The sequence below is a fragment of the Mustela nivalis genome, assembly GCF_964662115.1.
Source record: "Mustela nivalis genome assembly, chromosome: 15".
Classification (NCBI taxonomy): Eukaryota; Metazoa; Chordata; class Mammalia; order Carnivora; family Mustelidae; genus Mustela; species Mustela nivalis.
The window spans coordinates 43571517-43682172 of record NC_139034.1 but is presented as its reverse complement, the minus strand read 5'-3'; the positions used below and the strand labels follow the sequence as shown (position 1 = coordinate 43682172).

The 110656-nt window shown below is 39.6% G+C and overlaps 1 long non-coding RNA gene across 1 annotated transcript; it reads right to left on the bottom strand.

Moving 5' to 3' along the window:
• Positions 1-47805: 47805 nt before the first annotated feature.
• LOC309848550 lies at positions 47806-106976 on the bottom strand. Its single transcript, XR_014303119.1, has 4 exons — positions 106870-106976; positions 105961-106033; positions 48169-48220; positions 47806-48079 (listed from the first exon to the last, which is right to left on the bottom strand). It is a non-coding gene; the product is annotated as an uncharacterized lncRNA (long non-coding RNA).
• Positions 106977-110656: the final 3680 nt, after the last annotated feature.

Here is a 110656-nt window from a genome sequence, read left to right as displayed (position 1 = left end):
TCCCAGGGGAATTCTACCAAACATTAAAACAAGAAGTAATACCTATTCTCCTGAAACTGTTCCAAAAAATAGAAATGGAAGGAAAACTTCCAAACTCATTTTATGAGGCCAGCATTACCTTGATCCCAAAACCAGACAAAGACCCCATCAAAAAGAATTACAGACCAATATCCTTGATGAACACAGATGCAAAAATTCTCACCAAAATACTAGCCAATAGGATCCAACAGTACATTAAAAGGATTATTCACCAAGACCAAGTGGGATTTTATCGCCCTCGACCCGCAAGGACGACAAGAAGCCCCAGTTCAGATGTATCTTCTCTCTCTTTTTTTCCACAAGTCTACACACTTATGTACGTTTACATGACCAATCAGCAAGCAGGGTACAGGAAGGAGTGAATCAGGCTGTGCACCTAAACAAACAACTTCGCTAGCAACCAATGCTGTTTACTTCCTCTTTGGGCGTTCGGCTTAGTCTCACGAGGCAATCCTAACCTGGTAACTAGCCAGGTGCCATCTTTTAATGGCGGAGGCCGCCCTGGCCAGGGGCCTGCCTCCGACAGGATTTATTTCTGGGTTATAAGGTTGGTTCAACATCAATCCATGTGATACGTTAATAAAAGAAAGAAGGAGAACCATATAAGACTCTTAATAGATGCTAGAAAAGCATGTGACAAAGTACAGCATCCTTTCTTGATCAAAACTTTTCACAGTGTACGCATAGAAGGTACATACTCAATATCATCAAAGCCATCTATGAAAAATCCACAATGAATACCATTCTCAAATGGGGAAAAACAGAGCTTTTCCCCTAAGATCAAGAATACAGCAATGATATCCATTATCACCACTGCTTTTCAATATAGTACTAGAAGTCCTAGTCTCAGCAATCAGACAACATAAATAAATAAATAGTATGCGAATCAGCAAAGTAGTCAAACTTTCACTTTTTGCAGATGATAGGATACTTTATGTGGAAAACCCAAAAGACTCCACTCCAAAACCTCTAGAACTCATACAGGAATTCAGCAAATGTCAGGATGCAAAATCAATGCACAGAAACCAGTTGCACTTCTATATACCAACAGCAAGATAGAAGAAAGAGAAATTAAGGAGTCGATCCCATTTACAATTGCACCCAAAACCATAAGATACTTGGGAATAAACCTAACCAAAGAGGCAAAGAATCTATACTCAGAAAACTATAAAATACTCATGAAAGAAATTGAGGAAGACACAAAGAAATGGAAAAACTTCCCATGTTCATGGATTGGAAGAACAATATTGTGAAAATATCTATGCTACCTAAAGCTATCTATACATTTAATGCAATCCCTATTAAAATACCACCACTTTTCAAAGAAACGGAACAAATAATGCTAAAATTTATATGGAACCAGAAAAGACCCTGAATAGCCAGAGGATTGTTGAAAAGGAAAACCAAAGCTGGCAGCATCACGATTCCAGACTTCAAGCTCTATTACAAAGCAGTAATCATAAAGACAGTATGGTATTGGCACAAAAACAGACACAGAGATCAACGTAACAGAATAGAGAGCCCAGAAATAGACCCTCAACTCTATGGTCAACTAATCTTCGACAAAGCAGGAAAGAATGTCCAATGGAAAAAAGTCTTTTCAACAAATGGTGTTGGAAAAATTAGACAGCCACATGCAGAAGAATGAAACTGGACTATTTACTTACACCACACACAAAAAAAGTCTCAAATGAATGAAAGACCTCAGTGTGAGACAAGAATCACAGGCAGCAACCTCTTCGACCTCAGCCACAGACAACTTCTTCTAGGAAACATCGCCAAAGGCAAGGGAAGCAAGGTCAAAAATGAACTTCATCAAGATCAAAAGCTTTTGCACAGCAAAGGAAACAGTCAACAAAACCCAAAGACAACTGACAGAATGGGAGAAGATCTTCACAAATGACGACTCATCAGATAAAGGGCTAGTATCCAAAATCTATAAAGAACTTGTCAAACTCAGCACCCAAAGAACAAATAATCCAATCAAGAAATGGGCAGAAGGGGAGCCTGGGTGGCTCACTGGGTTGGGGTTTCTGCCTTCGGCTCAGGTCATGATCCCAGAGCCCTGGGATCAAGCCTCACCCACATCGGGCTCTCTGCTGAGCGGTGAGCCTACCTCCTTGTCTCCCTCTGCCTGCCTCTCTGCCTACTTGTGATCTCTGTCAAATAAATAAATAAATCTTTAAAAAGAAAAGAAATGCAGAAGACATAAGCAGACACTTCTGCAAAGAAGACATCCAAATGGCCAACAGACATGTGAAAAAGTACTCAATATCACTCGGCATCAGGGAAATAGAAATCAATACCACAATGAGATACCATCTTACACAAGTCAGAACAGCTAAAATTAACTAGTCAGGAAATGACATGTTGGTGAGGATGCGGACAAAGGGGAACCCTCCTACACTGTTGGTGAGAATGCAAGCCGGTGTAGCCACTCTGGAAAACAGTATGGAGGTTCCTCAAAAAATTGAAAATAGAACTACCCTACAAACCAGCAGTCGCACTACTGGGTATTTACCCTAAAGATAAAATGTGATCTGAAGGGTAATGTGCACCCAAATGTTCATAGCAGCAATGTCCATAATAGCCAAACTATGGAAAGAACCTAGATGTCCATCAACAGATGAATGTATAGAGAAGAGGTATAGTATTCCATATGGAATACTATGCAGCCATCAAAAAACTGAAATCTTGCCATTTGCAATGACTTGGATGCAACTAGAGAGTATTATGCTAAGCAAAATAAGTCAATCCAAGAATGACAATCATCATATGCTCTCTTGTGAGGAATTTGAGAGGCAGGGTGGGGGATAATGGAGGGTAGGGAGGGAAAAAAAATGAAACAAGATGAGATCGGGAAGGAGACAAACTATAAGAGACTCTTAATCTCATGAAACAAACAGGGTTGCTGTGGCTTGGGGGAGGGTTAGGGTGGCTGGGTTCTGGACATTGGGGAGGGTACATGCTATGATGAGTGCTGTAAAATGTGTAAGCTGAGATTCACAGACCTGTACCCTTGGGCCAAATAATACATTATATGTTAATAAAAAAGAATTTTAAAAATCTCCCCATAAAATGAAAATAATGGAACCTAACCATAAAAGTTCATTATTCCTAAACATAACTTTGTCTTTTACAATGGGTATAAGGAGAGTATATCTCAGGATTTAGGAAGATGGCAGAGTAGGAGGATCCTGAACTTACCTCCTGCCACAGACACATCAAGTCTGCAAAGTCTGAGTGTGTCCAACTCACTCAGAATAACCCAAGCCTAGCAGAACAGCTATTCCACAGCTAAAGATGTAAAGAGTGATGTTGAGATGGGTAAGTGAGGCAGAGACACAGTTGTGAACAAAATCCCCAGCACAATGACTCACAAATAGGAGTGATAGCTCAGACAGGACATCTTCCCTGAGGATCAGAGGGATCAAGCCACACATCAGGGCCACATAAGACCTATCCCCCCATGGGGATGTGCATTAGGATGATGAGCCCTCATAATTTCCACTTTGAAAATCAGCAGCACTTAATTCTGGACAGCATGAGGTCTCTAAGAAATAGAAAATCTGCCCTGAAATGGTCAGGGTACTCTATTACTCACTCCAAGACCCAACCAGAGACAGCAATTTGAAAAAAGCCTGAAGAAAATTTATTGGCTAATTTTAGGTCATGTGTGACCCCCTCCAGAGCAACTCCTGCCCAAGGAAGTAGAAAGCCAGCCACACTGAAGGCTACCTCTGTCCAAAAGTGTGCCCACAGCTATCACTGCTGGTCACTGCCCCCAGTTTGTCTGAGGGTCAGCTCCACCCACCAGTGCACCTGCAGCAGTCATGACCTAGTCATGACAGGATAGAAAATGTCTCTGAATGACATATTAGACCAGATGGACTTCACAGATACATATGGAACATTTCATTCAAAAAACCACTGAATACACATTCTTTTCAGGGCAATATGGAACACTGTGCAGGACAGATCACATGTTAGGCCACAAAACCAGTCTGAAAAAATTTAAGACGACTGAAATCTTATCAAGTATCTTTTCTGACCATAACATATGAAACTACAGATTCATTACAAAAAAGAAAAAAAAAACTAGAAAAAACACAAACACATGAAGGCTAAAACATCGTGCTACCAAACAACCAACAGGTTAATCAAGAAATCCAAGAGAAAATAAAATAAAACACATGGAGAGAGAGATGAAAATGGAAACGTAATGGTCCAAAATCTTTGAGAGGCAGGAAAAGCAGTCCTAAGAAGGTTTATAGTGATACAGACCTACCTCAAGAAGCAAGAAAAATTTCAAGCAATCCAAGCTTACTCCTAAAGGAACCATGAAAAGAAAAAACAAAGCCCAAATTTAGTAGAAGAAAACCAATAACAAAGATCAGAGTGGAAATAAATGAAATAAAGACCAAACAAAAGATCAATAACACTAGGAGCTGGTTCTTTGAAAATTAAATAAAATTGATAAATCTTTAGCTAAATGCATCAAGAAAAAAAAAAGGAGAAAGGACTTCAAGAAAATCAGAAATGAAAGAACAGAACAATCAACTGAAATTAAAAAAAAAAAAAAAAACCACAGTACAACCAACACCACAGAACTACAAGGAATCATAAGACAGACACTAGTATGAAAAATTGGACTATTACCAACAAATTGAACAACCTAGAGGAAATGGATAAATCCCTGAAAACAACTTCTAAGACTAAATCACAGAGAAATAGAAAGTCTGAATAGGGAGCCCTGGGTGGCTCAGTCAGTTAAGCGGCTGCCTTCAGCTCAAGTCATGATCTCAGGGTCCTGGGATAGAGTCCCAGATCACTCCTTGCTCAGCAAGGAGCCTGCTTCTCCCTCTGTCTGCTATTCCCCCTGCTTGTTCTAGCTCTCCCACCTTATCTGACAAATAAATAAATAAAATCTTTAAATAAAAACGTCTGAACAAATAATTATTAATAATGAGACTAAATAAGTAATCAAAGAACTCCCAGTGAACAAAAGTCCAGGACCAGATGGCTTCACAGGTGAATTCTACCAAATGTTTAAAGATGAGTTTATGTCTATTCTTCTCAAACTATGAGAAGAGGAAGGAGCAATTGCAAATTCATTCTATGAGACCATCAGTACCCTGATACGGAAACCAGACAAAGACACCAACAAAAGAAAACTCTAGTCCAATATCCCTGAGGAACATAGATGCATACATCCTCAACAACTTTTAGCAAACCAAATACCATAATACATAAACATTCACCACAATCAAGTGGGATTTATTCTAAGGATACTAGAATGGTTCAATGTTTGCAAATCAATCAATGTGATAAATCACCTTAATAAGAGGAAAGATAAAAATCATATCATCATCTCAATAGGTGCAGAAAAAGCAGTTAACAAACTATAACATCCATTCATGATAAAAACCCTCAACAAAAGTGGTTTTAGAGGGAGTACAATAAAGGCCATATGTGACAAACCATAGTTAATGTCATGTTCAGTGGGAAGAACTGAAAATTTTTCCTCTAAGGTGAGGAATAAGACAAGAATGTCCACTTATATTCAACATAGTACTGGAAGTCCTAACAACAGCAATCAGACAAAGAGAAATAAAAACATCCAAACTGGTAAGGAAGAAGTTAAACTGTTACTTTTTGCAATAGGCACAACCCTAAAGACTACCCAAAAAAAAGGAAAAAACCTATTAATAAATGAATTCAGTTGAATTATAGTACAAAATATGCAGAAATATTTTACATTTCTATATAACAAGAACAAAGCAGAGAGATTTTTTTTTCCTAAATCTCATTTACAAATACACACACAAAAAAGAATAAAATACCTAGGAGTAAATTTGACCAAGGAGAAAAAAGACTTATACTCTAAAAACTATAAGATATTGATGAAATAAACTGAAGACAACACAAATGGAAAGATACACCATGCTTATAAATTGGAAGAATTAATAGTTAAAATGTCCATAGTACCCACAGCAACCTATAGATTATCAAATAGGAACAATATTTTTTTACAGAACTAGAATATATAATCCTAACATTTGTAGAGAACCACAAAAGATGCCAAATAGCCAAAGAAATCTCGAGAAAAAAAAAAAAAAAAAAAAAAAAAACAGAGCCAGAGGTATCTTAACCCTAGATTTTAAAATATACTACAAAGCTACAGTAATTAAAACAGTACAGTGTCAGTACAGAAATAGACACAGATCAATGGGACAGAATAGAGAACCCATAAATAAACCCACACTTACATTGTCAATTGGTCCCTGACAAAGGAGGTAAAAATACACAATGGAGAAAGACAATCTCTTTGATAACAGTGCTAGGAAAAACAAGACAGCTACATACAAAAGAATGAAACTGGATCACTTCCTTACACCTTATACAAAAATAGACTCAAAATAGATTAGAGAAATAAATATGAGGCACAAAACCATAAAACTCTATATTTTTTCCAGTAACTGTTAAATAAAACATAGGCAGTAAGCTCTTGAATATTAGTCTTAGCAACATTTATGGATCTGTCTCCACAGGCAAGGGAAACAAAAGCAAAAATACGCAATATGGACTATATCAAACTAAAAAGCTTTTGCACAGTAGAGGAAAATAAAACAACAACAAAAAAAAATGGTAACCTGAATGTGAGAAGATATTTGCAAACGGTATCTGATAAGGAGTTAATATCCCAAATCTATAAAGAATGCATATAACTCAACACCAAAAGAATAATCCAGTTTAAAAATTTGACAGAAGATCTGAATAGATTTTTTTTTAAAAAAAGACATACAAATGGCCAGTAGACACATGAAAAGATGTTCAACATCACTGATCATCAGGGAAATGCAAATCAAAACCACAATAAGTTATCACCTCACTTATGTCAGAATAACTAGTATCCCAAAAAAAAAAAAAAAAAAACCCAAGAAATAATAAGTGTTGGCAAGAATGTGGAGAAAAATGAACCTTTGTATACTGCTGGTGGGAATGTAAATTGGTGCAGCCACTGTGAAAAACAATATGGAGGTTCCTCAAGAAATTAAAAATAGAACTACTATACAATCCAGTAATTCCATTTCTGAGTATTTACCTGAAGAAAATAAAAACACTAATTCAAAAAGATTTATTCATCCCCACACTTACACATGCACACTATACACGATAGCCAAGACATGGAAGCAGCCCAAGTGTCTACTCATAGATGAATGGACAAAGATGTGGTATATATATGCAATGGAATACCACTCAGCAATCAAAAGGAATGAGATCTTACCAATTTTGACAACTTGGATGGAACTAGAGGGCATTATTCTAAGTGAAATAAGTCAGAGAAAGACAATACCATATGATTTCACTTATATATGCACTCTTAAAATCAAATGAATAAACAAAATGCTGAATCGGACCTATAAATACAAAGAACAAAATGATGGTTGCCAGAGGGAAGGTGGGGGCAGGGGGATCAGCAACATGGGTGAAGGGAAGTGGGAAGTACAAACTTCCAGTTAGAAAATATAGAAGTCACAAGAATGAAAAGTAAAGCATAGGGAATGTAGTCAGTAACATTATAATTCTGTATAGCGACAGTTGGTAACTACACTTGTGATGAATGTTTCATAATTATGTAAATATGTAATCACTTGCTGTCACCTGGAATTAATACAATATTGTATGCCAACTATACTTCTATTAAAAATTTAAAAATAGGGGCACCTGGGTAGCTCAGTCAGTTAAGCATCTGCCTTCAGCTCAGGTCATCATCTCAGGATCCTGGGATCGAGCCCCACGTCATCCGGCTCCCTGCTCAATGGAGTTTGCTTCTCCCTCTCCTTCTGTCTCTTCCCCTCTTTGTCCTCTCTCCCTCTCAAATAAGTGAATAAAATATTTTAAAAAATAAAATGGGTGTAAGGATGTTAAAACTACTATGGGAGATGGAGTTTGAGGTAGATGAAATTTAACTGTGTCCTCTAGGGTTAGCCCATAGGTGCTTCTTTGTCTTCTATTCACCTTACTAGATTTGAATGTAATGTTTGACACTTCAACAGTACCCTCCCTTTCTTTTTTTTTTCTTTCTTACTTTCTTTAAAGACTTTATTTTTCTAAGCGATTATAGTTTTACAAAAAATGGAGAGAGAAGTACAGATTTCCCATATACCTCTTGACCCCACACATGCATAATCTCCTTCACTATTCACCTGAATGAGTACCCACCCCGGAGGCATCGTCAAGGGATGAGAACTTTTTTTTTTTTTTTTAAAGATTTTATTTATTTGACAGAGAGAGATCACAAGTAGGCAGAGAGAGAGAGGAGGAGGAAGCAGGCTTCCTGCTGAGCAGAGAGCCCGATGCGGGACTCGATCCCAGGACGCTGAGATCATGACCTGAGCCGAAGGCAGCGGCTCAACCCACTGAGCCACCCAGGCGCCCCAAGGGATGAGAACTTAAAAGGAATCTTGGTTTCTTCCAGTAAACCTTAAATTTCTCCCCCTCTACTCTCCACTTTGAAATTCCAACCATTGGACAAAAAGATATTGTAAAATTTCCAGATAATTCCTCCTTGCAATTAGTATCACCAACATTCTCCATGTTCTCCCAAGTTTACATTATTATATATTTCATGTTTGAAATCTTAATATTTTAAAGGCAATCTGATGACAGAACTGGAAGCCAAATTTATCTCCTCAGAGCAGCTTATTCATTTTCTTACACTACATCATTCTAAAGCATTTGGGTAAATCCCCTACTACTAACTTTTTTTTTTTTAATTGTATCTAAAGTTTATGGCTATCAATCTTTCTTCTGGCATTTTTGTTCCATGTTACATTTAGATTATAAACCTATTTTTAAAAATTTCTCTTTTATTAACTATGACTTACTAAAAATTTTCTTCAATTATTTCTTTTTTAAGATTTTATTTATTTATTTGATAGAGATCACAAGCAGGCAGAGAGAGAGGAGGAAGCAGGCTCCCCGCTGAGCAGAGAGCCCGATGTGGGGCTCTATCCCAGGACCCTGGACTCATGACCTGAGCTGAAGGGAGAGGCTTTAACCCACTGAGCCACCCAGGCACCCCTCTTCAATGATTTCTAATTGGTGTCAATCTAATCTTAATATTTTATATATAATCTAACCAGGTGTGATTGATCAAACATGGTCAAACATGAAGCTACAATAAAATAATTAAGCAGATTGAGGGCACCTGGCTGGCTCAGTCCATAGAGCACGTGACTCTTGATCTCAGGGTTGTGAGTTCAAAGCCCCATAATAGGCAGGCACATACATACATAAACAAACAAATAAATGTATGTATGTATGTATGTATTTAAATAAAAACAAAATAATTAAACCGATTGAAACAAATGTTCTGGTGAATTATTTCTTGAGAGCAGGACCAAGTCCTCCAAAAGCTATATTCCAGTTAATGTCTCCCTACAATGTCTGTGTTCAGACCAGGCTGGATTCTGGTGGAACAGGCATATCTTTGCATCAAAAAAAAACAGTAGATTAAGCATAAATAATAACATACATTTTTTTAAAGATTTTATTTATTTATTTGACAGAGATCACAAGTAGGCAGAGAGGTAGGCAGAGAGAGAGGAGGAAGCAGGCTCCCCACGGAGCAGAGAGCCCGATGCAGGGCTCGATCCTAGGGATCTGGGATCATGACCTGAACCAAAGGCAGAGGCTTTAATCTACTGAGCCACCCAGGCGCCCCAATAACATGCATTTTTAATTTAAAACATTTAACATGTATCAAGACAAAGACAGTTAGGTATGAATATATATTAATAATATGGAAATGTCTATATCCTTTATATAATAATTTCAAGGCTCAATATGTATAAAGCATTCCCAGGGAAAATACATCAAAATTAGGCAACAAAAGTTTGGACCTCATAACTACAAGTACTCAACCTTTGAGGGAAGTTTGATTTTAAAATGAAATATCTCTTTCTTTCCCTTGTATCAACCATACATACTTGGCCCTTACTGCAAAACCAACTCGTTACCTAATAAAAGCTAACGGGTGCCTTTCCACAGGGGGGCAGTCAAGGTTGCGGCAGGAGGCATTTTCTTTGGAGGGTCTCCTCTTGATTCCTTTCCTTTTCTTAATGACCTCCACAAGAGCCATTCGGATGATCATAGCCACGACTGACATCCCATACCTGTGGCCTACCCAGAGCACGAGAATCCAATTTGACTGGGATAATAAATAAAATCTTGTCGTACTATTACAGGATGTTTGGCAAGGACAAGAATTAAGGCACCCTTTATAACTCCCGAAGGAATCTGGTGATATTTCTAACGTGATCTCACACATCATTCTGTCCCTCCTGACCTTCCGTGTATCACCCTCCTGAGTTATAGCTTCTATCTGTTACCCTCTCCTCCTTCCATAGTCTCTTCCCAAAATAAAGGATTGCTGACCTGAGAAAACAAATCTGATTTTTTTCAATCTTTATAAGAAACTCAGTTAAAATGTCCTACAAGTCACTCCATTTGTTTTCTGCAGAACATTTACTGCATCCATTAGATTAAATGTCTCACTTCATGAAATAAACACTGAAGGTCTCTTAGAGATTACAAGACCTCTTTAAGAAGGGTCTAGGCCCATTCCGTAATAATTTCTGGGGTCCTAGGATGTTGTAGGACACATTATGTATTCCCCAAGTTCAATTTACCACCTATTTTTTCAATGATTAGTTCCTTTATCCTAGCCGACACTGGGGAGAGTTGCCTCTCAGGCACTTCCTCATGAATCCACCTAGAAAGGGAGTTTTTGATATGCTGTAATAGCTTTTCTCATACTCTCCAGAGAAGCTTAACAGCTTCTGTTCTGATGAGCCAAAGGAGAGTCCACTTACATAAAAACAGACACACTTCAAAGACGCTGCTAAGCATGAAGATACTAGGGTCACACGGGAATGGCAGGCATGCCTGTGGAGGCCAGAGGCCCTGTTCGAGTAGGATAATCTCAGTTAGGATGACTATTTGGGGGATGTATCTCAGGTACTACATCAGCCCCAGTGTTCTCAAGAAGCTAGGCTTTTGTTATCCTGTGGCTTCTCTCTATCTGAGCCTCCTTTGAGTTCTTTAAATGGATGGTAGCCGCAAAGTGTTACCCTTTCACGAGAATATCTACATTTTAACTTGCATCCGATCTAAAAGGATTGAAAGTTTGCTGATGGAGAATTGAGAAGCCACAAACTGAGGGAATCTACATTCACTTCCTGAGCTGTACCCTGAGCTGAAACTTCCCCTTGTTCTTTCTTTCTGAATACCCTTGTTACAATCACCTTGACTTCAAGAGAACCTTCCACTTTAATGCTGAGGTCAGACCATGGGCAAAAATCCCTTTCTTTCATTCTCTTTTGCAGACTCGAGACAAGATGGGACTTTTAAAAGACTTTACCAAAAAAAAAAAAAAAAAAAAAGACTTTACAAAGCTCTGAGGAGAAAAGTGAAGGTATAGCTAGAAGCCACAAGAAACATAAAGATACCATGCTAATAAACAACAGTTCTCCTCCTCCACAGTAAAACACCCCTCCCATTTTGAGAAGCTGAGGAGTGTACTTCTCAGGTAGGCCCACGGGGATGAAGGGGTCTAGTGGTGCCTTTGTGAGGAACAACTCCACGCTCTTACAACTTCAGGTATCCTACAGAATGGCGATCATTGACTCAGTCTCAGAATGATATGCCACACACCTGTAAGGATTGTCTGGGCACCCTAGCCTTGCCTGAACCTCAGAAATGAGATACCAGCCTTGCCCAAATTACAGAGCATTGTTGGCCATACCAGTCAGTGGAACCCTTGAAGTCTTTGTGGGAGATGGGTATGCAGTTCTCTTGCTAGAAGCCACACGATGCTGAATGGTAAGCACCTCCAGAAGCCACACACACCCCGGATCCATACTGCACTGACAGCAGGGTCTGGCTGTGAACAGAGACCACGCACAATATGGGGAGTTAGGATAAAGGCAGAATAGGGAGAGTGGGATTAAAGGAAGTTTGCTGGGTGGTCCTTCATGAAAGGAGTCCTCTATGGCAAGGCCTGGAAGCAACGGAGATGCACAGTGTGTCCGACCATGTTCAGAGACAGGGAGGACACAAAAGACAGGCTAAGCACCTTCAAATCTTTCAAAGATCCATATGAAAGAGACACTGAATGTGTTTGTGTGTCTCTAGAGACTAGAGCTCGGCTCAACAGTGCATATGAAGCAGTGTTTTAACTGGAAAGCTGTGCAGTGATGAAAGGCCATGCTTCAAGAGTATGAACCACTGAATCCTAGAACACAAGCAAGTCCTCAAGAGAGATGCTGGAGGCCACCCAATTCCAACTCTTGATTCCCCATCTGAAGGGTGAAATGACCTGCCCACCTTGAGAGCCCACATTCCTTGCTCTCTGCACTCCCTCCCTAACGTAAGGCAGTCCCATTAGCAAGTGACCCCCTTACCTCGACAAGCAGAGGCCAGACTCTGCTTGATTGGGAGATAATGAAAGAATCTACTACTCAGGTAAAATGTTGGCATATATGAGCACTGAAGGACTTTACCACTCTTAGAATCCGTGTTCTGTGATTTTTATAGAATCGTAAGTGGGCACCCTTGCCTTGGGGCTTATCACCTTCCACATGCCGTCACATATCCTGCTTGCTTATCTCTTGGAGGGACATAATAACTGTCTTCATTTATTCATGTTCCAGTGCCAGCTTTTACAACTGAAATAAATCAGCCCTACTCTAGAAAGAAGTAATCTGAAAAGGCAGAATTTCTCGTGGGAAAAAAATGGCTGCTTAGGACCTGGTCTGGTGCTTGGTTGGCCTTGATCCGAGCGATAAGGTGGCTCTTTTCCAGCATGTAGAAATGTAGCGAGGAATGAAAGCATGAACGTGAGTTCCACATGTTTGTGACCTCATGAAGGGGAATTGCTGTTGGAGCCCATTTTACCAGTGGAGAAGCTGAGTCAAGAAGTAATTTACCCGTGGCTGGAAGCTAGTGAGGAGTGAACTTGAGACTAAAGTCTAAGCATTCTCCAACTCTAGATCTCATGATTTTAAGCTATACTGTCTCCCTGCACAATTCAAAGCTACCCCCTGGGAAAAACACGAGGGATAAGAATCAAATGCCTTGCCTCCCTCGCAAAACTTGCTGGTAGTTTTATAGCTGCCCCTTATGTAAGACTCATCACTCAGCTTCAGTATTTTGAACCAAACTGTTTATGATTTCCCAGAATCTCCAATACCTATACACCAAAGATGAAAGTGGACAAATTTTATAAAGTATTTTCTCATATACATTCCTATCATCGCTGCTTCTTCCTGAATATGGCACTGTCAGATAATCATGCATATAAATTTAAGGTGACTAAGTTTAAACATGAATATTTGCTGCCCAAGGTGGTCAAAATGACCAACAGTTGTCAGGAACTCACGGTCCTCTGAGATAAGCCAACTTTCCAAGCACTGCTCCCACTAGGAATGCTTTTCTTGCACAGATGAGCAGCTTGTCAAACCCTCTGTGTTTGGGAGACTCCTGAGATTTCTGTAAGTATGGTATGTACAAGAGATGAGTTCTTCCCCAACCGTTAGCCTCTCAGCAAAATAACAGTGTTCATCATTTTTGTTTCTCCCTTGGCATCCTTATTTCTTTCCCTCCTTTCTTTCTGAATTTAGTGGGAAATAGAAGCATGATACGTAAGCAGTAACTTTGACAAGACTTCTTTTTTATCCTAAAATAACTACTTTGTTTAAAATAGGCCTTTTAATTTCTAGAAATTTGAGTGCATTGGAGTTTTGTTTCTTTAAAAAAGAACTTCAGAATGTATCAGGTGTTTAGATTTAGTCCACTCATCAAGGTATTTCTTTAATTAGTAGTAAGCCATGCATTTGAAATGATGTATTTGAAGAGATTTCTGAGTTTCATCATTTGAGTAAGAGGCAATTTAGGTTTCAATCCTATTGAAGTTAGGACATTTATTGTGGATGAACCGAACTTGGTATTGGCCTCCCATAGGTAGGCTTTTTCCATTCCATAGCCAGCAATACTGACAAATAAATAATTGAATTTAAGACAGCCTAAATGAAATGCAAATTTGCCTGTTATTACTAAAGCATTCCAGGATAAAGTTTCTATTAGTCCTTCCTTTTTGTTTTCACAGTTTAATCCTTTTAAAGTTAGAAGTTGCTGACATTATCTTCAGCGCACAAGTCTAACAGTGTATGTATCCATTATCTGACTTGCTTACAGGGACAAGGACAATGTATTGTTCATCACCATTTCTTCAGTGCCGTATATGATACCTGCCACAAAGCTCAATAAAATTTACTTTGACTGCGTTGAAAATAATTCATGAGCAATCTATTTAATGAAAGAAGACCCAAGGATCCATTAGGGAATGATCTTGGTTTATTCTTGGACAGCCCTTATTCTTCTGCTGAAATCTCCATGTACCAAAACAAAATAGCAATTACATATGAGAGTCCATCATAAACTGTTCAGATGTCAATCCTTAACATCAGCCCATTAATTCAGTAATGCCAGGGGCTATGCAAAATACTGGAGATATAAAGCCCGACAAACAAAGATAATCCCTGCTCTAGAGGGGTGTATAATACACCAGGGAAGAGTGAGTTTGCTCAGCAGAGGAATGCAGGATTTGAGAGGCAAATATAATGGGAGGCTGCATTGATGGGGTGGGGAGGGAGGGACCAGGGACGCTCTCCTGGGTAGTGACTCAAGTTGAAACAGGGAGGAGGGGCAAAATTATGTGGGCAGAGGGAGTGCCAGGTAGAGGGAATAGCACGTAGAGAGGCTTTAAAGTGGGAAACAGCACAAAATGTTCACTGGGGGGTACAAAACAGATCGAAGTTTAAGGGGAAGCCAATCAAGTAAGCATACTGCTTTGTCTATAACACGAAAACTCATACTACTTTTCCTAAACAATTCTGAAAATTTTTTTTAATAAGACAGGTTTGTATAAATTTCTCTAATCCACCTCCAAAAGGAAAACAAGTAACAATTACTTGTGGTATTGAATGTCCTTAAGTTTTGTTTCGTTAAAGTAAAATATAATTAGATCAGGAGGCTTCAAATTTTCATAAATTTTATATACATCAAGATTTCTATGTAAGGTATTCCAAGGTGAACACCTGTTATATTAATTATTTCAAAAATCATTCTGCACTAGATAACTTGGTATTTAAGGCGAGAGTATCACCTTGATACATTTTCAGTATATGGTTCATATACTTCATGTACTGTATTCATGTGTTTATTTTAGAAAATGACTATAGGGTTTTAGATTAAGTATGTCACCCTAATTTTTAACACTACTGGTATAAAATGCCATATAAAATGATGTGATCACTCACATCATTGTGGGATATACATTCTTTAGAAATGATTTTTCCAAGAACTCTCTCTTACTTCTTCTCCAGAGATGCATACTTTTCTGACAAATACCAACAGTGGTGTTTTGTCTAGGATCCATGCAGGCAAGGTATCCACTGGGGATTTTCCCAGAGACAGTAATTTTCAAACAATAGGGCAAAAATGCATAGATCAGCCAACTAATTTATGTTACATCAATTTTACATACCCAGAAAGCATGAAACTTTAATATGATCTCACCAAAGTCAAATAAGCCAAACAGAAGCTATCATGACAGGCCTGGCCCTTTCATCTAAACACAAGCTGATGTCATGCTGCCTTTGAAAACGCAATGTATTTGGTAAAGGGCAGGGTGATCACGCTTCCAAATGCGTGTTCTATTAGACAGCAAAGAACTACAGAAGATGCTCAAAGCAAAGTGTTCAGGAACCCAATTTGATTAATGTGATCCTTTATTTCACTTCAGGGGTAAAGGACTGGAGGGGTAAAAGACCATAAGCTCACTTGACTACTGTAAAGGTCGCAAAGGAAAGGATGGTAGGTAACATGAAGTTGTCAAGGAGACCAGAGACTAGTACTCACACCTGTATGGCAGAGTCTCCAGCAGGGAAGGGCCAGGTGGGCTCCAATCATCAGAGGGTTCAGTCCAAATGAAAAGGGCAGTGGAAATACAAGCCCCTAGAACACACCTGAATAAATTCAGGGCCTTATTCCCAAGTAAGTGAATTGAACCAGATGAGGGAGGGGGATTCTCCATTGCTAGGTCAGAAGACTTTGGGTCTTCACTGTGGCCAGATAGCTCACATTCTGCTCTCATTGGCTCACGGCAGTCACCTGACACAGGCTTCCAGGTCCACTGAGACATAGAGATAGCGATGCTGGGTAATCACCAGCACTCCCTGTTGGAGAGCAAGGATGTGGACAGAAACACAGTCATCCTAGGGCTGGGGCAGGTGCTCCCACTGGTTTGCTTTAGGGAAAACTCGGGGCAACCAGCCTGAAGGAGTGCCTTTCCTCTAAGATCACACAAAGGACAAGCATTCCTTATAGAACTTCTCTTTTATGAACTCCATAGAATTAGAGTCCTGGGTGACATAAACTGAGCAGTTCTCAACTGTTTCTATCAATGGATTGGAGCATTAGTCAACTGTGCTCCCCCCAAAAACCTAATAACTAAGAATTATAATAGATACTGGAAAAGAACAAAGCCTCACCCTTTCCTAAAATCTTCCTAATTCACTAAATTAGAGGCTACTTGACTGTTGGAGAACTAAGAGCTTCTTTTTAAAAAGTTGAAAAAGCATTGGGGCGCCTAGGTGACTCAGTGGGTTAAAGCCTCTGCCTTGGGCTCAGGCCATGATCCCAAGGCCCTGGGATGGAGCCCCTAATCAAGCTCTCCACTCAGCAGGGAGCCTGCTTCCCCCTCTCTCTCTGCCTACTTGTGATCTCTATCTGATAAATAAATAAAATCTTTTAAAAAAGTTGAGAAAGCATTAAAAAAAATCATATGCTCAATAAAATCTCATGTGTATATATCCATATGATAGGGACAAAGAAAAACTGTGTAAGAATTCACATCTTCTTTCCAGGCCTGCTTGCATCCCTTTCACTGCCTCGCCCCGTGGAGGTGAGGACACTGAGCGATGAGTGGGATACATGGGGGCACTGTAGAACAGGGTAGCAGGGTTTCCACTGAAAAGAACAGAGAGGGGCTAGCAAAAGGAGGGGGAGGAAGAGAACGAAGAGCATAAAGTGATTACCACCGGGGGAAATGGTTTCACAGCCACTATAGGGATTTGGTGGAGACGGGTGAGCAGAGAGGAATCTGAAGACATCTTTCTGTGTGGACCATGTGTGAAGTCCAACAGGCCTCCTTCCCCCAAACCCTTAAAAATTATCTCTATTAGTTCTCAAGGCTTTGGGAGTCAGACTTGTGGGCTATGTATAAACGGCTCTAGCATACTTGGGTAACATCTGAGACAGGCTCAAGAAAAGTAATCAAAACAGCAGGCGTATTCTAGGAGAAGCTCTTCTGTAATTTCTGCAGACTATCCCAGAACAGCACATGTTAGTTTTTGTTATAACCGTCGTTCCAAACCTTTTGTTTCCTCTAAATAGAAGACTTGTTGCTGCTATTTTTGCACTATGAAAACTGCCGTTTCAGCTTCCAGATCACACTCCCCATCCGTAATTGTAACAAGCCAAATGGCTCTGGTGGAAAATGCTGCTCTGCTCAACTTTTGGCATCTGAGATGTACCCCACAGAGTGTGCCTCTGCATCACACTGAGCAAAAAGACGAGCGGCTTCGCACCCAGGAGATCAAATTAACTAATGAGGTAAATCTGACATTCATGGGTGAAACAACACACAGTGTTTAAGGACTCATCTGAAAAGAACTTTACGAAAAGTCATTTAAGAAATTTCATTCTCAGGCCATTACAAGCAGCTCTTGTGAATTTGCCACTTTTCAGTTAGGGTAGACAAGACAGAGGAAACAAACAGACCCAAAGACTCCTGACTCAACATGATAGCGGTAAGCTTTCTGCTCACCCAACAGTCTTGCGGGGGTCAAGGTTGGTTGGTGTGAGGGTAGAATGACCCACATAGCTGTGCAGAGCCCAGGTCAGTGGCAGCTTGGTCATTTCAGCCTGTGGTTTTGCAGTTACTGTGGGTAGGATGGGGTGAGGGGGGAGGGACCAAGGACCCGAAGGGAAAAAGAGCATGAGTGAGGGGACCTGGGAGATTTTCTTGGCCATGCTTGGAAGTAGCAGACACCATTGGCACTCACGTTCTGTTGATGAAAATTTAGTTCCTTTTCTATAAGAAAAGCTGGGAACTGTATTCCAGCTACATGCCCAAGGAGGGGAGAACAATAGAAATGCTCATAATCTCTAGCACAGCCATTTCTCTGATTCTATTTTCTGCCCTGAGAATATTATTTACATGTACTGTGCGTCTATGGACAGACCACCCTGAATGAAACCAATCCTGTCTGACCTCAGAAGCTAAGCAAGGTCAGGCCTGTTTAGTACTTGGATGGAAGAATATTTTCCACATGTACTAGTAGTTACAGAAGGCCCACAATGTATGGTCCTCTGTCATAAGGTGACATAGTATTATGTAACAATACAACTTATAGATGTCTCTTATTAAAATGATCTCTTGAGGGAAGAATAATTGCTAAATACTATCAAAACAGTATGGTACTACTACAAAAAGAGACACATAGGTCAATAGAACAGAATAGAAAGCCCAAAAGGAAGCTTATGAGCCCATCCTCATAAGGTCAATTAATCTATGACAAAGTAGAAAAGAATGTCCAATGGGATAAAGAGGTTTTTTTCAGTAAATGGCTCTGGAAAAACTGGGCAGTTATATGCAAAACAACAAAACTAGACCACTTTCTTACACCATACCTAAAAATCAACTGAAGATGGATTAAAGACCTAAATGTGAGACCTGAAACCATAAAAATCCTAAAAGGAAATACAGGCAGCAATCTCTTGGATATCAGCCTTAGTAATATTTATCTAAATAGGCGTCCTCAGACAAGGAAAATAAAAGCAAAAATAAACTATTGGGACTATACCAAAATAAAAAAGCTTTGCACAGCAAAGAAAACCATCAAAAAATGGTAAGGCAACCTACCAAATGAGATAAGATATTTGCAAATGACATATCCAATAAAGAATTAATATTCAAAATATATAAAAACTCTTACAACTCAATACCAAACACATAAATAATCTGATTAAAGATGGACAGAGAACCTGAATTTTTTTTAAGATTTTTAATTTATTTATTTGACAGAGAGAGAGAGAGATCACAAGTAGGCAGAGAGGCAGGCAGACAGAGAGAGGTGGGGAAGCAGGCTCCATGCTGAGCAGAGAGCCCGACGCGGGACCCTGGGATCATGACCTGAGCCGAAGGCAGAGGCCTAACCCACTGAGACACCCAGGCGCCCCATGAATAGATTTTTTTCAAGAAAGACATACACATGGCCAACAGACACATGAGAGGTTGCTCAACATCACTCATCAGCAGGGAAAGGCAACTCTATACCACAATGAGATACCACCTCATGGATGGCAGAGGGGCTAGTATCAAAAAGACAAGAAGTAACAAGTGTTGGTGAGGATGTGGAGGAAAGGGAATCCCCTGCACTGCTGGTGGAAATGTAAGTTGGTGCAGCCACTGTGGAAAATAGTATGCAGGTTCCTCAAAAAATTAAAAATAGAGGGGCTCCTGGTGGTGCAGTTGGTTAAGCATCAGACTTAGTTTCAGCTCAGGTCTGATCTCAGTCATCAGATTGAGCCCTGTGTCAGGCTCCATGGGGAGTCTGCTTGAGTTTCTCTCTCCCTCCCCCTCTGCTCCTCCCTCCACCCCCCTACTCTCTAAAATAAATAAAGGAATCTTTAAAAAAAAAAAAAAAGTAAAAATAGAAATACCACACAATCCAGTAATCCTACTACTGGGTATTTACACAAAGAAAATAAAAACACTAATTCAAAAAGATATATGCACTCCTATGTATTTTTGTTTGTTTGTTTTTTAATATACTCCTATGTTAATTGTGGCAATATTTACAGTAGCCCAGATATGGAAGTAACCTAAGGGCCCAGTGACCGATGAACAAAGATGTGATGCACACACACGCCCCCCTGCACACGGTGTAACATAACTCAGCCATTAAAAAGAATGAGATCTTACCCTTTTCAACAATGTGGATGGACCTTGAGGCTATTATGCTAAGTAAAATAGGTCACGGAAAGAAAAATACCATGTAATTTCACTTATATGTGGAATCTTAAAAAAATGAAACTACTAAACAAACAAAAAAGCAGAAACAAACCTATCAATACAGAAAAGAAACTGATGACTGTTGGAGGGGAGTGGAGCAGAGGCAGGGGCAAAATGGGTGAAGGGGTGGGAGGTACAGGCTTCTAATGATGGGAGGGTCAAGGTGTCCTCAGTTCCTCTTGCCAGCGACTCCACTGACCCCCGACTACTAGGGACCATGCTGAGCAGCCATACTTTGTGTCCAGCCTCCATAGCCTTGCTCAATCTTGTGTTCATTGTCCACTCACTTTTCTTTGTGGTTTTTCCGTATATGTATACATGTATATGTGAATATATATGCATATATGAATATATGTATATATGAATACATATATTCCTAAACAATGCATTGTAGCTCCACTCCACCCACCCTAACTTTTCTCACTTCATTTCTCTCCTCTTTAAATTGGGAAGTTACATTCTTATTCTTTTAGTAGTTTCTCTAGCTATCTTGATAGCTAAACTTTAAAAGTCTGAAGTTAGTTAATTACTTATATTATTCTTTGTGACAGGCTCAGGTTTTTTTTCCTTCTCATGTAGGGAAAAACCCAGTTTTTCCCCACCATGTTTTTATCCCACACGTCTGCCTCCTTTGCTTCTCAGAGAGAACACATCACCTTTGACACTTCTGTTCACTGAATGTGTGGAGTTTCCCCCCCACAACAATTAGCGAGTCTCAGATACCATGTAGGTTTCACTCAATTCTGTCACTATTTACCCAGAAATAGCATCAGAGCCTACAGGCGAAGAGCTCAGTCCCACAAAACTGTCCTCTCTCCCCACCCACACACACATTTCAGACACCAGACCTCAACACAAGTTTGTGCTTCTGACCAACAGGCTATAAATCGGGGATGCAACACCCACTCCTTGCTTTGGGTTTAATTTGCTAGCGTGGCTAACACAACTCAGGGAAAAATGTGACCAGTTTATTAAAGAAAATGATAAAGGAGACATGAACAGCCGGATGAAGAGATACAGAGGGCAAGGTGTGGGGTGTCCTGAGCACAGCAGTTTCTGTTCCCTGGGAAGTCCGGCCACATCACCCTCCTGGCGTGGATGTGTTCGCCAACCTAGAAGCTCTTTGAACTCCCTATTATTGAGATTTAATGAAGGTCTCCTTGTGAGGCCATGATCGATTACTAGCTCCATTTCCAGCCCCTCTCCTATCTCTGGAGGATGGGAAGACTAAAAATCCCAAGCTTCTAATTATGGTTTGATCTTCTGGGTGACCAGCCCCCATCCTAGAGCTGTCCAGGAGCCCACCTAGAGTGTCTCATTAGAACAAAATACGCTCCCAGTGCTCTTATCACTTAGGAATTTACAAGGGTTTTAGAAGCCCTGTCAGGGATGAGGTCAAAGACCAAATACAGGAACAAGAGATGTCTCTAGTGTTCTTATCATTTAGGAAATTACAAGGGTCTTAGCAGCTCTGTGCCAGGAGCTGTGAGCAGAGGCCAATATATATATTTCTATTATTTCACACATTTCCCCCAAAATGTAACTCTTTAACATTAACCCTTCAAAACTATATGCTTAAGTTGTCCAATATTTTTCCTGTGATTTTTCCTTTAACTCCGTAAGTTAGACATCGTTATCACTGTTTTGCACATTTTTTCCATTTATCATATGTTTACTAGTATCTTTGCTTATTGTTTCCTTTTCATATCATACCCTTCTGGAATTATTTTGCATCTACCTTTCGAATTTCCTGTAGCAAGGAATTATGAGTGGTAAACTCTTTTGATTTTTATTAAATTGGGAAGGTCTTCTTATTTCACTTTCATTCTTGAAAGATTTTACATGTGGGTATTTTCTTTTACCACAGTGATATTGTTCCACAAGTTACATTGTTGCTGTTGAGAGATCAGTTGTTGGTCTAACTGCTGTTAAGAGGTCATCTTGCTTTTCTCTCTGAGTGTTTTAAATTTATCTTTGGAGTTCTACAGTTTCACTGTGACTTACTAGGTATGGCTTCATCTTTATTCTCCCCAAGATTCACTGAACTTCCTGAATTTGACCTCTGGTGTCCACAATTCTGGAAAATTCAGGATATTTTCTCATTGAGTATTGCCTCTTTTCCATTCCCTATCTTTTGGAACTCCTATTAGATCTCTACAAGACTTTGCCTATCTCCTAGGTCTCTTAACTGTGCTTTTAAATGTCCTATTTGACACTCTATGTGGTACTCTGGATAATTTCTTCCACTCTATCTTCCAGGGCACTAATTTCTCCCCAGCTGTGTCTAATCTTCCATTTAACCCACCCACTGAGTTTTTAATATTAACTATTATATGGCTCATTTTAGAAATCCGTTTGATTCTTTTTCAAGTCTGTTTGGTTGCTTTTAATAACCTCTTCTTCCTTTCTTTCATTTCCAAACTTCTCTGGTATTTACCTACATGTATTCAATATGTTATTTTATTGTTTGTGTCTGATAATTCTGATACCTAAACACTTTGCCAGTGTGTATCTGCTGGCTCTTGGTTCTAGTGCCTTATTTCCTTTATTTTTGCCTTTAAGCTCATTTTCATTGGAACATTATCTCTGAGAATTCTTCAAAGCTTGGGTTGAATTCTCATGCCCTCAAAGAGGATCTGCACTTGCTTCTGTCTCTTGCCTGGTGCCTCTGTCAGCTTGAAGTTTCTTGGACCAACTACAATGGATAAGGAGAACTCCGCATTACAGAGTCCCAAAGTTCTGGCAAATTCCCAGGGGAAGATTTTCCATTCAGCGGCAATGGACTTCCCATTCTTCACAGAGATTGTCACAGGCAACTTTCCTTGCTCGTGCCTTCCATGCAACAGGACCTGGTTCTTAGGAATCTTTACAGTAAAGGTGGGGCCTTAGCCAGCCAAGTGCAGCTCTTACTTTGTCTCCCCTCCCCCCGCTTTCTCTGTATGACCACCAAAAAGAGAAGATTTGGGGCAAAAAGTTTGGCAGACACCCTTAGAGTGAAAACTGTTCCAGTCTAAGTAAGGACTTAGCTCACAGGGTCCTACTTTCTCTTTAACCTCCCCAAGCACTTTATTTTTATCCCAGTTCCACAATACATTGAAAGAGCTTTAAGTTTATTTATTTATTTTTTTAAGCCAGCACTTTTAGTTGTTTTCAATGGAAAAAATTTCAGGCTATTTCACAAAAAATTTCCGTCCGTAATTTTTCCTCAAATATGTCCTCTTTTTCAGTATACAGAATTCTGTATTTTACTTAACAATAATGCACCTTTTATTATTCTGTATTTTCTTGATATACTTAGAAACACCCATATATATAATCTTGTTCTAAGATTATAAAAATGTTTTAATATGTGTTCTTCTAGTATTTTTCCTATCTTTTCTCCCCATTAAAATCCCTTTGTGACTTACTGGGATGTAAGTAATGAAGTTGAGAATCCATTTGGATTTTTTTTTCTTTTTTTCAAAACAAATGGCTAGCTGGTTACCCTAACATACCTTTTCATTAACTATATTCCTGAGTAGTGTTTCCAGATTTTCCTGTGTGGGCTCTCTGTTCTCTAACAAATCTGTCTTCTTGCACACAAGTGTTCATTTGTTTCAATTAGTGAAGTTGTATAACCAACTGTAATATCTGCTAAACTGAGAGCTCTGTCATCACAATTACTTTTAAAATTTTTTTCCTTCGGAATTTTCCTGGGTCGATCTTGAGTATTTTTTTCTTCCATATGAAATTTAGAATTAGTCTATCAAATTTCCCATTACACCTGTTAAAATTTTGGCTAGGATATGCACAGTTCTTTCCAGATTCCCCTTTACATTATTTTACAAATGGTATCATTAAAACATGGCTGTTGTTTCCTTCTGGGAGCAGTCAGAAAACAGATGGCACCCTTAACGGGTTTCGCTGAAGAGAGGTTAATGAAGGAACTGCTTCCAGAGGTATGGGCAGGTCTGAAGAAAAGAACAGGGAGTTAGGGGGGAGCACCCAAGGGCTAGCTACTGAACAGACATCCTTAGCATCTCTGAATCTGCAGTGACAAAGGGAGAAAGCCTACAACCAGAGCCCACAAGAAGGGCCAGCTGGCAGAACGCAGCCACTACAGATCTGGGCAGGGGAAGGAGTGAGTAGAAAGGGGACAGGGAATTTGGACCTCAGATCCGCTGGTGTCTCCCTTTGGACAGACCCACTGGGAAGCCAGAAAACAAGGAGCTTCGGGGAAAAGGTTTGGAAAGGTCACCCTCTCGAGCAGCACAGACAAGGCTGGAAAATGGATCTGGAGGGGTAAGTGGCAAATGACTAGCACAGCTCAATTTATGTCCTGGTAGCTTTTACACTTGCAACACTGTACTGTGGTTACATTTTGAAATGTATTCACAGAGAAACTCTATGGAAAGTCATTCCAGAGAAATAACTGACTCATTATCCTGTAGCCAGATGACTTTGTGAAAATCAGATGCATTGTTACCTGAATTGGTAACAGTTGTTTTTCACTTGAAGTATGACATGTTCCAGGATGTAAACCTTCCTTGTCAGATGGCGAAGCTGAAATTCTTCTGGTGCCAGAGAACAGCAGCGGGCCGATTGCCTGTTTCCTCCACCCCTTCGCTCCGCAGACACAGTCTCATACCCCATCTATTACAGGATGATCTCTCATTAGCTTCAACTTTGAAACACAATTTTCTACTTCCTGATTGTAAAATCCCCAAAGATGCCTCAGAAGTTTGTATCTTTTTCTTCCAAGAAATGCAGAACAGTAAATCTTCCCACAAAGAAAATCCACACAGAAACTAATAAACAGTAGTTTAAATTCAAGAGCACTTGGAAAGAGTACAGAAATCAGCAGGTGAGAACAAATTGGGCTCTTTCCAGGAAAGGTTATTTGAGATCATCGCTTTCCTCCTTCCGCTAATTTCTCTGCTGGCCTAAACACACGAATCTGTGGTCAGATGCCTTTGACTTGGAGAGTGGGAAGTAAAAAACCCAGTGAAATCAGCCTTTTCAGTGCTCTCCTGGATGGGCTTTATACCTCCTGATTTTACCCAAGGCCAAAGAGGAATCGGAGACTTTGTTCCAAAGAACAGACAAAACACGCTCTTCTTGGAATACAAAAACAGAGTGAGAATGTGGAGCGGACCATCCACCGAAGGGCGGATGTGGGCTACAGAGAACTCCAGCCCAGCATCACCAGCAGTCACCTCCCTATACATGCCAACAGGGCGGTGTTAACCAGGAGCCCTTGTTTTCCAGGGAAAAAACTGGCCTTCAGTTCTGATAACATGCTTTGGCATCAGGGCATCAAAGCAGAGAATGCCTCCGTGCTGGTCTTGGCTGCTCTGACAGATCGCCCATCAATAGAGTCTCAGAAAGAGACTCTAGCAAACAAACAGATTATTGAATTTTTTTCAGGTCATTTGAAGTATAGGAACCTGCCTAGGGTACATAAAGCAAATAGGTCTGTCTCTTTTCTATGTTGTGCTCTCTGTGAGGAAGTTTCTTGAATGGAAAATGGTGGTTCCAACCCCAAGAGCAGGATCATTTTGGCTCATTTTAGTACATCACTTCTGGTTAATGCACCACGTTGTGGATAGACATTCTAATAATCCCAGAAACAGAATTGTTTCTTGTTTGCTTTCTGGAGATGGATTTGTTTGGGCCTGATTTTACTTTTCTTTCTTGAAACTCTCCCTGGTTGCCCCCTGTGGCCCTCTGCTATCCTGGGTAGCACTTACTAAAGCTTTCCTTCTTCCACTCAGGGTCTAATTGGAGATTATTTCCAAGGTCTGCCCTCCGTCTGTCCACTGTCTCAGTCTTTCACCTAAGTCGGTGCTCACAGCAGAAATCCCTTACCTGAGCCCTAAATTTTTTCTCATCCACCATAGGTCCTCCTCACAGCTTGGGAACCTGGTTGGCCATTTCCCCCCAACAGCAGAACTATTCCTCCTCCTCACAACCCTGTTTCTCCCCTACCAGTCCTGTCCCATTTTCTAATACCCAGAATGAAAACAGAATTAATTTGTACTTTTCTGCACCTCTTCACTTTCAATCTCTTCAGTTGGAAAAACTCTTATGTCTTACCAAGACTATTACAGTGGACTCCTAAGTGCTCCTCCCCTGTCTCTAATCTCTTCTGATTCACCTCATCAGAGGATTCTGCCAGATTAGTGATACCAAAGCACCACTTAATCACACACTGCCTTTTCCCAAAGTCTTGCCATGGCTCCCTATTACCTATCTTGGAAGTTACTAACTCCACAGCTTAGCATTAAGGGTAATGACCAGCCTTATAGTAAAACCAAACTATTTTTCACTGCTTTCCAAACAGTAAGCTCTGAACTTCCCATTCATACATTCTTCACTTTTCCTGTAATATTTTTCCTGCCGCATTTCTACAACTGCTTAAAAAAAATCTCCTCAAAGGTCACCTTCGAATAGGACAGGGAACTTGATTTAAATCAATGAATCAAGACTCTTCTTTGAGGCCATGATGGAAATAGGTGAGCAAAGAATTAGGGGTGGGAATTTTCTCAGCCCAATACTGGCCACAGTATTGGGTACAGGAGGAAGTGTATCTCTGATGAAATGAGAGTTCGTAGTGATGGAATCACCTGGTCCTGTGAGTTGCAGATCGTTACAAGTTTAAACTGTGATGGCCAGAGATGCTATAAAGGATATCATGGGTTGAATGATGGCTCCCCAGGAGATATGCTTATGTCCTAATCCCAAAAACATGTGACTAAGACTTTATCTGGAAAGACGGATTTTTGCAGATATAATGAGCAGTTTCAAGATGAGATCATTTCAGATGATCGGAGTGGACACTAAATCCAGCGAGAAGGGCTCATAAGGCACAAAGGCTGAGAAGACAAACACAGTGGTCAAGGCCACATGAAGAGAGAGGCAGATGTGCTGCCAAGGGCCTGAGAACACCTAGAGCCACCAGAAACAGGGAGAGGCAATGGCAGATGCTCCTATGGACAGTTTGAAGTAACCATTATCCTACGGACACCTTGATTTTGAACTTTCAACCCCCAGAACACTGAGAGAATACATTCCTGTTATTTTTAAGTTTGTGGCAATTTCTTACAGCGGCAGTAGGAAGCCAACACAGATGGGATTCCTGCATGGGGAAAGAAGTTGGCCTAGATCCACGGTTTTCAAGTTTTTTTAAGGTTTAGATCCCATAGTTCAAATGGAAGATTACTGATAAAACAGAGAAATTTCTCCTGCTCTAGCTGAAGGAAGCGGCCAGAGTCCACCCTCAGGTCTCTAGGGAGCTAGATGGTGTAGAAGGTCCAGTCCAAGCATGATTCAATGGGTCAGTGTTTTATATGATAAGAGATGACAGAGTCCAGAAGACAAGTGTGTAACGTTGTGTTCTCCCAAAAGCAGACCCTGTGTTTATTTGGGAGGTTATCACAGAAGGCGCTGGCAGGGAGGAAGAAAATGAGATGGGAGAATTGAAGAAAACCAATATAGGGTACATTAGTAAGCTGGTTACTTCTGTGGGTGATGAAGTTAAATCCCATAACAGGCAATGGGAGATAGTGTAGAAAATGCCTCAGAAGGGTTCTACCTGAGAGGCAAAGCAGATGGGATATTGATCCACTCTTAGAATTCATCACTGGGTAGGGCTGCTCCAAGGGTGGTAATGGCTCTGTGTTTCTGACCTACCCTCTGACCAAGCTCAGCACGCCAGTGGCCAGTGGATATTCTTAGAGCCCTGGGTGCTGGCAGCATGAAGCCGTTCACACATACTGGAATGGCGTGAAGTGAGGGGACAGGACTGGGGCTCTGCTGTCATGTCTGGGAAACACTCCAGTTGGCTGCAGATACCCAAAGAACCAACACTGTGTAAGACCATCTATGCTGTCCAGGAGGAAAACAGACTGAATAAGCCCCTTGTCTCCCATTGTTAATCTTAATCCTGGAATGGAAACTTTGCTCTAAAATGGGCTTCTGTCCACTCAGTCAATTAGCTATCTGCATAAATAAATCATAGAACAACTGAGCATTTGCAGCACACTAGTGACACAGACAACATATGGGTATAGGAAGGAAAGGAATAGAAATGTTAATTATCCAAAAAAAAAAAGAAGAAGAAGAAGAACCATTTTTGTTTTAAATAAGTTCCTAGGAAAAAGACCTAGAAACCATGTTCCTAATATTTGCTAGAGGGCGTTGAGGATAAGAAGCCCTTAAATTAAAAGAGAAATGGGCATGTTTATCAGGCTCGATGGTGGGATACCAAAGACACAAACAGCACACAGAACTGGCATATCGTATGTGCCAGGAGGATAGTGTCTGGTTGGCAGAGTCCATGGGTCACAGAATACTTGGAAAACTCACAGAGCCCAAGACAACAAAGGGAACATTGTGTGGTAGTTAAAAGTAGGTAGTTAATCCCCCATCAGACCTGGGACTGAAACCCAGCCGCACCCATTACTGGCCTTGAACAAATGACATTTTCTTTTGTGTAACAATAGGGGCAGCCTAAATTCCCATGAGGCCACGGTGGGGGGGGGGGGCACACACAGAAACTAATGCCTACTCATAGTGGGTGCTCCAAACATCATTTTATTCACCTCTGTTACATACAAGGTACTCAAGCCTTTGGTTTCTGTGTCACTAAGGGACACACAACCCAGAGAACAAGCAGAGAGAACAAGATTTTAAACCTCCCCCTCCTGCAAGGGCATAGGGGAGGGATAAAGACTTTAAGCTACTGTAGGTCTCTATAAAAGACAGTCAAACCCAGGGTCTACCAGTTGGTCGATAGTGTGTTAAGCAGAAACTGAAGAGCCAGAGCAAAATTGAAGTCTGCAGAAACGGAAAGTAACATCTGTGCCCAGGAATGGGATTTCCTGAAAGGCCTAGAATTCCCTGGACGGAGGGAGATGTGTGGTTTCTGGTGGCCAGGCTCCTGTGGGGAACTTCTGGCTTACCCATCAGCCTTGTCCCCTCTTTCTTTCTTTCTTTCTTTCTTTTTTTTTTTTTTTTAAAGATTTTATTTATTTATTTGACAGACAGAGATCACAAATAGGCAGAGAGACAGAGAGAGAGAGAAGGAGAAGCAGGCTCCCTGCAGAGCAGAGAGCCCAATGTGGGCCCGATCCCAGTACCCCGATCATGATCTGAGCTGAAGGCAGAGGCTTAACCCACTGAGCCACCCAGACACCCCCTTGTCCCCCCTTTCTAAGCCGTGCCCCTGTTGGCTTTCCCTTGAGCATCCACATTTCCCATCAACTTTGCAAAAATGCCCCCACTCTGAACTCTTCTCTCCAACCCACCAACTGCTCAGAAGTCTGTTAAGCAGATATAGTGGAATTAACAAAATCTATTTATAGGATTTGTTTTTCTTGAGGAACTTGAAGATAAAATTTGAGTGACGCAAAAGCTCTCCTGGAGCTATTCCCGTACCTGCAGAAAGGTAGATTAGCAAGAGGACTGTCATCTGATGAATGGTATGAATCGTCTTCAGGCTAAGAGCCCGGAGTCCCCGTGCAGGCTGTGCTGCCAAGCCACTGGCGGCCAAGGCGAACGGCCAACACTCGCTGTGCCTCAGTTTTCCCATATGGAAAGTGGAGATAAAAATATAGTTCCCCACCGGGGATGTTCTAAGGATTACTGAAACAGTATCAGTGAAGCACTTTGTGGTGTTACATACCCCAAAAGGTATTACCATTATAAAAATGCACAATGCAAAACTCTATTTTTTACTTTGTGACTTTCATGGCATGAACAAACTTTACCCTCCAGCTTTTTAATATGCTTATAAGCCCTTTACAAGAATACAGCTTTCAGTCTGCACAGCAGGATACATAATATTTCTTATAAATTTAATTTAGAAAACGGCAGGAAAATAATGTTAAGGATTTGCCTTAAACCTACTAAAGCAAGTCAATTCCATTAATACTGCCACTCCATCTTTAACTCGACACATTGTGCTTTAAGATGACAGTCTTCTAAAATCCCTGCTTTTCTTTGGAACAATAAAAGTAAACTGGAGATACAGGACACATTTTTGTCTCTGAAAATTTTTTCCCCCCTAATGCTGCCAACTCAGATCCCTAACAAACCTCTTAATGTTTCTTTCTTCTTTTGAAGTGGGGGGTCTGAAAATTTCTGTGAGAAGTTTCCTGTTGACTTCCAATAAGGCCTGTGCTTCCCTGAGTATTCTGTTGCTTACTTAGAACTTTCGAATGCCTGCCGTCAAAGGCAAGGCATTTGCCCTAAGGGAACGTAGAACTGGGAAGCTTTTAGCTTTTGGTTAAAGATGTGAATGAAGGTCCTCCCTTCAAGGACTGGGGAAAAAAAAAAAAGATTCACTATTTTGGACAAATTGTCCCCGGTGGAAAGGCCCCTATATCTCCAAACGCAGGTCCCTTTTAAGATGTTCTCTAGGACTACTGTAATAAATTATCACCAATTCAGTGACTTAAAACAGCACACATTTATTGTCTTACACTTCTATAGATTTCAAGTCCAAAATGGGTCTCACTGGGCTAACATCAAGGTATTGGCAGGTCAGTGCCCCTTCTGTGGGTTCAGGGGGAGAATCTGTCCTTGACTTTTCCTGCTATCTGCATTTCCCGCCTCAAAGCCCCTTTCCTCCATCCTCAAAGCCAGCAGTGGTATAAAAAGGACTTGCCCGGGGCGCCTGGGTGCCTCAGTGGGTTAAGCCTCTGCCTTCGGCTCAGGTCATGATCTCAGTGTCCTGGGATCGAGTCCCACATCGGGCTCTCTGCTGAGCCTACTTGTGATCTCTGTCTGTCAAATAAATAAATAAAATCTTTAAAAAAAATTAAAAAAAAAGGACTTTCCCTATCACTGACCCACTCTGCTTCTCTTGTCTACCTTTCAGGCTCTTTGTGACGACGTCTGGCCCACCCACCTTATCAAGGAGAATCTCACCCACCTCCTGGTGATCCCGTTTGTTACCTTCGTTCTCCTTTCCCATGTCCTTGTATATATTCAGTCTCCAGGGATTAGACAGGGGCCTCTCTGAAGGTAGAGGCTATTCCTTCTGCCGTGGGATACACATATATCCTCCAACTCCTATGGGGGAATGGATGGACTCATAAGGACGGCATGGGTCCCACCAACTCTAGGGATAGTGTGATGGGATGTTGTTCCTGGTGTTGGAAGGCGTGCTGGGCCACTGAGCTTCCCTACCCCTCAAGTTTCCTGTCCCATGAGCAATGACTTTTTCCTTACCAGGCCTTGTATTCCCCAAATCTCAGTCTCCACTCTATTCATGGGTGAGAATCTCCACTCATCACTCCCGGGTCAGTGCCCACCTGAGTATCTCGTGTAGACAACAGTTATCTTCCTACAGTGATCTGAACAGGTTTCAAAGGCTCTAAATACTGAACGCTGAGGCGGAATCCTCATTCTAGACCTCCGTTCTACATTTGTTGAAATAGCAGTTGATTTGGGTTTTTGTGACCTTGACCGAAGCCAAGTCTGGCCACAGTTAAATTCCACACTGAGTGGTATTTGTCTCTATGCTCACACAGCTACGCAGCCCCCCAGGCACTTTGGGAAGCCCTTTGCATAGGGGTTAGTGTATAGTCTTTCCGATGTAGAGATCTTCAGAGAAGTAACATCTCTCACCCAAGTCACATAGTCTCATCACCCCGAACAAACCCAGATTACTCTGACTCTAGGATCACGTGGGCCCCTCACTTGGGCACCCACTACTGACTCTAGGTCTCAGGACACTCCATCCCGTCTTCAGTGCGCTTTGTCGTTCTCTTCCCGTTCCCCTCGTATGCCATCTGTCTTCAGGCACACTTGGGCTGGATACGATTAGTTAATTATTCTAGGAATACCTTATTCGTGCAAAGAAGCCCCTAGGATCAACTGAAAGGGGATAGGTTCCTACACCCTGACATTCTGATGAGAAAAGACCTTTGGTCGCCAGGGGTCCTTGAATCATTCCAAAGGGCAGCTGTCTCGGCTTCAGCCCCAGTTCACCAGCCCCCGCCCCCATGTGGAAGCAAACGAAGCCAAAGCATTGCCTCTGTGAGATTCTATAGTATTCAAGGAGAGAAGTGAGTTACATTGACTGGCAACCAAAGATTAATTGGGTCTGTGTGGGTAAGTGGTTGATGGGACAAGGTCAGCCTCTGCTCTGTGTCAGCTTGAAAGAGGATGTTGGGAGTGGAGTCAGAAGGCTGTGAAGGGCAGCCTCAGGGTCAGAATGACAGCAGCTCGGGGAAGGCTCTGGGCTGTGAAGTAAAACAACCACAAGTGTAAATGACCCGGGGCTCTGATGATGTGCGGCAGAGATGTTGGTGCTTTTAGACTGACATTCAAATGACTGAAATATCACCCGCCTCAACGGCCTGATCGACACCAAGGGAAAGTGAACTCAGATCATCAGCCAAGGGTTTGCCGTTTACTAAACAGAGTGTTAAAAGGTTTCTCAGTCCCTAAGGTCTCAGGCCTTTGTGATAATGTCACAGGAAGGTACAGTTAGTGCACCGCATGGGTGGCCCGCTTAAAATATTTACCTCCAAATGAGCCTATTAAATTTCTAAAAATATTAAGTCTCTAACAGATATAGCTCTTTCCCCCAAAGACAGATTAAAAGAAAAACACATCAAATGCATCAGCAGGCATCACTCCTGATGCATTTGAAGCTTGCCTCTGTAAAACAGCGCCAGCCATTTTTTTCTCCTATGTGGATATCTGTTTTCAAGGGGAGACTTGGGGGAAGGAGGTAAAGGAGGCACAGGAAATTTCAGGTATAGGAAGCGTTCTCCTGCAGAATGGTTACAGTCCAAGCACACGACTCCCCACGGCACAGCTGGGAATTGTTGTCCACAGCAGCCTGGTGCCCCCCTCTTCCTGTCCCCCGGGAGGGCAGTGAGCTTCCTTGCTGTAGCCACTGGGCCAGAGCCCACATGTCAGCCTTGGAGACCCTACAACTTTTTTTTTTTTTTTCTAAGAGATCAGTAAGTTCAGGGGACAGATTTGAAATTGAAAGAGACTAAATATAAACCCACTGTTATCTTATTAATATTCATTGGAAAATAGGCTTTTATTGGCAGCCAGGATACTGCTCTGTCAGCTATGTAGGAAGTCAGGGACATAGTCTGAGTTTCCTGGTTTGTGGAGAACCGCATCAAAAGAGGTGAAGGCTATGGGGGCACGGGTCATCCAGGCCATGGGGTGACTCAGTAGAATGAAGCAAGCCCATAACAAAGCACAACCCATGATATAATAGGAAGGACATTTATCTAGCACCCATCCTGTAACAGGCAGAGCACTGGGCAGTTTACATGCTCACAATGATCATTCCTACTTTACGGAGAGAATTGTGGCTTCAGATTGATAACTTGTGCGAGATCACATAAACTACGGAATGATAGATTTGAGGTTAAACCCAGGTCTGTCTGACTCCAAGCCCAGACGCTTAACCACCATTATATACTTCCTCTGCACTCACTGGAATGCTCAGACTCTCAGATTTACTGCCTCTTGCCTGACAGTGTTGGAAAAACACTGCCAAAGCCTTGCTTTCTGACTCCTCTTTGTTTAAGCTGCCACACTGACCATTCCTTTCTGTTAACATAATTTTTCTTCTGTCTTCCCTCTTCTAATTCATGCTTTAGACTGCAGCCATAGTGATCCTTCTAAAACACAAACCTGATCCTATCACTCCCCTGCTTAAAACTCTTAATTGGGTTCCGTAGGATAAAGCGCAAATCCTTTTGCTTGGTTCGCAGACATCGTGACGCTCTGTCGGGTGCTTGCCTCTCCATCTGCACCTTTCCACCCTCCTTCCCACCCCAACTTACACTCTTGCCATATTTAACTTTCCGTCCTTGGAATCTCAATCTTAAACTCAGTTCATTTCTCTCACGGTCTCTCTGGCTCTTGCGTTTCTCCCTGTTTGGTCAACACCTTTCCTTATCCAGCTCTCCTGTTCTTCTCAACCTTTCTTCCTCCAGCTCAGTCCCCCATTCACTTCACAAATATTTGCTGATCACCCAGTACATCATCGTGTACTGTTTTAGGCACCACAGTTAGCACAGACTAGGTAGACATGGAGCTTCCATTTTCGTGGTGGTAGACAAACCATCCAATAATGAATAAAGAGGGAAACTCCAAGGTGGTGATATGTGGTATACAGAGCATTAAAGTGTTAGTGGTAGGATAATGAAGAAAGAGAGTGAGGAAGAGTTTTGAGGATGTGACTCTGTGGTGGTCTGAGTGAGGAGGGACTCAGCTACATAAAGATCAGAAGAACGAGCCCATACAAAGCTCAAGTTTGGGATTGAAATTGGTGACTTTAAGGCACGAAAAGGCTAGTATGGCTTGCGGTGGTCCATACTGGTAAGAGTTGAGCTAGGAGGGAAAGCCTACTGCCTACGGGCCTCGATGGCCCTCAAAGGTGTTTCGGTATAGGGGGAAGTCACTTTACACTGGAAAGTGTAAACAGTCTGGTTTCCTTTGTTTTAATTGAGATATAATTGACATAACTGGTCTCCATTTTTACAAGTTCACTCTTCCTGTTGAGTTGAGAATGCATGATACATGTGTGGGAGTTGGAAGGGAGAGTAGAAGTAGTGAGATGGTGAGGACTCAGTCGTGTGGGTCGGGGTAAGATGGTGGGGCCGGACAAAGACCAAGACTATAGAGGTCCAAGGAAAGGGGAGACTCAGGGTGTGTTTTGGAGTTGGCAAAGTCTGCTTCTGGATCGTGTTGGGGATGAGAAGTCGTAAGGCTTAAGGTTGAAGGAGAGAAGAATGGAGAACTCCCACAATTGGGTGTTGTGAACTGAAAGATGTGGTGATATTTTTACCACTGGGAAAAACTGAAGGAGAAACTGGCCAACAAGTGCTCTAAGTTTTGTGAGGGCAGGGATGAGATCCAAGCAATAAATATTTGGTGAGTAAGTTCATTCAGTTAATTATTTCACCTACTCCTGTTCACTGTATCTGGATTAGAGAAGGGCCTCCGTGCGATACCAGCATGGGTGTTTATCAGCTGTGTATTTGAACATCAATACGGCTGGGTGCAGACAGTTTTGTGATAGCAGTCATTTCTTTATCTATTCATCTCCTAGCTTTTGATTCTAATTTTACTTTTAGCAGCTGCTGAGGGTCCTGTGGAGGGCAGGGGCTAGGATTTGTTTTACCACCAGTACCTCGTGCACAATCTACCATGTGGCAGACGTTCAGTAATAATTAAATAAATAAATTGACCAACATCTTAAAAAAAAATACTTGGAGGCCGACTTTGTCTATCAAATATTTTATAATAATTGAGGCATTAGTGATGGCAATCTGTCATCTTCCAAATCTAAGTTTTTCCCCAATAGCGATGGCTAGGTGACGTAACATATGTTCTGATGAAGGGAGATTATTTAAAGGAATGTATTATTTACAAAGAAACAAAATGAAGTTTCAAACATTCCCAGGACTCTATTTATCATCATCTCTTATCTTATGGGAAACTCCTCGTACTGAGGAGGAAACCCCTGGAAACAAAATGATGCTTTGAATGACCGAGGCAAAGACTTCCAAATTTATTTCAGGTAACTCAATTCTTCAGGGGTCAAGGGATGGATCAGATCATTTCCTACCTTCTACCTACCTGTTCCACGGAGCTCGATGTGCGGACTGAGAAGAGAGTGTAAAATAAACAGCTCTGCCTTAGCAAGTGCTAGTTTTGCAGGATAACCACCAGTCAGATCAGCATCCCTATTTATCCAATGAAGTCTGCCTTCTGATAAGCACTCGGTTATTCCATAATGCCACGGCTCAAGTCATCTCTTCTCCAAGTTCTAAGGTGGTATAAATACACAAAGCAGCCCGATACTGTGTGTGTGGGCTGGACTCCAGAACAATTTTGGTCTCCGTTTCAGAAGTCAGGCTCAGGCAAGACTTGGTTATGAAACTGTCATATGCTGAGGTTTGTTGTGGTTATGGAACAGGTGACAAAAACTCAATACACACTTGAGGACACAGAATACGTACTCTTCTGGGAGTGACAGAAGTTGAAGTTCCTTCCAAGACTATCTAGAAGTTTTTAACATTAAGGAAGGAGATTCTAGTCTTAACAAAATTTTCCCTGGGAGCAGTGACATTAAAATGACAAAAAGATCATGGAAGTCAAGCAACCAGATTCTATCTAGTACTGTATTTAAGTCTATCATTTCTGAAGTTTTCTTTTTAAGACTTTATTTATCTGAGAGAGAGAGAGAGAAAGAGAGAATGAGCATAAGTAGGGGCAGTGCAAGAGAGAGGAGACTCACCACTGAGCAGAGAGCCCAATGTGAGGCTTGTTCCCAGAACCCTGGGATCATGACCTGAACCAAAGGCAGACACTTAACTGACTGAGCCACCCAGGCGTCCATGTCTCATTTTTATTTGTTTTCTGGAAAGAAGACAAGACTCTCCTCTGAGCTTGAGAATGGATACCAAGGCAGACTAACTGGATAATTGGGGATTTTTTTTTTTTTTTTTTTTTTTGGCAGCAAAGGAAAAACAACAGCAACAAAAAAAGCAGGAGTTATCTTGTTTTTCCATGCAGGAAAACAAAACAAACTTCAGTGTAGCTAAGTCTTGACGATTTTGTCTTCCAACAAACCCCCAAACATAGATAAAGTGCTTCAAGTGCCAATTTGAAGCTGGCAGGCAAGTTGGGCTGCAAATGATCTAATTTATCTCAATTCAAATCAGCTTAGCAAATTTGGAAGATGCTACATGAAAATAGGTAACATGGGAGTCACAAACACATGAATTTTAAGGTCTTTAAGCAAAAGTGACTTCCCAAGCCCAACTACTTCCTGTTATGCTCCCAGTAAACAGTGCACATGGAAACCAGGGAGACAGGACAGGCTACCGGGTTAAAAGCTTGCCTATTTAAATGTTTGGCTCAAAACTAAGAATTACAAACCACCTGCCTCCCTTTCAGAAGCAAAGAAACTTTCAAAAGGCAACAATCTAGCTGAAACCCTAGGAAGAAGTGGGAGTACAAAGAGAGGGCACAGTGGGAGAACACAGTAATTATTCAATAATTATTGGCAGTGAATAAAATGCATGAAATGCAGGTGTAAATTATAATGCAAGAATGCCATCATATTCTAATGGCAGTGCTGTCTCAGTCCAGGAAAAAGCACCCCTATGGATTCCTTTTCCGAACCCTTTACTTTGCTTGGGGGAGATTTAGCAAGGGCAGCAGACTATGGGTTTATAAAAGTCACAGCAAATTTAGTAAGAGGATCGGGACTCAGGTCACCTAAGAATGTTCTCATTCCACTTCCCTTTTCTGAGTTTGGCAATTTTCATATAAAACTTACACGATAATGGGTGATTTGGTTCCTTAACCTTAAAACGATAACATGAAACAGACCAAAAGAAAACTGCACCAAAAAAAAAAAAATTAGTCTTTCAGGCATGGGCGAATGTATCATTATTTTTATGGCAATTAAGGTACAGCAAACAAGCAATTCGTGGCCTACGGTGCCTGATGTTGGCACATTGCTTTATGGTTTACACACTGCTTTTGGAGCCACCTTGTGTGCGGCGCTCACGGCAATCCTGTTCCAGGCAGGTATTATTAAACGACACGAGAAGCATGTAAGGTGTCTGTCACATGCTTGGCACATCATTGGCGCTTCCTAAGTAAAAACACGGGTCCAGAGAAGTGAGGAACCCAAGGTCACCTGTCCTGTTTGTGTCCAAACCACCTCAACCCCAAGTCTTCAGATCCACAGTACAAACCATCCTTCCACTACCTCGTTCTGACCTTCTGGGTTCTCAGGGCAAAGAGACAACTTGAAAACTCACACTTAGGTGAGGGTTTCTTTTACTTCCCTCTACAGAAGCTTTTAATTGGTAGTAACATCAAAAGATTTACATATCACCTCCTTATTTCTTTGTCTTCCTTCTAGAAGTGATGATGGGCTGGAAAATGAGCCTTCCAAGGGGGAGGGAAGGGGCATTTCCCACCCCCACCCCCGACTCATTAAAACTCATCAAAAACTATAGAAGATTCAAGACTTTTTTCCACACATTCATTTCTCAGTATACAGCCTCACTTGAGTCATGTACCTCTTCTATCTGTGCATGGTAGAAACTTTGACTTCCACTCTGCAGCATCTCAATGCCCATCTAGCATAAAAGGAAGATGGGATTTGGAAGACCGGAGATTGATTTTATCAATATATAAAACTAGAAACCTCAGGACTCAGAGGGGAATTTTATAACTGAGTATCTCAGCCTGCCCTTCAATATTCCCAGGGACATCTAGTTGGAGGCGATCTTTCCAACTAGAGCCTGGCTGAGACTTGAACGTAGGATCCTTCCCGAGGATTATGCCTTCCTCTGCATGTCTCACCCATTCCGCATTTGCTGAGCTCCAGATCCCAGCCCAATCGGCTCCTGGTCATCTCTACTTCCATGTCTCCTAGATGATTCAAAGTCAACATCATATATGAAATTCATCTTTCCCTCAAAAATGGTTCTTGCTCATCATTTATGTCTTGGAGGAAGATTGCACCATTCAGACATTCTACCTAAATCCCAGGAGGGCACATCAGGGTTTGAGTGGACCCACAGAGACCCAGACACCACACAGGAGAGGACCTGGCAGGACAGAGGGCCCTAAGATCACATGAATTTCCAGTGAGAATATTTTTCCTATCACCCTTCTCCTGTACCACTTCTGCCTGCTTTATTCCACCAACTGCCTAAATAACAGTCCCTAGAATTCATCGACCAACTCCACCTAAGGCAGAGGTCAGCTCACTGCCAGTTGATTCCAGTGAAGCATTACTGGGACTCAACGACCCCCATTCGTTAGGCATGGTCGAGGCTGCTTTTGCTTGGCGATGACAGAGCTGAGTGATTGTGACAGAGAACTCAGGTTCCACACAGCCTGAAGTGTTTACTATCTTACAGAAAAGGTTCGCCTACCCCTGGCCTAAGAGAACATTAGATTAATCCCAGGATTCCCTACTTTCCTTGTGACTGCAGTCCCCGCAAAAAGCCCAGACTCCCAGGCATTAACCCCATTATGGATCTGCGTAGCTCTCTCCTGGCTTAATCTCCTACTCCTCCCAGCCCCTAAATTTCACAGCTGTATTCTCTAGAACTCACAGAGTGTCATCAGCAAAATCCCCTAAATCCTCAAAGTTCCTTTAATCTTCTTACTCTTATGAAACCCAGCTGTCCCTTGAAGCCAGTGCTTTCCCTGTAGCTCTCTTTAAATGATGGCTGTTCTCTTTCGCACCACCCTGTGTAGCACCCTACTGAGAGTGGTAGAGCCTTGTATGACCATGTGTCACCATTATTCTCCCTGCACCCCACTCAGACGCCCGTGATTGTCCTTTTTGATAACCCACCTTCTAATAATCACTTACCATCCTTCCAATTTTTTGTTTTCATTTGTTGAAGAATTTTGGTGCTGGATTCCTAGAAGTTTCCCCACTACTCTTCTGTTAGTATCCTTTTTTGAAATATCCTTTTTTAAAATATTTTTTAAACATCCCGTTTTTAAATATCCATATGGGATAATTGATTCAACACCTTGGCTTGACCTCCAACAATTTTATCTTCCGTTACACCTTAGTTATCCACAGCCATGGTATGCTTAGTTACTCGTACATAGATCCCCTCCAAAATCTCATTTTGAGACATCCCACTCTGATCACTAGTTCCTATTTTTCCAGCTTGCTTACTTTAATACCCTCATATCAATAATCTTTTACCACCCCCCGAACCTTCTATCCATTGACCCTACCTCTTTCTACTGTCCTTCATTGGCCCATGCCCTCAGATCCCTTTTTTAGCCAATTTAGATGCCACAGGCCATACTTAGAATTTCTCCCTTGCATCACCTGCAAATCCCTTTCCTTCTCTCTCCATTGCGCTCACATTCATTCGAAACACTAACCCCGATTAAATCCAACTTATTACACATTCTCCATTACTTTTCCCAAGCAGCTGATCATGGCTGAGAAAAAACACCCACCCTGCTGGCTTTAAACTAATGACTACCATCCTCAAGGGCTTTCAGTATTGCCCAGGACATTTTCAGAGTCAATGCATTCTCTCACTTTCTTGGATAAATATTTCATCCTTACTTTTCTTTCTTATAACCACTCCCCCTCCTCTTCCTTCCCACACTCACATTTACCAATGTCTTTGCATTTTTTTCCACCAGGAAAGTAGGTGCAATGTACTGGTCTCTCTGTCTCTGTCCCTCCCCCCTTGCTCACCTTCCCCTCCTCCTTGTTAACAAGGAAAGAAGGGTCTCTCTTCCTTTCAGACTAACCTCTATACTTGTGCACTGGATTCTATTGTCCTCTTGCCCAGTTGGGGACTATGCCTCTGCTTACCCCTTTTTTTTCCTGTATCATCTTTCCCCCTTCTTTACCATACTATTCCCTTCAACACACAGACTTGCTAAAGTATCTCCAATTTAAAAAAAAAACATTCAAAACAGCAAAAACAACAAAAAACAAACAAACAAAAAAAAAACCCCACCTTCTTTGACCACACATTACCTGTTGGTCCCTTTTCTTTTTTCCTCTTTGGAATAAAATTCCTTGATATTCTCCACATAGCATCAAATGAATACTCAAAACTGTTAAGTCCAATCATCCCACACCTAGCCAATCCTTCAGTTTTCCCATCACACTAGGAATAAAATTCCTAGTCTTTACATAATCAAATCCCCTATTTTACCTCATTTTCATTCTTTTCCACCCAGTCACACTTTCTGTTTATGTTGCTTTATTTGTCTTCATAGTAATCAATACTTGAGTGTTGTTGGCTTAATAATAGTCCCCAAAGATGGCCAAATCCTCATCCCCAGAACCTATCAATAGATTTGTTACCTTACATGGTGAGAGGGACTTTGTAGATGAGATTAAGGTGAGAATATGGAGGTGAAGAAATCATCCTGGATAATCTGGGTGAGATAAGAGTCCTTATAAAAGGGAGGCAGGAGGTTCAGGCTGGAGAAGGAGATATGACAAAGGAAGAAGACAGAGCAACACCGTCATGGAAAGGGGGCTGTAACCCAAGGAATGAAGATGATTTTGAAATGTTGGAAAGGTGAGGAAATAGATTCTCAGAAGGAATAGTCTTGCTAACACTTTGATTTTTAACTATGAGATCAGTTCTCAGACTTCTAAACTCCAGAATGGTTATAAATGTATTTTGTTATGGCAGCAAAAGGAAGCTAATACATTGATACTGTGTTGTTTCTTTACCAGTTTAATTATCAGTCTTTCTAAATGCAATATAAGCCCCATGAACTAAAAGGTTGTCTTTCTCTTTTCTCTGCAATATGCCCAGCAGAGTGATAGATATCAGGGTACTCCTTTGACTGCCTTGTATCTGGATTTCCATGTGGAGTCTAACAGTATGAAAAAAATGGGTCTTGAACTGCCCAAAGCACCTGGCTAATTTGCCTCAAGGATCACCATTAGAATATTAAATTAAAGAGTTCATTTTATTTTCTGGAAAATTGTCCATTTCTCCTATATACTTCAAGATAAGTGAGAAGACAAATTAATTAAAAAAGCATTAACTGGAAATGGAGTTTGAAACTCACTTAAATCCATTTGTTTTTCTTCCTCACTACACTATATGCTCATGAGGGCCCTAAATGTCTTATTTACTGCTTTATCCTCAGGACCCAGGAACATGCGTTGTGCTTAGTAGGCTCTCAATCAGAATTTAATAAATGAACAAGTTTTAATTTCTCCTCCCCTCAAACTCAATCCCAGACCGTCTCCAAATCCTATAGATTATCTTTCTTAGCATGTTTAATCTGCCCTCTCCCCTCCATCTCCTTTGTTCTTATCTTACTTCGGGGTCGCCAACCCCTCGCACTGGGATGAATGTAGTATTCTCTACTGTCCCGACTCTTCTGCACACTGCCATTAGAAGGCCTTCCCCAGATATGATCATATTAACCTCTCTCCACCCCCAACCCAAGAGGTCAATGACTTCTGTGTTGCCCATATGATAGAGCCCTTCCCCCTTGATGGGGCATCAACAAGCATCCAGATCCCACAGCTTTATACCACGCTCTCCTTCTTTACCCTCTTATTAGTCTCTGTGAGCCTGTGATGTCCAAAGTCATGCTGTTGTTTAGTGTCCCCTGTGCTGTTTCTTTGGCTTCCTCTATTGTCTGTGTTCTAGTTTTCTATTGTTCATAAGAAACCACTGTAAGATATTAGGGCTTAAAAAAACAACCGTCACTTACCATTATTACTTTTCACAGTGGTAGAGGTTGATTGGGCTCATCTAGGTGATTCTTTTTTTTTTTTTTTAAAGATTTTATTTATTTATTTGACAGAGAGAGATCACAAGTAGGCAGAGAGGCAGGCAGAGAGAGAGAGAGGAGGAAGCAGGCTCCCTGCAGAGCAGAGAGCCCAACACGGGACTCAATCCCAGGACCGTGAGTTCACGACCTGAGCCGAAGGCAGTGGCCCAACCCATTGAGCCATCCAGGCACCCCTCATCTAGGTGATTCTTAATGGTGTTCTCCTACAAGTTTGCAGTGAGATGGTGGCTAGTGCTAGAGTCATCTCAAAGTTTCCCTCTTTTATAAGTTTAGCAATTAATAGTTTGTGCAGTCTGGGAGATCGGCCAGGGCTGAATGCTGGTGGCCCTGGGCTTCTCTCTATGCAGTCCCTCTTTGTAGCCTGGGCTTCCTCACAACATGGTGCCTGTGAAAGCAAGCATCGCAAACAAACTAGGTCCAAGTAGCATGGTTCTTTCCTACCTGCTCTAGAAGTCACATAGTATACTTTTGCCACATTTTACTCATTAGGAGGCATACTCGGGTCAGCCCATATTCAAAGGTAAGGAAATTAGCTCTAGTTCTTGATGTGAGGAACATTGTGAATGTCCATGAGGCACATAGAAGGAGGGAAGGAATTGAAAGAATGGACTGTGACCATCTTTGGAGACTAGCTGTCAGTCAGGAATGCTTTCTTTTCTTTCACTCTACAAACACATCATTTACCTTTCATGGTCCTCTTCATCCCTGACTCCCATACCAAGAAGCAGAACTATGACCCCCCTCCTTTGTAGGCCTATTCTTCCCTTTCGGGGCTTCTCTCCTGGAATCTGACATATTATTTAACTTACTAATTTACACTTCTGCTCCTCCTAAACGAGGACTTGACTCTGTTTTCTCCTCTGTACCTAGGAAGGTGTCAGATAGAAGGTAGGTGCTTAACCAGAAATATATTAACCAGAAATATATTTCACAGTCAATATTTGAGAGAAGGAATTGCAGATGGAGATGCTGATGGGTGAGTCCTCGGAAGCACACACACCTGCATCTCCATGTATATTGGTAGGATTTCATAGGCTTGTGGGCATATTCAAGACAAAGGAGAAAAAAGATTACATCTGTCAGGAGGTATTTTCAACTCTTTTGAAGAGGTCAAGGGTCACAGCTGTCAATGGAACCTTCAGCTCAAGGAAAGGGGAATTTTGAATGCCGCTGAGCATTTCAGTGCTCATGGGCTGGAAATGCCTTTGGAGGTAGAAAAAGCTTTAGTGCTTCCCCCACAACCCCAGTGGGCTCCTGCCATTTGTGGTGAGTACACACAGGGCACCAGGACACCTACAGAGATAATGGGCAGGTTCTGGAACTCCAGCTGACAACACCACTATAAACGATCCCGAAAGTTTACCGACTGATCAAGTGTATAATAAATTAAGAGAACGTTTATCCAGGAGTGATAAGAGAATCTAAAATATTTCTCTGTTCAGATTTAATTTTCCAAGCAATAAAATTTCTAATATTAACAAAGGTTGTGGAGCTCCTAAATTATTTCTTTAAATCTTTAAAAAATTCTTTGAATATCTCATTCCAATGACTAATCAGAAGATGACACCAAAAGAGCAGGTGACTTGAATTTTTCCATCAGCATTACAGAGCCAACATTTTATGGATTCAGTCCTTTTGGATTTAATTTCCTAATTAGCTTTTAAAAGAGAAGTGCAAAGGTTAAAAGCTGCTGCCTTTCTACAATTCGAGTATTTAAAATTCCACTGCCAACCTGGAAACTTAATTTCAAAATTAAAGCAATCTGTACAGAGCATCTAAATAAATATCTAATAAAATCTGTTTATAGATCAACCAGACTGAGACTTATGGCAAATCTTGCTACGATCTGCTCCTTTTTAAATTCAGCACTTTGTGGGCATAAACAGGGTCTTCAGAAACCCTATACTAAAGCTTATTCTATGCTGTTGGCAAGGTGCAAAACAGCAATTTTATGCATCTGTTTGATATTCTTCCAGCTGGTGCTGTAGATCAGACTAACAAAAGGAGCTGAATTTTTCTAGTAGTGCTTAGAGGAACAGGGAGGAGGTGAATGGGAAAGGGCAGGTTTGGAGACCTAATGACTTGTATTCCTTGAGAAACCTATCTATATAGTACAATTTTATTATTAACTAAATTTTCATGTTCATCCATCAAGTGTATTTATCTTTTCCTCTTGTTTCTTTCATGATTTTATATCTAGAAAACTTCCAAATTCAGATTTAAGAGCATGTACTCTCATATTTTTTCTGTAATTCTATTCATTTACATTTCTATTGAGGTGAAATTTGCATAATTAAGTTACCAATTTTTAAGTGACATTTATTATATTCACAACGTTCTATAACCATCACATCTAGTTCCAAACATTTATCCATCCCCCAAAGCAGACTCCAAAACCATAAAGCAATCACTCCCCACTTCCTACTCCCCTAGCCCTGGCAACCATGAATCTTTTTTCAGTGGCTGTGAATTTACTTATTCTGGATATTTTGCATAAATGGAACCACACAATGTGGGACTTTTTTTCTGTCTGGCTTCTCTGACTTAATATAATACTTTCGAGATCCAGCCACCTTGGAGCATGTATAACCTATAAACCTTTATATGACTATATAATACACCATATTTTGTTTATCCATTCATCCATTGATAAGACATTTGGGTTGTTTTCATTTTTGGCTATTGTGAATCATGCTGTGATGAACATTCATATACCAGTATTTGTGTGAATATCTGCTTTTCATTATTTTGGGTGTATACCAAGAGTGTAGTTTCTGGGTCTTAGAGTAATTCTATTCCAACTTTTTGAGGAACTTATTTTTATGTTTAACTTTTAAAATTCACCTGTAGTTTCTAAATGGATTATTCCTAAATTGTCAAGTTTCCCCAAGTCATTTGACTAATTTCTTCTTCATCCTATAAGTTTTTGTTTGTATTGTTTTGCCTGAATCTCTTTTCAGAAGCAGACATTTTAAAAATTACCGCTGTGGTCCTGAAGATTTTACATATCTGCTAAAGAAAGACTTCCTTTAACATTCATGTGTTTCAAGATTTTCTTGGCTAGTGTTGCCTTTTATTTTGTCAGATTAAATTTAGAATCACTTATGTCAAGGTAAAAAAAAAAAAATCACTGCAATTTTAATTGAAATTGTATTTAAGCTATATGTTATTTTGGAAGAAACCAAGATTGTATTCTGTTTAGTTAGTATGCCTCTCCATTTATTGGTATTTTCTTTGGGATCTTTCTGTAAACTTTATATATTTTTTAAAAGTTTTTATTTATTTATTTGACAGAGAGAAAGAGAGAGAACAAACAGGGGAGCAAAGGGAGAGAGAGAGGGAGAAGCAGGCTTCTCGCGGAGCAGGGAGCCCGTCACGGGACTTGATTCTAGGACTCCAGGATCATGACCTGAGCCGAAGACAGATAGTGAACCCACTGAGCCACCCGGGTGCCCCTATACTTTCCTTTTAGAGAAGGTTAAAAAAAACCTCTTCCTCTGTCCTCCTAGGTTCAGTGGCTGGGGCCTGAGAATCACGCTAATAAAGACAGATTAGCAAGAGAAAAAATAATCTTAGTTACTTATGATAACTGATGATTGGACTTTGTGTAGAAATAAAACTCAAAGAAGTGGTCAGAAGACTGGAGCTTTGGTGCCAGCTCACACCAAACAAAGGCCAAGGGACTTGGGGCTTCTGGGTCTCGGAGGCAAGTTACAGGAAGGGGAAGGGAGGAATTGTGTGATAAATAAGGCTTGTTCTATGCAAACAAAAATCCCTCAGAATTAGCTCAGGACTAGTTTATGTTCCAGGTGGGGATGCTTTCACGAATGGAAATTTTCTTTATAAAAGGGAACTTTCATGCTCTATTTTTTTAGGTAGCTAGGGAGAGAGGTAAATCCTACCTTGGTCAACCCTCACTGGTCTTTAGTTCAAAATAATCCATATGCCCAAGAGGCATATTTTGGGTGGCTTCACCTTCGTTCTGGCGTTGCATATTCCTTGGTAAGATGCCTAGCTATTTTAACTTTTTATTACTTTATGAATAATCTTTCTTCCCAATGTTAATTTGGAGACATTTATGTTTTTTAGCTCACTTGTCAATTCTAGTTCATATTCAGTTTACTATCTGATTTTTTCTACGTAAATTACTATCTACATAAATATACATGGTCTGTCAGTAATGTCAACCTGCATAAACGGGTAAACTGAGACAAACTCGAAAATGTCAAAAAAATGAGTTTATTTGGGAATAGCAGAGGAATTGCAATTCGGGACATGCAAACTGCCGCAAGCTACCCGTGACTGTGTGGAGGGTTTGGGGTGGGTGATGTTTACCTGCCACGAATGTAAAGAGGAGAGAGTTGAGTTAGTTTGTTAAAATCAAAAATGAGTGGAGACCAGCTTTGAGAATTCCCTGAGCAGACAAAACCGATCCACTCACACAAACAAAGCTCAGTTCAGCTTATTCAGTGAGACCAGCCTGACCTGCGTTGTCTCTTGTTCATGCCTCTGGAAACCATAAGTAAACCTTCCCAAGGTTGATGTAAGGCAACCCCTGACCAACTGCCTTAGCATTTTTAAGAAAATTCCAACATTATCACTTTTCTGTAAATCAGGTATTCAAAGGAACTCTGTGTTTCACTCTTTAAGTTTTGTTTTCCTGAGGGCAACAAATGCATGAGGTTCTTAAATTTTATAACCTCTGGTTCCATTTGAGATTGAAATTCTATCACACTAATGATTTTCTTTCTTGTTTCCAATAGCTGTGTCTTTATATCTTTTTGTTTGGTGAGAACTTTCAAGACAATAAGCTCTTTTGTTCATCTTTATATCACACCCAGTGCCTGGAAAAATGTATGGGCTTAATATATATTTTTGAATGAAGAAATGCATTCTGTGTAATAATCTTGTAGTAGACATTCTTGCTTCATTCAGATTTTACTAGAAATGCTTACGTATCTTACCATTGAGTATATTATTTTTTGGTTCGAGACTGGTGTTCATCATTACAGGAAGGAAAATGGTTTTTCTATTCCTAATTTTTAGAGACCTTAAAACTAAGAATGGGAGTACATTTTTATCAAATGTCTTTTCAGAATGTAATATTATCTACAGTATTTCCTACTTATTTTGACTTTTTAAATGTTGCACTAACAAATTTCCCATACAAATATGCTTGAGGATCGTGGATTATTATTTTAATGTGTCGCCCTCGACCCGCAAGGACGACAAGAAGCCTGGTTTGGTGTTAATGCTTCATTCCCTTTATTTCGTCAACTTCCTTAGCTTATATGCAGCAGGGTGACCAATAAGGGGTCAAGCAATTGGGAGAGCCAATGAGAGTCTTGTTACTATGCTGATTAAATTTGAAACAGCCAATGACTATGTCCTCCTCTAGGCGGGCTTCGCCAGAAAGTTCGTTGTTTACTTGCAGCGTATTTTGCTGGCAGTGAGCCAAGTGCCATCTTGTAATGGCGGGGACTTTCCCGGCCGGAGGCGGTCCCCGACATTAATGTACTGTTGGATTTAATACATTAGTACTTTATTTAGAATGTTCACATAAAGTTTCAAAATTAGTTTGGAGGGTGGAAGGTTCAAACACTTGCCTCTGAGTTCACTTCCTGTCTCTCTTCTCTAGGGGATGTGGTCCATGTGCTCCTGGAAGGAATGGAATGGATAGCAGAAAGCATAGGATTAGCACAGCCCTTTAAGGAAGTAGGGCCCTGCTATAAACCAACGTTCATTTTCTTCAAACTCTTGGAAGCCACAGACTGGCATCACCTACAATAAAGTCTGATATCTATTGTTAGGTCAAAGCTCTTCCACCAAGCTCCAATTACCTACAGATTTGTCGATAGTCATTTCCTTGAAAGAGACTTGAGCTATCCTACAACTTTTTCTCATTTCTTGGCGTAGTTTTATTATTGTTGCTTCTTTGAGATAGGTTCAACACCATCATTTACATATATTTTGTTGGGCATTAGGAATCAAAACTCATTCAGCAGAAGCCAGAATAACTGGTAGAAAGAGGATTAGACCATTCATATGCAGAACACAACCACACAGGGTAACCTGAGAAGAGTATTACCAGACGCAACCATCTGGTGTCCCCAAACCACAAGCCTAGTGCCAAGAATGCATAATGCAACTTACCCTGCAAATTTTTGCAGCCTCAGAGTCTAGAATAGTGTTCAGGGCATGGGGAAAATCCTCTAGTAACCATTGGGAAAAGAAAAGTTTCTGCTATAAGCAGAGCACTTTTGTCATCTATCACCTCTCTTCTTTCTCACTGCCAAATCCATATATTGAAATTCTAATGTCTAGTCCAGTGTGTCGGTATTAGGATGTGGGGGCCTCTGCAAGTTGCTTAAGTCATGATGGCCAAGCCCTCGTGAATGCAGAGCTCCATCTCTCTTACCATTTGAGGACTAAGATAGATTCAGACATTTTTTTTTTATTAATCAGTGCCATCCATGACAGCATTGAATGTAATATGCATGTTTTAGGACAGACCCCAAAGACAAACAGAAATGATTATTTTTTAATAGTATACCAACTTGAATTATAGAATATATTATTCCCTCCTTGTAGATAATATAAAGTTGACTATAATCTAGGTCCATTTCTATATGCACAGTGGATATGGAAAAGGCTAAACTAATTTTGGGTTTCACAACATTATCTTTCAGTCTTACTGTAGGTGGGGGTTGTTGAAAACATTTCTCATATTCCTAGGCTGTTAGGACCTGCCTAAACAAGTTGTCCTGACCCTGAAGTTAATGTCACTCCACTTGATGTGGTATTCACAATGTCTGGCATGTTCTAAGTATTCAAAAAATATTTGTGGACTAAATAAAGGGGCATTCGTCATCAAAAGATGCAGGAAAATGTTTGAAAATATGAAGAAAGTGGCCAATATTTTCTTTTCTTTTTTTTTAAAAGATTTTATTTATTTATTTGAGAGAGACACGGTGAGAGAGAACATGAGAGGCGAGAAGGTCAGAGGGAGAAGCAGACTCCCCATGGAATGCGGGACTCAATCCCGGGACTCCAGGACCATGACCTGAGCTGAAGGCAGTTGCTCAACCAACTGAGCCACCCAGGCGCCCCAATATTTTCTATCCATTTGTAGAATGCTATAATCTTTGACATGAAGGACTGAAGGAAAAAAAAAAACACCTCTTCTATGAAGCTTCTTAAATAAAATATGGCCAAGAGACCCTGGTAGGAACAGCCCCAAAGTTATGCATTCAAGGTTTATGTTGGCACATCCCCTTCCCCTCCTATCTTCTTACTAACCAAGACAGGGACAGGAGTGGGTGGGGGTGGGGTGGAAATTCAAAATAGGCTTCAGGGAAGACTAATAAAAATGGTGAGCTGATTAGATATGATTGAATAAAGCTAAGGGAATCAGGTCTCAGGTGAAAAAGGAGAATGAGGAAAACCTAAAGTTTTTCTTCAAGGATATGAAACGTTATAATGAGGAAGGTGCTGACCAGCTGTTCTTTACTGCTGTAGAGGACAGAACTAATATAAAGAGGGATACTTTATAGAGAAGTAATAGAACGTCATAGTGAGGCTCCATTACCAAAGCAGGTGGAGGAGGGTAAGGATAAACAGTAATTCCTAAGTGTTGCTAATGGACCAACATCCTTAGCATCACCTAAAAGGGGTGCTAACCGTCCCCTGTTAGGGGATGGTTAAATTCTGGTAATTGATACCACGGAATATTAGGCTTCCATCAAAAAGAGTAATTTATTTTGGTAAGGTTTTATTTATTTCAGAGAGTGAGCGCAAGAGAGATCATAGAGGGAGAGGGAGAAGCAGGCTGCCTGCTGAGCAGGGAGCTCCATGTGGAATCGATTCCAGGACCCTGGGATTGTGACCTGAGCTGAAGGCAGATGCTTAACCAACTGAGTCAGCCAGGTGTCCCAAGAATGAAATTTTTTAAAACCACTGGCTTGGAGGAATTTCCATAATGCACTGTTAAGTGATAAAAGATGAAGGGAAGGGGCGCCTGGGGGGCTCAGTGGATTAAGTCTCTGCCTTTGGCTCAGGTCATGATCTCAGGGTCCTGGGATCGAGCCCCATATCAGGCTCTCTGCTCAGCAGGGAGCCTGCTTCCCCCTCTCTCTCTGCCTGCCTCTGCCTACTTGTGATCTCTCTCCCTGTGTTAAACAAATAAAATCTTAAAAAAAAAAAAGATGAAGGGAAGAATTGATGTTTTTTATTGAAAACAATGACAACTCTCCCACATATGTGTACGTATTTGTGTATGATTATACTAGACTGCGTAAGTGTGGAAGCAAGCCAAAATATGTTAAAAAAAAAAAAAAAGAAATAAAACTAACATGTTTACTATGGTCTTACTTATATAAAATTATACAAATTTGTGTATTTATATGTAGGAAGATAATTAAAAGTTTGCTAACACTAGTTCTCTTTTGGTTGTAAGATTTAAGGGGATTATTGATTTATTCCTTATTCTTTTACATATTGATTGATTTCATATAATGAACATGCAAAATATAACTTTACTGTAACAACAAAGAAAACACAGGAGGAGAAGTATACAAATGAATGGAATCCACTAGTTATCATCTTTTAGGAAGTTGGAAGTGGAGGGAATCTGTGTTGGAAAGTAGCAACAGCCAGATATCACTTCTCCAGAGAAGCACTGACCAGGCTGGAGAGGAAGGATGGAGCCAGGAGGAAACCTAGCGGAGGAGGGAGTGACAAGACAGTGGGGAGCTAGGTAATGGGAGGCAGCAGGGCTCTTGGTGTGTGGAACTGAACACACTCTGAGGAGTCCTCCTGTCTCAGGACCACCGAGACTGCTCCATAAACTTTGTTGGTTCTGGGGAAGCTATGAGTTAGGGTGTTTCAGGAAGCTTCCCTGCTGATCTCTGGCACTAATGTTATCTGTCCTCTCTGACTTCCAGAATTCCTATTCTTGCCACCTCCCTGAACACTCTCTGTGTGGCATTACTACTTGTGCTTCTGAACAACTGAGGCTCGGAGAAAGAAAAGTAGGAGAGCTGATCCCTGACTCTCAAAGTCTCCTCCCCTTGTCCAGCCATGGGGCCCCTGTGCGATGAGACTGATTTGCCTTCTAATTCTCTGTCAAAACACCCTGTAACGGGCTTCTTTAAAAGTACTTACCAGGGTTTCTAATTTCCTATTTGTTATTGTTACAGTGCCTGTAATTATCTTTAGAGTTCTTTAACGTTACAATATGATACGATAAAATGTAAAACTCGGGTTAAAGGGATACGCAGGGATTGATGTAGAAAGCAAGGTCAAGAGGTGGTCAGCTAAGTGTGCTAATTAGGTACAGTGGAGAGGTCAGATAACATTCTATTAGGAAGGATTGGACTCCAGAGGTAGCTAGCACAGGCCCTCATGTTATCCACATGTCCACCAACAACAGATTGTTTTAACTGGCATATTTGCTGTCAGAAACAGGTCTTGATTTACGTAAAATGTAACCTGTTGCTTAACGTGGGGAATAGAAATGAGCTGTTCGTTGTGAAATTAAGGCATTTAATATACACTGGATGTTTAATAAAAAGCATGAATAGGGAATAAGAATCCAGCAAGCTTTTGACTGTACCCTTAGGGTTTGCACTTAAAAAGATCTGGTTGTAGCCATGAATTCTGTATTCTGTCAGGGTGTTGGGGTGACTATCCTGCCTCTGGAAATTTGCTATTGAACTAGAAGGAGCTTTTCATGCAAAGTTAATGGTTAAAGCATCTGAAAGGAAAGAGAGTAGAGGCCTTATCCAGCCTATAGAAGCCCTACGGATTGTTCTTTTTTGATACTTGCTTTGCTAATAGCTTTAGTTAATAAACAGCTATTGGTGGGGCACCTGGGTGGCTCAGAATGTTATGTGTCCGGCTCTTGGTTTCGGCTCAAGTAATGATCTTGGGGTGGTGAGATCAAGCCCCATGTCAGGTTCTGCACTCAGTGTGGCATCTGCTTGAGATTCTCTCTCCTTCTGCCCCTCCTCTGCTCATTCTCTCTGTCTCTCTCTCTCTCTCAAGAAATAAGAAAATAGAAATAGACATCTATTGTTCTGAAACTTTCTTTTAGCATAAACTGTTATAAGGAAATAGCCTACTTACCCACTTCAAACTTCTTTGGTGGCTACCACAACCTATAAAAAACCCCAAGGATTGTGCATATGATCAACAGGTCCGTTTGCAACAGTTGGTATTCTTGTTTATTGTCTCCCTCCTTCCTTAGACTGTAAATTCCTCATCTGGTTTATATACTAGCACCTAGCAGAGACTTCTGTAGTACATGTGTGGAAATAATGTGGCGCACGCTATAAATCAACTGGTGGACCTTTCCAGCTTCTTTTCTACTCTTTTTCAACCTTCCTGCTGAAAGTAATCGAATGGAAGCTTCCCTGCATACAACCCAAAGCTTCAGTGGTTCCGACAGGAAGAACGACTCTCTGCAGGCTGAGAATGCTAACCTTGGGTACTTGGGAAACATGTATTCTGCCACGTGTTTACCCAAACTTCTTTTCAGGAGTGATGGTGGCAGACTGGGTAGATGGAACATCTGGAAATGGAGTAATGCAGTGACGAAGACAAGTATAGAGTCAAAGAGCCTACTGGTCCTCCACTCATTGGTATGACTGTGGGTAAGCAGATGCCTCAGTTTCCTCATAAAAACTTTCAATGACTTCTAGGTTTGGTGGGAACATTAAAGGAGATACTATATGTAAACTACTAAGAGCCTGCCAGACCTGAGGTCAGACCTAGGGGATCATTAGCATTTCTTATGACTATCATTATTTACACCAGGTCACACAGATTTGGGAATAAAGAGTTCTGGGCCAGGTGCTCCTTTCTCTAAATAAGTGTTTTTTAAACTGGAAAGAGCATTGAATTATCTGCAGTGCCTATTTAATATTTGGATTTTCAGCCCCTGCCCCTGGAGACTGATTTACAAAATCTGTGATCTGAAGACAGAGATTGGCCTCAGGTGATCCTTCTGAGAAGCCAAGACGGGGAAACACTGCTTTAAATTAGTAAAAAGATGAATTTCTAAGCACCTGCAATCATCTGGTTAAAAGTTGGCTTCTGATTAAGAAACCTGCCTAAGGCAGTGTTTGGTGCCTCAGGGTACCTTTTGGTAGTGAGAGCTAATTTTCTTTCTTAAAGCAGTAAGAGTATGGACGTTAGTCTCCAAAAACACTCGAGTCTGATTCTGTTATGAATACTCTGTTAGAGTATGACCTCCATCTTCTCATCTTCCATTGCTTTATCTGTAAAATGTAAACAGTGACACTTCCTTTCCTTCTGGGATTCTTATAGGATTAAATGAGATCTATAAAGCACAGTTCCTACACAGAGTAAAGACTCCATAATTATAAATCATAATTAGGATCAGTCAGGGATGCCTGGCTAGTTCAGTCAGAAGAGCAGGTGACTCCTGATCTTAGGGTCATGAGTTTGAGCCCCACGTTGGATGTGGAGATTACTAAAATAAAATAACTAGGATTAGTCATAATCAGACTTCTCCTTCCAGAATGGATGAGTAGCTCCTACTGAGCCTCACCCTCCTGCTGATAACTGTAAGTTCTGAACAAAACAGAAAAACCAATAGCTTAAGGGCACCAGCGAGTGAACAAAAGCTGGCAGATTCTCTAGAGGAGTTGACACTTTAAAAAAGGGCACTTGGGGCGCCTGGGTGGCTCAGTGGGTTAAGTCTCTGCCTTCGGCTCAGGTCATGATCTCAGGGTCCTGGGATCGAGCCCCGCATCGGGCTCCCTGCTCAGCGGGGGAGCCTGCTTCTCCCTCTCTCTCTGCCTGCCTCTCTGCCTGCCTCTCTTCCTGCTTGTGATCTCTCTCTCCATCAAATAAATAAATAAAATCTTTTTAAAAAAATAAAAAAAATTAAAAAGGGCACTTAATGGAAAAATTACCCATTTTTCAATAGTATTTAGTTTGGGGGCAAGCCAAAGTTGGCACCAACATGTCAGTAAAATTCTGAAAGAAAATTCTCAATTTTTTTGTCTTACAGAACCAGAGGACAGTATTGGGGACAACCAGAGCTATTGGCAAGTGAAGGGGAAATTCCAAAGAATTCAAGACAGAGAGCAAGTTCTATTATAAACTCTGCCTAAACCTTTGGCTGTCAAACCACGCATGCGTTGGGGAGACTCCAGCTAAGGATTAAAGAACCGATATAACCTATAAGGTGTTCCCCAGGAGGCAGTGTTTTCAGTTTGAGTGCAATCAAATAATTGTTTGATAAAAAAGAAAATCTACATTCTTTACAGGAACATGAAAGAATTCAGTGTCTAAAACATAATATTGAGGATACAATCTCAAATAACTTAAAATTCAAAGAATCAGGAAAATAGGACCCATTCTCAAAAGAAAAGACAAACTCTGAGGTGAGCAAGATGTTAGAATTAGAAAAGATTTTAAAGCAGCTATTCAGTCATCCTAAGAACATAAAGAATAATACATTTGTAGTGAATGAAAATACAGGAAATCTCAGCTGACATAATGAAGAATCATATGTGTATTCTAGAATTGAAGAAGGCAGTATCTGTATTTAAAAAGTTACTGAATTAATAAGTGGAATATAGGTAATAGAGGAGAGTTGGTGAATTTGAAGATAGATTAATAAAAATTATGTAATCTGAATGATAGAAAAGATGAAAAAACTGAATGGAGCCTCAGGGACATATGGAATGGTATAAAAAGGTCTAACATATAAAATTGGAGTCTTGAAAGCAGAGGAGAGAATGGAATAGCTCTTAATTCTCGTCCTCATGCGATGAATGGAGATGGGTAAAGATAAGAGGAAGCATGGAGAAATTTACCAGAATTTGCCCTGTGTGAAGTAATGTCTTCAGATGTCTTACTCTATTGTCTGCTAAAACCCTTTAAACTTTCAAAGTACAAAAGCATTTCCTATTTGAAGGTTGATTTTTTTTAAAGTTCTCTTTCTCTCTCTTCTTTCCTCCCTTCCTCCCTCTCTTCTGTTCTCTCTCTCCCTGTCAGCAAGTGTCTGAGTCTCTACTATATTTTCTGAAGAACAGAAGCTTTATCGAGTTCCTATGGCTAGCCTTCCACTAAAGAGTACCTGGAAGGCTCTTTGATTGTAGAAGCTCAATACTGCTTGAGTTGAATCGGAGTAAGCTTCCACCATGTTTCTTTTGCTAGACCTAGTTGAGATGTGAAAAGTTGAAGGCAAAGGACCACTACTGGAGAGTTCCTCAGAACTGCCCTGGAGCCTGGTATTCATGGCATCATGGATGTTGATGCTGTAGACGCTGGTTTGGTTTTGTATAGCATGGTTGGGAGGCCTGCAGTCGTCATAGCATCCATCCATCATCTTTGGTTTATTGTTGCCACAAGTTTTCTTTCCTGTTTTCCTTAGTCTCTAGCAAAACACCTCTTAAACTTCTTCTCTACTGGGCAACTGGAGTCTTTTCTTTTTTTTAACCATGCAACATTATATTTTATTATGTCTGGGTTTTTAAAATTATTTCCTCAATCTTTCCATACATTGGGAAAAAGCAGTGTACTGTTTAACATATTGGAACTTGCAATATTGATCATTGTCTAGAGAAGGGAAAATAATCTCTAAAACATGATTAACCAGGAAGTCAGCTCACTCATCTGCCAACCTTCAAGAACAGGGAGATGAGCATGATGGACAGACAGTTCCCCATCTGAACCTTCAATCATTGCCATTTGATAACCTTTCTTCAGGCCCATAGCAGCAGCACATTTTGTGCCAACAATGACTAAATGCCAAGAAGACTTTCATCATCACCTTCTGCTACAGAAATCTGGGGTATGTTTCTTGGGTATCACAAAAAAATGTGTTGGTGCCTGAGGGGAAATGTTATGGAAAGCAAGGCACTGGTTGCCCTCAAAAAATGATTTTGGCTGGGATTTCCTCACAAATGATCTTGCTGAAGATTGCGTGGCTCCCAGGCCAGGTGACCTGAGACTGGATGATCACAGCCTTGGCCTCCCTTCTGTGCAACCACCTGGGGACTGGAGTGTTTTCTTTCTGATCAATGTAACTCCAATTTAAAATTTTAGTTATTCATGGAGTCTGCCCAACAAAATCTAAGCTTCTAATTTTTTTTTAAAGTTCAAATGTAATTGGCATACGGTGTTATATTAGTTTCAGATGTACAATATAATAATTCAACAGTTCTAGACATTTATCAGTACTCATCAAGATAAGGGTAATTTTAGTCCCCTTTATCTAGTTCACCATCCCTCCCACTCACTATCCCTCTGGCATCCACCAGTTTGTTCTCTATACTTCAGTGTCTTTTTTTTTTTTTTTCTTTGTTCATTTGTTTTCTTTCTTAACTTTCATATATGAGTGAAATCCTATGGTATTTATCTTTCTCTATGACTTATTTTACTTAGCATTATGCTCTTTAGGTCCATCCATGTTGTTGTAAATGACATGATTTCATTCTTTTTTATGGCTGAATTATATCGATATATCATCTATATCTATAAACCTATATCCACATGTCTCCACACATACTGTCTCTTCTTTATCCATTCGTCTATTGATGGACACTTGGAATGCTTCCATATCTTGGCTATTATAAATGATTCTGCCATAAACATATGACTGCATATATCTTTCAAGTCAGTGTTTTTTCTTTGGGTAAATACCCAGTAGTTGAATTACTGGATAGCATGGTAATTCTATTTTTAATTTTTTAAGGAACCTCCATACTGTTTTCCACAAAGGCTGTACCAGTTTGCATTCCCACCAACAGTGCCCAAGAGTTCCGTTTTCTCCACATCTTTGCCAACATTTGCTACTTCTTGTCTTTTTGATAGTAATCATTCTTATTTGTTTGCAGTGATATTTCATTGTGGTTTTGATTTGCATTTCCCTGATGATTAGTGACATTGAACATGTTTTTTATGCATCTGTTAGCCGTCTGTATGTATTCTTTGGAAAAATGTCTTTTCAGGTCTTCTGCTCATTTAAAAATAAGATTATTCAGGGTTTTTTTTTTGTGTGTGTGTGTTGAGTTATATAAGTTCTTCATATATCTTGGATGTTAACCCCTTATTAGATATATCATTTGCAAGTATCTTTTCCCATTCAGTAGGTTGCCTTTTTGTTTTGTAGATGTGTTCCTTTGTTGTATGAAAGCTTTGGCTTTGGTGTAGTCCTAATAGTTTAATTTTGCTTTTGTTTCCCTTGCCAGAGGAGACCGATCTAGAAAAATGTTTTTATGGCCTGTGTCAAAGAATATACTGCTTGTGTCTTCTTATAGGAACTTTATGGCTTCAGGTCTCACATTTAGGCCTTTAAATCCATTCTGACTTTACTTTTGTGTATGGTGTAAGAAAGTGGTCCAGTTTCATTGTTTTGCATGCAGTTGTCCAGTTTCCAACATCATTTGTTGAAGAATATCCCCATTGGATACTCCTGCCTTCTGTCATAGATTAATTGGCCCCGAAAGTGTGCGTTTATTTCTGCACTCTATTCTCTTCCATGGATCTTTGTGTCCATTTGTGTAGCAAAACCATATTGTTTTGATTACAATAACTATAGTATATCTTAAAATCTGGGATTACAGTACCTCTTGCTCTGTTCTTTTTTCTCAAGATTTTTTTTATCTATTTGGGGTCTGTTGTAGTTCCATACAAATTTTAGGATTAGTTTTTCTATTTCTATGAAAAATGTTGTTGGTATTTTATTAGGGATTGTATTAAATCTGTAAATTACTTTAGGTAGGATGGACATTTTAACAGTATCAGCTTTTCCAATCCATGAACATGGAATATCATTCAATTTTTCTCATCAGTATTTTATAGTTTTCAGAGTACAGGTCTTTCACGTTCTTGGTTAAGTTTGTCTCTAGGTATTTTATTCTTTTTGTGCAATTGTAAGCAAGATTTTTTCTTAATTTCCCTCTTGCTACTTTGTTATTAGTATATAGAAATGCAACATATTCCTGTACATTAAATTTGTACCCTAACTTTACTGAATTCATTTCATTTATCAGTTCTACTGGTTTTTTGGTGCAGTTTTTAGAATTTTCTATATATAATATCATGAGATGTGCACATAGTAACAATTATTTCATGTCAATTTGGATGCCTTTTATTTCTTTTTCTTATCTGGTTGCTGTCACTAGGACTGTCAGTACTACCTTAAATAAAAATGACAAGAGTGGGTATCTTGTTCATGACCTTGGATAAAAAGCTCTCATTTTTTTTTTTAAGATTTTATTTATTTGTTTAGAGAGCACAAGCAGGAGGAGGGGCAGAGGGAGAGAGAGAGAGAATCTCAAGCAGATTCTGTGCTGAGTGTGGAGCCTGACCCAGGGCTCAATCTCATGACCCTGAAATCATGACCTGAGCTTAAATCAATAGTGGTACACTTAACTGACTGAGCCACACGGGAGCCTCTGGGACTGGACTTTTGTTTTTTAGGATATATTTTTTTTATGGCTGAGTAGCATTCCTGTGTGTGTGTGTGTGTGTACTGCCTCTTCTTTATCCATTCATCTGTTGATGGGCTCTTCCCATAGTTTGGTTATTGCAAACATTGCTGCTATATACATTGTGGTGCAGGTGCCCCTTCAGTTTTACATTTATATCTTTGGGGTAAATACCCAGTAGTGCAATTGAAAGGTTATAGGGTAGCTCTATTTTTAATTTTTTGAGGAACCTCCATACTGTTTTCCAGAGTGGCTGCACCAACTTTCCCCTTTCTCCACATCCATGCCAACATTTGTCATTTCCTGACTTGTTAATTTTAGCCCTTTTTATTACCTAGTCTTCCAGATCATTGATTTGTTCTTCTGCCTCCTCTAATATGCTGTTGATACCCTCTAGTGGATTTTTTAAATTTCAATTATTGAGTTCTTCATCCCTTTTTTATATTTTCAGTCTCTTTGTTAAAAGTCTCACTGATGACCTCCATTGTTTTCTCAAGTCCAGTGAGTATCTTTTTGACTATCATTTCGAATTCTCTATCAGGCATATTGCTTATCTCCACTTCATTTAGTTCTTTTGCTATTATTTTGTCCTGTTCTTTCATTTGGGACCTATTTCTCTGTCTCCTCATTTTAATCTTTTTTCCTTCATTAGGAAATTCAGCTCCATCTCCTTATCTTGAAGTAGTGGCCTTGTATAGAAGAGTCCTATAGTGCTCTGTAGCACAGTACCCCCTGTTCACCAGAACCAGGTGCTTAAGGGGTATGTCTGTGTGGGTTGCATGAATCTACTGTTGTGACTGAGTTATGCTTGCTTGTATTCCAGTCAACAGCAATGTCCCACTTCTCCAGTTGTTGGCAGAATTTGGTTCCTGTGCCGTTAATGGGTCAGTCTGGAGCTGCCCCATTTACAGTTGGGCCGTGTCAGTGGTCAGAGAGATCCCTGCCCTTAACCCATTTGCTGAGGCTGCAGTAGCACCAACCAGCAGGGTGCTTGCCATGCCTTGTCCTCTGAGAGGGTTTTGTTGGTGGGCAAGGCCAGCAGACAGACCAGATGCCAGTCTCTAATCCATCTGTTGGGGCTTCAGTGACCCCAAACTAAAGGGTTCTCTCCCTGTGCTGCCCACTGAGAGGTTTTGTTTTTGGGTGGGCTAACAGTCAGATCACATGTCTGCCTCCTCTGTGTGCTGGAGCTGCAGCCAAACTGATGCATGTGGTTCTCTTACCTTCACTCCAAAGCAGGAGTCAATCTGGGGTGGCACTGGTCCCTGCAGGGGCTGGTTGTGGGGTGTGTTGGGGCAAGAGCAGTTTTGGAGAGATACCTGTTGCGTCAGGTGGGTTAATGTGGCAGATCTGCGAAGAATGTGGGGACTGGGTATGATGTGTTATCAAGATAGTTGGAAAGTATTCTCACAAGTGTCTGCCTGTCTATGATGGCACGGGTAGGGGGGAATGCAGCACATGCCAGCTCCTTTGTTCTTGAAGAAATATAAAGATCTGTGTCCCTCCAGCATATGTAATAAAGTTAGTAAATGAATCTCCATACATACCCCAGGCACTTTTTAAACTGCTGTTTCTATGCTGTATCTCCGCTTAGGATCCTCCTACTCTGCCATCTTTTCCAAGAACTTAAGCTTCTTATTTTGAGATCTAGGGTCCTTGTGACTTCCAGGCTTATTTTAAGCTCATCAACTAATTTATACCTTGTGTCCCCTGTTGCTTCATATCTCCATGTTTTCTCCTCCCCTTCCTTTTACTTGCTTGATGGAGACCTCTCTAGCAATAAAACAAAACCAAAACCAAAACCAAAACAAAAAACATATTCAAACATGGCCTTGTCTGAGAATTATCCCAGATCATCTTAGAGAAAATTAATAATTTCTTCATTTATACTCTCATACTAAGTCAAATCTGAGGCACACTACTTGCCCCCTATGCCTTTATCATTGCTGGTGTCTTGTGATCGCTGGTGGCCAAGCAGCAGTCATTGCATGCTTGTTGTTTCACGCATGTACATGGAGTTAGTTATTGCTTGTGGAATTATGACTGAACAACTGCAAAACCCTCATTGTCAACAAACCATTTTAGGAAGGCTTTCAAAGAAGGATCATGAGTCTTAATTGTTTGAAATCTTTTGTCGACAACTTCTCTTTAAGGTCTAGAAAGGGTCATCATTAAAACTTGCAGATACTTGCAGAAAGACTATTAGCTTGAAAGAAAATCCAATACTGTGTTGAAGGACACAGACAATCTGTCCTAGAAAATCTGACTCAAATAGTGGTATTAAAAAGATAAACTTTGAACTGGAAGAGATTGAGGAACACCTTAATTTACTTCACTTATAGTTTCCTTTAAATATATATGCAGTATGATAGAGCTCTACATCTAAACAAGTTTTAAAAGTCCTTTCAGTAAGCATAAAATAAAGATTCTAAATGATAAGAAAGTATTGTGTCATAATTTGAGTGGTAGTAGTTTTCCTTAATGGTACATAAAATAATGGTACGTTTTATAATCCATTGTATCTTAGATTTGAAATATATAGTGTTTCTGTATATTCTATTACTGCACCTTTCCTTCAGTACTTCATTTATTTGTTTGGTATCTATTGAAATCTATTAGGTGTAAGCTTCTTGAAAGCCAAGTGATGTGTGTGTGTGTGTAAAATCTTCCTGCATGTAGTGCCATCTCTGGTGTATAGATTTTTTATAACTATTTCTTAAACAAAATTTGTAAAGAAGATCAAGAGTGGAAAAAGTCACCATTAAAAAGATCAAATGGGTCAGAACTAGTCCTAGGTCAAATGTGCTCCAGACACAAAACCTCCTTGACTAACCCTCCCATTTAGTCTTTTTCTTTTTTTTTTTTTTAAGATTTATTTGAGAGCGAGTGAGCGAGAGCTCACAGCCAAGTGTGAGTGGGTAGAGGTGCAAAGGGAGAGGAAAATGGAAAGAAGCAGACTTCTGCCAAACTGGAGCCTGGTGCCTGTGCGTTGGGGGCACTCCATCTCATAACCCAGAGATTCCAACCTGAATGGAAATCAAGAGGCAGACATTCAACTGACTGAGCCTCCCAGGCTCCCTCCCCCCATTTACTCTTTGTTTAGATGACAATGAAAGTCTTTTTGTCTCCACACCCAGAACATCTGACTCCAAGACTGGATCTAGGAAGGTCCAGTAGTGACTAAGACAGAAGTGGAAACAGGAGAGAGATTGAATCCTAGAAGTCCAATGTGAGTGGCTATGAAGTCACGTGGTGGTGATAGATGGTCAATGCCCAGAGTGGACTGGGGAAGAAGGGCAGTTCTGTTAGATACTGGGCTTATGTATATGGTCTTTCAGCATTTTTTGCTTAATTGACTTCCCAAACATTTTCAAATTGATCTCAAAGATTTTTCATTATAAGTTTAAGTAATTGCAAAGAACGATATTTCTGGTACTTTATAAATACTTATATTTAAATATGAAACTACTATATCACTATTTAAAATTTTTTACAAATTTTTATTTATTTTTGAGAGAGAGAGAGAGCACAGCAGATGGAGGGGCAGAGGAAGCAGCAGATTCCCTGCTGAGCAGGGAACCCAATATAGGACTCCATCCCAGGATCACGACCTGAGCTGAAGTCAGACACTTAACTGACTGAGACACCGAGGCATCCTACATCACTATGTTGAATGTATCCAACGGGATTCTAATATCATAATGATTTAATACACACTATCATCCAGTTTAGATATATATGATTAAGCTCTTCTTTAATTTGGAAATTTTTACAATTTTCTCTTGTCTTCCTGAACTTGAGTTTCCAATTTCCGGAAAGTACAGTATACCAAAAAGACTTTATCAGACTTACCAGATGGAAATTGTACTTATTATTTAAAAATTTATAGGCACTCTATTTATCTAAATACAATACACACTCAGAAAGAATGGGGAAAATAAATATATTGTTAATTTTATTATATTTTGCTAGAATTATATGTTTGATAAAATACTTTTATCATGTGGCTTAGTTTTTCTACTTTAAAGCTTAGAGTAGAAAACTAAGCTCATTAATGATCAACAGAGAGCTTATTGAGATAGCAATAGCACATTGTCAAACCAATCAACCAAATCAGACTTCATCTCAGAAGATGTCTGACTTCATTTTTTAAATCTAAAACTAATTATGAGATAATTATAGATTCACAGAAAATTGCAAGAGGAGTAGAAAGAGATTTCATGTACTCTTCACCCAGTTTCCCCCAATGGTTGTATCTTACGCATCAAAACCAGGAACCTGATATTGGTACAATGTGTGTGTAGAGTTCCATGTCATTTATCACATGTATATATTTATGTAACCACTATGACAATCAAGATACAGAACTGTTCTATAACCACAAAGATATTCCACATGTTACTCTTTTTTCCACTGCCAACCTCAACATTTCTGACTAAAGTGTGTCATCTTTTGTTTGTTTATTATTTGATCCCTCTGGTTTTTTGTGTCTTTTTATTTTTCTCCTGTCTCCCCATGGGTTTCTCAATGTATTTTAGAATTCCATTTTTATTTATGTATAATGTTTATGAGTAGAGAGCTTTGTGTGGATTTTTTTTAGTGGTTACTCTAGGTTTTATATTATATATAATATATATAAGATATCATATATATATATATGATATCTTACATATATTTCTTTCCACAATTTCCTGCCATTGACATTTGATCAGATTGAGTGAATTGTAGAAAACTTATTTCCCCTTAAGTCCTTTTGCCCTTCCCCATTTATAATATAATTGTCTTAAATATTTTCTCTACATACATTGAGAACTATATCGGAAAACATTATAATTTTTGTTTTGACCACATACAATTTAGAAAACTCAGAGCAGGGAGGTTATTGTATTTATTCATATTTTTATTCTTTCCATAGTTTTTTCTTCTTAATAATGTTCCAAAATTTCTTCTTTCAGTATTTCCATTCTGTTTCATAAAATTCCTTTACTACTCTCTTAGGATAGATTTACTGGTAGCAAATTCTCTTATTCTTCCTCCTTTAGCAAATGTAATTTTCATTTCATTTCTGAAGGATACTTTTGTTGCATATAAGATTTGGATTGAAAATTCTTTTCTTATAGCACTTGAAAAATATTTTACTATTTCTTCTGTCTTCCATGTTTTCTGATGAGAAATCTTAGAATTCAACCCTTTCTCCCAAGTGAAATGTTTCTTGCTGCTTTCAAATTTTTTCCTTTTCTTTAGTGTTCAGAAGTTTGATTATGTTGTGTCTTGGCATGAATGTTGTTGGGTTTAATCTTCTTAGGGTTTGCTCAGTTTTTTGGTTGTAGATGTATATCTCTTGCCAAATTTACAAGATTTTTAGCCATTAATTCTTTGACTACTTTTTTAGCACTATTCTCTTTCTTGTCTTGTTCTGAGACTTTGGCAACATGAATGTTAGATCTTTTGCTTTAGGCACAAATCCCTAAGGCTCAGTTAATTTTCTTTTTTTCAGCCTGTTTTTTCTGTTTGTTGTTCAGATTGGATAATTTCTATTGTTCTATTTTCCAATTCACTGATTCTTTCCTCTGTCATCCATTCTGCTCTTGAACTCACATTGGGACCATTATATTTTGTAAATCTGAAATTTTCATTTGGTTCTCTTTCATATCTTTTATTCTTTGCTGAGATTTTCTATTTCTTTGCTGACTCTTCCTTTTCTTTTTATTTGTTTAAATTACATTCATAATTGCTCAAATATTTTTATCATGGCTGCTTTGAGTCTCTTCAGATAATTCTACCACCTGTGTTATCTTGGTGTTGGGGTATATTGGTTATCTTAACTTAATTAAGATTTTTTTGATTCTTGTTGTGATGATTTTTAAAAATTATATCCTGCACATTTTGAATGTTGTGTGATGTGACCCTCAATTTTGTTTAAATGTTTAGTTTTAGTAGATCTCTTCTGCTAAAAGATCCCTTCTTTCCATACTGGTAGGGAAAGGTGAACATCACTCAGTTGTTCTCAGGTAGGGTAGATGTCCAGGTTCCATTGAGACCCTGGGAGAGGGTGCCTCCCTGTTGGGTAGGAGTCAACATTTAGTCTCCCCATGTGGACTTCATTGACACCATGGAAGAGGGAGCTGTCCTTACCCCTGGTGGTAGTGAAGTCTTGGCCCCATATTTGGCCTTCTCTGACACCACTGTTATCATAGGAAAGCATACCTTGTTATGGCCTAATGAGCTGGAACTCTAAGCTCTCCATATGGTCTTTCCTGGTGGGAGTGGGAGCATGGCTTCATCCTTTCCCATGGCAGTTGAAGTAGGGCGGTTGTTGCCTATATTTTTTTTCTCTTGATAGGCAGCCCTTTTTTGATCCTTGGTTAGAAAGAACGGATCCCCCCCCTGCCTTTCCCTGTTGGTGTTTCTGGCTTCTTTAGTGCCAAATACAAGGTCTATAAGGCAAACAGAAAAAGCAGGAAACTTCATTGCTTTATATGTCCAAAGTTCCTTCACTAGAATGCCTTCTTCATTCCACTTTTCAGTCTTTATGTGTTTTATATAACGTCCAGAGTTTTTAGCTGTACTTAGCAGGAAGGATATAGAGAAGTATACCCCACTCCATCATTTTCTAGAATTGCAAATCTGACTTCATTTTTAAAACAAATAAATGTGCCAATAAGTAGATTTTGAGTTATATATTAGAAACTATGAAGAAAGGAATTATGGAATGCATTACATAAAAATGATGACTAAAACAGTTGAATCCATATTTAAATATTTTTAATCTAATAGATCTAATTTATCCTGTTTGTACTAACAAATACAAACAAAATAACTCAATATATAGTTTCTCATTACTTAATTTGTAACAAGGTAGTGTAATGTATAGGTAAAATGAAGAGTTGTCAAAGAGGTAGAGATTATAATCAAATTCGTGGCATTTCTTGGGTAAGTATGTGTGCATGTGCATATTTGGTGTGTGTGTTAAATTTTGATGTCTGGCTTTTAGGTATATTTCAATAATGTTCAGGTATAAACATAAATAACACAATAATTTTAGTTTGACCCTAAAAAAATGTTTAATAGGATCAAAGTTCTTACCTATGAAACAAAAGAGAAAACTATATAAACTGCTGAAAAATGAATTGGTATGGCAGCTAGCATAATTTTATGTTATTAATAAGGGGTGGAAATATTAAACTTTTTATAAGATAAAGATTGGAATATTTCAAAGTATGATTAAATAAAATAGATTAACTGCCTTATTTAAACATTTTTTTTAAAGATTTTATTTATTTATTTGACAGAGAGAAATCACAAGTAGGCAGAGAGGCAGGCAGAGAGAGAGGGAGGCAGAAGCAGGCTCCCTGCTGAGCAGAGAGCCCGATGCGGGACTCGATCCCAGGACCCTGAGATCATGACCTGAGCCGAAGGCAGCGGCTTAATCACTGAGCCACCCAGGCGCCCCTAACTGCCTTATTTAATACTAACACAAACTAAATCCCAAAAGAAACCATACAGAAGTTTATTGGTGGGTTTTAGCTAATATACCTTAAAAAATTAGAACTCTCAGAAAACATTCCAGTAACATTTAAAAGATCTACAGCACTACTCATACTGTTTTGGCTGGCTGATGAAAGGTACTTTTTTTTTTGGCTGATGGAAGTTGCTTTTCCTCCCCAGCTAATAACATATCTTAGGGATGAGCATTGAGAATAACTGAAAAGACGTGCTTACATTTAAATACATAAAAAAGGGACCATTTTCTGTATCAAATATTTCCCACAGATGCTCTTTTTGCCTTGCTTTCTACAGATTCTACCTCATGAATAGTGAATTCTTTGATAATAAGGGATAGACAAAGTGAAGTCATTAAATAAAGTTATCATTACTCCCACTTTATTTCATTTTTATTTTTACTATGAGCTCCTTTTTATTGTATAGCTGCACTTAGAACATCTAAACAGGGACTCAGTTTATTTTTATTTTTAATGCCCACCTTTATTCTTATCAGGAATACATAAAAGAGAAGGAATGACTGGAGCCTTAACTTAGAGTATCTTGAGTAGTCATGAAAGGAGGTACTTTCACCTTTTTTTTGTACCCTGACAGTTTTATACTAGAGGTGGGGAATCATGTCTTGGCTCATTCTTGGTCAAGTGAGAAAGGGGCTGTTGGTGAACACAGGTGCATGATTATGTAAATCCGTTTTAGGAAAGGGTATGAGTTGAGTTTGAGAAACTGGAAATCGATTTCCCAGAATTATAGGGGCATTCTGGTTCAAGGTGGCAACATGAGATTCTGAACTCGCCTCCTCCCACAAACACACCAAATCCACAGCTACATATGGAATAGCTTCCTCTGGGAAAAACCTTAAAACCAGCTGACTGATCAGGTTTACATCAGGACTGACATTTTGTTTACACCTGGTAGATCAAAGAAGGCCCACAATGAAGCAGTTTGGATGGGCTGGGACAAAATTTAGTTGTAAATTTCACACAGTGTGGGGACTATAGTTAATACTGTATTGCATATTTGCGAGCATCTAGGAAGATGGATCTTGAAAGTTCTCATTAGAAAAAAAAGAGATTTGCAACTCGGTGTGGTAATGAATGCAAATTGGACTTAATGTGGTGATCATTTTGCAATATACACAAATATCAAAATATTTCATTGTATACCTAAACCAGTATGTTATGTCAATTCCACCTCAATTAAAAAAAATGCTAAAAACAACAACAACAACAACTACTATAGGAATTTCTATGCCCTTTGGAAGGGCTTCGCATGTTCTCAGAATTGTGAGTGCCCCAGTTTGACCATCTCTGCACAGATCACTGCTTGGTGTATGGGCCTTGCGATGTGAGAAGGAACAAGAGAATGGAGCTGATATTAAGAAACTATGAAGAGTGACTCTTCCAGTAACTATAGGAATAACTTGATTTATTGTGCTTCACTCTATCATATTTTGCAGATGCTGTCCTCTCTACAAATTGAAGGTTTGTGGCAGCCTTGCCTTAAGCATGTCTATTGGTACCGCTTTTCTAATGTTATTTGCTCACTTCATGACTTTGTGTCACATTTTAGTAATTATCAGTATTTCAAACTTTTTCATTACTATCATTATGGTGATCTGTGATAAGTGATTGCAAATCACTGAAAGCTCAGACAATGGTTAGTATTTTTTCACAACAAAGTAATTTTTAATTACGGTACATACATTTTTAAAGACTTATTGCACACTTCATAGACTATAGTGAAAATTAACTTTTATATGCACTGGGAAGCCACAAAATTCATTTGACTTGCTTTATTGAGATATTCACTTTATTATGATGGTCTAGAACCAAACCTGCAATAATTCCATTTTATTAGATTATCAGGGTGTTTGGTGACAACACTAACACAGAAGCTGTGGGAGATACTAGAACACTTGCTGAGTATAAAAACTTAGAATTGGCTTTTTTCATGTTGGTTAGAATAACCGCATATTCCATTTTTTAGCACTCTTGCTTATATCTGAGAATTTGAATCTCTCTTGCTTATATCTGAGAAGTTATATAGGGTAATCACCCATTGACAGAGGTTTAAAATTAGCGGGAAAGGTACCAGGGTCACTAATTGGATTAATCAAATAACAGGATGAAACTCTCTCAGGGCTAAAAATTCTGTACAATGCTTCCTTTCTCATAAAGGTGGTGAGTTTGACTTTTATTGATAAGTCTTTAGAATTTTTGCAGCTGGAATTAAAATCTATTGGTTAAAATCAGAGCCTGGAAGTTGGTGGTGCATAACACCCTTGAGTAGGAAAGAGTGAATTGACATCATCACTGCTCCTGAAAAGCCAGAGTCAAAAACTTGCATGACAGAACCCACAGACATTTATTTGATCAGCCTTCCAGTCCTCCAAACCCCACTCATTAGCTTCATCCAGGCCCAGCGTGGTTAGTTTGCAACTTGTCATTTCCCTTTGCAAAGTCTTACGAGAAGCTTATCAAAACATTTGAAGAGAATATAAGATGGAAATTATATGGAGTAAAAACCAGGCAGCTAAGAGCTATGGTGGTCATCACTGAATACGGACATTTTGACAAAGTCAGAATTTCAGCTCCCTGAAGATAAATTGTGCATTGGGGTGTAAGAACTTTGTGTCTGGATGTCATTTATTCACCCACTTTGTTCTGTATCCAAAAAATGATTAGTTTGGGGAGCAGTATTTCTACCCACTCAGGAAGAAACCCCCCCTTTTTTTTAAACTTAAATTCAATTAGCCAATATATAGTACATCATTAGTTTCAGATGTAGTGTTCAGTTTTCATCAGTTGCATATAACACCCAGTGCTCATCATACCTGTGCCCTTCTTGATGCCCATCACTCAATTACCCCATTTCTCCAGCAGCCCTCAATTTGTTTCCTATAGTTAAGAGTCTCTCATGGTTTGTCTCCCTCTCTGATTTCTTCCATTCAGTTTTCCCTCCCTTCCCCTATGATCCTCTGTGCTGTTTCTTAAATTCCACATTTCAGTGAGACCATATGATAATTATCTTTCTCTGATTATTTCACTCAGCATAATACACTCTAGTTCCATTCACATTGCTATAAGTGGTAAGATTTCATCCTTTTTGATGGCTAAATAATATTCCATCATATATATGAACCACATCTTTATCCATTCATTTGTGGATGGACATCTGGGCTTTTTCCACAATTTGGCTATTGTGGACATTGTTGCTATTAATATTGGGATGCAAATGCCCCTTCATATTGTATCTGTATTTTGGGGATAAATGCCTAATAGTGTAATTTCTGGGTCATGAGGTAGCTCTATTTTTAACCTTTATACTGTTATTCCAAAGTGGCTATACCAGTTTGCATTCCCACCAACAGTGTAGGAGGGTTCCCCTTTCTCTGCAACCTTGTCAACACTTGTTGTTTCCTGACTTGTTAATTTTAGCCATTCTGGCAGGTGTGAGACTGTATCTTATTGTGGTTTTGATTTGGTATTTACTGATGATGAGTGATGTGGAGCGTTTTTCATGTGTCTGTTGGCCATTTGTGTGTCTTCTTTGGAGAAATGTCTGTTCATGTCTTCTGTTTGTTTTCTAACTGGGTTATGTGTGTGTGTGTGTTTAAGATTTTATTTATTTATTTATTTGTTTATTTATCTATTTATTTATTTATTTGAGAGAGAGAGAGAGAGAGAGCACACATAAGCAGGTGGAGCAGCAGGCAGAAGGAGAGGTAGGCTCCTGCTGAGCAGGGAACCTGACTTGGGGCTCAATCCCAGGACCCTGGGGTCATAACCTGAGCCAAAGGCAGACAGACACCTAACCAATTGAGCCACCCAAGCACCCTCGGATTATTTTTTGGGTGTTGAGTTTGATAAGTTTTTTGTGGATCTTGGATACTAGCCCTTTATCTGATATGTCATTTGCAAGTATCTTCTCCCATTCTGTAGATTGTCTTTTAGTTTTGTTGACTGTTTCCTTTGCTGTACAGAAGCTTTTTTATCTTGATGAAGTCCCAATAGTTAATTTTTGCTTTTGTTTCCCTTGCCTTTGGAGACATGTTTAGCAAGAAGCTGCTGTTGCCAAGGTTGAAAAGGTTGCTGCCTGTGTTCTCCTCTAGGATTTTGATAGATTCTTGTCACACATTTAGGGTTTTCATTTATTTGGAGTCTGTTTCTGTGTATGCTGCGAGGGAATGGTCCAGTTTCATTCTTCTGCATGTGGCTGTCCAATTTTCCCTACACCATTTGTTGAAGACTCTCTTCTTTCCATTGGATATTCTTACCTGCTTTGTCAAACATCAGTTGACCGTAGAGTTGAAGGTCCATTTCTCCACTGATCTATATGTCTGTTTTTGTGCTAGTACCATGCTGTCTTGATGATCATAGCTTTGCAGTAGAGCTTAAAGTCTGGAATTGTGATGCCACTAGCTTTTGTTTCCTTTTTCAAAATTCCTCTGGCTATATGGGGTCTTTTCTGGTTCCATACAGATTTTAGAATTATTTATTCCAACTCTGGGGAAAACGTTGATGGTATTTTGATAGATTGCATTGAGTGTGTAGATTGCAGTGGGTAGCATAGACATTTTAACAATATTTGTTCTTCTAATCCATGAGCATGGATTGTGTCTTCCTCAGTTTTCTCTTAAGTGTTTTGTAGTGGAAAAACTCTTCTAAAGCAGGAAGTGGAATGGAGTGCTTGATGCTTTGATTTAAAACATGACCAAGACTACAATTTTGTTAGGTCCTTCATTAAAAATTCCTTTGAATAAACTATAATTAATTTATGCCAGAAGACAACAGAAATTGTGCTTCTTTTCACATGTTATGGGTGAGTGAATTGATTCTAATCAGTGAATCTGTATATTTGAATTGTACTTTTGTGCTTTTCTCAGTAAGCCTATAGTAGTGATGAGCTTGGGATGGAGGGTTTATAGAGATATCTTTTAATGGATTTGATGTAAAGCACCAAGAAAGTTTATAATAATTTTAATTGACAATAAGGAATCAGAGGAGCAGAACAGAAGATAGTGTCTTAGTGTTTAGAGACCTTGAATTTATTGTTTCCTTTTGCAAAATCAATTAGTCACCTCTGACAAGAAGCCTGCAATTTCAGGTGCTCCCACTTGCTTGACCCTTCAAAGCTACTCTCTATGGGCTCTTTATGTGGCCTGGCTGCTGGAGGCACTGGCTGTTTTATACCCATTATTTGATTAAAGATTTAACAGCTTTATTAAGGAGATATTTTCCTCATTTTACATCTGGGAATTGTGAGGTTCAGAGAGGGTTTGCCCGTGGGTCACAGCTAGAGTCACCGTAAGAGTAAGGATTAAACCTTGTTCTGCTCAGACTCAGCTGGACATTTTTGTCCTACTGTGTTTTTATACTCACCATCCACTGAAGCAAAGGGCTGAGTGAACCCAGTCAAAGGTTGTCAGGAGATACCTGACACTTTATGTGAGATAGAGCTGAGAGCAGACAAATTCCTAAGAACATTCCTCACTGAACAGTGAATCCCAACTAGTTCCCATAGTCTTGACTTGTAGAAGAGGTTTGAACTCTAAATTAGGATTCACTGCCCTAGCTCTATGTCTCCTGCTTATCCTTTAGAGGGTTGCCTAGACTTGATTCCTTCAAGAAAACCTTCTCTGACACCCTTCTAACATGGGTTTCCAGATCACAGTGCTTATCATGTCATGTTTAGTCATGTGTGTCACCCATTACATTTGTGAGTGCCTTATTATTATTTTCTTGGGACCTAGAAAATTGTCTGGAGCTCAGATGTTTATGGGATAAAGGAAGAATGTCACTAGCTTCTCAAGAGACTTTGGAAAGATATGTGTGTCTAGGTCTCATTTTCCCCAGTGAAAAATGGAGAGCTTGTCCTATGTGACCTCTAAGATCACTTCAGATGTAGTTTTGCAATGCTAGCTGTACACTGTGAACTCCTTGATCTAAACTCCTGGAACCTCTTCTTACTTATTCCTGCAGGGAGGGAAAGCACCTATGTCTTATTTCCATTGTTTCCCAGGACTTATGTTACATGCTCAGTATATACCCATTGAATGGTTGGATCCTTAGTCTTTAGTTTCCAGCATCCAGTGTGCAAAGACAACAGACTCCATTTTATTGGCATGACCATGTGGCTTCATACAGGCAGGATTCTACATTTGGCTCTGGCACAAAGTCAAAATGCTCCACAGCTACCTTCATTTAAAGATATCCAGTTCGAGATGGTGGGAAAACTTTCAGTGCCACATTATGCCATAAAAAATGTAGGCCTTTAGTGACTTTGAATATTGGATTAACATTCACAGTTGAGGAAATCTGAGGTCCTTGGAACTGGAGTGATTTTTCTAGGGTCCCATAGGCAGGAGTGGCAGAGCTACAGCTCTGTGGCAGGACTTCTGACACGAACACTAGCACATTTTTAACTTTCCACGTTGCTTACAAGAGGTCAGTTATTTGGGCTCACCGAGACTAGCATTCTGAATATGCATGTCACAATCCCATACAAGAATGACTTGCTGTAAGCCCATTTCCATTCCTTGAAACAATGGCAGACATATACTCTGCCCCTTAAAAGGACATCTTCACAACGATGACATTGAGAGGAAAACATGCTTACGGGGACTCCCGTCCATACAAAGCCTTTCTTTAATACTGCTGAAATACCCACTGGGAACCAGGAATTTCATGCCTCTCTTTACCTCCTTCCCGAGGAGCACTGAACTAGTATGATCTAGCTCTACACTGAAAACTAATATTACACTGTATGTTGACTAACTGGAATTTAAATAAAAACTTGGAACTCAAAAAAACAAAAAACAAAAAACAAAAAAACCTAGTCTGTTCTATCCATCAATATTGTGTATGTTCTCCAGATGGTCAGACTCCTGAACACAGTGACTGTGAGTATTCTGCTTGAAAATCCATGTCCATCACAATAACTATCACACTGAAACGTCCAACCCATGGGTGCTAAAGAGCCTGGAGAACTAACGTGACTTGTCTCTACTGAATTAGCAGTGAGGAAGTTAAATAAATATTGTGTTATTGAAACAAAGCAAAAACTAAAAGAATTGCTTATTTAAGGAATGCTATTTTCCTTCAACATTAGGGGCCCCCTCTAGCCTTGCCAGTTTGATTCCTGAGACTGCCATTTCCTTGGCTGCTATTCTGTGGATCCGTCTCTCCTGCTCCATCAATTGTCACGCTGTTTCTCTTTTAATGCCGCATAACAAACTATTTTAATAATGCATTTGTTATACAATGAGATCCTCTTAAATCTAGTTCTGACGGCCATTTAGAGACACAATATGCTTATATTCTCAAATTTTACTGTGGGAGAAAACTGAAATCTGAATATTTCCCTATCATTCTGACAAATTTTCATCATGGACCCTCATGTGAATACTACAATTTAGCCAATGGCCTCTTATAGATAATAGACCAATATATCAGAATTAAACAGAGCTGAGTCCATGCATCTTTTAAAATCATCAAATACAAAGTCCTCCTGGTCACATAAATATAAATGAAAGCTTGATTATATCATAGTCTGCAGGCATACAGCGAGTGTGATGATAGTTGGCATGCCAGCATAAGCTATTGATTATTAAAGTCAGATATGAATTTTTCCAGCAGTGCCTCCAAGTTTGGATTCTTTCGTTTCCTCTTATTGGCCCCATTTTGTAAAATCTCTATTTTTTCCTTCTGTGTGCAGGAGGGAGGGACCATTTTTAAGAGCCCAGGACAGTTGGAGGTCCGCACAAACTCTGGCATAAGGGGAAATGCATCCTCCCCTCCTTCTACCATATGCTACCACTGGGTCCTCAGTGCAACAAGACTGGTATGGCTCTCAGTGGGGAGCTTCTGGGAAGCTGGAGGAAGATTGCATACCACTGCACTGGTTCAGACACAGGCTAGACTGCTGATGGCTTTTCTTCAGTCTTTTCCAAGAAAATCCTGAAGTTCTTCAGAACTCCTTTTCATTTCTCCTACAACTCAACACAAACCTTCGAGGAGGGAGAATCCACAAGTGGAGCAGAAGGCCTTGGGGATTCAGAGATGAGCAACAGGGGGCATTGGCAGAAAGAGTGGCTTAGAATGCGTTTCCACCCTATGATCTCAAGAAGAGACACATTCTGGATGTGAGTCCAGAATTTTGACATGAGCTTGAACCAAGTGAAATAATTTTCACCCAACTCTTCTTGATATATAAAAAGCGTTATTTAATATGGTTCAACCTAATGGAAAGGGCTTGGGAACAGCAAATTGGAGGTGGGGACTTGGAAGGGTTGTAATTACATGTGCAAAAAAAAAAAAAAAAAAAAAGACAAGGGAAGCACCAATGGAGATTATTGGGTGGGGGCACTGAAACCCTCTCTGTAGCAACCCCTTGACACCACCACCTGTTCTGAGCTTGATGAAGACAAGGCAAGTGAGTGAAGGGCCATGATATAACCATCAGTAGCTAACACTAGTTCAGGGGACTTTCTCAAACACAAACACACACTCTACTGACCTTTCCTTTTCAGTTCTTCCTATCTTTCATTTGCCAGTGACCCAAAGAAGCGAGAAAGGGGTGATTGACAAGGAATTTTTAAAAAGTGCCCCAAATATATCAGCTATAAATAGACTCAAAATTCAGTAAAGCAGAATCAGATATCTGAGTCATAAACTGATTTTACTAGTGCAAGTATTTATGGGATTAATTTTTCTGCATGGAAGAATGTATTTTGAAAATTAAAGAAAATATACTAGAGGAGCTCAGTGGCAGAGTTCTGTGTATCCCAAGAATGTTGGCTGTACAGACCATGTGCACATGGCACCAAGAGTGCCTCCTCGCCACTCCCGGGGCTCGGCTTGAGTGTGTGTATGCACACAGAGGAATACATTTATGTTGGTGTGTACTTAGGACACTACAAACACAGTTATAGTATGTAAGATTCTTTGTGAGTTCTTTCTTTACCCCACCTCCCAAATATTTCTGCTTCAGCCTTGGAAGGAATTTTGTGGAAAGAAAAGTCCTAGTGTTGTGTCCTCAGCCCAAGACCAGCTAAAGCCCTCAGTGGGATGGTCCTGGCATGTTAAAGCTGTTCATTCCACAATTTAAATCCTCCATTAAATCCTCCATAAAATATAAGCATCCCTAGGAAGAACGGCACACATTGACTTTTCATTTCCATCACCTTCAATCTCCACTCCGTTATCAAGTCCAGCTCCTTTTAGTTTCCTACATGGGCTCCTTCCTTCCTTCCTTCCTTTACATTATTTTCTTTCTTTCTTTCTCTCTTTCTTTCACTTGCTGGGTCTTAGTATCACTGCTTTAGCTCAATCTTCTAACATCCTTGTCCTGTACTCCTGAAACCACCTCCCAGTAGTGTCTCTGCCTCCCAGTTTCTGGTCTTGTCCTCCTCGAATACATTCTCCACACTTTGGCCAGAGTAATCTCTCTAACATTCAGAGCTGACCAGCTCCTCAACTGTTCAAAACCCTTTCTTCACAGGATAAAATCTAAATGCCAGTCTCTACATACAACGACTCCCTCTCCAGCCCCACGATAGGATCCCCTCTCTTCTACTGTCCCTTCACTCTGGTAATTTGCCACATCTATCATGATGCTTCATACCTTCTCTCTTTGCCCAGGCCCAAAATGACCTTCTCCAGACCCCACGATATTTGTGCCTAGTTACACCAATGAGGAAATCTGCTTGTATAAATTCACTCATTTCCTCATTCTATCTCTGTTTCGTTGTAATGGATAGAAAGCTGGGCTGTGGTGCTGCTGACCTTCTAACCTCTACCTCTGGATGAATACTAAGTTTCAACAAGCGAGGCTTTGGGGTAGAAGGGAAGCAAGAGGGTACTTGGGCTGGGATTAATTGTCTAATATTGTCTAATATTATTCTTTAGGCATAGGTTTTTAACTTAAAGTCCATGTACTTGTGTGTCAGTGTCTTTCTCCCTGGGGCAAAAGTCCATAGCTTTATTTAGATTCTTAAAAGGATTCAATACCTAACAAGACTAAGAATCATGACCCCAAAGAAAAGAGTGTGTGTGTCTCTGTGTGTGGGTATGTTACAACCACTCCTTTTTTTATTCTCGGAAAAATTTCATTCCATTTCAGACCATTTCTATTCACATGCTATTTGCAATAAATTGCTTTTTTTGTGCATTCCCATTTATGACTCAATTGAAAATTCCTTACTGAAATTTTAAGCCATTCTTTATCTTTTCCATAAAACCATATTATTAGTAAAAACAGATGTTTGACAGCCAATAGAGAACATTTATGCCTGGGCTTCAAAGTTTGTGAAAAATGTCAGATTATAGAAATAATGATTACTTTTATCACAGATCTATTACTAAAATCAAAGTCACAAAACAAAATTTGTCAACACAAGTTAGAAAAGGGTAAAACAACAATGACAGCAGCAACACAGATAGAAGAAAATGCCTAAGGTGGTTAAAAGTACTGTTTCTGAAAATCTATATTTAAAACTAACACAATAAAACCAACAAAGGACTGTGCAGACTAAAGGCCAATCAAATGCTCAGGTTAAACTATTATCCAGTAAGACTATGGAAATAAAAGAGGATTTTTGTTTTAAAAAAAAAAAATTATCTAGGGGGTTAAAACTGAGAAAATTTGTAAAGATTATATGAAGGAATTTGTTAACACTTCCCTTGATATCTAAATGCATACGTTTTACAGTGAAAGAATGAAAGTTTGGAATTTTAAAAACAAATGAGAGAAATTGATGTTTTTATGCTAGGGAGAATAATTTAGTAGTCTCAAGGCTATTTCATTGTTATTGTTTTTCTATATGTGTTGAGTTTCCTCTGACCTAGTATGCTGGCGGGGGGGTGGGGGTTTGGTAGGATGAAGGTTGCTCTGGGAAAATTAGGTAGGGATTGGGCTTCCTGCAGGATGAATAGGCAGCAGACGGTTGAAACTACAAAAATGATGAAGAATGTGCAAAATGAAGGAGAAGAAATCATTAGAAGGGGAAGGAAAAGAGAGTAAAGGAAGAAGAAAGGGTCTAGAAATAAAGGGAACTGGGGAGGGAGAGAGAAGGAGGTGGAGGAGGGGAGAGAAGTTGAGAAACTACTGTGACCTTGGCCTCTCAGAGCCCAATTGGGAAACTGAAATCCCTTACTGTGCTGAGTCTGAGCAGTCTTGAGAATTGTCTTCTTTGGCTCCCTAAACTAATTGGAAAATTTAAGGAAAGAACTATGTAAGGCCAGAATCCCAAAAAGCTGCCCTTTTGAGAAATGTCAGATAATTGCCCCTAGTTGAGGTCTGTGCTGGGGCCAGAGCTGACAGAACAGAAAATTTATTTCAGAACAAAAGACATGAGCTAATATGCTTGGGCCATGGAATTACTGGTCCTCCTGTATATTGAACCACCCAGAAGCAGTCAGCCTGATAACTCAGTGGAATGGTCCATTGAAAACTCAGATACCATTCTCTGGTTGGGTAGGTAATAGCTCCTTGTGCAGGTTGTGTGATATTCTACAGATGTGTTTAACTCTAACCAGGGACCAATATCCGGTGCTGTTTCCTCCATAGCTGGAACACAGGGGCCCTGAAACCAGGAGTGAAAGTGGGCGTGGCATATCCCAATATTATAATTAAATCACTCTGATGGCCTTTTATTTACTCTCCTTGTGTCTTTGAAATCTGGATTAAGGGTGTTAGTAACCCTGAAAGTTTTCCTTCATCAAGTGATGTAACAATGTTGGAAGCTGAGATTGCTACTTGGCCATCTAGCCTTCCTCTTGCTTCTGGAAAACAAGCAAAAATAAAGGTTCCATGTTAACAGAAGTGGATGATCCCTATTATCACTGGAAAATGGTGTTGTGCAATGGAGACAAGGAGGATTTTACAGGGAACTCAGAGGATGTGATGTCTCCTAGTTTTTCCTTATCCAGTGCTAAAGATAAAACTGCAGCAACCCTTTTCAAGCAAGATTACTATGGGTTTATCAATCCTGGGAATGAAATGTGGGTTATGTATTGGGCAAAGAATCCTGACCAGCTGAGGTACTGGTTGATGACAACGGGAACGTGAAACAGGTAGAAGAGAAAGGATAAAAAATAGTACTATAACCTTGTGACCCATTCAGGAATAAAGACTGTTGTAGCTACTCATATTTTCTTCCTCACTGTTTTATGCATATCCTTGTATATATTTTAACTAACTGTTCCTTTCTATATTTTATTTAGTGTGAGTGAAGTTTACAGAGTAGTACACAGAAAACTCCAGAAAAGGACTCCAGAAAAAAATTGTGAAATATGTAGAGGAGAAACAGACTTGACTCAAAGGACTTGGATTCGGACTCTAGGAAGTCAGTAGCAGTTTGTCTTTTTGGTGATGCCTCATATGCGGGACTTAGTCAGTGCCAGTGTTTTGTGCTCGATTGTTGCCAAATCTGTTGTTATTTAATTTTAAATATGGAAAAAGCATGTGTATGTTAATGTTTCAGAGCCAAATCCTTCAGTAGGTGTTTGTCATGTCTTGGGCTGCCCAGAATCTCTTGAGAGCTTATTTGGAGGTTCTAACAAAAGACAACAGCTATTCATAAAACCCTTGACTGAAGAATGATCCTCCTCTGTTGGGAAGGTCATCCTCTTTGACCAAGGAGCACTCATCTTGGGTAGGGATACACATGGAGTGATGAGGAAGGGAATACTTTTCTCACCAGCCCGATCAGCTGAATCAGGATATCACAGTCAGATTGTCCACATATCCTGTCCACTATCTCTTGAAAACCTTCTTATATCTGGAGAAATATTCGGCTTCATGAGTCTTGTCTCCCACATGTAGAAGTCACAACACCTCTTCCCAGATTCCCTTGCAGTTAGGATACAGACAGGTATCTAGGCCCTATCAATCAGACATGGGAGAGTTTGATTCAGAACATAACTGCACAAGGAAGTAGGCTGTAAGTGGAATCCATTTGATAGGAGATGACTGCCCAGGTATTTGGCTGTTATTAAAGCAATGCTACATTGTCATTTTGGGGCATAATAGTTCTGAGAGTGCCAATGGCAGCCATGGGTGCTTTCAAGTTGAGTTTATGGCCAATGTGTGAATGACAGCATCTCAAGATGGCAGGAGACTTTACTGGTGATAGGGATGATGATCATATCCATGACGGAGCCGTGGTTTTTGTGATGAGGTTTGAGCATTGCTCCAGAAGCTTACCCTTGAGCTCATTTTCCTGTCCTTGACCCCCCCATTTTATTGAGATATAATTAACATATAACTTTCAACAGTACAAGATTTGATATGTGCAATATACTGTAAAATAATTACCACAGTAAGTTGAATTACCATCCATCACTCTACATATTTACATTTTTATGAGAACTTTTAAGATCTATTCTCTTAGCACCTTTCAAATATACAGTATTACCCCATTATTATCATCATGTTGCACACTATACCCCCAGAACTTACCTTTAACTAGAAATTTTTACCTTTGACCACCGTTACCCATTTCCCTAACCCCCACTCTGATTACCATCAATCTGTTCTGTTTCTGAGTTTGACTTCTTAAAATCCCATGTGTAAGTATGATGATATTTATTTTTCTCTAATTTCACTTATCATAATGCCCTCAAATTCTGGTCATTCATGTTGTCACAAACGACAGTATTTCCCTTTTTACAGCTAAATAATATTCCATTGTATGTATGCGTGCGTACACATGCGCACGTGTGTGTGTGTGTTTCCAATATTTTATTTATCTATTCATCTGTTGATGGACACTTAGGTTGTTTCCATGTCTTGACTATTGTAAATAATGCTGCAATAAACATGGTAATACAAGTATCTCTTTGAAAGAGTGATTTTGTTTCCTTTAGATGTATATCCAGAAGTGGGATTGCTGGACAATGTGTTAGTTCTGTCTTTAATTTTTTGAGGACACTTCATACTGTCCTCCATAGTGTTTGTACCAATTCACAGTCTTACGAACAGTGCACAAAGAATCGTTTTCCTTCATATTGTCACTGACACTTGTATCTCTTGTCTTTTTGATAACAGTCATCCTAACAGGTGTGAGGTGATAGGTCACTGCGGTTTTAATTTGAATTTCCTTGATAATTGGTGATGTTGAGCCCCCTCTTCATGTACCTGTTTGTCACTTGAATATCTTTTTTGGAAAAATGTCTGCTTGGGTCCTTTGCCTACTTTTTAATCAGATTTTATTTTGTTTTGTTATTAAGTTGTATGAGTTCCTTATATATCTTGGATATTAACCTTTTATCAGATATGTGGTTTGCAAATATTTTCTCCTATTCTGTAGGTTGACTTTTCATTTTACTGGCCATTTTCTTTGCCATGCAGAAGCTTTTTAGTTTGATGTAATCATACTTGTTTATTCTTGCTTTTGTTGCTTGTGACTGAGGTGGTGTATCTTGGCAAAAAATTATTGCCAAGACTTATGCCAAGAAGTTGACCACCTATGTTTTCTCTAAGCGTTTTATGGTTTTAGGTCCTACATTTAAGCCTGTGATTCGTTTCAAGTTAATTTTTGTGAGTGGTGTATGAGAGAAGTCTAGTTTCGTTCTTTTGCATGTGAATATCCATTTTCCCATACCATCTCTCTTTGAAATATCCCTTTAAAAAATCCTTAACGTCTTTTTAATTAATAAGAATTTTTTATCACCTTCTGGTGATAAAATGGCTTTTGTTGCGTGTGATCAAGAACTCTGCCTGATGTGCCATCCATTGCCCACCTCCCACCTTAGAAAACTAAATTATTTACAAAATTAGTAGTTTATGAAACTATTTTATTTAGGGGATTGGGAAGATTCTTGGCTGTTGGGAATTGTAGGCAAATGGCAGTTTCTAAATATTATTATGACACTTGTTTTTATAGATGGGAAATCTGAGGCTCACAAAGGTCGGGTAACAAGCTAACAATGTTGGGCTGCTCTATGGTATAATACTTTTAACTACCCAGAAGAGATGGAAGGAGGAATTGTCAGATCTCATAGTATGTACAAAGTGCATTTTAAGTTAATTGTTGTCAGAGCGTATCACTATTCAGTTGAAAGATTTGTCTGTTCTCAGTACACTTGTTACTGTGATGAATAAGCTACTTGCCATCACCGGAAAATTAATTCTTAGAGGACCCCAGGAATATGAGTCAGAGATTTCTTCTAAGTATTTCACATAACATATGAGTAGAGACTTTTTTAGGACTGGAAGGAGGGGTTCTGGAATACATTTTCTGTAATGCATTCCCTCAGCTTTGTAAACCCAGGCACATAGCTCCTCATCTCAAGGACCTAGGGATTTGTTGGTTGTCCTGAGATCCAGATCTTTGCTTTCCCTGCTCTTTGCTTCCTGGTGGGCTAATGCTTTTCCTTAAACTATCTTATAATCCTTTACATTACTTCTCTTCTTCCCCACAGGATGGAATATTCTAGAATGTTCTTTGTACTCATTGCTTAGATCTTACAGTTTTTTTGTGGCTGAGAAAAAAGTTTCCAGATATTTCTGAAATAATGTCATCCTTAACTTCATTATTTCTAGTTACAGTCCCTTTCCCCAGACTACATAATTGCTCTTCTTTGTAGTGTTTGTAACTTCCAAATAATTGAAGACTTTTTTTAGTCTTGAAATTGTAAATATTTATTCTCATTAACCTTTTAATTTGCATCACACTTGGTGATTCTCAGTTCAGCTTTGTTCTTTTTCCTGACTCTTCCAAGCTGAATAAAGGGCTCCAAATTAGACACGTTGTTCCAAGTTCAGTTCCATTGCAGTTGGGAGGGAGGGACATGGAATTTTCTCTTTCCATAGGCACTGTCTTCATATTTACCCTAATCTAGGTCTCCCTTGTAGGGGCAGGGTAACTTCCATATACCATCACAAAATGTGCCTATTCTGTATCTTTCCCCCTTTTATTCCCTGTATTTTTAACAATCATGAGTTTATTTATTACTGTGTTGTCTTTACTGGTATTAGCAACAGCTCTTAATTTAGCATCATCTGCAAACTTCATTTAAGTACCATTTGCTGTCTCTGCAAGATCATTAATAAAGATGTCAACCATAGCAGCTTGGAAAGTTGCTACCACACTTCATCTTCAGGAAAAAGTGAAGATATAGAGAAAGTTTTCCTTGACATAAAATATTGAGATCCTCCTTCTCGTTTGCTTGACTTTCGAGGCCCTACCAAATGTCTGCTGAGAGGCAGCCTGTACATTTCGCAGAGCCTTGGCTGCATGCTGCTTCTTGTCATGTTTTTACTGCATTAAAAGGAGTTTTCTTAAGTAAAAATTAAAAAACAAAAACAAAAACAACCCACGAGTTTGTGTTAAATTGACAGGAAAAATGTCAAATATTTCTAAAAATTTGAAATGTTGATGTTTGGGAAGTCAGATAGGCAAAGAACTGAGAAATAAGAGATTTGATTCTTGAAAAACTGATTTCGAGAAAGAGAGCTTTATTCTCGTGGGGGAGAGAGTGTGGAATGATAGAAAGCTGCCACAGGAATGCAAGGAGTCCATTTACCTGCCCTGGTTGTGAACTGGGTAAAACTTACATTTTTTCTTATGCTGACGTCTCCCTGTGCTATTCCATATCCATCTGGTGACCGATGTTTTGGTAATAAATAAATGCTCTCCAAGCTTCATGACAGCCTCCAGAATTCTTTATCTCAAACCACAGGCAAACTTTATACTTATAGCAATTAAATAACTAGCCTTTTCCTCTTTCACATTTTCCTCTTGCTGCTTTCCCATTTTTATCCTCAAGGAACTCAGACACAGATACATCACTTAGGTACAGGTTGTCTGACCTTTCAACTCTCTAAAGTCTGACCAATCATGAGGAACCAAGCACAATGAAAAAAAAACCTCTGTGAATTTAAAATAGTTCATACATAGACCTACACATACCCCCAAATGAATGCATATAAAATCTGGTGAAGCTGAATAAGTTTGTGGTCTAGTTAGCAGTTTTCTGCTATTGTCAATATGTTGGTTTTCAAGTTGTACTATAGTTTGTAAGATCTTACCACTGGTGGGAACTGGGTAATTTTACACGAGTCTCACTGTACTATTTTTACAACTTTCTGTATATCTATAATTATTGCAAAATAAAAAGTTAGAAGTATTGAATAAAAAATAATTCATATACTGAATTATGCTGTTTTGATTTTACTCTAATTCCAGAAGTTGGTGGCAGATCATTTTTATAGGTGATTATTTATGGGGTTGTTTGCTATATGTTACCCTCCTTTCTCATTTTAAGCCACTAGAAACTTTGCAGGGTGGAAAGGAGTCCTGCTTAAGGGCTAAAGCATTTTCTGCCATTTGTAACATTTGTCTGGACTTTGGGCTTTCACGATATTTCCCTGATCAAAACTGAGGGAGAAAAGAAAGTTTCACATGAAACTGAGAAGGTCAAAACAGATCCATAGATTGGGAGAGGTGAGGAAGATGGTGGAGGAGGAGAACCTGAGGTCACATCGCCCTATGGATACACTGAGCTAATGGCTTCCTCTGTACAACTAACTCTGAAAATGACCCAACGTTGGGAAGACCAGACCTTCCACAGTTAATATAGAGAGTAGGCTACATTGGAAAGAATAGGATGGGTAGACATGGTTTGGAACCAAACTCCTGGCAAGACTAACCATAAACAGGAGGGATACCACATGCATGGAGAAGCAAGAGGATAAGACTCCATACCAGGTACCACAGGCACTGGAGACCCACACTGAGACGATGAGTCCCCACAATGTTAAGTTTTGAAAACCAGTGGGTTTATTTTCACAAGCTTTAAATATCAGCAGGCTTAGTTCCAGGAGAACCAGAGGGCTATTGGAAACAGTCTCCATCCTGAAGGAGCAAATATAATAAGTAAGGGGAAGGGCTGGGGTCTTTAGGACACTTCTCTAATAACAAAGGCACTGGCAGGTGCCATTTCTTTTCCTCTCATCCTGACTAGATAGCCAGATATTTGTGGGGGCCAGTGCAAACACTCTCTGCTCTTCTTGTTAGTACTGTGTGCCCCAACCTCACACTCCCCTGTGGACTTAGCCCACCCAACCTGCCCACCTCTCTCCAAAGCATCAGCTGCCCTACTACATCATGCAAGCAAGCCCTGTAGGGACAGGTGCCACTCCAAAGTGACCCCTGCCCTGCAGAAAGGGGGAGGAAACCCCACACACCAATATGCCTGCAGTTCTAGCCACAAGTCTTTCAGTTGGCCACATGGGGACAAAGCCCTGCTATTTGGTGCACCTGAAGCCCTAGCAGAGAGACTAAGTGCAGACATCTAGTCTGCATGCTAGCCCTACCCATCTACAAGCTGACCGTGGCCTCGGACAGGGCACTCAACAGTGCAAGTACTCACTGCTGCCCAGCGCATCAACAACAGCCAAAGCAAATCACTGCAATGAACTGGATCAAAAGCAAATGCAGCTCAGCCACAACAGTAGGACATACACAACCCACAGAGGAGATACCCCTAGAGTGCCTGGTTCTGATGGCTGGGAGACATTGTGCTATAGGGCATCACAGGACCTTTTTTTTATACAAGGCCACTATTTGCAAGACCAGGAGATGTAGCTGACCTTCTTAATACATGGAAACAAACACAGAGTTAGACAAAATGAGACTGAAGAATATGTCCCATATGAAAGAACAGGACAAAATAACAGCAAAAGAGCTAAAATAAATAAAGTTCAACAACATGTATGAAAAAGAATTTAAACTAATAGTCATAAAGATACTTACTGGATTTGAGAAAAGAATGAAGGATCTCAGTGAGAACTTAAACAAAGAGTTAGAAAATTAAAAAAAGAACCAGAGATGAAGAATTCAGTTACTGGGGGGTAAAGTACACTACAGGGAATCAACAGCATATTAGAGAAAGCAGAAGTCAGATCAATGACGTAAAGATAAGGTAAAAGAAAGCAACCAAGATGAACAACAAAAAGAAAAAAAAAATGTATCCTGCAACTTTAATGAGTTCATTTATCATTTCTAGTGGTTTTGAGGTGGTCTCTAGGGTTTTCCATATACACTATTATGTCATCTACAAGTAATGACAATTTTACTTCTGCTTTACCAATTTGGATGCCTTTTACTTCTTTTTCTTAGCTGATTGCTACATGCAAAAGAACGAAATTGAATCACTTTCTTACACCACACACAAAAGCTAACTCGAAGTGGATTAAATACCTAAATGCGAGACATCAAAGTATAATATTCCCAGAAGAAAACATAGGCAGTAATCACTTTGATTTTGTCCATAGCAAGGTTTTTCTAGATATGTCTCCCAGGCAAGGAAAACAAAAGCAAAAATAAACTACTGGGACTACACCAGAATCAAAAGTCTTTTGCACAGTAAAGGATTCCATCAACAAAACAAAAAGATGACCTACTGAATGAGAGGTCCTGACTGACATGTCCAGTAAGGGGTTACTATCAAAAATATATAAAGAACTCCTACAACGCAACATAAACAAAAAAAAAATTAATTAAATAATCATATTTAAAAGTGGGCTAAGGACCTGAACAGACATTTTTCCAAAGAAGACATATACATGGCCAACAGATGGACGGAAAAGATGCTCAACATCACTAATCATCAGGGAAATGCAAATGAAAACCACAGTGAGATATCACCTTACATCTGTCAGAATGTCTAGAATCAAAAAGACAAGAAATAACAAATGTTGACAAGGATGTGGTGAAAAAGGAAACCTTGTACAGCCACTGTGGAAAATAGTATGGGGGCTTTTCAAAAAATTAAAAACAGAAATACCATATGATCCAGTAATTCAACTACTGGCCATTTACCCAAATTAAATGAAAACACTAACTGAAAAAGATATATGTACTGTTTAATGTTTATTACAGCATTATTTATAATAGCTTAGGAAGCAACCTAAGTGTCCATGAATAGGTGAATGAACAAGTAAGATATAACACACACACACACACACACACACACACACACACACACACACACTTCAGTATTACTCATCCTTAAAAAAGAATGAGATCTTGCCATTTGCAACAACATGAGTGAACCTAGAGTGTATATGCTAAGTGACATAAGTCAGGGGAAGATCAATACCATTTGATTTCACTTATATGTGGAATCTAAAAAACAAACAAACAAGTAACCCAAAACCAGATTCTTAAACACAGAGAACAAGCTGGTGGTTGCCAGAAGGGAGGTGGGTGAGGGGATTGTGAAATAGACAAAGAGGATTAAGAGGTACAAACTTCCAGTTATAAAATAAATAACTTGCAGAAATGAAAAATACTGCATGGGGAATATAGTCGATAATATTGTAAAAATGTTGTTTTGTGACAGATGGTGACTACACTGTGGTGGTTGAGCATTGAGTAATGTATAGAATTGTTGAATCATTATGTTGTACGGCTGAAACTACTATAGCATTGTATGTTAATTATATTGCTTAAAAAAAAAAAAAAAAGAAAGAAACCAAATCCAGAGGCCCTGCCTACAGGGTTCTGGGAGCTGTTCCTAGGGTTGGGTGGGAATTGATGGCAGAAGGATCCCAGAGGTAAGACCTGTGTCATGCACCTGTGACATCAGAAATATTCCTGTCCCCTGTGCAGAGGACAGCATTTGAAGGAACACATGACTAATGTTTATTGATGACTAATGACCATGGGGGCTTGGTGGAAGTCTGTGGCACAGCCCCAGGAGAAGAGTCCAGTAATACCTATGAGTGAATTTTTTGCCTGGAAGACTGCATGGGTTAGAGCTAGATTTAAATAGTTTGAAGGAAATAAAGGAGTATGGTTACTTTTTCTCACCTAAGTTTTTTTTTTTTTTTTTTAAGATTTTATTTATTTATTTGACAGAGAGAAATCACAAGTAGATGGAGAGGCAGGCAGAGAAAGAGAGAGAGGGAAGCAGGCCCCATGCTGAGCAGAGAGCCTGATGCGGGACTCGATCCCAGGACCCCGAGATCATGACCTGAGCCAAAGGCAGCGGCTTAACCCACTGAGCCACCCAGGTGCCCCTCTCACCTAAGTTTTTGATCTGAGATTTATCCTTGCTATATTTGATTACCTAATTACTCAGTTAACAGTAAATCAATGTGGGTGGCTCATTCACTGACAGTTACAGTTTCCATTACTGACATAAAGGCAAAACAACAACAACAACAAAAAAACTTAGATTTTTGAGAAACAGTTAATAAAGGTTTCCTGAATAGCCATTATATTCTAGCAGATGTGGAAGATATTATTTTCCTTAATTATCCCCTCTCTTCTCCTTTTAAGTCATAGAGCACATTCCTCTCACTCTATCTTTTAACCTCCCTTATGGCTACATGTGAATATGTGATCAAATTTTAGCTAATGGGATATGAATAGAAGTGAGGCAGGCAAATTTTGCTACATGTCCTTAGAAATAAAGTTGCTCAAACTTGTTCTTTTTTCCTCTTTTCTTTAGGCTGGAACAGGGACATGGCATAAACTCAGCTTTCAGGAGGAAAGAAAAATAACCCAGAGGAAGGCAAAGAACAAAGTGAAAAAATCTGGTTCCCTGCAAATACCTTGCAAAGTGGGGCTACCCAAAAAGCATACACCAGCCAGACAATTATATGAAAGAGAAATAAACTTATTGAAGTTGTACTTTTTGCTGTTTTTTGTTATAGCAACTTAGCATTTACCTTAACATATATAGCAGATACCAATACTATATCTTTGTCAAGAATGTTAACAATAAAAAAGAATGAGACAATAATGTTAATTTCTTCTGTTTAAGAAGTGGAGACTGAATTATCAAAACTTTGAAAGATTTAAGTTTTGGACAATACCATATACATAAACATTAGCATTGTCCTTGAATTTTGCATTTAATATACGACAAGTATCTTCACCTTCCTTCCCTCCATATCATCAAATATTCTTTGGAAACATTCTTTTTAATGATACAACATCTGGATATACATAATTTATTAATGAATCTCCATGTTGTGGGGTATTTAAATCACTTCCAGATTTTTGTGTTATTTGTAGTGTTGCCATAAATATTTTGGTACATAAATCTTGGGCTTTATCTTTTATAATTTCACAAGGATGGAATCTTGGAAGTAGACTATGCGATACCATCTTTTCCTCTTTTTTCCAATCCTGGATCACTCAAGACCCATTTTCAAACAGCCCCAATACCAAAACTTCTCCCCATGTACCAAAATAGAAAATACTTTACAACCAATTCTTATCCAAATTTGGTTCTAGAATCAAATCTATTCTCTATAATACAGATTCTGGGACCATCCCCAATTAGCCCACAGCTTACCTTTTACAACCTTATCTTTTATTATACTTGTATATGAACCTTCGATTCCAGTTTAAATACTCTTTCTACGTTAATGTTTCCCACCTTTATGCTTTTTGCCTGAATGGAATCACCTTTTATCTTCTTTCCAAAGCATCATACACTACTCAGTCTTTAGGATATCACTTAATATCCACCTCCTTTTTTTTTTTTTTTTTTTTTTTTAGGATTTTTATTTATTTGACAGACAGAGATCACAAGTAGGCAGAGGCAGGCAGAGAGGGAGAGAGGAAAGGAAGCAGTCTCCCTGCTGAGCAGAGAGCTTGATGCAGGGCTCGATCCCAGGACCCTGAGACCATGACCTGAGCCAAAGGCAGAGGCTTAACCCACTGAGCCACCCAGGCACCCCAACATCCACCTGTTGAAGCACTTTTGTTTTTACTACCTATTTGGCATATACCTCACACGACATCTCTAAAATGGCCCTAAATGACTGCACTTGTATGGTTCTTGAACATTTATACATGTATGTACATGTATAAAGGATATGTTTGGAGGTACTTACTTTCCTACAGCCCTATAAAGATCAGCGGTTCAGAAACTTCCAGCCAAACCAATTAACAACAAATAAACTTCTGAGCCAAAGACAAACAATGCAGATGGACAATAATGGTAAGGAGGATGCTGTCTGACAGATGAGAGAGACAATGCTGGTCATCACAAAGTGATGAACTCTAGGGTTAAGAACAAGTCTGTGTTGGCCATGTTCAGATATGCAGGCAGAGGAAACCAGGCAACACAGAACAGAATTCAAAGCAAAGAATGCAGAATGGTAGAGATTAGAGAATTTATCATCAGGAGAGGAAGAGATGAAGTGTCTGCCTCAATTCCTAATGCCATCCTACTTTCCAATTCTAGTTGCCCTGAGATGTATCCATATTACCTTTTCTTCTTTGAAATAGCCTTATAGTAAATCACCATTTTATTTGAGTTATCTTTTTTTTTTTTATATTTTATTTATTTGACAGAGAGAAATCACAACTAGGCAGAGAGGCAGGAGGAAGCAGACTCCCTGCGGAGCAGAGAGCCCGATGTGGGGCTCGATCCCAGGACCCTGAGATCATGACCTGAGCCGAAGGCAGAGGCCCTAACCCACTGAGCCACCCAGGCGCCCCTATTTGAGTTATCTTGAATGGGTTTTTATTTCATGTGATTTAAAGAAACTTGAATAGGACAAGTACAACTAGGGGTCCAAGTTCTTTAACAGTAGGAAGAACATCTTCTACTTTGTTGCCTCTCCTGCACACTGTCCTATAAATTAGCGATTTCTTAAAGTTATGTTTGTCTCTTTATAATCTCTTATTTCTATAACAAATGTTATTCTCTCTAAGGATGTACTGTATCATCCATATATTCTTACAACTTTAACATTTATATGGGTCTGATTGGATTGGAGTCCCAGTTCTATCATTTACTAGCTGTGAAATCTCACTATAAAGTGAGAGGATTATGCCAGAAGACTGCCAGAAAGCCATTTATACCACTGGGATTAGAAACCATGATTAACCACCAGGGGAAGAATTTGAGTTAGTGGCCTAACAATTACATCCATAATTTTCCCACTGAGCAAGAGCCATGCATAGAATAAAAATATAGAGCATATGAAAATATTACTCTGTTTAGGGTGGGAAGATGTAGCACTCCGATAAAGTGTGCATTTTTATAAAATATCATTTAAAGGAAACACAATTGAAGGTAATTGAGACAGTGCTACCAGATGAAATAAAATAAAATCTAAGACAGATAGTAAGATCTTTTAGGTAATGCATTACCCTGTTTGTTAAAACGTTCCTATTTAACAGATATCTTCATTTGGGGAGTGTGATTACAAGAACTCTTACAGAATTCTTCCTATGTGCTCATCATTGTACTTACTTATTATATCTATTATATAAATCAACCCTCAAGCAATCCATTCATATGACTTCTGTAATATTTCCCATTTTACAGAAGAGAAAAATTGAGGTTTAGGCAATAAAATTATTTGAACACAAATAATCTCTCACTTATTCACATCAGAATATATCACTTCATTCATAATGTCCTTTTAACATGAAAGAATGAAGAACAGCAACAAGATCTTATATATATATATAATGATGTTCCTTGCTCATGTCTGCTACTATGGGACCGCCAGAGCCTTGTAAAATTCAGCCTAGTTATTTCAAGCAGCGTCCAGAGGGTGTTTCGTATGTGTTAATGACCAGATCTGATTGGCCACCATGGAGTGTAGCAATTACTCGGGGTCAGATAATTGAAAGGACTCACAGGACTTTAACAAGGTATACTCATGAAAGATTTATTACAAGCAAAGGATACACAGCACCAGGAGCAAGAAAGCACAAAACAACATTGCAGAGGTCTGGAATATCAGGCACAGCTTCCAGAGTCCTCTCTGAGTTGCTCAAAATATGCTCCATCCGGGAATCATGACCCACCGATATGAGAACGAGATTTGTGTTTTAGGCAGGATGAGCCACAAGTTTGCATGGAGGTTTTTATACTGCACGGGTCTCATGTCAGAATCAGTCTGAGCCACCAGGTAAACCAGGTGGGGACCATCAATCTTTGTATTTTCACTAAACAAGGCAGACTCACTGACACTGGATACCTCCAGGGGAATTTTAGGCTTTAAACAGCATATTATAAATCATTAGCTAGTATGTTTCATTCCCACCTTGACCAAAGATTTATATCATGACCCTTAGGCACCCCTAAAGATCTTTGGAGATGAGTTCTAATAGAATCCCATTTCTACATATGTGGATTTGTCATTTAAGAAGTTCTTCCCTTGCTCTAGCCCAGCATGGTCCAATAAACTTTTTGTTAAGATGGAAATGTTCTTTATCTGTGATGTACAATATGGTAGCAACTAGCTGTAGCAACTTGTGAGTAATGCACTCTTGAAACGTAGGTGGTGTGACTGAAGAACGGAATTTTAAATTTTATTTTAGTTCAAAGAACCACATGAGGATACTGGTGATCATATTAAACGATGCAACTACAGTCTCCCCGTGCTGGACTTGGCTGTGTCTGGTGGGCACATTGTATCCACTGGCCCCACTGAAACTTACTGCCTTTTCCTTCTGGGGAGCGCTGCTGCTGGTGGGCATTGTTGCCACTTCTGCTAGTGATGGCCCTGTCCGCTGGGCGCTGCTATGGCCTCTGCAGGGTACAGTGGTGGATGATCTAAAGCATGGAACGCCAGTGGTAGGCACTGTGGATTACCTTTCCAACAGCTATGGCAGAATTTGCCTCCCACTGTAGGGATTGAAAACCTTAGGTTCTCATTTTTCCACCGCCTTTTGCGTGGGACTGAACCCTGGTGAATGTGACCTGAAAGAATGTCTGCTTCTGGAGCACCTGGGTAGCTCAGTGGATTAAAGCCTCTACCTTCGGCTTGGATCATGATCCTAGGGTCCTGGGATTGAGCCCCGCATCAGGCTCTCTGCTTGGTGGGGAGCCTGCTTCTTCCTCTCTCTCTGCCTGCCTCTCTGTCAAATAAATAAATAAAGTCTTTAAGAAAAAAAAGAATGTCTGCTTTTGTGGCCAAGAAGAGTTTCCTCTGTAACGAAATGGAGATGCAACTCTCTTCAAGTAGACTTTGAGACTGTGCCAATCCCCATAGTACTGCAAGGGGCAAATCTGAGGGTTTAGTCAGTGCTCTGTGGATGGCAGGGTAGGAGGAGCTTGGGTCCTGATGACAGTGTTACATGACTGAACCCATCCTGGTGGTCGCTACTTCCTCTTTTCTCATAATGTTCAATGACACAACCGTGTTTCAAATCTCACAGTGGTTTTAGGTAAACCTCCTACTATCCAAAGACATGACTGCAGGTAGGCTGGGTTAGAAAATATTTTAATTGGTGATACTGTATTTTACTCAGAATTACTCCTACTGAGGCCTTGTAGTTAAAAACGCCACCACAAGCAACTTTAAAAGCTGACGGGAGGTAAGGAAATGGAGACCCTCTCAAGCAGTGTGGCAAAATGGGACTGTCATTGGAGGGAGGTAGGGTCATTGCAAGAGCATGTTAGAATGCTGATGGAAAACCCAAACAAACACGACACCCAAAACAACAAATGCAAAACAAAATAGAAGAGAAGTGAAAGGAAAATGGAGGGACTCTATGGGGAAGTCCCAGGTGTCAGAAAGAGGAACCCCAGGGCGCCCTGTGTGGCTCAATCGGCTAAGCAGCTGCCTTCAGCTCAGGTCATGATTCCAGGGTCCTGGATGGAGCCCTGCATTGGGCTCCCTGTTCAGCAGAGATTCTGCTTCTCTCTCTCCCTCTGCCTGTCACTCTGCTTACTTGTGTTCTCTCTCTGTCAAATAAATAAATAAAATCTTTTAAAAAAAAGAGGAACCTATGTCTGATTTTAATGTTATTATTGCTGTTCATGCTTATTTTTCTCTTTCTTGCATCTTTAACTGCTTCTTGCTTTGTCTAAAGGTAGTACTTCCCCTCATTAGCTTACAAGAAATAAAATACTCCAGAGCGGAAGCACTTCCAGGACCATTTTCTGCTCTCACTGTCCTTCCTCCAAGAGGCAACCACATTCTGAATTGTTTATTTTTTCCGTGTGAGTCACTAGTTCTTTAGCACATATTTATGTATAAATAATATGTAGTATTGCTTTCTATCATACTCTGTATCTCTTTCTGCAATTTGCTGTTTTGTTTTCTTGCTTAGCATTGCTATTAACCTTTATCTACTTTAAAACAGAAATTTTCACCTGATTACTTTAAGAGTTATAGAAAAATCCATTGATTAAATATACCATTTACTTATTTTCCTATTGATAAAAAAACTACTTATTATTCTTAAAAACTAACTTAAAAAATCAAAGTGCTATACATATACAGAGTTTCAAAGACTTGAATTGTTCTATAAGTCTTATTAAATCACTCATTACCCCTAATCCAGAATACCCAGAGATAACCACATTCAGCTTTTGTATTTGTTTGGTATTTATCTTCAAAACTCTAAATGTTTGTAACATTATTTATTTTTAGAATTTGGATTTTATCTATTATCTTTTGATTTTTCCACTAACAGAAGACAAAGTTTTAACTCTCTGTTCCACAAACACCTGCCTCTACCACGCATTGTCATTCCTTCCCTCCATCTGTTCAATATGGTTCTATCATAATTTCAGTTAGATCAATATATAATGTTTATTAATGACTCTGAGACCTCTGAGTTGGAATTATATAGTTACCAATGATTAATTTTTTTTTCCTGTGCAACTTTTTGTTTCCTATGGAGTTACTGTTTTATTTAGTTCTCCGTGTACTTATAATTAATGCATACCCAGAACTTCTCCTGTTGTATAAATACCTTCTGAATCCATATAAACACAGGTGGCATTCTCTCAATTTCATTTTAAAGCAGTTTCTATCAAAACGCTATGACCTACTCCAATGGAGAATGGTTGCCTTCTGTGTTGAATGACCTGCAGGCTTGGTATTTGATATGGTATTGTATTGGTATCATACCATTGATATGGTATTGGTATTATGATATGCTTTATCATAATCTGAGTTCCAAGAAATGATACTAATTCTTAATTTCAGGATCCCATTTCTTCTTTTTTTAAATTTTTTTTTTCTGATTTCAATGAAGTCCACTATCAGTTTGAGCCAAGTCTCGTGGAAGATTACATTTTTTGAGAATTTATTCATAACTCACATTTGATAATTTCTCTGGGAATAGAATTGTAGGTGAAAAATAATTTTCCTTCGGAATTGTATCAACATTGAGCAATTGCTCTCTAGTCCTCAGCCTATTTACCGAAGTCAAATACCATTTTGATTCTTGATTTTTTATGCAAGTCAGAGGTTAGCAAATCTAACATATAGGCTATTTTTGTTAATAAAGTTTTGTCAGAACATAGCCATCCTCACTTATTGACCTATTGTTTAAGTCTGCTTTCCACCATAAGAACAGAGTTGGGTAGTTTTGGCACTTACTTTTACGGCCCTCAAGTTCTAAAACATTTATGATCTGGCTCTTTACAGAAAAGTTTGCCCATCCTGGGTATAAGTCCTGGGTTTGTTTCCTCTCTAAAATTTTATAAGATTTTTGTCCCCAGGGTTCTAAGCATTTAAGCCTATGTTCATTTATTGTGTCCTTAATTTCTGATATATCATCTTGAATTATTCCCACTAAAATTTCTTCTCATTTTATAATTCCTTTTTTTCTTAATTTTTGGAAATTCCATCATGTGAACCATTCTCTATCTTTTCCCTCTCTGAGCTTTTTACTCTAAATTTAGGGATACTATTTTCTAAGATTTCTATTAAGGTTTTTAGTTCCGTTATCATGCTTTAATTTAAAAAAAAAACTGGGGCGCCTGGGTGGCTCAGTGTGTTGGGCCGCTGCCTTCGGCTCAGGTCATGATCCCAGGGTCCTGGGATCGAGTCCCGCATCGGGCTCTCTGCTCAGCAGGGAGCCTGCTTCCTCCTCTCTCTCTCTGCCTGCCTCCCTGCCTACTTGTAATCTCTCTCTGTCAAGTAAATAAATAAAATCTTTAAAAAAAAAAAATAAAATAAAAATAAAAAAAAAACTTTCTGTTCTCACTGCAATATATTTTCCTTATTCTCAACAGATAGTTATTATTAGTGTTCTTCTTGACATTTTCTTCTTTCCTTCATAGCCTCTGTCTTTCATGGTTTTTTTTTTTCTTTTTGTTTATTTTGAGCTGTGATTTCCACGTTTGCTGCCTTCCTCAAATGTTGATGATCCTTGGCTCATATTTAATGTAGGAAATTAAATAGTTTAAAGCTTATTCCCATGCCATGGCCCAGGTTTGCCATTGTGGGTTCTCTATAAAGTGATCTGACAGGGACATTTCCTGGAGAAACCCCTGAGATCAGTATCTCTAAGGCCTTTTCACTTGGGCTAGTCAGGTTTTCTATAAAAAGCTCATTCAGTGGGGCGCCTGGGTGGCTCAGTCATGATATCAGGGTCCTGGGATCGAGTCCCGCATCAGGCTCTCTGCTGAGCAGAGAGCCTGCTTTCCTCTCTCTCTCTCTCTCTCTCTCTGCCTACTTGTGAGCTCTCTCTGTCAAATAAATAAAATAAAAATCTTTAAAAAAAAAAAAAAAGCTAATTCAGTGTCTGACTCAGGGAGTTTAATCCCAGAGTTAAATGGGAGGAGAGGTCTAATATATTCATTTTTCTCTCACCGTCACATTCTCCTACTCCCCCGTATGAAGAACTGTCTCCTAGCCATCATCTCTATCTGGCGTTCCAGTCTAAAAACCATCTGTTCTACACCTCATCTTCTGCCTATAGAGGGAAGGGTCATTGCCAGTTGTTCAAAGGGGAGTGGGATTTGGGAAGATGGCTCTATGCTGGACTGATGGATAGCAACTCAGTTCCAACATTTCTCCTGCTCTCCCTATCACTGTGATTCTTCTAAGCTCTTTCTTATATTGCAGGAACTAGAAGCCAAGGAACTATATTTCCAGAATAATCTGCTGGCCAGTTCTGAATTCAAGTCTGCAAATGAGAGCCTACAAAATTGGAAAGCATAAGAAAGGTAGAAACCGTATTACTGCTTTCTGGCAACTGAAGGCAATTTATGGACTTTAGCAAAGATGAGATTTTTCAGCAGCCGAGGAGCATTTCTTTGCAAATCACTCGCTATGATGCTTCAGATAGTTGTGATATCTTTGGCAGCTTCCTGAAGTTCCTGTAATGCTTGATTCTCTGAAAACTGCCAGTAAATCTAAGAAGTAGCCATGGCTTTCTCGAACTTGTGCCTCTCTAGTTCTTCCAGTGGTTTTATAAGTGGCTCATTCTCTGTATTGAACCCCTTCCAGACCGGTACAGAGTCTAAGTGCTCCTTGAATGGGCTTTCAACTACTCCTTCTGTGCTTAGCCTCACCTTTACCCCAGTTCTAGAGGTAACTTGGTAAATTGGGTCACTTCTCAGCCTTTCCCCACTACAGACTTTCTCAGATTTGATAAATCAATCACCATTTGCTCACGGGCTTTGCAGAAGCAAGATATTTTGATGCCGAGGACTACTCTGCCTCTCTTTTTGTTCTTGGGGGCTTACACCTTTTATAACAATTTTCTTTTCTGTCTGTCATTCTTTAGTGAGGTTTTGGGGGGAAGCAGAATTCAATCCTGCATTCAGTCCACCACTGTTCTATATCAATCCTTCCATTCACTCTTCAACAGCTCCAACTTGGACACTGGTTTCCTCTTCAGCCTTATTTTGTACCGTTTTTTCCTTTATTCGAGCTTCACTGACCTTGGTGACCCTGAACCCCCCAAGGTCTTCCTTGAGTCAAGATCTTTTGCATATACAGTTGCTTTAGACTGGTCCCCCTTTCTGTCACTGACATCCCTAAATATGCACCTGCTCTTTACATCTCTCAGAAAGGCCTTCCTTGACTACCTTCACATATAATCTCCTTTTTTTTCTGTCATAGAACAGAATTCTTTTCCTTTATTGCACTTTTATTTAAAGTCATATTTATTTATTTAATGTCTATCTCTCCTATAAGAGTATACATTTTATATTTACTATACATAAATAACTATCTCTATCAATAACTGAATAAAAAAAAAAGTGATCTGTAAGAAAACTTACAGAAAAAGAACATTATGTATCACCTGGCCTGGCCTGGCTACTGGGATAGCAGCAATATTGTTCAAATAGAAAGGACACTACAAACGTTCAATTTCTTAAAAGACTCAGCCTCAAAATATATTTTTTCCTATCCTGTTTTAATTCCACAAACTATCATCAAGGAAAAAAGAGAACAAGACCAATTTATAGGCTATGAGGCTTAGCATCCCTATAAGCCTTTTTCTTCCTATTTTTTTTTTTTTTAACCAAAGAAACCCATTCATTTTCTCTTTCATCCCCTTAGGCTTAAGCCTGTTGAAAAAACTTCCTTAATAATGTTGAAATTTAAAAAAAAAGGAAAAGGAAAAGTGATGAGAAAATTAATATAATGAAATAATCAATGCAAATGACATTCTATTGTCCAGGAAAAACCCTCAATCAACTCTCTTAGAATTACTGAATCTGATGGGTAATTGTGGCTTAATTTCTAATTGTAAGATCAAGGCATGCTATCAGAAGTACTGCCAACATTAAATAGACATTTTATGGTGCTCATTTTAAGGTGGAACTTTAAAGAAATCGAAAACCATTAATCAAACACATAAATCATCCACACCGAGTATTAACAGAAAAATCCCTAAATCTGGTAAAACTTAAATTTATATTCAGCATCAAAGAACATACATCAATGCTTTATTTTTCTCAAGTCTTCAAAGGTGGGAAAAGTTTGGGAAAAATTTTTATAATTTCAAACTCTCCCTATAGGATGACTAGCTTGAAGTGTGTCCACAGAGCTAAAGAATCAGTTTTTGTGGTGAGAAGAAATGTATTTATATTATTTGTTCAATGAAAATATAGAACAATGTGTCCATTGTTTAAATTCCCCTATGTTGTTTGGAGAAAACAATCTAACACTATGTACGCACATAGTAGGTTACAGTTTATGTTTTCCATATATCACTCATTTGACAATAAATTTTTACGATGATTTCTTAAACTCATTAGACCTTATAAAATGATAAGAATTGGTTAAATAATAATTAAGTTTCTTTCCAGCTTTGATTCTATTAGGTTTTCACAGTAGCACTGCCTAATGGCAAACACAGCTTAGTAAATTCCTCTCCTCTGTGTGTTTCTGTTTGTCTCCGTCACTTTGGTGTTCTCCCAGTAGACACATGGAGGGGCATGCTGATTAAATTAGTCAAATTAACTCTTTGCCTGACTCCATCCTCATTAGGCTAATGAGCACACTCAGGAGTACATCTGTATGTCTTAGTCGTCTTAGGTCAGAAGTACTGTCACTAGGAGCACCAATGAAAAGTTGTAATTGTGACACTCTTTAGGAGTTGGGGTTTTTTTTTTTTTTTCATTTTGCTTTGGTTTTTGGTTTTTCTTTTTCTTTTTTTGGCTGGCAGCTCATTTTCCATCCTATCTCAAGAGGGAGCATGTGGCTCTGCTGAATAGAAGCTGTAATGCGTTGGGCAATCTCATTTTCTCTGCTGGATCATTGTAAAAGAAGGTGTAATTTTGATTTCTCCCCCAGGAAAGGGTTTGTGGGTAGGCAAGTGTGAGAGATGTTGAACAAGAATTAAACAAAGTGGGGGGGGAAATCCTATTATAACCATAAGGTGCTGTGAAGTGATAGATCTTAATGACAGAGTAGCCGTGCGAAGAGCTGCTCCACAGATTTGTTTTGATTAAGTGTGTGTTTGTTTGTAGGGGATAAGAGAAGGGGACTTGGAGATAGATTTGGGGGAAAGACAGATGAGGAAGGGAGAGGGAACAACCAGTTTCATAGGTTGAGTGCCCTCTGATTCTAAAAGGCATACTCTGTCCAAATTATGCAACAGAGTGTAGGTTTCCCCCGCTATCTGAAAACGGAGCCTTCCTAGGAAAACTTTTGTGAGCCGGAATGGTGTGAAGTGAGGGAATCATTACCATTAACTTATATGGAAAAAAATTTTTGAGCATTCCCAGACCCCCAGAATAACCCCTCTTAGCCCCTTGGGATACCTTAGGACACATCTTACTAACAGAGGCACATAATAAATCAAGATAAAGCACAGGCCCTCACAGAGCTCTGGCCACTTGGTGTGGAGATGCTGGGTGTCAGCTCTCCAGGAAGGACCGTGGTGGCACCCCTTTGCTCCTCCGGGGCCACACTACCTCTATCATTAGTGGAGGCAAAACAAATGCTGAACACTATTTTTACTTTTTGCCTTCTTTCATACTAGTGCAAATCTTTTTGGATTTCTTTCGGTGAGTGAAAACAGATACAAATGTAGGTCTTTTGTTAAAGCAAAGTGGTGTGAGGTAAACTTTTGAGAAGGGGAAACCTGTATTTGTTTGACTGGCATTTCACAGACTCATTAAGCACAAATCCTCCATTTTTACACTGATTAAATGATTTTTCTGTACTTGGATACATTTATAAAACTTAAAACACTGAAGGCTAATAGTAAAGAGGCCTGCACATGGTAGGTGCCAAATATATGTTTCTGAACTAACAGAAGGACACTATGAACAATAGTTAAGCTCCTACAGCTGGCTGAGTACCAGTGGGAACTGGCAGTAATCCATACAGCAGCTTCCTCTGGATGAACAAATACTGTGGCTGAAAATACAGCTATATAACTAGGATTGTGGTCCATTTAGGACAGAAGCCCTTTATTGGTTTTCTAGAAGGAAAAAAGTTTGCCATCTCTAACCCTGGAATACTGGGTGAGGTAAAATGTTCTTTCCTCGGGGTGCTCAGTGGTACAACTTTATCACCACAGAGGCTTGGGAGTAGAAAATGTGCATAGATACAGGCCTACGTCTAATAGTCTACAAATTACGAGAAAACTCTTTGAATATTAGACAATTTTTAAAAAAAATTATGGCTTCATAGGGCACAAAACCCCCCTCTTTTAGTTCAAATCTTAATACTTCCTTGTTGTGTGACAGTCTCCTGGACAGCTCAGAGCACCAATCAGTAGATCCCCGTGTTTATGGCTCTATGGCAGCTGAAAAAGTTGTCTGTTAGGAGCTATAGCTGATCCAGGGAATCCCTGGCCCTATGCCTACATCAATAGAGTCTAAGTTTTTACACCTTCTGACTTTTTATTTGCCCACATCTTGCCAAGATGCTTCACCACTGCGGAACACCTAGATCTATCTTTACAGTAGGGATCAGGCATACCACAGGGACAAATTCCAAGGGAAAGACAAATTTTTTGATAATGGAACACTTTTTTTGGTCACCACACTGTTTTAAATTTCACTAGAGGGGTACCTGGGTGGTTTAGTTGCTTGGGCATCTGCCTTTGGCTCAGGTCATGATCCCAGGGTCCTGGGATGGAGTCCCGCATCGGGCTCCCTGTTCAGTGGGAAGCCTGTTGTTCCCTCTCCCACTCATCCTGCTCATGTTCACCCCTTGCTGTCTCTCTCTCTCTGTCAAATAAATAAATAAAATCACAAAATAAAATAAAATAAAATAAAAATAGATTTCATTAGATATATGTCCTGGTTCTACCTCCTACCACTTGTCTGTTCTTACCATCAGTTTCCCTATCTATAAATTGGAGTAATTAAACCCCCTACATCGTAAGGTTATTGTGAAGGTTAATGAAATAATCATTACAAGATGCTTTACACTCTGCCTAGCATGGAGTAAGCACATGGTAAACGTTAGCTGCAATGACCAATGTAAGCCACTAGGGCTGGGACTGTTCTTGGATCTCAAAGTATTAAGGTGATTAATGACCAAACCTTTATCTTTGATGAAATAAAATCCCCTTGGCTAAGAGGACATCTAGCTCCTGTGGGCCTATGGAACTAGAATGGTTCCTTGAAGATTGGTTACTACATTGTCACCCTTGCAAACTATTTTTCTCCCTTGGAGGAAGGGCTGTGCCAGCGAAGTGACTTAAGCCCCACAGAAAAATTGAGTTTTATAATGTAGCTCTTTTAGGGACCACGGGCCCATGCCTATCATGTGGGCACAGAGGAATGGACTTTTAAAGTGGTACTGAAAGTTTTGTAGCATTTCAGACCAAATCATGTTCAAAGGCCCAGAAGTTTAAGAGGATAGACCAAGCTCAGGGAAATATGAGGAAGAATGATTGATGGTATATTACATGGGGCAACAGTGAGGTACAGCTGAGAACTTGGAAAAATTACCCTCCAAATGTTTCTATGAAACAAACATTTAATATAACATTTAATATTTATTTATTTTTAAATTTTATTTATTTATCAGAGAGAGAGAGAGGGGGAGAGAGCGAGCACAGGCAGACAGAATGGCAGGCAGAGGCAGAGGGAGAAGCAGGCTCCCTGCTGGGCAAGGAGCCCGATGTGGGACTCGATCCCAGGACGCTGGGATCATGACCTGAGCCGAAGGCAGCTGCTTAACCAACTGAGCCACCCAGGCGTCCCTAACATTTAATATTTAATTTAACATTTATATATTATATATATAGGATTACCTTAAAGAGGTAGAATACCTCCTAGGCTAAACCCGAGGAGAAAATATTCATATGACAAAAGAAAAAAAAAATCTTAATCTGAAAGCCAATTGACCAACACTAGGGGCAGGTCAAAGGGGGGCAAAGATAGACTTTCTACCTCTAGCTCTATCTAAGACTGGATTTCCTGAACTATGAGCCTAAGGACCTAACCTCTGATGCACAGATGTCCCATAGAACTCTAGTGACTTGGCAACCATTCAGGTTAGGCAGTAAGTTTCTAATTCCAGATCTATCAAACAACCTTCTGATGAGCATTGTGTGTCCAGATCTACCCATGAAGAGTTAGTTTTGATTATGTTAATAAATTGACATTTTAGGTTTTTAATGACAGACTTATGAGTTGAGTTGGTATGACTTATGTGCCTGAGCCCAGTGACTTCTGATATACTAACTCTGAATTTCCATCCTTCATATCCATGACCCAGACCCTTGAAAACCATACTAGTGTTCTCCCTCTCTATGAGAACCTGTTTGAGGCCAGTTGGTTTTTCCCAGGAAGTATTGCTTGGTCTCTTTTGACCTGCAGTAGACACAGGACATGACCATTAAGGGAAATCAAGGCTTTTATCAATGCAGGTAGGGTAAATATTATTGTTACCATCACCACTGAAATACTTGTGGAGATTCAAAACTTGTCTCTGAACTGGAACTTCATCCCAAAGTCTTCCAAATGCTAAAAATGAAAGTCTCTACAGCAGAACTTTTCTAGTTATAGCCACACAAGGACAAAAGGCAAGACCCTTTGCAAAAATGATCTCGGGTACTATTTTTGAAGTCAGAATGTGTTAAGATGAAGTTTGAAAAATATAACTACTATCAATGCTGTCAACTGCTGCGAAAGACGAGCCCTGAGCAGATGCAAGAATGGTCTCTGGCACCTGCGATCGATACAGTATCCATCTCTTACATTTGTAAGTGCTTTTAATCTTTTCTAAGGCTCTTTTACTTAATTCAGATCATTGGAAATTCCTAACAACCCAGTGAGGTGGTAGATAAGGGACTTACTATTCCTATGTGAGAGCTGAGGAAACGAAAAGGGAGTTTATAGGGCTTCCCAAATAGGACATCAAATGGCTGGTTAGTGAAGAGCAGAGAAGGGGGCGAGGCCTCACCTCATTCCCTGTGTGTGTCTCCCCAGCACACCATACTGTTTGCTCGGGTCCACTTTGGCTGCTGACAATAAACATGGCTGTGGAACTAACTGATGGTGGAACAATCTACGCAGACAGCAACAAGGAGTAGATTTTGCCATAATTTGTTTACTTCCTGTCTGTAGAGTGTCGTATAGCCAGGAAACCTTCAGCTCTAATGATCATTCAGATTAGTCTGTGGGAACAATTCTCAATTAACATGATCACTCTGACCCTTAATTATGCATTTTCCCACAAACTATCATGGCAACTCTGTATACTCAGTTCCATATTTCCCCACCTTTTCAAGATGTTTTGCCAGGGATGGAAGTCTAGTTTGATGTCATGGAAAAGTTTGATTCTCACAGAGACATCAAATCTGTAATTCTGGTCTTTCATTACAGTCTCAGATAAAAAATATCACCTTATCCTTTCCAACACCACTCTCGAAATGGCTACGTATTCTTTTATAAGCTCTTTTTACTTTGTTGCAGTTTCCTTTGGAGACTTCTGTTTTCCACTGATTCCACTCTGGTCAGTTGAAAACGCTAAAACATTTTTCTTTTTCATCAGATCTGTTCTCTTCAAATCCCTCTGCTGCCTTTCCAAACCACATTTAAACTTTGTGGGATTTTTTTTTTTTTAAGATTACTATCAAACTGAAGTTTTAAACTAAAAGGAATAATGACTATAATATAACTCCTCAATTTTCAGCAATAAATAATTTTGGCAAGAGAAGGAAAAGAAAATTAAACCGCTGAATGCATTTCCATACTATGTTGGGAAGAATAACTATAGGAAATTATTGGATTCTCTTCTATAAATGTCTTAGTACAGAACCTGGCATTTTGCTAAGCTTTATTTTTCCTCAAAGTATGTGAATTATCTAGCCAAAAATTTCTATAAAGGTAAATGTGAACTAAATGGGGAAGGGGAAGGTGGGGGGAGAAGGAGGAAGTGGAACTCAGCACAAGGAGGTGTTACGCAATCATCTGATATGCTACTGCCTGGTAGGGGATCAGCAGGAATTTTTTTTTTTTTTTTTTTACATCTACAGAAGCAGGAAGTTTAGAATAGCATGTGACAGCTCTGGCTCCTGTAGTTTCTGCATTTGTCCCAAGGAATAGGAACGTGTATATAAGGAGAAACCACAGAATAGTTCACTGGAGACTCATAATCAAATTTTTTTTAAAAAATTGAATTTTCATTCTTCTTCCATTTTGTAAATGCATTGTTTACTGAACAAAATGATCAAGGCATTCTACACGCATTATAAATATTTCCACAGGCAGTCATAAAGGATATTGCCTCTGGAGACAAATGCCTGTGGTGTTTTCTATAAATATGCCCTAGGTCAAGCCCTGTCGATCACTGGTATTTTGAGCTATGTTACTGGAAGTCTGAGGCAGGTGGGATATGATCTAGTAAACATCAGTTCATTCCGAACTGACAGCAGTATGTAACCTGATATCTGAATACCCAGGGTAAAAGGATATTTAAATCATATCAGTCTTCCTTTAGTAGGAACTGAATGCAATAAGCTTCAAGTTTTCAGAATTACTTTGTGGAAAATGACATAAATCAGAAGAAATTAAGATAAAGTACAATTTTGACCAGAGTACATTACAATTAACATTAACCATATTGACTGGTCTATAACCAAGCACCATTTACCAATGCAGTCCAGATGCATCTGCTTTTCTGAAACTGCTTATTATTTTGGTGGAAGTTTATGAGTTTCCTATGCTGAGTGTCTTGCTTTAAATCTTTTTCATTCATGTTAGTAAATAGAAATAAGAAGGCTTTCCCTTACAAATTCAGACCAGAAGATCAATGGAATGCCGGTAATATGTTTTTCATGATTAATAGAGGTTAATAAAATGAAGGTAATAAAATTGCTAATTAAATTCAGAAGGTAGAATTGCGACAAGAAGTATTTTTCAGAGGGCTTAAAAAATTACTCTTTTGGGGACGCCTGGGTGGTTCAGTCAGTTAAGCATCTGCCTTTGGCTCAGGTTATGATCCCAGGGTCCTAGGATTAAGCCCCACATGGAGTCCCACATTGGGGGGGGGGGTTCCTTGCTCAGCAGGGAGCCTGCTTCTCCCTTTGCCTCCTCTTCCCCTTCTTGTGCTCACTCTCTTTCTGTCAAATAAATAAATAACATCTTTTTAAAAAACTTACTCTTTTATTCAAAAGAGGGAGGTTGGAGGACAGTCCTAATGTTGTTGGGATCTAGAAGGATAGAACTTTCTTTGCAAAGTCTCCCTTTGTTGGTTTATTGAACCCTGTATTCATAACTTCTTGGAGGAAGGTGCTCAGTTTTCTTAGACTTTCTTCTCTGTTGCAAAATGACAGGGCTCAAAATTAATTGATTTCAAATTTATACTACTTGCTCTGGAAAGCTGCAAAAGGCAGCAGGCAACAATTATTTATGCATTTACTCTTTCACTGCCCGTGCCCTATTACCTTCCAACTGGAACTGCAAATAACAAACACTTCACATGTGCCAGCCTTCACCATGATGGTAATCAGTAATATTTACTACTGCCACCTTTGCAGGTGTGTGCGTATACATACATACATCTCTCTGTATATCGTTGGAAAAATTCAATTAAAAAATGGTTAGAACTTTGATTTTAAGATAGGATGCAGAGAAATACATTTTTAGCCTTAGGCCTACTGTCAAGATAATTTGAGGCCTAGGCGTTACAAGTCTTTCACTACTATACTTATCTGCAGAAAAATTCTTCTGGGAATATTTAGTAGATGAGGAATTCAGGGACAGTGAATGAGTCCTACATCTTGACATTTGCTACAGTATCTAGTAAATGTTCTGATTACCTTACCTGGCAATCTGTCAGCTTCCTCAAAAGGTATTTAAGGTAGATTACCACTGACGACACATATAGAGCAGAATTGCTAAAAATAAAATAAAAAAATTAAAATTTGATAGGCGGGTGGACAATTATGTCCCATACATGGCTAATATTGAATCCTACAATTTTAGCTCTAAGCTTCCAGATACAAGAAATAAAACATGATGGATAAATATTTCTCATTATTGGATGCAAATAAGTAAATCACTTTGACAAGAGCAACAAAGTTTTACTGATTAAAAAAATCTGAAATTAATTCATCACATGGATTTGTATGGGGAGAATATTGAGCTGCATAAAGTCTATCTCGAAGAGGAATTGTTTCTTAAAGCAGAGAAGTTCTTGGTATGATTATTTCATGTGTTAATACTTGAAAAAAAAGGTGCACCTGCTTGTCTATTATTAAAATGTTACTCAGCAGTCATCCTGAACAAAAAACGTCGCCTGGAAAGATTGTCACAACCTAGATGGGAGATGTCTGCCCAGAGAGTTACATAAACAAAGAAGAGTTGGAAAGACCTCGGTGTAATAGCAACAACAGCAAAAATAAACTCGAGCCAAAGGGCACCAAAAAAAAGCCTCACCCGGGCAAGCAGCCAAGGGAAGTTACTCAGACCGAGCAGAACCTTTCCTGAGAGACCTCTGCTTCCGATGGGGAAAGCTTTCCCCTCAACTCTGGAGTGTTTCTAGCCATTTTATCTAAGAATTCTGCCCAGGAAATAGTTGTCAGACTCCACCTCGCTCACCTAACCCTATCCAGACACCAGGTAAAACAGCTCTCTCTACCTCTATTCCTTGGCACACACGGCAGTCTCTGGTAAAAACCTCCACCTTCTTCCACCCTGCCCTCGCCCCCACGCTGGGCCAAAACCTACTTACCAGCCCCCGGGAAGCCTCTGCTTAAATACCTCATACCTCATGAAATCTTCCCTGATGGCACTAGTGCAGGTCAGGTGGCACCAGCTCAGTGAGTCTCATCCCTGGCTGTGTGTTACAATCACCTGGAATGCACTGGGAGCTTGCCGAGGCCCCATCTCCGCTTTCAGAGATTAAAGCTAGAAGGTTCCTTTTGAGTGCTCTGGATGAGGCATAGGCATGTAGTATTTAAATTTCCCCAGGTGATAACAATGAGCAGGAAATGGTATGAACCTCTGTTCCTTAGGATCTACTTGCTCTCCGGATGTCTATATCATGACGCTTACCAATTCAATGTACCCCAGTATTCATTTATTGAGCATTTACAATGGGGAAAGAATGATTTTGTAATAATGAGTAAAACAGGATTTCTATTTCTTTTAAGATTTGTATTTATTTATTTGAGACAGAGAGTGTGTGTGCACACATAAGCAGGGGGAAGGGGCAGGGGGAGAGGGAGAGAGAAAATCTCCAGCAGGGCAGAGGCTGACATGGGCTTGATTCCACAACACTGAGGTCATGACCTGAGCTGAAATCAAGTGTCAGGAGCTCAACTGATTGAGCTTCCCAGGCATCCCCAGGATCGCTTTTTTTTTTTTTTTTTTAAGATTTTATGTATTTATTTGACAGAGAGAGACACAGTGAGAGAGGGAGCACAAGCAGGGGGAGTGGGAGAGGGAGAAACAGGCTTCTCACTGAGCAGGGAGCCCTGCATGGCTCTCCCAGGGTCCTGGGGTCATGACCTGAGCCAAAGGCAGATGCTTAAGGACTGAGCCACCAGGCGGCCCAGGATCTCTGTCTTTGTAGAGCTTACAGAAGAGCAGGGAGACAAATACTGAACAGGTTATTTATGATGAATAATTTAAAAGGGAGCTCTATAGGGTATAATGATCTGCTGTAAGAAAAACAGTGATCTAGTGTCGTAGATTGTTTACATTCTGCACTTTCCTATTGGAAATATAAATATCACCCTTTACCATGTAACTTAGCAGTGTCCTTGCACATGAGGCTCTTTCCTGCTCCACTGATGTTGATCTTGGTCATGAGACTTGCTTGGGCCAATGGTAAGTTAATGAACATCATGGAACAGACATTTTGCCTGCTCCATGAGTTTAATATTTTGTGTTTCAGTGATCCACCATGAGGACCACATGCTCTAAGAGGCCTGTGCCTAGGATAAATGCAAGTGTCTTAGACTTGAACCCAAGTCACAATGAAGAAGCAGTGCCTGCCATCCTTTGGCCTGATGCAGAATCTCCCCCAGGGGTCTCGCCTGGTTCCCATAAACTATGGAGAACCTGCATTCTGGTTATTTTAAGTCACTGAGTTTTGGAGTAGTTTGTCATATAACATTACTGTGGCAATGGGTAAGTAATACACTAGCTTGGGGTATGGCCACACTGCATTTGCCTAAATAAGCCACGTTTACCTTGTTCATCATTGTATTTCCTGTTCCTAACACACTGGGCGATATGTAGCAGGTGCTCAAAAAATATGTGTTGAAGGAATGAAAAGACAGTTCCTGACCTTTGTGATCTCATAGGCTACATGTAAAGCAGTTCTGTGAACAAATAGTTACAGTATGAAGTGATAAATGCAGTAATAGAAGAGCCATTCTAGCATAGAGGTAGAAAGGCTTCAATAGTGTGTTACCTACACCAAAGAGAAGTGTCAAAAACCAAGGACTCAGATTTAAACATAATACGAACCACTTATTCTATCATCAGAAGCTTTTATTAAACTTTCTGGTGCAAGCTGGGCTACTTTCAAAGTCACATAAATAGACTTATAGTTCCTACCATAAAGCAATAAACTGTGTGGTTAAAGATTTTCAACATATGTACCGAATAAAATGAGATATTTATAATCTATGTTGCATGCAAATTAAAAGGGCAGTGGACTGGAGGTAGGGTCTAGTGAAATGAAATATCAGAGAACAGTAGATTGGAATGGATGTTTACCCAAAAAAGGCAAGTTTTTGCTTTACGAACCAAAATAGGAACTCGAGAAACTGGACAGAGGGATGGGGAATGAGAGTTGGAAGGAGGAGAGGAAGACCATAGTACAGGGAGAGTCTACTTGACCCATCCACCCTCTTTGCAGGTGCCCTTTGAGATCTTATTAATTCTTAACTTGGTCAATGATGTCATGTGACATCATTTTTTAAAGGGTGAAAGAAAAGTAATTAATTGATCAACTATTTATTAAATTGAAATATATTTGACATGTAATGTCAAATTCAAGGTGTGTTGTCATTCTTACATGGGTATTGCAGGGAGAGATACTAAAGAAAGGTTACCTATAATGAAGGTTATCTATAATGAAGAAAGAACAAGATATTTCCATAGCCAGTGAATCCTCTATCCTCTTTTTTTCCTCTTTTTTAAAAAAGATTTTATTTATTGGGGGTGCCTGGGTGGCGCAGTGGGTTAAGCCTCTGCCTTCGGCTAGGGTCGTGATCTCAGGGTCCTGGGATCGAGCGTCGCGTCGGGCTCTCTGCTCAGCAGGGAGCCTGCTTCCCCACCTTTCTCTCTGCCTGCCTCTCTGCCTACTTGTGATCCCACTTTCTCTGTCAAATAAATAAATAAAATATTTAAGAAAAAAAAAGATTTTATTTATTAATTTGCCTGAGAGAGAGCACAAGCGGGGGAGCTGCAGGCAGAGGGAGAAGCAGGTTCCCTGCTGAGGAAGAAGACTGATACAAGACTTGATACCAGAACCTTGAGTCGAAGGCAGATGCTCAACTGACTGAGACACCCAGGTGTCCCTCCTCTGTCCTCTTTCAGTCTTCCAAGGAAAATATTAAGATCTCTAAATTTACTGAGGTCTCCTCTCACACTCTGTTTTTATCTTGGGGATTAATGCCCTTTTCCTGAAATTTTAGCAGGATTTGAGGAAGCAGAAGGCTAAATCTTTTTTTTGCACCAGAAATCCAAAATATGGTTCTCTATGCCTGACAATTGCAAACAACTTAACATTTCCCTAAACCAGGAAGTTGTTGAATAAATCAGGTGTATGTGTATGCTGAAATAATATGTAGGTACTAAAAATCATGACTTTAAAGATTATTTAAGGACAAGGAGAAATGCTCAGAATAGAAAGTGATTACAAAAGTCAGAATGTAGAATTCTCTTCATTATCTGACTCCCATATCAAAATGATAATAATTGTTAGTATATTTGGAGGGTGGGATTATAGAAAATTTACTTTATTTCATTCTTTTTGCAATTCAAGATTTCAGATTTTTTCATGTTTTATCATCAGAAAAAAAATTTTGAAAGATGTTTATGCTAATCATTTCTTCATATCTACTTTTTTTAGAGAGACAATCTGTCCACTCTTGATTATAGATACTTAAATCTGTTGGTGATAAAGTGATCACAATTTGATTACTTTACTGTTCAATTTCCAGATGAATTGATTACATTTTTCTCAGAGCCTCAGCTTCCCACAACTTATATGCTTAGAAGTCTCCAGAATACCATTTCTTCTGGGACATTTTACTGCTTTCCACCACTTACTAGATAAATAAGAGAAGATAGTAGGGTCACGGAAAGGTCTTCAGAATTGAGCACTGCTAACACAGAACACTTCTTTCAGTCACCCGCTCTTATGCATTCAGTTTTGCACAACTGAGTATGAAAAGCATTCACGTTTCATCTAAATTAAATGTTGTAAAATACATTCTCAAAAGTCCCTGAGATGTACCTAACAGTCACACTAATACTTTAAAATAGCATGAACAAAGCAG